Below are 115,671 nucleotides of genomic sequence, written 5' to 3' on the forward strand. Positions count from 1 at the left end.
GGAGGGGGAGCAGTTGTCCTCGTCACAGCTGGTGGTCAGGCGACAAGGGACAGAGTTCAGGGGTACACCGATGGGGGGGGACTAAGAGTGAAGGGTCATTGTGTGACGGCTGCATTCTATGAATGGTGCACTGGTCCCACACACCTCCTCGTCTGGGTCCTTTTTCTTGGTGGGAGAAACATTTTCATATCAAAAAATCTTTTGAGATAAGTTAAACCACAGAGGAGCTTTTAACATGCAGATCCCACAGCTGTCAGACCACTGGTGAGGGTCTTTCTCACTGCATCTAACCGCAGGAGAGTCACAGTCAGAAGATCATTCTGCATAAGGACTGATCGGAAATATTAAGCATACATGAACGTACAGATTCTAAAACTGTTGGCCCAGGAAAACATCGATGAGACATTTACAAATCAGATTTCCGAGCTATATTTATATTGTCAACCATCTGTCAGTGATAATCCAAACAATATCGTAGCTCAAGTTCCCACTCCACCACCGAGACCAGAAAACAAAGGAGCTATCATCATGAGGAATGACCCTTTACCGAAGCTCAAGGTCGGGCAAGAGACCCTGCAATACGAACAACTGATCAATACACAGTATGGATTGGTCTGATGAATGAGCCTATGAGGTGTTGGATGGCTCAGATCTCAGCTGTTGGAGAGACAGTTGATCAGTTGAAAGGGTGGACAGCAACCCTAGCCCTTATGTTGACTTGATTGGTTGTTTGCCTCTGTTGCCCTGGCGACATGCTAGAGCTTAGAGATATTCAGGGGAGAAGCTTTTTCGCTATTATACTTCCTCATTGAGCTCTAATTGGTGCTTGGCATTCAGTAAGGCTTCAGTTGGTTAAATTGCCACACTTAAGCCTAAATGACAAAATATTCCAATCTTTACCATGCTATGCCCTTTGTAACAGTATCCTCATTCATTTTATTAATATTAATGGGATCATAGTCTAACAATCAATGCTGATATGGTTATGTTAGACTCTTTGGAGAAATTGGAGCACTATGCTTCACAACTCTATAACATGAAACGTAGGTAGACAATTACAGCTATTTCTGTTTTGGATAGTTTATCCAGGTTTATCCAGATTGAATCCAGTATCGCTGGTGCAAGCTTCTGTACTGTACATCACAGTGTGGTGTACTGTGTGAACTGTTCCCTGGCTCAAGTGAGAGGACACCAAATGCAGTCTAGGAGTGTCCACTGTGGCTTCCCTAACTAGAGTTGTGATGGAGAGAGGAAGAACTTAGGGACCTTGTCCTTCCAGATAGGGCTTCTCCTCAATAACTCACTCACAGAATACTTGATCAGGATCAGAAATGGGGTGCAAAGAACACCAAAAGAGGGCCTGTTTAAAGTCCCCTTCTCCCTCCTCCCAACTTGTTTAAATGTAGTTGTAGTCCAACTGAGTTTAGGACAGAGAAGGACCCACACACACTCCAGACTATATGTGAAGTTCTACCCCCCTCACTTTACCCCCCTTCTGTCCAACTAAAGGTCTAATTCGTTCTCCACCAGACCCCCCACATAAAGAATATCACCTTGTACTTGAACCAGACGACACATTTTATTCACTCAAAACAAATATTTTGTCTCTGAGGTACTGAGATTATTATCACAACTAAACTCAGCAACAACTACCTGAACATTTTTCTTTTAGTAAATAAACCATGCTGTACCTTTGAAAGTAATATTAACCATTTCTAAAATCAACCTCCCATTTGTCTTCAACAAAGACAAAAAGACATATATGGACACCATTTTTTATCCAAGCTTTTATAGATCTGAGAAATCTATATTTGTGTGTGTCTAGCTTAAATAAATTGCTAGCCCATCACTGGGAAAGCAGTTTGGGGAATACAAAAATCCATCCCTCCATTGATTAATATCCCTCTATTGAAATGGGTGTCCCTCTGACCCTTGACCCCACACACACCCGGCAGATCCCCCCTACCTCACTCACACACTCTCCCATGGAACCCCTTTTCTCTATTCCCATACACAATGTAATTGGATAGGCCAAGGTCTGGGGGGGGGGGGGTTAGTGTGGGTGTTTGTGTGTTTGTATCAATAGGTCAATGAGATGCTTTGTGGGGGAGACCAGGGCCAGGACTGGATGAAGGGTTTTGCCTATACCCCGACACATACATATATATATCTATATGCATGTCCATTGTTGGAACTATTGAGCTGGATGTCAGGCAGATCTGTGAACCCTTCATCTGTCCCGGGGTAGTGGGGCATAAGAGGAGAGGGGGGCAGGAGGGGGCAGGGGACGGGTGAATCGGGGTGAAAGAACTGATGGTCGAAGGGTTGGATAGGCTGCACATAGCAGAGGGCTTCTCTATATTGAGTTAATTCACAAGGGGAGAGAGGGTGGTCATTTCATTTCTTACTATGTGTAAAGCATATTTGGAAGTGGAAGGCGCTATATACATTTAAGTTATTGTTGTTCTTATTGGGATTCTTTTTAATTAAGGTCTTATTTATTCTCTTGACTTTTTCCTTGCTCGTTCTATACACCTTTTCTTCAAGGCTGCTTACAATGTCGTTGTGTCTGGATCCTCTGTTCTTCATCAATGTTTTTTTTTATCTTACTATCATTTGCTTATCTATTCTCTTCCCTGTTTCTTCAAACCTCCTCCAGCTCCCCCAGAGTTCCTGCAGTGGCCGCAGTCTGTCTCTAAACCAGCAGGGGGCAGTGCTGTGTTTACCTGTGTGGCCCAGGGGGTGCCTGAACCTCACTTAATCTGGCTGAAGAATGGCAAGATTCTAATGCCTGGAGACAACGTCAAGCTCACCAACAATAACAGGTACCACCATGCTCGCTTTCAGGGTGTTCTGCAGTGGACTGGGTGATCGTTCCTAGAAAGATCGCCCAGCTATATTACATTTACATTTAGTCATTTAGCAGATGCTCTTATCCAGAGCGACTTACAGTACATACAGGGACATTCTCCCCTGAGGCAAGTAGGGTGAAGTGCCTTGCCAAGGACACAACGTCATTTGGCACGGCCGGGAATCAAACTGGCAACCTTCAGATTGCTAGCCCGCTTCGCTCAGCCACCTGACTCCCTATATTGTTGACCAGCAGTCATTCTGTTTGACCACAGGGTGGCAGTATGATGTTTTCCTTTTTCTTTGTTTAAAAGGCCGACAATGATTTCCATACAGGTTCTTCAATTTCTTTAAGTTAGATGTTTATTAGCATTGGTCAGTGTTATGCTTCTGATGACATGTAATTACACCCCCCCAAAAAAGTAAAGCCTTATCCAAACTGTAAAATCCAAGCATGTTCAGAAGTACAAGTGGATACAATGTCACTGCAACGACTAGGTGTCCGTCTAAATCGTATTCCGAACGCCCTCCCTAGCACCCTCGCTGTAACCCGCATCACCTCAGAAGATGAAGCCATCTACCAGTGCATCGCTGAGAACAGCGCCGGTACCAACCAAGCCAGTGCCCGCTTGGCCATGTCACTGGCTAAAGACCTGCCGGACTCGCCTCAGGGCCTGACCGCCACCGCCCTCTCCAACACTGCCCTGCAGCTTGCCTGGACCCAACCCCCCATAGAGGTCACCGATGGCATCATCGGCTATGTGCTCCACATCCGCAAAATTGGCGGTGAGAGCCTTAACGTGATTTGTTCGCACTAAATGGAGAAATGTTTTCTTTTGAGACACAGTCTGCTTGTGATACTGGCTAAACTCTCCGATAATTCCTCAACTTGATGATAATGACAGTTTTTCTCCTCCCTCAGAGCCAGACAGCAGAGAGCTGCAGGAAGCCGTCAGTAAAACCACCTTCCAACACGACTTCACCACCCTAGATCCGGGCACCACTTATTCTGTCTACCTCAAGGCCTATTCTCCACTCGGCGCCAGCAAGCAATCCAGCACTGTTGTTGCCACAACACTAGGGGGCGGTAAGTTACCACAAATGTCATTCTGGTCACATAGTGTTACCAAGAAAGCTTCTTCGTGATGGAACATGTGAGGGATGTTTATGGTCACTGTAAAATACATTTTTATTGTGCTATAGCCCGGACTTTGAGGATATTTATTCTAGTTTCTGGTCATGATGGCCTTTTTCATCATTTCATTTTCATCATCTCTCCGTCCTTCTCTGTTTTCTTGTATTGGTTCTATTTATTTGGTCATTTAACACATACAGCCTCACCTGTACTTTTGTCACAATCACCCAGTCTTAACCAGCTGTCCGTTGAGTTTTATCATCAGTCCATCCCATCCCTCTTTCTCATTTTCCTTTACCACCGTTTATCATTTTGTCTGATCAACCGTTTAGTACTCATCTCAACACTATCCCACCCCCCTCCTCAACTCCCACTCTCTATCTCTCTCCATTGGATGTTCTAATCTCTCTTTATTTGCATTTCCCACAGTGCCCACTCCCCCTACCTTCTTCACCAAGGTGATGAACTCCACTTCAGTGCAAGTGCTGTGGGAGCTTCCCAGTAAGGCTGGCAGGGCAGAGGGCTTCAGGCTGTCTTACCGCAGGGTTCCCCACGCTGACTTTCAGGGACCAATTCAATTGCCTTGCCACGTTAATGCCCACACCATCTCCCACCTTGGTGAGTGTGTGTGTCTGTGTGTATGTGTTCTGTAGGTAATGTGCGCAATGTGTGTCGACAGTCGTATTTGTGCATTGTGTGTGTGTGCGCATGCGTTTGTGTTGGTGTGCATGTGTACTTCAGTGTATTTGCTTTACCTTTAAGGGTAAAGTTGATCAAAGGGGTTGTTGTATTCATCTGAAAATACCAGGAGAAATGTCTGTACACATCTCATTCTTGATCTTACCAAAGCTTTGTTCAAAATGTGTGCGTACACCCCCACTGCTTATCCACCTCTATGCCTTGTGACTGACTAATAGTCTATACACAAAACCACCTGTTATCCCTGGAAGTGTGTCTGTCATACAGTTCAGTGGTTCTGGGTTCTGTCAAAGAAGTCTGAATGGATAACCTCAAAAAATAATAACTTTTATAATTGTAGCCTGTGGCCTCAGATGGGTTTAAAGGTTGTGCTGGTGCACTGAATGACAATTACCCCATCATTTTCCGATTGGATGGCATTAGATATAATGACAAACTCACATGGCTGGTCATGGATTTATTTCCCTGAAGCACACGTATGTGAAAAAGAGAGCCTTTAATATTTGATTAGAGTTTTTCATGTTATCAGCAGATTTGACAACATCATGGGGTGTCTGTGAAATGCACTAATGGACTAAATCCTCCAAAGGGAAAACGATTGGTTTCCAAGCATCCAGCAGTTTATTGAACTCACAGTTTGAGGTGCAGCCTGGTCATCCATATATCTAATAGATAAATGAGCTGTGGGACATAAAGAGAAACATAAATGCCAGAGAAAGATAGATCAATTGGTTGAAAAGATGGAAAGCTGTGAGTTGATGTATGGGGGAGTGAAGACCAGGGGAGAAGAATGAAAAATGACATGCTAGGAACCTGAATCTTTTTCAGAACACCAGGTCGATAACTTTGCTTCTTTACCACGAGCCAACATAATTGACCCAACGTTACACACCACACAGGCCCAAACTGCTCGAAGGGAATTTCCATCATCTCAAAGGTTACTGAATGACAATGTGTCCCTGCTCTTACAGATGCTGGTGCCGTGTATGAAGTCAAACTGGTGGCTTACAATGGAAATGGCGAGAGTGACTGCTCCAAGAGACTGGTGTCACTGGGAGGAGACGGCACCAGCGCCAAAAACAGTGGTGAGTTCACTCTCCCACTACACCTGTCCATCCACTGTAAGGCTAGCAACCCTAAAGACAATAAACCTCGACAACACATGCCAAATGGGGGTGTTTTCCCTTCCCCCCCCCCCCCCATTCTGCGCATCTCTTTGGTATCTGGATATATGTCCGGAGACTGTGTCCTCCTTGTGTGTGCCTTCGTGTGTGAGGGGTGTATGGCCTGAGAGTGCGCCGAGGGCCTCACCCTTCATGCTCCGTCCAGCAGGTGGCGAGTCGCCCTGTAACTGCAGGGACGGCGACGGCTCCCTGGGGAGCATCGTGATCGGCGTCCACATCGGCATGGCCTGCATCATCTTCTGCGTCCTCTTCCTCATGTTCGGATACCGTCGCAGGTAAACGCCCGTTCCGTCGCATCGCTTCCTCATTGGACTTTACCCCCCGTCCGTGTCTTCGCGCTCGGACCAAGGGGGTAATCCTTGAATAACCGTCGAGTTCAGAAAATACACAGGGTACGTCGTGACATCTTAGACTTTGTGTTGACATGTTGACATTTTTTGGAACCTCTCTTTAGCCTGTTCTGCAGTAAAGGGACTCAGGACAGCTGGTCTGTGCCCAGGGCGGATGACAGGGGACATGTGGGCCACAACGGTGTTCCCAAGGAGGGCATCACTCGCCCCAGGGAAGACATTGAATTAGTGCCTCCGGTAAGAATGGGTCAACTCTGTTAGCTTCCTACTATGCAAAACATCAATAAGCAGTTTCAATTGATTGATCAATCCTTCCACCACTCCTGTGTATCCAATGTAAATACATGATTCACTTATTCAATATGAGGTGGACCATCTGATAGGTGACACTGACAGATTAACCTTAAAAGTCCCTCAGGGTGGTATTTGATCAAAACCCGTCTAAAGGGATTTTTGGATTGCTAAAGCTCTTTCTTTTGAAGACACTTCTTTTGAAGACACATTTGTGTTCTTAACAAAAACACAGACACACTTAGCAGTAAGAAACCAAAGTAAAACCTAAATGAATGTCACCAGCATGATCTGCTGGTGAAGAAAAATATGAACCGATGAATGTTATTTCCTGTCTCCCACAGAGTCGTGACGCAACCTCACCAGCCTGTCCGGCCCAGTGCCAGGTTCTCATTGAGCAGACCTCTTCAGGTCTGCCTGGCACAGGCACGGGCTAATATTGGCCAATAAACCCTCTCACCCCCCCACCCCCCTCCCACCTAATGGTTTGTCCCTCACTGGTTCCTCCACTTCACCTGCCCAAACAAAGCCCCCACCCCACCCCTCCTCTCTTCCCTTCCTGAAATACCAAGAGTCAGACACAACCTCCCTCAACCCCCCCCCCCCCTCCCCCCACCACCCCTGAAGAACCCTGCTACTAACCAACAGAGTATGCATCATAGCCTTGTTCAAACCATTCAGCATTTATTATGAATGTCCATTGAGCGTGACCCCTAAGACCTAGAGACCCAATGCCCCCGTGCTCATCATTCAAACCCTTCCCCTCCGGTCCTTCTCTTTGCCTTCTAAAAACCAAAGCTCAAACACCTTTATGTTCTGTGCACAAGCGTGTGTGAATGCAGAATGTTAGCCTTGAGAAACGATGAAGATCCCTTCGGGTTCTGTTTGAAATGTAAAAACCATTCAAAAAGACAGCAGCAGTGGATCACTGGGGGAGTTCCTTCTAGAACCAAAATGTTGTCCTCCACCGCCTCCCCCGGAGGACAGCCCAGACGCTGCACTGAGCCTGCAAGGCCCCAGTTGATGCCAAAAACAGTCAACTAATCGGGCCTTTCAGGTTCTCTACATTTAGTATAGATAGAATCTATTGCACTAAGGGGACTAAAATATTCCTCTGAGAAACCCCAAATCCTACCCTAGGAAATCGGTTTCTTTGTGTTTGCCTATGATCATCCTTAGACCTGCAGTACAAACAGAATGAATGAAACCAAGCCTTTGCTAATAGCCTTATGGAGCTGCGAGTCGATTGAATTGATTGTTCTTATCACCGTATTAGCCTGGAGACAGGAGGAGCTGGAGGAACCGTGAGGACAGCCGTCCCCTTCATCCCTCACCCCTCACCCCCCCCCCCCCCCCCCACCGCCGCCTCCCCATACTCACCCAAAGCACTCCAACCAAAAGTCCTATACCTCCAAAGACAGCTACCTCATGAAGTGCCATGAATGTCCAGAGCCATAGATGAGGCCGGTTAGCCTGCAGATGCTGCTCACATAAGCCTACCTCAACCAAAAAAAGAGACCTATATACCATTGATTCCCTTCTACATCTCCCCAGCCCCCAACCCAACCCCACCTATCACTCTATGTGCCAATGCCAGTGTCCTGTGCCGGTCGTCACCACCGCCAGCGCTCAGGGTGCCCACCTGGACGACTGCCATGGAGAGTGTAACCATGGCAGTGCCTGAACGTCACTAAACCTCACCCCGTCCTGCCCACACTTGCCTTAGCTCAACGTGGCCCCCATGCTTCTGTCCCAAGCACAAGGCCGGTCCTTCTCGGAGCCTGTCTACACCTGAGGCAGACCCTGCAGCGAAGACTGAGAGTCCAGATGATTCGAAGGCTTTTCCAGTCACGCCCTTCAACGATCCTCTCCATTTTGGCTGCAGGGATTTTCCTCCCTCTTCTGATGCACGACAAAGCTAGGATTTGTCACGTGTGTGTGTATGTGTCCTGGAAAGAGGAAGATGTTTTGAGTACGGCCATGTCTTAAGTCTGTTAATTGATGTTTGACCTGACCGACATACCTGCTCCACAACGACACTCGCCTGACTTTTCTATCCAGAGCCAGGTGTGAAGAAGGGGGTACATCCAAAATAGGTCCATCTCCAAAGAAGTATTTGTGTGTTGGAAGGCACTAAACGGAAAAACACGGACCTTAAAGAATGCACGTCTGATACCTGGTCCCGTTCGCTGGGTGAAGACCTGTGTTCTGGAGTTTTCTGTCGAGTCCTTCCAGGAAAACAAGAAGTTGTTGTCCACGTGAGATTACAGTTGGATGCTTGTTTTGTCTGCGCAAAGTCGACGGCATTCAAACCATTCCATCCCAAGCCAAATAGGTGACTGTTCTAGGCCATGCTCATTGGTCCACTCTCCAGATGCCAAATCGGTTGCCATGGGAACTTGCAGGTGTTGTGAGCTGACGGCTGACATTGCACTGGTTTTCCACTGTAGAACACCTCATCAGCCTATCCAAAAACGTTTTTGTATAAAACCAAGCTGAATTATATCCAAAGATGTAAACATTTTAATGGTATTCTTTGTTTAACTTCATAACATTCTTTTAAGAGATAAACTACGCCATTGTTTAAGTTGAAGTTGTTCCTGTTTTAAGGGGTTGCCAGTATAAAAGTGCTTTAACTGACACTAAGCCAAAAACCTTTTGTTTTAATTACCAATGTATAAATGATATAGAGCATGTCCTTTTCTTGGGAACTTGTTCTAGGTCTGCCCCTTTAAACATGGAACTGTCACATTTTGTTGAATAACCTTTTACTTTTAAAGAGTAACCAAATGAAAATGGGATATATTTTCATGGAGATTTTCTATGTCGGTACAATAAGGTACAATAGCTTTCTCTTTTTATTAGCAGAATTGAAATAGTTAAATGACTAGCTATTGTGTGATGAATGATGAATGATTATGTGACCAAATAACGCTTTAATATTTTAACATTCATAGTCTTTACCTTTTATAATACTTTCTCATGACTAAAGCACAGTAGCATGCAGGTGTATGTACATATGTATGTTCTCTGTGATTAGTTGACAGTTTGTGAACCTTGAAGGCAATAGCTGCTAATAGAAACCAATTCAAATAACTTACAAGATAACACACAATAGTTTTATGATATACTGTAGATCTGACCAAAGAAAGCGGATATGTGTTTGTGGCACAAACTTTTGTTACGCTTTTTTGACCTTTTGTTTGCTACATACTGTGACTACATCACTACTGAAGTCTTTACCAGGATGTTGAACTTGGTCCCAAAGAAGTAGTGTTAATTGATTCACAGTATCTCTAACTTTATCGAGAAAAATAACCAAAATGTAAGTTTTCTTGTAAGCACTACTTGTCTTCAAGGTCGACCATGAACCCTTAATGAGTGTCAAAGGTCTCCTCAAAACAGAGCAGTATAAAAGTCTGAGTGACTGTTTCTCCCATCCCTTTTTCTTACAGTATGTTGTAAGTGAGAGATGTAACGCAAATATGATGCCAAAAAGTGATGGGATATGGGATCTTTCTTTTTACATTTTCGATTTAGAGTTGCATAGTGCTAAATACAAACTTGTGTTGGTTCTTTTTGTAGAACTGAAATTTTCTTTCTCCTTTTTCTACTCAACATTTGTTCATCCTGCTATGTACAGGAAATGTTGCCCAAACCAAGACGTTATGTTTTTGAAGACTATTATTGATATTATTATTGCTGTTTATCCACAACCCCATTTGCTTTGTAGAAGTTTAAGGATGATGTGAAAATGTTTGTTAGATAAACAAAGGCATGGTGGTCTTGGGCACACAAGGTGGAGTTATGGTTTAAAAAATAGTTTGATGTTAAGATATTCAAAGTTACGTTGTACAGCATAAAACCTTTTAAAGGCCCTAACTCAACCCTGAGCCCAAGAAGTCCACCAAATAGAAAAATAATTAAAAGATTTTTAGTGTGCTAGAATCTGATTGCTATGACCAATGAGATAAAACAATGCTTTAATATGTGATTTCTGTCTTTACATAACCGATTCACTGTTGTACGTATCATATGAAACTGAAAATCTAAAGCTTTAGCCAGTTAAGAAACCAGGATTTATTGTTGTCTTGGCCCTCCCAAAAATGAGACAGAGAGTAAGATTAACATAAGTCATCTGCAGTCAGAGACCAAGCTGTTTTATTCGAACTGTAAGTGTTCATGACTTGATTGGGTAGATTCTCTTAAATCCTCAATGTAATTTTTCAGTCAATTTTTTTCAGGCATTTTAGACTCAAATTGGAATTTTAATTTAGGAAATCAGTGAGTTTTGCCACTCGACATGGATCTATTTATTTATTTATTCGACACAAAGTTCCACAAATGAATGGAAGAATGCATTCACTGTATTTGATTTGAAGAACAGTTGAGGCTGTTCTTGGAATTGGGAGTGCAACTCTGATTCTAACCCAACCCACAGACCAAATACATCTCGACGTCTGTACTGTCACATCGATATTGGACTATAAAGTGTGTCTATCCTTTTCTTTCTTGTCGCTGGTTGTCAGATCATACAGGTTTGCCTATCATTCCACATATCCATTCGATTGAGACTTCTGCCAATGTTTGACTGAATTGCTCAAACATTATTTTTTAACTTTCAGTTGGATGAAAAACAATTCTTGGTCTATTAATTGTGATTGCATTCAGTATTTTTTTCAAGACTGTTTTTAATATGACTCTCTTATCTTTCTACTCTTTTCTACATGCTCATACTCCAATGCGCCTAAACCAAATAAAACAAAGACATTTTACTTGAACCATTTGTATTGTTTGTCATTTCCATCAAAATTGCTAATGCAGCCAGGTTAAATTTGGCCTACCTTATCTTAGCAGTCTGATCATATAGCACAGACAGATTTGTCTTTTTATTTTACTTTTTCACAAATTAAACTTTACTCTGAACATTTCTAAAAGACTTGCAGACTGGCCATACGCTGTACCAATGGTTAAGCTTATTGGGCAATATGATATTTTTTTATACAAGCGAAGCTGGTTCATGCAGGGGGACGCGAGACCTAGCGTGTCACTAGCAATCGTTATCACCCGTCAAGGCACACCTTCCTAATAGGGCGGGGTATATAGCAGGGACCCCGGCACTTGCATTGCTAGTGCGACACAGACGCTCTTGCTCTCCTGTGGCCTCCCCGGCCTCCCCGGCCTCCGCCCTTTGTCTCGTCTTCTTTTCTTCTTTCTCAGGGGAATGTGTTCGCTGCTCTCTGCCCGGCAGTGGCGGATCTAAGGGGTGGCAAGGGGTGGCAGCTGCCACCCCAATAAAAAATACTGCCACCCCAATCTTTTTTTTTTTTTTTTTTAATGCATTTAGCAGACGCTTTTATCCAAAGCGACTTCCAAGAGAGAGCTTTACAAAAGTGCATAGGTCACTGATTATAACAACGAGATAGCCCCAAACATTGCGGGTAGCCATTGTAGTGAAACAAGTTACAATTAAACAACATGAACCTCAATCTTCCCATGGAAAATATTATTTGTACATTACAGAACATTTCAATAAATAATATTAATGTTACTGTTTAATTTACACTACAATGTTATAGCCTAATCATTTACCATAGGGAGTACTGTACCCCCCTACTTTGGATTTTGATTCGCCTCCAGGAGGCCACCCAACAACTTCCTTCTGCCACCCCATTGCCACCCCGAATGAAAATCTCTAGATTCGCCCCTGCTGCCCGGATGTCGAGACGGTGTCTCAGGAGACGGTGTCTCCGTTGGGTGCGGCAGGGAGCCGCTGCGAGCACAACCATATGCCAAATCAAATATTACAATAATGTATTGTATCGTGTGGAATAAAGTATCAGTTAACAACACTACTGAGTCCTCCTGCCTGAACCAAATATCACCTTCATCTATGCGGGGGTTTACAGACTGTGAAAACATCAAAGTGCAATTAGTTCATCCAGCTAGAGTAATCAAAGAAAAGTGACTTACACCTCCCTTAGAACACCCACATCCCGTTAGCCAAACTTTGTCACACATATTTAACTCAAATGTAACCTTTCCATTCTCAAGAAATATTTTTTATGGCTACTGTGTAGCCTATGTATCATTATAAATTAAAACGTAACATTTTGTACTTCCATTTAGGCCACTCAGGGGTGACAAACTGTTGAAATTGTTCCAATCAGTGCAGGACACCAGGCACAATGCCAAGTGAAGCGGGATCACGGCGAGTGCTACATCAGCCTGGTGGAGAGCCGACGACTCATCAATAACCGTAGCAACACAACTGCCGAGTCAGCAGGAGTGAGCGCACGGTGGAGGTGAACTCAAGGCAGGAGCTGTTACTCTATTTATATCTTAAAGGAATCAATCAAAAAGGAATGTTAAAGTTAAGGCATCATCAATATCATGCTGCACTACGGTGACAATTAACATTTTGAACTTTTGATTTAATATTGGGAGTTTTGGGAAAAACCTTGTCACATTTTTACATGCTTTCAGATTAGCTTCCTGACTTCATGATTAATTGTCTCCAAGGACGAGAATTGCAATGGTCATACATTAGTCAAATATATATTTACTAACACAACCTTTATTGTAAATCTTTTAAGGGATATAATGTAGTATTAAGGCAATTGAACAAGGGTGAATGATTATAGGTGGCTGTATCACAACGGTACATCCGATGGATAGATGTTGCAGTTTTAGTGTTGTAATTGGGACACCAGTCACGTTAACTTCATTTCCATAAACTCTTTCCTCTAAGTGCATACACAATCATTTAAATTTAGATGTCTGTGGTCATTGATTAGATTAGATGGAGCAGATTAACAGCCTGGCTGTAGTCAACAACTTTTTTTCTAATTTGTGTATTACACTAGTACACTAGTTACCATGGATATCTTGGCCTCCTGCCAACTTGGCATCTCCTGCCAATGACTCGTCACCAACTCAGACAAAACCAAACTAAAACTGACCTAAACAACATAACCAAGCAGACCAATCACCTCCAAAAACTAGCAGTCAACACAGGGGACGTTGATCTCCTGTGTATTCAATGTTGTTTTCCATCCTCTACTAATCAAAGATGATCTCTGCCACTTGTTGACAAAGCTACTTTCCTCTTGCTCACTCAATTCATTCCCAAAGTGTAATTCGGGCCCATAGGAACAGTCATGTCATCCCTGAGAGACGGAGAGAAGAAGGATGGAGGGTGAGAGGTGGAGGGTGAGAGGTGGAGGGTGAGAGGTGGAGGGTGAGAGGTGGAGGGTGAGAGGTGGAGGGTGAGAGGTGGAGGGTGAGAGGTGGAGGGTGAGAGGTCTTTGTGAGGGAATCCAAAAATACCTTCCCTCTAACTTGACAGATGTGGATCTTCCCTTTCAGCCTTGCCTCTGGCAGTCAGCTCTTTTTCTTTCTTCTTAGACCTACTGTTGTCCTTCCTCCTTAAGGATAGTCAGCTCCTACAGGAAGATTTTCTTCGTGGGCCCCTTTCCCAGATTATATCTGGACAATGATGTCCTCGTAATAATGCTGTTTGACTTGGTCCTCAGTGGCAATAGCTTTACATGGCTGTTAGTGGCTATGGAAATGTTAAGTCCAGGACAGGTGAAAACATAGTTGGAGTGACAGTAATGGGTGAGAAGAACAAGTCACTCAGGAAAACTCCCTGGAAGGCTCCTTTAAAGACCTACAAATCTAGACATGAAGCAATTGTAAAAGGATGTTTGCATACATCACTTAACTGAATGCGCCATACATATTCATGAAGTAATTTAAGAAAACAGTTCTGAGAATCACATTATTCTTAATGTCCAGGGAGGACATCATTCCCTTTAAAATGAATCACATAAATGATCTACGCTAAGCAAACATAAACAGTAATTACATTGTTATCACGGTTGCCCTGAGCTACTAATATGAGTTACTTACAGAGGACTAACTGGTTATTCATGTAGGGACAAGAAGCAGGGAATGGTAAACACCACTGTTGTGTCGTGCAAGGCTAACAACACTGTTTAAAAAACAATTCGCTGTCAGCACTCCATAACACAACGAGGTTTCTCATGCATTGTTGAACAGAGGGCTCCTGGGGATGCGTCTCTCTCTCCCATCCCCAGCCTCTCATTGCACACGCAGAACACACACAGACAGGGTGTTGTTGCTCTGCTGTCAGTCAAACAGTGTCTTTGTGACAGTCATAGTCTCCTTCCTCCCTCGGCCTTCACACGCCATCCCACAGAAGGATGCTGTTTGCTTTTTATTGAAGTATGATACAGTCATGCTGGGCATACTAAAGCATGCTACTACTTAAGAGCAGTGCAGTATGTACTACATAGGAGTACATACATAAGAAGATTCACCCATACAACATATGAATAAACAATACATATTTTTGACTGTGAGTGTTGCCATCAAAAAAATCGAATCAATTTTTTTTTGTATAGCCCTTTTTACAAGCAATGTCACAGAGGGCTTCACATACACCCATAGAACTGCCCCTCAACCAACCTAAACCCTCACGGAAAAACTACCAGAAAAACTCACTAGAGGAGGAAAAAATGGAAGAAACCTTGGGAGGAGCAATTCAGTGAGGGTTCCCCTCCTCCAGAGAGGGTTAGTGAAAGAGAGGTTCAGAACACAGGCTTAACATAATCATACAGCTGGGAAGTGTCAATGGTTGTTGAAACACCAACATCCAGTGTTCAACTTGGAAATCCAGTGTTGCCATAGAAACAGGCGGCATACAGGTGTGGCAAAGATTTAATTATCACCATTTGTGAAGTGTGCCAACTGCCTAGATTTGTGGAAACAACAAGTAGTATACTGGGAATTATGGGAAAAAAACCTTGAAGTTCAAATACTGTATATGAAAAGGCAAGAGCCTAACGCCATTTTCTCTCTCTCTCTCTCTCTCTCTCTCTCTCTCTCTCTCTCTCTCTCTCTCTCTCTCTCTCTCTCTCTCTCTCTCTCTCTCTCTCTCTCTCTCTCTCTCTCTGTCTCTGTCTCTGTCTCTGTCTCTCTCTCTCTCTCTTTTGCTCTCTCTCAGCTGTCATAAGACAAACAAAAAGCTGCAGTCCATTGATTCCACAACCCTTCAAACAGCTCAATCTTCCTTTGCCAACCGGCAACAAAGTTCTGTCGTTAGTGAGATTGGAAGAGCCCTGTGCATTCCATCATTGGATTTAACCTGGTCTTGTGAACCCCCCACACACCCCCACTCTCAATTACCCATCCATCCTCTTCAGCAGACTAAGATGTGGCATCCATCCTCTCTAAGCAACGGACAGTGGAGGGAAGGAGGGAGAGAGCGGGCTCAGGAGCTGCCGCAGTGCAGCAGTCTGGAGTGAACACGGCCGTGCCTCAGCTGCAGGTGTGAGGACCAGCTGTGACCACGTGTTTGTCTCCCTTCCCTCGTCTCACCTTGGTCCTGACAGTGCTGGTCGTAGTCTCTCTCTCTCTCTTTGGCGAGCCACAGTGGACCGAGGCTTCTCTCCGCTTACCGTCCTGTGAAGTCAAGCTGTCGGCCCGCCTCTTTTCTTTCGGTAATGTTAAATTGTGAGGAAATAACTGTCTCCAATTAGAACAATTCTGCCCTCAAGAAATTAATTAAAAGAGGTCAGAGACTTTGTAACGTCCGCCTGGGTCATGACCAAACTTTTAAGAAACAATTACATTGATTACTTTCCTGAAATGGTGTCCTTTTAGGCAAATGGGATGGCAGGATGTAATTAGATTGCAGTTTAATCGGCAGTGGTGTTGACTGAGATTATAAGCAGGAGCAAGAATACCTTGATGGGGGCAAACAGACAGCTTTAGTCTCCCTCTGTTTCCTCACTCATACCTGGTATGTAGTGTGATGTTTATGCTGATCATTTTTGAACAATATTGGGTAGCATTGTAAGTGTTGCTATGTAGTTATGTTGTAGTTAATGTAATCTTCATGTAAAGCGTTTGACATCCACTCAATGCATTCTTACCATGTGAAGTTTGTTAGAAGATAAGTACCATTTTACCTGAAATGAATGTTCCTCAGGCCTGAGCAGCATTTGATGAGTTTACGTAAGAGAGCGGTTCGAGAATTCAAAGAATACATACTTCAATTCATACAGAATCCGTATACTAAATTGAGCACGAATAAATGGAAGTCACGCACCATGTGCAATGAGTTTTGAGCCATGCCTTCCCATCTTCCCTTTCACCTTTGCATTTCTGAAGCAGGTTCTCCAATGAGGCCCCTATACTGAAATGTTTACATGGGAATTTATTGACACAGCTCTGAAAAACAGACTCCAGACGTCTTAGACGCTACTGGAGATTTTCCACACAGCCTACTATCTACCCAAACGTATTACAGCTGCCTTTACTTTCTTTCTTAATCAAAATGTGTAAAATATTTTATTTACAAATGGGTTGTTTCATGGCCAGTTTGAGACATTCAACAGACATTACGTATTTAAACTCAAGTCTAATCAGGATATAATATAGTCTAGTGGTCATGCTTGAATTACACCTTTACTCCAAGGGGGAGGGTATCACCATGGTAATAGCAAGGGGCAGGTAGACAGGTTAGCTCTAATTGACTGGCTTAAATTCCAGGCATAGCTCTGGCCGTTTCTGAGCCAACGCAGTGCCACACGGTCGGACATCCGCTCACTACAGAGATAACAAGTTTGAGTTAGGTTACTGAGGATTCCCACCTCGATGTGGAATCATGTGTGAGAAGCCCCGACCATAACCATAACAGGTTCAGAGAATGGGAGGTCCGAGGCAAGTAAGAAAGTATTTAAAAAGAGATTAGGGCTAGACACTCGACAGCACGGCAGAATGACACCAAACAAACAATAACAATATTTATATGTGAAATGGGAGAGCTGAAAATCATGTGTGTTTGATTTAGTAGTTTCGCTGTTTTCAAGAGACAGATTACATTTTATGCTAAAAACAACAGACCTGTTCCATAATGTAGAAAATCAATCAAATGTATGGTTTACCCTTTTGGTTTGCATGAAATGAATTCCCTAAGCCATCTCTTTGTCTCAATTTTCTCGCTCACTTTGTTGGAGATATGGTTTCCTAGGGTACACGCACACACGTGGGAGAGACAAGCGGACACACCTGTGAGAGACAAGCGGACACACCTGGGAGAGACAAGCACACACGTGGGAGAGACAAGCACACACACCTGGGAGAGACAAGCACACACGTGGGAGAGACAAGCGGACACATCTGGGAGAGACAAGCGGACACACGTGGGAGAGACAAGCGGAAACACACAAAACAGAGAACACAGGAAACAAGCAATTACTAGGCTCAAATGACAGGACTTAATAGATGGTCGTGATCTGAGAGCTGCTCGAAAAGACATGACGAATTCTTGAAGTTGGCAGCCCTGTAATGCAGGGTATTGATTTACCTCAGCACCGTATTGGCCATGAAGTAAGTTATTAAAAGACAAGAACAGTGAAGGTTTGAGTATCATTAGAAACCATGGAGACAGGTCCGATCAGGCCAAACGAGTTTAAAGAGATACATTCTCAAAGCAGGCATACAGTGTGCAACACCACACTCAGCAGTAAGAAAGATATACTGAAAAATGATAATTCACAGAGGTCAGTAATGATAATCTCACACAGGGCAAGTTCAGTCTAGACAATCACGTATTAGATTTGAGCATTTATTGTTACATGACATGGACATGTAGATTAACTTTGGCGGAGTGGATGATCTAAGGGAAGCACTCCCTGCCTCCTCGATGCAACACATCCATATGATGGATAGAACATACAGACAGCATGGGGGAGAAGGGGACGGTGGAGGGCGGCAGCAGCACTGATCATACAACAAATGGGCTGAGTGTGTGCGTGTGTGCGTATCCGCGCGTCTTTTAAAGACGACTTATCGGACGTGGCCCAATGGATATGCGCTGCTAACATGGGTGTGGTAGTGGGCGGAGGAAAGGAAGGTGGAGTAAATGGATGACGCGCGCTGCCCTATTGCCCTGCCTGAACTAGCTGCGCTTATGTTATCCACCAGTTTAAAAAAACACACTAGATCCCATTCTGTATCCGAACCACACTAGATTACCCCACCCCATAAGAATACTTGGTCTCTTATCATATACACAACTTTTATTCTCTGTTACTATCAGCCAAGTCCCAGAATTATTGCAGGATTCATCTGAAATAAACAATTTTGAAACCTGACTTGGTCTGAACTCCACCAGGGAGATTTACCATCAAGAATTGCATCTTGTCTACATGTCAGGGCTGAGAATACAATAAATAATAGGAATAACAAAAAATAAATAAATATACGTATATATATATATTCTGACTGCAATAGCAGAACATTCACATCGATCTTCCGTTGCCAGTCCCTATACTCAAAGTGACTGTACAATTTCAAAGAAGTGAAAACCTGCCCGCTCTGGTCTGCAACAGAACAAGTCTTAGCTAAGAACACTAAATACACTGGTGTATTTATGTACACACAACACTAAACTAGACACAGGTGCTGACAATGAATGTAATACTCCAGAGAGGTGGAGAGCGAGCAGCTCTCTCTCAGAGAACCTTGGCATGACGCGTATGCAGAGGGAGGTTGATGATAAGACTACAGCTTAGTCATTACTGACAAGACACAGGTGTATAAGAAGCTAGGAGCTAGAGGAGCGAGGGAGAGAGACAAAACGCACCACAGACACACAGCATGACAAGGAAACACCAGGGAACAGAACTGTTGGGCGGCACATCACATTATCAACTGATGTCAGACTCATGCAATCGACCAAAGGTGAGGCCTTCCCCTTTAGGACAATAGGGTATTACTAAGTACGTACATGCATTATGTATGCATTCACAGACACACCCTGCGGCCTCAAATGGCATACTTTTTCATTTGACTTGTGTTGACAGGGTGGGACAACGCCGACAAACGCTGATTGAAACAGAGTTTTTTTGCTGCTTCTGTGTTTTGAAAATGGCTGTGCATTGTTCTGCGAGTGTGGGCATTTCTTTATGACTGTGGAGACTCTTAGATGATGAGCAGCCTCCTGCCATGCCAGGTTTATTAAGCTAAGTAGCAACAATGAGCTCTGTTTGACGTGTCAATGTGGGATACTAACCATTGTGTCGCATGAATCATTCGACGAAACCACCTTCTCCAGGGTGACAACCGTCATAAACATGCAAACTCAGTCTATTCTCGGATCCAATTATTTGATTGTGATGTATTTCCTAACCTAAGGGAAAGGATGTAGGCCTGCATCACCCCTAGTGAGTGAGGGGTAAACTGCTGTTACAACTGCCTCGGCTGTAGGTCCTTCCACACAATTCAATTCACATATGCAGAAACACCCACAGCCATACAAGGAAAATCTAGTGGTCTCTGCACATTTACAGTAAAAGGGCCTCCTGTGATATAAAAACAAAAAAGGTCTGCATCCTCGGTGCCTCCCAACAAATAAAGTAATATATTCAGGATCTCTCTAATTATAATAGAGTATCTGGTGTTTTTCCTTTTGATTTCAACACTGATGGTTCAAGTGAGGACAAAACACAAAATTCAACATAGTAGCTCATGGGATTGATTCCTTTAATTCTGAGTACAGTTCATTGTCCTTTAAGCATATAAAACTGTGTCAGGTACACACCAACATACATTTACAGGACATTTAGATATTTGCACCACAAAATCACCACTAGCCATCAACCACTAACGTTATCGTACAATATAGACATTAAATGGCTGTCACATGTTAGAGGGATGGTAATACCTGCTGGCTGGCAGAATCAAGCATTACTATGAACACCATATAAGTGAAGAACCATTGTACAATGTTCTTGCTGAACATTGAAAATAACATTGTGCATAGCATAATTATAATGAGCTATATGTTTCAGATAAATAAACACAGACAGGCAAAGGTTAAATGAGATCACTGCATCCTTTGTCGCACATACACTGCACAGGTTATCACTGAAAGTCAAAAGAAAATGAAAGAAAGGCTTGGACTGAGTGGTCTGTTTAGGACACACTCATTGCAACTATCTCTCTCTACCAGGATTCTGTCTGGGCACATTCATGCTTGTTGACAAATGTACCAAATGGGTAATGACTGCCTGCCTGTCGTTATTTTTTAGCTTGTTGCTCGCTAAATACTCAAGGACAGTTCCCATTCCAGTCCTTCCAAAAAGTCCTAAAGTGTTTCTTTGTTGGTACACATTAAGAAGTTAAGTGGGTTAAAATACCTCAACAACCTGACAACTTCTGTCTGATGTTTCTATCTGCTAGACTAACTGGAAAACTCCAATATTCCTAATATATATACTAATACTACTAATATATAAAAGATTCCCTAATCGCTGTGTTTTTATACAATGTTATCTTCCATCCATCTTATTCATAGAGGGTTTTTTCTGCCATGCATACAGTACTAATTGGAATTTAGAGATAAAGTATTTCAATCAGAATTGTAATCTTCATTACAGGACATTTTAGTTATGAATATTCAAACAACTAGGAACAGGGTGAAATCCAAAGCTCAACACAGTACTAGAGGCTGCACTGAAAAATCTTGCGGATTATCAAAGGTCTACAAAACTCTAAGGCAATGTGACATTCACAGTAGGGTAGTTTGGTGAGTTTCATAGTCTATAATCCGTATCTGGTAGTATTTACCCTAGGTTCCCACTTGGATGGTCACCACTGGGGTTGTCAGACGATTCTGCTTCCGCACTGGGCCTGCCCCTCCTACCCGAGAGATGATCCATGGACCTTGGCGAGGCGTTGTCATGTTGGCGGCCGTAGCAACACGCAACCACATCAGCCAGATCCGCCCGGAAGGAAGGCGTGTAGAAGCCGTAGATGACCGGGTCGCAGCACGTGTTGAGGTTGCCGAAGACAAAGAGAATGTGGTGGACGTACTCCGGCATGTTCCGGAGAATGCGTGGTTGGAACCAATACCAAATCCCCAAGAGATAGTAGGGTGTCCAGCACACCACGAAGGAGGCGACAATCACTATTGTCATCTTCAGGGTCTTCATACGAGCCTTGGGGATCATGTCTGTACCGCTTCGTCTCAGGCATGATTCACCACCTGGAGAGACACAAGAGTAGGTAGATGGTGATGTACAGTGTCTTCGAAAGAGTTTTTGCAAATGGCCATTGTACAATTATAGTTTCAGTAATGCCAACGTGGTATTTGTTTGGTTTCTATTTGTTTTATATATTTTTATCAGGAATAAACTTGTGGTTTGGCCACATTGAGAATTTTTGTAGCCCAGAATTAAGGTATTTGTGAATGTTAAGTTGTGAATGTGTCAAGGGTAAAAGTGTGTAAGACGGCACACACCTTTGCTCTTAAGCATCTGCCGATTGATCTCGATGAGGATGTGGGTGTAGCAGAAACTCATGACAAGCAGCGGGAAAACGTATAGTGTCACGAAATGGAACATGTTGTAGGCTGTCTCCTGCCAGCGGTGCTGGAAGCTTCCATGCGTCACACACTGAGTGAAGTCTACTCCCTCAGCTTTGATAGCCCTGAAGATGAACAGCTTGACATGGAGAAGAAAGAAGGGACAGGATCACTCCGGTGTTAGAAAGCCACTTTTTTCACAGAGAAACACACAGACAATACACCCTCTTTGAATCAGAAATCTGTAGCAACATTTGATTGTCTCACAAATAGTATGCATTATGTACTGTACAAGAAACATGCATTTCCTCCACCACAATGTTGATCCAAGTCATGTTGTGACATGTTGTGGCCTGATAGTTTGTTCTGCTACCCACGAGGGACATTGTAGGAAGAAAGATGGCGGTGAGGACTTCAGACGTATCGATCCCCACAATTCACCTCCTACTTCTATTTTCTGTCTGGCATCTCCCATCCCTTTTCCCCTCATACGATTTAGTAGTCCGCCTCGTGTCCTTCTCTGTCTTCCCACCCACGGCCCAAGTGGCCATGCATTTCTCTCCTTGTTTAGAAAATATACTTTAAAGTGGCCCCTCTGGAAGCCAGCCATGTTGTATCTCCCTGTACATTAGGGGGATTGGATCTGAGATCAAATGCTTCTCTCTTTAGCTCTCTAACCTTTTGGGATGCAATACTTATGCAGTCAGCCATGAAGAGACTGAAAGGTATTTCCTGTTAGTGTGGTTCAAAGGCCCCGTGACCTTGAACTAGAATCATCAGTGTATACTTTCAACAATAAATGTACCTACAAGAGTGATAGGATGGAAATTCTGGAGAAGGCAGGCCAGAAGGAGTCACGACAAAGGAAAGGAGTGACTTTTGTTTATTAGTCGAGCGGCCCGGATCAAACAATCAGTTCAAGACAAACTGATGGCATGAGTGAAAACTCTGTCTCAGCCGTGCTTAAATACATGAGTTGGACAGTACAGATATAGAATGCACAGAATTGCTTCCTTAACGCGTCTTCAGTGGTCAGAGCACTGATACTCTAGAACGTTCAGCAGGTGAAGTGGTCGTTAATCACATAAGCCCTATTTGTACATGATTTTCCTTACTGTCTCCCCACTGTCTGGACTGCGTGCTATATTCTGCTCAGAGAGGGCCTCGCTGCATGACCTGCTCAGAGGGGGCCTCGCTGCATGACCTGCTCAGAGGGGGCCTCGCTGCATGACCTCTTGACCTTACAGAGGCTCAAGCTGTACATGTACCCAGAAAATCTGCCTTACAAAGAGCATCAAATCTTTTCCTGTTTGATTTCTCCTCTGTCTGATTCTTCCTGTACAGTCTTCTGACATAAACCCTTTCCCCCTCTTTTCTTTCTTTCTTTCTTTCTTTCTTTCTCCCTCTCCTTTTTTGTGGCATTTTCTTTTCCCCTCCACTCTTTGCTGAAGTGTACCTCTCAGCATCAGATTGAGTGGATCTGTCAAACTAGCCTGACTAAATCTGAGATGTCATCCAAGTCAAGTGATAGAACTGAGGAATTAAAAACTGTTTGAATTAAAAAGCTTGTCTTTTCTCTAAATGCAGTGGGCAGTTCGACAGTATTTTCCTATCAGCCTCTTTCACCTGCATGTATGACATTGATTAGATGATCACTGTTTGTATAACCTCATGGTTAAGTACAGTAATTCAGTGACATTCCTCACATTTAAGGCAGAGTGGGCTCAAGCAGTCATGTGGCATGCGAAGAAGATCTGTGATAATCTGTGATTACTGAAATACTTGGTCCTATGAAGAGGACAGGATCCCTTTCAAGACTACAGTAGCTGCTACGGCATGATAACGCAAACCCACCTGTGGTGAGGCTAGGAGTAAGCTGAGGACCCACGCCACCAGCAGCATCCTCTTGTTCCTGCGCCCAGAGTCGAGCGCATCCAGCGGGTGCAGGATGGCGTGATGGCGGTCCAGACTGACCACCACCAGTATGAACGTAGCAGAGTGCATGGCAAAGAGCTTGAGGAAACACATGAGCTTGCACATGACATCCCCGGCGTACCACTGCACGGTGATGTTCCAGATGGCGTCCAGGGGCATCACCACAAAGGTCATCACCAGGTCGGCCGAGGCCAGGCTGCCAATCAGCGGCCGAAGGTGGGCCGCGAGACGGCGCCCTCTCCCGCAGGTGACGCTGATGAGCACGGAGAGGTTGCTGATGGCAGCGAAGACAAACAGCACCAGGGTGGCCGCGACCCGGAACTGGGCCGCGACCGTGAAGGTGGGGGCCTCCCAGTCCAGAGGAGGTGGGATGGAGGAGGAGTTACTAAAGGACCCCAGGAAGGTGTTGTTTTCTGGTGGGGATGTGGGGTTCGCCCACATAATAGACACATTTCCCTCCATCCTGTGGAACAAAAAGTGTGGCAGTGACAACAGAAATCACAACACTAATCAGTGATGGAGAGCACTAATAGCAGGTTTAGGGTGATTTATGAGAGCTTGCAGGCAGGCATGCTGCGAAGTGGTTGGAAAACTTGCACTGTGGAATGCAATATGTGGTCCATGATCGGCAGGTTCTTCCAGGTCATTGGGAAAAGATCCACTTTAGCATCTCACCTCTAACTACAAGAGTCTCACAGGGATCTGTGCTGCGACCAAATCCCTTCTTTTTTTATATTGGTTTGTTAGTCGGACATCTCTTCTTGAACGTCCTACTACAACTTAAAACAGACTCCAGACCGGACGGAGCTGCTCTTCATCCCTGTTTGATCCTAACCAGTACTAGAGCTCTCCATCACTTTTGACGGCAACACGGTGCCAGCCTTTCATCTGCAATAAACCTAGATGACATCCGAGATGACAATCTGGGTTTCCAGAGGCACATTGCTGCCCGCGTATCTCGGTCCTTGTCAGTATATCCGACGCAACATCAGGAGGATCTGTCTGTTTCTGTCTGAGGACGACACTCTGCAGCGGGTCCAGGCCACAGCACTCTGTCATCTCCTCTGATGTAAATCCCTTCTCACAGTCCTATAAGCCTGTGCCATTCGTTGGTATAGAACACTATTCTGAGTGCTGAGATCAGAATTGACACACAGTCGGTAGGGCAAACACGTGAGTTGTTCACATGTGCGAGACCCAGGAAACCTACGATGTGTCATCCATTCTGTCACTTTTAATATGAGACTGTTCACTCAGACTTAGTAGAGAACAGCAAGGGTATGAGCTAGTGGGAATATTGGTTACATTGTTGTATTCCAGTGATGCCTGCATGGTTCATATATTTTTTTACTGTTACTGCAACAACAAAATTGCATAAAGATATCCTGCATCATTGTTTTTGGAGACCATGTGAACAAATGGATTTCATTTGCACAGTAAAAAACATTAACGGTAATATACCAAGCTTTAGTATTCCTGAAAGATAATGCATTTACCTGACATACATACATCTTTCTCAAAAACAGAGCTGGGTCCCTATGCAATTTGTAGTATGACTGTGCAGTACATGGAAGCTGCATACAGCCTCAGTAGACATGTGAATGCACTATAAATGTTCAGTACCAAGGCATTTCAATGTGTAAATCAAAGCCGTTATTGGAACACAATTCATACCCAGCAACAGTGTGTCAAGTATTGATATATATACAGTATATATACTGTATGTAAGCAGATGGTCATAGCTCCATGTCATATGTTCATTTGGCTACATGACACCACATGGTTACCGTGGTTTCTGTTGGCTTAGAGACAATGCAATCAATTCATGAGAGTTCACCGGAGAAGGATGTCATCCCACTCACGTATCAACGACCATAGAGATTAATCTTGAAGTGAGTTGAACCTGTACTGTAAGGACTGACTGAAGACATTTGGTTGAAGCAAAGCTAAATTGCCTTCATACAAATCACAAGAAGCAGAAAATGAATAGGAGTCTTGTGAAACAGTGCTGAAATACTGAAAATATTTATTTGATACTGAGTATGACATCAATCAGCTTGTGATAAGAAGATCCCTAAACTTTATATCCAAATGCAAAGTGCACATTTTTACTGTTATTTGGCTGTCTATTGGACATTTTGGAAACATTTGGATATTCTATGATTTTATTATAAAATACCCTGTGGGTTTTCTGCCACTAAAACAAGATTAACATATCCTTGAGAGTACTTTGAGCCAAATTAACCCATTTTCACCCATTGCCCATTTTATGAATGGACAGCAGGGCTGCATTAGCTACCCCCTCCATATTTCTTCTCTGCGCAGAACAGAAATGTTTACATGTAGTTTACATGACAGGTGTCATGCTGACCTCCCTAATGTCTGGGTCTGTCAGATCCCGTCTTTCAGACATGTTGGTTAAAAGAAAAGGACAGATTTTCCAAACTGCTACCATTCCACGTGTATGTACTTCTAAGACTTTCACTGCAGGTAGACTGACTCAATAGAGTGAAGGAGCTGTTCAGAATAATGAGCTTCTCAGCCACCTGCATGATTTTGCATCTGTCTGCCCTTGATCGACAGTTGCTGTGCAGCAATGAGGAATGTTCCAGAATGACCCAGAACATATCTCTGACAGTCGCGCTGTGTCTGTGTCACTTCACCCCCATGTCTTGTTTCTTGTTTCCTGCACCTAAGCCTCAGAGCTGAAGCACATCTGCAATCAGCTGCTGCCCTCCACCCTCTGAGATCTCTCATTCAGCGCCTGCATGATGAAAAGAGCTCAGGGGATATATATTTTCTGTCCAATCTCCAGCACAAATAACAAAAATAGTTTGGAAGGAATATATAGTAGACAAGATGCATTGTTCATTGTACATGACCTGTTATGGGACGATAAAATGTCTTGTTTTTTATTACTTTGGTGGACAGTAAATGTCTGACTTCAATTTCACTGAATCCAAATTTTAGTCTACAGAAATATCACCTAACTGTGTTTTTAATGTGTCAATATCCTGGTAAAAACACACAGTACATGTGTCATTTCTGTGATTGGTGCTGTTCATTTGTAAGCTACTTGACTACTATGTGCAGATATGAATCATCCATTGGACTTGCTCCTCCTCCATTCAAGCAACTATTGCTATAATTAAGCCCTGATTCACTTTGAAATCGCTCTATATTGCTTCAAATATCACACCTGTTTCAGTCAAATCCATGGTTTTGAAACAATACATTTGATGTTTGTTTTTTACAATTTGTCATTTAGTTGCACTCTGTATAGCATAACTGAGGGAGATGTTTAGGCTCAGATACACTGTTTGTATTTCACTGTATTTTACTGCTCAATCAAACAGCACTTCGGTCAATAGCTGCAAATCAAATAGGTAAACATGTGGGATAGGATTCAGTAGAGGATTTTTGTCTCCTCTTTCTGATTTTCATAATCATATGATGTATCCTTCCGGAACACCAGCTCTGGTCCTCGAAGAAAACCTTTTCCATGTATGGAAAGTTAATGTTACTATTATATTCAAGATCATGTTGTCTCAAACAGAATCAACTTAAAGTTATCACCCTTCTTCATCCGTTTTAGTGTTTGGAATATAAAATTACAAGTAGAGTAGAAGATTAACCCTTTCTTTTATACAGGTTCTAAGTATACAGGTATTTAGGGTAAGAAGTTCATAGATTACCATAGAAAAACATTGGTTGATCAACATCATTCAGTTTTTTGTAAGTGTCCACCATACCAACAAATCATCTCCTTCATACTTAGAAGTGTAATTATCAGATCAGTATTGGTGCAGTGGTTTCCTACCTGGTTGAGGCTTTTGTTTCTGTAGAAATGGGATCCAAATCCCCAAATGTGTGAAGGAATAAAATCCAAAAAATGCTTTTTTTTGTCCCTGCTGTTCGCACCCTTTAGAAACAGATTCGGTGAGGTTTGAAGTTTTATTGGTTATTATTCTTGGTTGTAACACTCAACAACGCAGGGTAGCCGAGTCAAATCCTTGCGTTCATCGCATCCATAAGAAGAAGCGCAGGTAGTTAAATAGTTCCAATCATTCCATCACTGCATGAGAGAACCTTTATGCAAAATATTCTTCAGAGAATGATCAGTTTACAAAATCGATTAAAGGTTGCGGGCACCGTGTGTAACACCGACTTGAAGAAGCAAAAACCTACCTGCCGGCAGGAACGGGGAGCTGTCCGAACAACACTTGGTGCTGACCGGTCACTTTCTGTCTTCCATAATCATAACTCCGACCCCGACTTGGGTGTTTTTTATGAAACATGAGGTTGCTAATCACTTCATATTACAAATGAGATCCGAGACAAAGTGTAATATAGATTTATATCATTATTAACATTTATGATATATCATATAGCATATGGCTATCTGCTGATTTTCTTCTGAAATAGGCTATTTGATATGTATTCCGTCTTGTTCAGTGGCCTATTCTTTCAACGGTTGCCCACATCGCTTACCTTTTGGTCACATTTAACAATTTTGTATCACAAAAATTATTGGAGCACAAATTTGCATTGTGTGTCATACAGCTTTGGTGTGCTATACAAAGAATGTTTGCTTAATCATGTTACACATCACACATTGATTGCTTTTGTACATGTTTATAGTAAAGAATGAAAGACTAAATTATATTCCAGATTCAGTCTTATTTATTAAAGTTTCTGCATATGAGAAAATTGATGACCAATGACATGCTGGGGCTGAGCTGCACATGAATTACATGCATTGTCTACATTTATACGTGCTGGGTGCAACATTTAATATTGTGTGTGATTGAAATTCATGTAGACTATGGCTACATTGCAAAAGTGTCAGAACTGAGAGCGTGTGATCTCTCCATCTCTGGATAAACCACTATATGCACTCGAGATCCGTTGTCCTGCGACCAAAGAGCGACTTAGCCGCAACTTAACCCATGGTACCAAAATTAATGTATCCAGCCGACCAAGGTACAACGTCACGGCAACGTTGTCCACGGGACCAAAAAATAACGTAACCAGCCGACCAAGGTACGACGTCGCGGCAACGTTGTCCACGGGTCTAAAAATAAGGTAATTAGCCGACCAATGTACAACGTCGCGGCAACGTTGTCCATGGGACCAAAAAATAACGTAACCAGCCGACCATGGTACAACGTCGCGGCAACGTTGCCCAGGGGTCTAAAAATAACGTAACCAGCCGACCAAGGTACAACGTCGCGGCAACGTTGCCCACGGGTCTAAAAATAACGTAACCAGCCGACCAAGGTACAACGTCGCGGCAACGTTGTCCAGGGGACCAAAAAATAACGAAACCAGCCGACCAAGGTACGACGTCGCGGCAACGTTGTCCACGGGTCTAAAAATAACGTAACCAGCCGACCAAGTTACGACGTCGTGGCAACGTTGTCCATGGGACCAACTGGCAACATTCCCTTTATAACGTTGCTACGACGTTGCCACGACGTTGCCAGAAGGTAACGTCGCGGGTTACCAACTGAGCACTTACTGGCAACGTTGCCGCAACGTCTGGGATTTCTGTTCCCAAGTCCGCACTGTCAGCGTCATACACCAATGACACTTCTGCATACGTGTGTGTATATGTGTGTGCGTGTGTGTGTGTGTGTGTGTGTGTTCCCAGTGTCGCCGTTTCCTGCACGCGTGCGTGTGTCACTACTACTGTGTTTCTTAAGAAATGTTTCTTTTTGACATCTCAGAATTTTTTTCACGGAAATGTCATGCATGAAAAACAATTTCTTAATCCCTTAATAATGCCCTGCATGACTGTATTAAGAAACTGTATGTGAAGGAAGACATTCCAAATTGAGAACCTTGAGAGTATTTTACTGTTCGGCCGCCAAAAAAAGAGCACTCAATTATATTCATTTGAAGGCATTTGTGCCACTATATTACATTTAGTCATTTAGCAGACGCTCTTATCCAGAGCGACTTACAGTAAGTATATTACTAAAAAATGTATATGTTCATGAAGTTGTTGTTACCTAAAAAAAAATTGAGAGAGAGAGAAAGAGAGAAACAGGGATGAGAAGAAATAAATATTCTAGTCTAGTCTCATTTGAATTACACTGATTTCTTTCATGTCTTGTCTGCCCCTTTGTAGGTCAGAAATGTTCTGAGGTGGAGTGATCATGAAACGTGACCCGCGCAAGCTTACTACTCACACTGATTGGTGAACTAGGGTGTGGCTTGAACACAAAGGTTGATTACTGGTGAGAAATTAGGTCCACAGTACCCTAGGATGAAGGGTTGTCCCTGAAAATCTATAGTAAAGTGCATGGAATCAAAGCGTCTGTTATTTGTCAATTTAGACGATGACATACAAAATACAAAAACAGAACTAGTTAGCAGTTTAGCCAACAACAAGACCATTAAATAATTCTCTGTGCTGGCCTACCAAAAAGTATCTTGTATTTTTCTAAATGTAGTTTAATGATGTTTGTATGTGCTAATTTAATCTAATTGATAACACGGATCCTTGTTTAAAATGTATGTGAGTCCTTCATGTCTGCTCCCATGCCTAAATATACAATGTGGATGAAGTAGGAGAACATCAAATGACAATGCTGCCCCCTTCTGTGAATACTGCTTAAGTGCAACAATAATGGTATGTGTAACCTTGCTTGCATTGCTTGCATTTTAGTAAACTTCATGGAGTCAAATCGTTTTCCTCGGCTGTGTAATTACTGTGACACTATTATAGTTAAAGTGTGGTAACAATGTTAGATACTGTGATTGAAACAACAACACCAATAATCTGATATCCATACATTCTACCTTCCATTTAGTTTACGTGTACACTCACACATACAGCACACTGTGTATGAACAATGTTTCACCTTCTGCCCATCAACACATTTCTTGAGTTTTTATGTCCAGGATAGGTCTGTGTTAAATTCCCTAAAGACTGGTTACGTAACAATCATAAACCCATAATGTGTGCGTACACTTTCTTGTTTACTGAACTTCAGATTTGTGTGTTAGACTACATGTAGATCCATGCTGTGGTTCCCTGTCCTACAATGATAGAGTTTAATCCCAGATTTCAGGCTCGAAGACATGTTCAAACATTTGCATCTGAATGCAAAGCAACAACATCAATGGACATTTCCTTTTCAGATCAAGGAACCAATTGAGGATGTTAAAATGACAAAACAAATCTTAAACCAATGAACATATTCAGCCTTAACATTTTAGAGGGTAAGATGTGTGACAGATTGCTCAACTAGAGTGCTTACCTGACAGAGAGGGTTTCAATCTTGCTAAAAATCATAATTTACAAAGCAAACTCTGCTTGTGAGACATAAACTCTTGTTGTTGTGTTCCACATCTTGACATATCAAGATGGAGGGCACTGCAACTGATACTACTGAATACAGATGAAATAATCTCAATGAAAACATCAGCAATAACCACAGGGAATTTATGTAGAGTGATGCAGTGTTGAAACATTGCCAACAGAGGGAGGTCTGTCTCCTACAGCCTCATGTTTTAGAGTACCAGAATACTTCATGTCTCAGAGCACCAGAACCTGTAGTGCAAAATAAGCAGCAAGGTTAGACAATATGTGGCAAAGCATTTAGCACACAGTATATTGTACCAAGACTTTTACTGCAAATGAATGCTGTAGGGACACAGAGTTTTAGGGGCTTTCAAGTCAGGACAATTAACTCCAGTTATGATGCAAACTTTGTCAAATGTGGATACAAATCTTGCTGAAAGTAAACAGTTCTGGAGTCTGTATGTTTTTCACATACTCTTAGTGTGTGTCTATCGATTTGTCTGTCTGGGACACCACTAGATTCCTTTTTTTTTTTTTTTTTTACATCTGACAGTCTTAGCAAAGTGAATACTTTATCCTTATTTTCTAGTCTGGGTTTTTAATCAGGCGTTAAACCACATAATCTACTTAGAGTCAGTATTTAATGTGGCCCCATGTTGACACACCCATGGTAAGGGGGCAGGATTAACTATCACATTTAGGCAACAGTAATGAAGTGTTTTTGGCAAAGACTGGACCAAGGCCAGCTGACACCAACATCCAACCTCACATAAATCTCTTTTCTTTCTACCGTACTGTAGGTCAATAAGAGGCTAATGTTGGATTAGGGCAAACATCACATCCAATTGTGGTTTAAAAACATATCTCGTGATAGTAAGATTAAGCAGTATCATTTGTATAGTGAGCATTTCGGTTACAGCTCCTTCAAATCCATTCTCTTAAAGCTTTGATTAGGTGAAAAGTGATTCAACGTTAAAAAACACTTTTCTGTAAAGTGATAGATGATCTGACAGAGGGACAATGTGACTGTCTGATATGATGTGAGGTCAGTCTTTGCAAGACACACAGTGTTTATAATTAGAATTTTGAGATGTGACAGACCTGGAGTATAAAGAGCTTCAAAGAAAGGTTATGCTATGCAAATTATATTCAAAAGTCCCTGGAGGGTCAATAAGACTTTCTGTGATACACATTGTTTTGCTAATTAATTCAAAGGAATATAATTTGTGTTGCTTAACAAACTATAATACAATACATCAGGTTGAGAATCACAGTATGTTGCTTGGATACACTCCATTAGCAGATCTGTGTCCAGTTGAGGAGTTCAAGTACCCCTTTTTCAAAACCTATAATCCCCAACGTCATGTGACTGAGAGCTTTGGCTGCAACAGATGACATTTCCTTTGATATTGGGTCAGAGGGTCAAATAGATGCCCTGTGTAAATCTGGTGTAACTTTCCACCCTAACTGGAAACGTTAATATGACATGAATGAACTGGTGAACAGCTGAGTGGAGAAATACCTTGTGGTTTTCTCAAACCTGCTTCTATGCTACACACCAAAATGGCCAACCATTTGAGAAAATGTAGGATTAGCGTGGACATTGCATGTGAAACGGAACTCTAATCTATCTAATACATAAATCCTGTCAGCATTCCACACAGCAGAAAATCCTTGGTCACAGTACAGTACAGTAAGTCTCACAGCAGCTTCAAGGTAGAGGAAGAGAAGAGTTTGTTTTGATGTAGGACATTTGTAACCTTTTTCTAAAGGTGCTGAATTTCTGAGATATTCACAAGGCATGTGTACCTCTTTAGAATTGTTATTTAAGAATTAAATTCAAACATACAGAAAGAGGCAGAGATAGATGGAGAAAACGAGACAGAAAAAGAAAGGATATCTAAATGACACCACTGGCTCAAGCAGGGTGCATTACTGAGGCTCGGAGATTAAATAATAAATGAGAGCATACATTATAGTGCAATATGTTCCCTCTACATGATGAACTGACATGATGTGGTGTGTGTTATTAAACCTTGATGCCATGGTTATTAAGATGTTACCACGTGGTTTCGTGTTTTTCTGTGCTCCCTTATGCAGCTGATGTATCACTGCAGTACTGCACAATGCTGCGCCCATCCAGATACCTTCACTGTTTGGTGTTGATCCCATGCTCAGTGCCCATCTCCAGATGAATGATTTAGGTCCGATGCCCTCAAAGGAACCCTCCTATTCTCACGCTTTGTGCTTGCAACAAGAGAGTTCCTCTTCCTCATCACAAAATACAGACAAAATCAATGTCTGCTTGTTGTTGTGTGTCTCTTAGCATAGTTCTGTGTATATCTGAATGTGTGTGTGTGTGTTTGTGTGCGTGTGAAGATGAGTGGAATTAAAGGGTGAGGTATGGTGAGAAACCACCACTCAAGGGAGTATATTTTCTGCCTAGTAGTGGGAAGTAGTAGTTGTGACCTCCTGTCTTTGTGGGTTATTTTTGGACAGTGGAAGGAACAATTTAAACGCCTCTGATTATGTTTTTTGTCTTCAGTCTTTGAAATTAGGATACAAAACATTTTCAATATTTCTTCTATTGAAACTATTACGTATATATATATAGAATATAGTAGTATTTGGGGATGGTGATATTGTGGTTCTTTTCACAGACGTAACAGTAATCTTTGTGAAACGAAATAATCTATATTTACTTAAGTGTATGTAGAGCCACCATATCTAAAACCGGAAAGTTCAAATTGCATCTACTGAGTGCAGCTATTCTTACTTAATGCGAGTAAGCAAGGCACACTATGTCAGACCAGAAAATGAAAATATTTTTTAATTTTCATTCGTTTTTTTTTAAATTGCATTGTCATTGCCACGTACTTAAAATGCTGTGCAATACAAAGATAAAAATGTCTGTTCTTTCTTTCCACCCGCTAGGGGGCTCCGTTTCCTCTGTGGGCAAACATTATAATGGTTATTTAACAATGAATTTTGACAAAATTATTATCATACAATTCAGATCTCTTAGCACTTGTGCGTAAATACTTTTTACAAAATGGGTAAGGATGAGTAAATAAAAAACTCCATCATTACTTGCCCCCAGGTCACCGCAGCTGTTCATTGACATGAGACGTTAACGAATAGAGTTCATTACCAAGAACGGTAGGCTATTTGACTGCAGATTATCCTACAGACAACACAATAGCACACTAGAATAAACTTGATGCACTTCACGTGCAATCACGAGGACGTGGAATGAGTTATTGGATCATAGGCTAAGGCTATTGAGAATACAGCCCAGTCACACATTCTCTCTGACCACAATAAGTTTAATTACAATAATGTAAGCTACTATAACGTTAATTATTCATAGCATTTAGCCAGGCTTGTAACATAATTGGGATAATTCGTGTCATGAGTTCTAAAATCCTGCTATTTACTCAATTTAGTGTTAAAATTGAGATGCAAAAACAAACAATGGTCTAAGTGGGTCATCGAAACAAAAGACAATCTTATTGTTTGAGAATGCAGACATTATTGATCACGTATCGTTCAATCATTCATGACCATACTTAACCTAAATTGCTGTCTTAACAATTGTATCCTATACTAATATGATGTATAATCAAATGCCTAAGACTGTTAAGCAAAATTGCTTCTTGGTCTAAAGGCTATACCGTAAAAATTATATACCGTAAGTCAAAACATGACAATTTGAGTGCTGCTATTTAATTATTGCATTATTTACGCATTTCTTAACATCCTTCTTTACGCATGGCTTTTACGCATAAGATTTATTGTCTCGTATCAAACGGTTGAATCGACAAATATTCTTTTTTTCCAGGTTATAGCCGAACCTAAACCAGAAGAAACTACTAAAGGTGATCAAAATCGAAATATGTGAGAATGTAAGATCATATTAATTTCGAAATCAGCCGTGGGAAAGGCATTGTTCCTCTGCTGTGGCTGACCATCGCCAAAAGGAGTTAATATGGCTGTCCACTATTTATCTGTCAATGTAGCTTACTTGCCTTGTGCTGTCGACACGGCGCGCATAACAACCCATTTAGTTCCCATCATTTTAGAGCTTCTTGTCCCCTCCCCTCCAGACACAGACAACAACACACACCTTAATAGGGGCGCGTCTCCGACACAGCCGCCGACCAATAACCCGCCTGTCTGGGCTGAGACCAAGGGGATGAGCGCTTGTCGAGGCCCAATCAACGCTTTTGTGTTGCCTGCCGGTGCCGGGACTGGTCGTGAGGAGCTACTGCAGCGCTTTAGGATCGTAAAGTGAACCCGGGAGCTCGAGGAACCTGAAGGGGTAGAGGCGAGTCAGGTGAGTCCGAGGATATGGATGAGGCCTATTAAAAAATCGGTAGTAATTTTGAAATTACAGCGGCGGGATTTAGATTCAATGGGATGGCGGACAGAACCCTCAGAGTTGTTCAGTTAAATCAGTCCAAGGTTATCAGGGTGGCAGGATAAATAGTTTTAAGTAAGACAATGGCAAAGCTATGATGTATATATTGATGCAAACTGATTTGCTAGCGATCAAGAGCTATGGGTTCAAAGTGGTTAATCAAATTTGAAAGGTCTGGAATCCTTGTGGATCACTTGTGGATACAATATAGCATATCCTGCTGTGCGTTACTGATAACATGTTGTTAACATGAAAGTTAAGGAAATATGAATAACGCGCTGTAGTGTTAAGGTTGTATCTAATATCTGAAATCCGGTTCATTGTTTCATCTCGAGTCTCTAGGGGTTAACTCAGATTGGCGGAGAAAGCCCTGCGTGAGCTTGTATATGTGCGAGCTGGCTACAGTAACGGTGCTTGGGCACACGAGCGAATCTGCTCAAATGTATCCAATTGTCTACCCTTTTAAAAACCCTTTGTAAAAAGTACAAGCATGTTTATGACAAAAATGTTGTAGTATTTGTGGCTGTACGAGTGAAAGTCGTGGCTTCTCTTGAACCATTTGGAGGACACGGAGAGTCGGCTAGTGTGCACTGTAGCTGATGGCTGTACAATTAGAAAAAAGAAAAAAAATCAGAAAATGCATCAGCCATTTACGTAAGAGAGGACGTTCTCTCAACTAGTTCCATATGCACGCAAATGGCTGCCTGACGCCTGACATTCGAGGACCATAATTAATTCTAATGTGGGTAGCCTGCATTGATTGTAAGCGTCCATGGTGGTTCTAGTGATAGTAGATTTGCAGAGACGGATCAATAGTTAATATGGGCCGACTGTTATTCTCGGTATGGCAGACACCTCAGTAGACAGTGCCTGATAGCCTTTATAAGATTGGAAGTTTTTGATTCTTTCATACTTGTTTGATCACCCCTTAGTTGGTGATTCTATCTGTATCTTGAATTAGCCTTTTTTTCAATAAATGTTGGTATTGGGTTCCATGCCTGTCAAAATTACCTGACTTGCTGATATATTGTCATTGAATGATATTTGATAGTGATCTTCTCTGTTAATCAATCTCCCCTAAAATAAACAACCCACCTACAAAGTATCTGGTGTGAAGTAGTTCTACACAGTTTACACCATCAGCGGGAGGTACAGTTTCAGGTTCAAAGTAGAGGCTATAGTTACAGTTCTTAAAAAGTTCCAACTGTTGGTCCAGCGCTTCTATTTTAAGGTTTCATTGCCAAAAAACACTCATGGTGTTGGAACATGAGCTTAAAAAAGGCAATATCTGCCTAGATTAATCAACTTTCTCCTCCAGACCTCACAGATTCAGACAGTACTAGACCAACCCCCCCAAAACACTGTAAAAATGTGTCTAACTCTATGAATGACTGTCTGCAGTGACTATGAATGGGGGTCCCTGGTGTTGGAACTGTGTGAATGAACTGCATTGCCCTTTCAGTGATGGATAGAAGGAAAGCCTTGGTCATATCTCCCACTTTCAGCAGGCTTCCCCACCAAGTACACAACTTTATGGGCAAACCACTCTGCTGGCTACCGAGCAAATAACTCCCCCAATTCCTCAAAATACTTTGTCTTTTGGTCTACATAACAATATGATTGACAGCATGGACTCATATTATTATAAGTCAATCTTGTTCTTGAGGGCTCCATATTTGTCATTAATTGATCCTTTCCCCCCTCTTAAACACAATCGATGAGCTTCAGCACACCGGCATTGCCTGGGAAGGGATTTCACAGTGGATTTCACAGTGGACGCACACTTTAATTCCCATGGTGCTGTGCCACCGTATCGCCAGTGGCTGCATGGAGTGGCAAAACCCACAAGACCCCTGTCACTCATCGTCCTGTGTGTCTGAGAAAACCTTGTGCCAGGATGCAACCTCAATAAACCTCCCAATCCATTTTGATGATGTATGAGATTTGTTCCACAAAGGCAGGTCCCACCGTGGACATGATTGTCTTGGTCAATGTGTGGATGATGGGTTTGGTTTCTGTGCTGTAGGTGCAGCATTTTGGTGCAGGTTTTGTCAGTGGTGGTCCTGGGTTATGGGGCACTGATGTAGATGCATCTAGAAGGACCCTTTGGGTCTGTGTACTGATCTTAGGTTAAGCCTCCTTGCCTTGTGGTACTGTAACCACATTTCCAAATTGGTTCTATACAAAGGCTATATAGTGCACCCAGCATTTTACTCCCAACATACTAACTGGTCGGGGTTCCAGGTAGAGACCTGAGCCATTATTCATGATCATTTTGTTATATTGATGTCAGAAGATGTGATGTGTAGGATGCTGTTTGCAGAGTTCCCTGCCAAGTGCAATCACATGTATTCCCCATTTCTTCCCATCATCAGTTTCCTATAAAAATGTACACTCACTTACTGGTCTATACCTACTTGAAATGAAGACATAAACTAATTCTGTGTGAGGACAGATAAATCAGTATAATTAGCTCTTAATCAGGAAAATGAAGTTTGTTTAAGAATCCGCCCAAGTGAATACCCTTTGAGTGGGAGTCTTGTCTGCAACTCACGTGGTGCTAATTGATATGTGTGATGTTAATGAATGCGTGTGAAGTGTAGCGATAAACAAGGGATTCATCTCGAATAGTAATGTGTCTAAGAGGAAACAAGAGTGGGTAAAATGCATCCCCGCGTCTCCAATTATTCTCAGACATATCTGTTCTAGAATATGTTACCAGCAGTACCTCTGTAGACCCATACTCCGGTTGTGCGCATTACGGCCAACTAGACCGGAGTTAATTGCAGAATGTAAGGTTTTAGGTTTACGTTCCCACTAAAGTACAGCATATGAAAGGTCAGTGCAGCCGGGTTGTGTTCCACATCAGGAACACAACTAACCTGAAGGTAACTTGCCTCACTGACGTTCACTATTTGCACAAAAAGCTTGTGTCATGGATTAACCTTTTATCTTAAACTGGGCCGTCAGATGTGTCGTCAGAAGCTAATATTGGCTCAAAAGGAGAGTCCCAAGGATGGCAAAACATGGCAGTTTTTTTTTTGTGCTATATTTCATTCATTTCTTCATACACTTTTACTTTATTAATTCAGTGGGTGAAGTTCAATATAAAATTGTAATTGTGATACCTGAGTAACGTGATAGATGATAGAATATATATATATATATATTTCAGCCTGTATTTGATATAAGAAGGAAACTCTCTAATAGTCCCTCATGTTACTAGACACGTTACTCAGGTATCACAATCATCCTAAAGGTTCAAATTTATTGAGGACGGAATGTTTACAGATCACCTGATTGCCCCTGGAATCTTTTTTTTTTTTTCTCACTGCCTACAGACATGGAGAGTATTAATTGAATTAATTAGCAGCCGAAGATTTAATTGGTTCATAAATGGATAAAGTGAACCTGGCTGGTGTGTATTTGGTGTTGCGGCCTTGTTAACACCTGAATGGGGAGGCTGTGTTCTGTGGGCTTCACGCAAGGCTTATTAAACCCCACGCAGATGAATGGCATCAGCCCAGATGAATGGCTTCCTGTGAAGTTTAATTAGAGGGCCTCCCCAATGTTTCAGCTCGATAAGCCACAGCGGGAAATGCCACAGAGCACAGCCCAAGACGACAACAGCAGCATCTGAGGACGACGCACGCTTGCGGAACTGTAGGATTGGATAGACACAGCACATGGCCGCCGAGCATCGACAGTTTCCTGGCTGACATATTGCTCCCGTCACACAAAGAGAGGCCCTATTAAATGTGGCGGTTCTTCTAGGCGCCTGGTGTACAACCCCCTGGGTCTGAATGCCACTACATTCTCCTGAGGTTAACCTCACGTTGTTGTGTGAGGGACCGTGAAGGTTAAAGGCATCGAGCACCTTGGTTGCTTAATTGGCACTTTTGATTTGGAAGAGTAACTTTGCATCCCAGTCAGCGGCCCCCAGGTGCCCATTTCTTTGTCTTCCTCTGTTGCTTTCTCAACATCCTGTCAGTTCTATGTGAACTGACAAAGAAAGGAAAGAATGTCCTGCAAGAATCAGGACACGACTTTCGATTAAAAGGAATGAAAAGGGATTGTTGAGGAAGTGAAATAGAAAAGAAAAGTTTGTATACATTGAGGCTTAACCGGAAGGTAGAGAATCCAAATGGACCTCTGCATTGGTCAATCCTCTATGGACTAGGTCCACAGGTTGTCATAGAGATGCCCTACAAAAAGTATATTTCTTAACGAGTCGTGACTCATGTTCAGCCACAATCTGCCATCTATCATTGGACACCACCCCCCGGATCACCTTAAACCTTTTAATAGAGAGTGCATCCTGGCAGGGCTTTGGTCTGCTCACCTCTCATGACCTCTTTTGTCCTATCTTGAACCCAGCTTCAGTGTATCCCCTGATCCGTTTCAAACCACCTGGGTTTTGTGTTCCCAAGGGAGAATGTCCTGTCATCTGTGGATGTGTGTCACCCAAACAGTGTCCCTGCACACCAAACCACGTTTGAGCCTGCTGCTGTTGGAAACCATAGAGACTGAACTCCCAGCATGGTCACTTAGAAAACCTAGAAAAACAAAAGCAAAGCAATCGAAACGTACATTGCGCTGTAACCGGTCTTATTTGGGTTGGGTTTACGAGGTGTAAGGTTTTTTGTTTTTCGAAAACGCGAAGATCCCATTTGGACGGTTATTCAACTGTCGCATGAGTCATCAGATGTATCATTTTTTAATTGGGACTCACACACCCTCTGCGTAAGGAGAATGCCATCTAAGACCAGGGGTAAAGACGCTCCTTTGTAGTTTTGCAGGAGAACTGCTCCCTTCACCTGGGCTCCTGCTCCTGTGGTTCCCCCCCCCCCCCCCGCTCCAGCGTGTGAGCATGTGTATGCACTGGAACAGATTGCTGTTCGGTCCCTTGAGATCGTTCCTCATCCGTGTCCTTAAAGGCAAGAGTCTCCCGTTCGTCATGAAAGAAACCACGGCTGCCTGCTCCAATAGGAAGCCTTTGTGTCCGGAGGTCTCTGTGTTCGTTGGTGCAGTAGTGTTGTCAGCCCAGAGGGCCACAGCCCATGATGAGCTAGATGGATTCAGGTTCTTTTATGTTCTTCCCTTTATTTTATTTTTTTGCCTTTTTTGCCCTTCTTCTGATGTGACTTCACCTGCATTATTATTTTTGAAATGTCTTCATTTGTGTGTGTGTGTGCGTTTGCGGTGTATGTGTGCAGGCTACATGGTCATTACTCTAAGGTGGAGATGGGTGTCTTTACTGATGTTATCTACACTTGATAAAGCATCCTATCTCTTAACAGGACTAGTCGTGCAATTCAGGGGTTTGTACCCATGGGGATTAGTATGGGTAACATCTGTCAGATTGTGTTTGTCCGAAAATGCATGTATGTGTGTCCCTTGTTGTGTGTGTTTGCAGTAGCTGTGTTAGACATCATTACTCCATTCCCCTGTTTTCTGTTCTCTCATTTTGTGCAGGACATTGATACCCTCGCTGCCCTATTCCACCCCATTTTAAAATCTCCTTGCTACCTCAGTCTCTCCAGATGGCTCAAGTTCCAGAGTTTTCTTTTCCTTTTTTTTTTTTTTGTTTAAACAACGTATGCCCCACCCTGTGGTCTGAAGTTCTGCAATGAGCCTTTTTGTCAAGGTGCCAGGTTTTAGAATCAGCGTCTCACAAGAAGTAGATTTTCCTCTTTTCTGCCCCGAAAGCACAGGGGCTTCTTGCCCCTCCCCCACCCTCTCCCTTTCTCACCCTCTCTCCTCTCGCTCTCTCCCTCCCAGTGTTTGTGTGACGTCCTGACCACTAACGGCTACATATTAAGAGATAATTCCATACCCTGAGGTTACAAACCGGCTTAGACTGGCTTTCTTGCATTTTGACTGAGCCGGGTACCCTTGTTAAAAAAGAGAAAGACAGAGAGAGAACACAATTGTGACTGCTTTTTTTTAAAGGGCTAGGAGAGTCATTTCCATCCGACTGACGTGAAGTCATGGTACTCTCTGTCCTCCTCTGATAAGTGAACATGTATACCGACAAATGTCAATTCAGAGTGTAATCGTAAATGGATTCATCTGAATTAATCATTCACAATGATTCATTAAGGAAAGGTCACGGGGTGTGTGTGTGTGGGGGGGGGGGGGGGCGTAATTAGTAATGAATTAGTAACTTCCCTTTTCATGCATATGCTTGCAGAGAAACATTTGCACCTGTAATTGACAGGACGTTTGGTCGACTTTACTCTTTACCCTGTCCAAAGGTATCAGTGACGAGGTGTCTTTCAAAGCTTGAATACAGGAACATGGCTTGAAAGGAACCAGCATCAATGTTTTTCTTAAGAAAGAGAAAAACACTGGATACCGTCTCTGCTGACCATGGGGCTGTATTTTGGTGTGGATTTTATTCACTGTCTCTCAGCTCTGAACCTCAGTCGAACTTCAATCATCTCCTACACCACACACATTGACAAGAGTAGTAAGTGAGAAATGGGAATGTGTCCTGGGATATGATGCGGCTTTGGCGCCCAATGGCAGCAGTGGTGAGTGCAGACAGCGTAAGAAGCGTCCTCCTCCCCCCGCCGCTCGCTCCGCCCCAGTCCCTCAAGGCCACTGTCCAAGTCTACCATGTCAGTCAGCTCCTCGGGGTTTGCATTTTCGCTCCACTCTTTGTCTTCAACTTCACACGCTCCCACCCCTTCGACACACACACGCACACACATGCACACACACACACACACACACTTCCTCCCCTTTGCCCCCCTACCAATGCCCACCTCCCTCCCCCTATCTCCCCTGCCTCCTCCCCAACCACCCCTCCCTCGGGCGACAGCAGAACAGGAATTGATTAGTGGCACAGCTTAAAAATAGACGGGTCGGTTGTCATGGCAACGACCACAATGAGCTGTTGTCTTGTTTAATGAAGACCAGGGGTTTGAACGTGTTGTGGCTGTGCAGCAGGATACAGTGCTCGTGTTAAGGTGTCTTACGGATGTGTGGGTGTGTTCGCTTCAAAGCACGTGTGTGTGTGTGTGTGTGTGTGTGGTTGTGTACTGAGATGCTTGCTTGTTGTTGCTTTGGAGACGGACTTGCTGTGTTGCAGTCCAGCTCTTGATAGGCTTACCCAACCTGAGGGTCGACACAAACTGAAAACAAAAATCTGAAGTGGGATGATGCTATGCGTCCATCCCCATATCCCGGCAGCAAGACTCACTATTGGCTCAGAACTTACCATCCTGTTACCCATAATTCCTGAGCAGTTCAAGCCAACCAATTACAACTCTGTTGCCATGGGCGCCATCCGCCTAATTGGCCTCATTAGTGTCAGAAACTAGCCGTATGCAAATTCTGGTCATATTCCCAGCAGCTCCTCCATCTGAGTAATATACAGCAGGTCTGCCAGTGTGTGGGTTGATCAGGATGTAGGTCCAATTAGTAAATTAACCAATGAGCTTAGCTGTTGCCCTTGTGCCCAGACCTCCCATTTGCATTCTCAAATTGCTGCGCAATGTTTTTGTGTTCCCAGACATCTTCAGCTGTATTTAAACCACAGTAATGGGAATGACCTCACATTACCTTTCTATCAACTGGAAATGTAGAAAGTCTATTGTGTCACGTCAATCTGTAATTATTAGGAATAGATACCTCATTTTAAATGATGCTTCCTTCGCTGCTGAGGAGTATGACAGTGATTTTCCTCTTTCTCAGATATAAAGACCACCTCTGCAGTCAAAGCTTTCGAAATCTGGTTACGGAATTTAGCCCCATGCCGTTTCATGTTGGCTGTTTTAAAAGTAGTTGTGTGGTGTTTTGACTTCTCGCTCGAAACGTATTCTTCATGATAACAGTTGATGTTGGCAAAGAACGGAACACATGTTTGGTGTTTTAAATCAAATTGGTCCAGCTCAACTCTTTTGATATTATCACTTTGACAAATAATGGCCTCCTCTAGCCATAAGCTATATACGTTACTTTCTCGTATGATGGATGCATCATCTGCAAATTCGATTAAAATAAAGAGATTTTATCGTGCGCAGAGAACAGAAGTGGGATCCTTGCGTCCCCAGTGGCTGTGCATCCTCTTTAGTTTGGTCACCTGCTACACATCTCATACAGCATTCTACATACACACGCGGCATGAGATCATGAAACCAGTGTCTGTTGGAGGAACGTCCATGTGCTTTCAGGGATGTGACATTCTTACTGGTGCGTCGCCGCCAGTGAAAGCCAGCTCACATCTTCAGCCCCGCAGGACGGCTCGACTTATATCCTCGGGTTGGTGTTGTTGTGGTGACCTTCATCTCCCAGCGGGGTTTCGAAACTCTCAGAAATCTGGACTTTGTCCCCTTCGTGCGGAGAGTTGGTCCTGATGGGAGAGAACTCAGAAGCCCTGGAATTGAAACAAAGTTTGGCGATTGTCAAGGTCATGAATGACCTGTGGAAGTCAAAGGTTTCTGATAGCCAAGGTCAAGGACTTCATTCTGCCACAAACCAATTAACCCTTGTGTTATCTTCGCGTCATTTTGACCCACCGTCGTATTGCGACAACTTTACCGCATATAAAAACAAAGTGAAGCATTTTCTTTTAACCGTTGGGCTGTCTCAGACCCCCCACATTGCAAAGGTTAAAAGATAATTATTTGTATTTGTTTTTGTATTGGGTACAATTGGGTAAACACAACGATGGTTCGTTATGAACCTTTGTGTCATGTGACCCGAAGGCAGCACAAGGGTTAAACATAATTTGACAAAAATGTAAATCTTGCGTTTCAATGAGGAGCATAAGTCATCACACTATTCATACATTTGTCTTTGGCACAACCGTATCAGTGTCTACTGTCACCTTATCCTCCTCTGAAACTTGAGATTGGGCGCCCATTTATGGCCAAGCTAACTCACTGTAAGTCCCTCACACTTTTGTCTGAGAGATCATACATTTGAAACCTTCCATGGTTTTTCGAAGCACACATAGCGTGTAGTGTTCTGTAGAAAGAGGGTCAATTTCTCGAGCAAGTCTCTGATCCTACATTTGAAGACTTGCATTGCCTCCTGTGGACATACTACATATAATGGCTGTGTACATCGAATCAATCACTTTAGTGAGCAAACGGAGGACGGTAAAATGGAAGCCCTAACATTTGTAGCCCACCCAAAGCACAGACAAGGCCAGTGGGAGAGTGGAATCATATGTTCCAGAACTATTCTGAACCCAGCAGACGCTTTGTATCCCCAGACGTCATCAATGCTCACCCCGTCTGAACCCTTGACCAGCCTTGGCTGTAGGAAGTCCAATCTGGGTCACTGCCTGAAAGCTCAATAATGCCAACCAAAAAAAACATTCTTGACCTGTATGGCGGGAATGATAATAACCAATGATATTTGCGGGGTGAAAGAGGGGAATTGATTAAATTGATCACGTAGTCGCACCACAAGGGTGAGCGTTCACCAAGGTTATGAAAAGGCGGCCATTTTGTGGCCGCAACAATGGTTTGACACCAGCTGCAGTGAGGAGGAAAAGGATTAATTGAGCCAATAGAGCTGGTGGGTCATGAGAGGAGCTGGGTGAGTAGACACAGAGATTTGGGAGTTTGGCTAGGATGGCGGGATGGAGACGAAGGGGATGGCTCATGGGGCATCCCCTGCTCCGTTGCGATAAGCCGGACACCACCAGACATCTCGAATCGTAAAGAAAAACGAAAAACATTTTTAATTGGAAACGTTAGTTTCATGTGAAGTCGAGTCAAGGAGCAGACTCTTATTTTGTCAACGTCTTGTGGTGCTGTTGAGGTCCAGGTCTCCAGTCCTCTGGTAAAAGCATGCGGTCGGTGGCTCCATTGTAAGGCCGGGAGGTGCAGAGTGGTGAGTTGCATCAGCCAAATGAATTGTCATGACGCAGATCATGCGTGAAATGAGCTGCGGATTCCAGCGTGTGGTTGCCAATGGTCTTATTACTATTCCCCCCCCCCGACCCCTCCACTCATATCTTCTGGCATTTGTCCTGTGTGGTAAACTATCTCAAACAGTTTCGTCCGGATCAAAGGGAGGGCTTTGATGGTCTGTATGCATGTACATGAAGGCATCTGTGGTAGGCGATTTTTCTGTTTATGGTTTTGGGGAGGGTTAGGGGGTGCAAAGGAAGAGGAGGACATTTTTGCGTGTGCTCTGATGTGATCGACAGGCAGCCGTGGCGTGTGCATAAAGAAAATGGTGTGTGTGGGTGGGGGGATGGGCAGAGGGGGAATTAAGGGTTGGCATTATGACAGGGTAGCGTGTCAGGAGAGGGCTGTCGTCCTTTTCCTGCTCTCTCAATCTCTCTCCCCCCCCCCCCTTCCTTCCTCACCCTCACGCCACACACAGCCACAAGCACACACGATGGCGCATAGTCGTACGCACGCATATAGACGTTACTGTTACTCTCACAAACGCACTTTTTACGCAAAACCGGATCCATATAAATGCATCAATGGAAGAAAAAAAATACAAAATGAAGCCGTCAGCTGTCAGTACCTTAAAGGGGCCCCAGAAAAGCGTGTGTTTATTTTTACATCGAGGGAGGGGAAAAAAAGAGGCATACTTTTTTTGGGTATGGGGGGAGGGGTACAGGAGGAGGGAGGGGTCGTTTATGCACTTCTTTGTGGTGTGGCACAGCTGTAGTAGAATGCCGGAGGAGGGGTGGGGGAGCGACGGGGCGGGGGGGGGGGGGGCTTACAAAAGACCGTCTTATGCTGGCATGGCCTCTTAAATCTCAGTGGTGTTTTTTGGGGGGGTGGGGGAGGGGTGGGGTGGGGGGTTAGAGGCCCCCCTTTTCTTGCCCCTTCGTTCCTTACTGTCCCTTGGATCCCAACGCTACTTGTAACAATTTACAATCCAAGTGTGTCTGGGTGTAGGGCAGCATTGCTGTGGAATCCCTGAGTATTAACGGTGGCATGATGTTCGGAACTCTGCCCAGGGTGGGTGAGGAGGAGGGGGGGGCGGGGTGGGGGCGGGGTCTAGTTGAGGAAAATAGTGATTTAAGTTTAAGTAGGATATGGCAGTATTCCCCCCCCCCCTTCCCTACACCTTTATTTCTCTATCTCTGGCTTTTTCTGTCTTCCCCCACTCTCAACATCCCTCTCTGTCTTCATGTCCCTGAGCTGCTGCTGTGGTGGCTGGCACAGTGCCCAAAGCCGTGAGTCTGTCATGGAGTGTGCGTGTGCAGATTTCTGTGAAAGGAGGGTTGTGGGTGGGTGGGAGGGAGGGATGAGGGTGGAGGTAGGAGGGAGTGGGGGGTTTAGAGAGGAGAGGGGTTGAAGAGAAAGAGTCTGGCTTGTGTAGCAGCTGACTGAAACAGTCTTTATATTATGTAAAGGCGGACGGGGTAGCAGTGGGGGGTGGGGTGGGTGTCAGAGGGGTGGAGGAGGGAGGGTGGGGGGGTACAGTGACTGACGCGCACCACAGCGCCAGCTCTGATTGGCCGGCCACGGCCATTGTTGGCTGTGCGCGTGCTCGTGCTCCCCTTTCTCTCTGGCTCTCATTAGAGGTGGGACGCTTGCCTTGAAGGTTGCAGGGGTGTCTTTCTTTTCACGGAACGGAGAGCGTGCGCTCGCTGCAGTCATCCCGACGAGGCGCAGCAATGTTTAGAGGCGTGCTTATCTGCAGGGCCGTGGAAGGTTCTCTCATTGAGGGGTGTTATGTTATCATGGAGATTCTTCAATGTTAACGAGACTGCTCGAGATATCGAGACGATAATATTGAGATGTAGCAAAATGACGGTCTGGAAATAGATTAAAATGTGCCAGCAAGAGTTAGATAATACGAGAGATGAGGGGAAATGATAGAACGACACCACTAGGAATAATCCGTTAATAGGAAAGTGATTAAGCGATAAAGGGGCCAATTAAATCTCTTAGAATTCCAGTAGCGCATGCTGATGCTGCTACATGACATTTATGCCGAGTTAGAAGCGAGTCCTACGGGCTTCATTAATTGTCGTTCGGTCACCACACGTGGTTCAGGTGAGCTGTTTTTTGATGGCTCAGCTTTTCCTAAAGTGTGCCGGAAGTGGAGAAAATAACTACAACACCGCAAAATGACCTATCAAATGTTGCTGTTTTGACAGTGTGGTCAAACTAGAACCATGACATTTGAATTGTCGAAAGGATGTTGCTTATTCCCAGCTTGATCAAATCGACTGGAGAAACGGAATAGGGGTCCCACTGTACAATAAGTAGACTAAACTCCACATACTTTAACCAAACCAGCCAATGTCAACAACACTAGCACCCAATCATATCCTGGGCATGACCAGCTATGTTACTAGATAATGTACCAAGGACCGTCTGATGATCTGAATCGGTTAATGTTCCTTGTCTTCATAGACCTGTGAAGGTGCTTAAACAGTGTGAAATAGAATTCTGGTGCAAGGAAATGAGATCACGGGTATGTGCGGGCGGCGAGGCCCAGACCCACGCTGTGTAACAGCCTGTTCTGTAGGGTGGCTCTGCGGTGACGTGCGGTCAGAGGTCCTCCTCCAGAAGACTGTCAGGAGGCGGGGGTTCCTACCCCTTTCATCCCATCAGGAGCATAGACACCATCTTTGTGCAGTCAGGTACGCAACAGACTCCATCGCTCAAACTGACAGAAGACAGCGTTTACAGTCTAGCGCCTGCTAGCCTTTCTCCACTTCCAGATGAACCGGGTCAAGAATATCAGGTGGGATACAGAACGTTGTTCAACCACAAACAGCATCAGAAAACGGAGCTTAAAAAGATTCTATTCCGTACCGGCATATTAACCCCTACGGCCTGGCACAACACGGTCTACAACATTCGCGAACAGACGAGTAACTCAAGACTGACTGGCTAACGCTGGAACAAGGCGTCAGCATCCGCCAACTTGAAGAGAACGTCAACATTTAACGGTAGATATACCGGCGATGTGCCTTTTGCGTGTGTTTGAAGTGAGGCCGTGGGCATCCTCTGCTGGTCTCAGCCTCGTCGGACTGTTGGTGCAGTGTGCTCGCACGCGCATCACCCAGACGCTCCTCTGTCATCTGCTAAGTGAGAACGAGATTGGCTGGTGGTGCACATTGTCTGAACATGGAGAGAGAGATCGTCTTGGGAAGGCTGTTCCTCTGACCACTGCCTTATCGACGCTTTAAGATCTGCTCTGATGCACTGCATGGGGAAACACGTCTTCGTAAAATGGGTCTCGAACCAAAGGTTTATTACAGATTTTTGACACTGCAATACGTCCAAAGGGGAGAACACAGTCAGCATATTAACAGCAATGACCTGGTCCTACAATAAAATGAAAAAAACATTATAAAGGTATGCGCTGTAAAGATAGGCGCCGGTATTTACATGAACATTTGACACATTTCATCTGTTCCTATGTATTTGGATCCCTGCTGAGTTAGCGTGTCAAGTAGGGATGTTGTGGCTGTTGTTCAGTTCATGTCTTTGTCATGTCCTGTTTTGACCATGATATGTTGTGATACGTTTGTCAAGCAGTCTGTGGTGACCTTTTTTTTTTGTTAACCACACTGCATGGCACCTTTTTGTTTTTACCTGAGAGGAAAAAGGCTCTGTCTGCAGTGAGACACGATCTCCAGTGGGCTAACCGATGCAGACGTTTGAGCACAGCCCCACCTGATAGTAATGCACTTAATCTGAAGCTGGCCATTCGCTCTGACTGGAATACAAATGGATCCAGTTGACGAGCAGTTGCCACAGCAGACAAAAGCCAGGGCTGTCTTTCTGGTCTATGTGTGTGTGTGTGTGTAGCCAATACCCCCACACCTCGCCCCGGGCCGTGTAACTACACATCCAAGCGTACGTAACCTAAAGCGACTAGCACAAACACACACACACACGGACGACCGTTTAGATGCCTGTACGTGGCACATGGTCAAACCCAAGCTGACACTCGTGTGCAAACAATTGAACTGGGGAGGTCATGTGACCTCAGTCATATGTTCCCCACAAACCCAAACATACATCCGGTTGTAGGATCCCAAATCCCGGTCACGGAGGACTTGGTGAAGGGTCCACAGCAACCTGCTTTAGAAGCCACTAACTCGGCCAGCATTGTGCAGATGGAGAAGCTGCTCTTGCATGAATAGAGAGCCTCATGCATAATCCTGCCGTACTCAAGTGTTCGACCTATTACTGTGCTGTTATGAGGGCCTTTTTTGCTTCGTCATTTCCCCATCGAGCTGGCATTTCTGCCAACGGCATCTGATTGGTCCGTCGCTCGGTCGTCCTACCGACTCCAACCAGTCACATGACGGGAGCTGATGTGTTTGGGGTAAGAGTTCCCTGGTTGCCATCCAACCCAAGTCTTCCTCGTGGGTACTAATAGTTGCTATGCACGCACAGTGGAAGCAGGCAGGAATGCTTTTCCCCAATTAGGTATCAGTAGGATTACTGCTTTGTGTGCTATAGCTGACTCAGTGTTTAACCCACTTTCTCTCAAATGTAGCCTACTTACCCGCCACCGATGCTATTTAGTCATCTTTGTTACAGTTTCTCGGGTCAGTGCTCAGTGACTGTCATCTGATTCAAAGTGACGTCGGCTAATAGGCATGCGCCATTTCACTCAAATGGGGGCAGGGGTGTCTGGCAGGAGAATCCGGTTATCGCAGACCCTGGGCTCTCCTGTGTTTGGCGTCCCAAGCCGTGTGTCGCTCAAGGAGGGAATGTGGACCGCTATCAAGCGGGGGAATGTGAGCGTTATCAAGACAGAATGGTTCTGTAGTTAATCATCTGGTGGACCTCTGACAGGCTGGGTTGCTTATCCAAGGCAGTAGATGGTGAGGATGTGGTGGCGAATGATACTGTTGCTCTCCTCCCGCTTCCACACACACACACACACGCATGTGTTCACACAGTCCCTCGGACACATCAGAAGAAACACAAGGTGTACACGTGAACTCCTAAAGTAGCAGGACGTTTTGAGTTATTCGATGTCTACGCGTGGTAATGCGTACCATGCTTAAGCCATGGAACCTTACCAGGCCCTTTCTTCCCTCCCTCCCCTTTCTCCTCCCCCCTCCTCCCCCTCTCCTCCAGGATGGAGAGGATGTCTGAGGAGGCTCTGAGGCTCAACCTGCTGAAGCGGGGCCTGGAGGCGTCCGACGAGCGCGAGGAGGCCCTCGCCAAGCGCCTCAAGATGGAGGGCCACGAGGCCATGGAGCGCCTCAAGATGCTGGCGCTGCTCAAGCGCAAGGACCTGGCCGCTCTGGAGGGGGCGGCCGCCGCCGCCGTGGCAGCGGCCGGGGCCCTGGGGGAGGGGAAGGGCCCCGGGGTGAGCCACGGGGGCCTGGCGATGGGGCCCGCGTCGGCCTACGAGGAGAAGGTGAACGGGAGCCTGAGGCAAGGGGGCCACGGCGGACCCAGCAAGAACGGGAAGGAGAACATGCTGGATGAGCCTGTGGACATGACCTCCAGGAGATGGTGAGAAGGGGGAGCGCGTCGTCGTCTATCGTCCCCATCGCCATTAGCTGTCCTCTCTGTGAGGGGTCATGGAGGGTTCACCATGACACTGAGACGAGCCTGCTTTCGAAGGCAGACCAGCGGTTTAGAAGTCTGTGTGCGTGCGTGCAGTGATTTTGTAAGGCTTGCTTGATGTTCGTTTAGGGGCTGTGTAAACTTTCAGTCCTGCTTGGCACAGTTACACCAAACATAAAGCTGAACAGAAAAGGGAACTAGAGTGTAAACAAATGACCTCACAGTGACCCATCATTAAAACAGAAAGTTCCTCATTGACTAACTCCCCCACCCCCTCCCTAAATATAGCTTCCCACCTTTTGGCTGTGCTGTATCACTAACCACTGATTCCGCCCGATGCTTCAGTGATATGGACCGCGAGCGACGCACGCCGTCCCCAGACTGCATCATCCTATCGGACAACGAGGCCTCCAGTCCGCGGGGCACGCCTCGCCCCGAGGAGAGGCTCCATCAAGCCAACCTGGAGATGTTCAAGGTGCGACCCGCTCTCCTATGCCACCAGCCTGCCAACACAAGGATCTGCTTTGGGGCAACAGAAGTCTTAACTTAGGGGCCACAATCCTGATAAGACCATGAACAATGCGGAAGTATTTGTGGGTTGATGTGAGGCTTTAATGGATGAGTTGTGTCGGGAGGGACTTGAATATGCAGGATGTTATGACGACGCGTTGTGTCGCGCGCGTCACCTTCCACGTACGGGAAGCCGAACATTTGTCCGTTTCTGTCAAATGTGTGAGTCTCGTTCACATCAGGAGCCGTTTAAGGATTTGCCTCGTATTTCTCCGTGTGCCCGAATGCGTGCGTGCGCTGTGTGCGTGTGTGTGTGTGTGTGTGTGGGGGGGCGTTCTTTCCCAGGGGAAGACTGGCGAGGAGCGTCAGCAGATGATCAAGGCGCTGCGGGAGGAGCTGCGCCTTGAGGAGGCCCGTCTGGTGCTGCTGAAGAAGCTCCGGCAGAGCCAGATCCAGAAGGAGAACGTCGTCCAGAAGGTGAGCTTAGCGCCCGCCCGCCCCCGCGCTATCGCTGCTATAACAACCGCCGCGGCGGTTTCCAAGCGTCGGCTGTTTGTTACGTTTTCGAGAAGGGATGTTACAGCCGCACAGGTTTCGGCGCTGAGGTCATTACTGTAGTTAACAAGGCCGTGCCAATGCAGGAGCTGTAATGGAACGTGTATCATTAGTATACAATGACAGCGATATTGATCAGGACATTGAGCTGTACCTTTTTAGGTTCAACTTCATACAAATGAAAGGCGGCGCGTGTGTTTGACACAGCTCGCCATCAGGGTCATAGCTCCCCACACCCACAGCTCCCGGGTCTGTTCCTGTGATAACAGCGAGATTTAGGCAGACGAAACATCTCAATGTTGCCGAGCAAAAGTAAACACAGAGCAGATACCATATCAGTTACCGTCACGCGTGTGACCTTCAAGCCACGTTTGCCGGCTCAGCAATTAGAACGCGACGTCTGCACCGCTATCGTCGTCGTCGCACGTACCCCGGTGGAACTTCAAGGGGGCCATGTCAGCGGCGACTGCTGTTTTGTTATTGGCGGGAGGTTTCTTTTTGTGTTCATGCCTTGTGTTCCAGCCCTGACACGTCTTGCTGTTCCTTCTTGTCCAGGTGCCGGTGGTCCAGAATACCCCCTCGTCCGTGCAGCCGTCCCCCATCCACAGCTCTCAGGGGATGGGCAAGCTCCCTGTACGCCCTGGCCTACACACCCCCGAGCCCCAGAACCTGCGTACCGCACAGGTGTGTGTGTGTGTGTGGTGTGTGTACGTCCAGCAGTGTGTGTGTGTGTGTGTGGGGGGGGGGGGGTTGGTTATTGGAAACCACATGGCTCTGGATAAGATGAGGCCGTGGCTGACACGGCACATGGCTGACATTACACGGCAACATCAGCTGGGCAGATCTTCTTGTTTTGTGAGCTGGATGCATTCTTTGTCTCAAATAAGGTTGAAACTGGCAGTTCTCCGTAGACTCAAAAGTATATGCTGCCATCTAGCGTTCACACATGGTACTCGCTTGGCCCATTCATAAAGACAGTATTACGTGGCTGACTGGTTCTCTTGATTTGTGTTCCTGCATCTCTACTGCCTTGTACATTCCTATGCAAATGTCGTTTTTCTCCCTGCGTGCAACTTAACCATGTCTCGCTCTTTTTGGCCGTCTCTCCTCCACAGGGTCACACAGTCATCAGGTCAGGGGCAAACGCCTCCCTGCCTCCGATGATGATGTCGCAGAGAGTCATTGCCCCCAACCCGTCCCAGCTGCAGGGCCAGAGGCTGCCCTCCAAGCCTGGCATGGGCCGCAGCATCTCTGGCAGCATGGGCAACACTGTCAGCTACCAACAGGTACAGAGCCCCAATCCTGCGTTCTTGCTTCCAATTTCAATGCTCTAGTCCCATTCCCGTAACCTGACTCGCCAGATGGTTTGTTACACATGACCATCTGGGAAGTCATCTTTGGAAACTGCTTGGAAAAGGGCAGGCGTAAAATATGTGTTGGCAGGTGATTGGGTTGAACCATCTGTCTTTCACTATCTATTATGGGAGGCCAACCACGCCCGTAGTAAATCTGCCAGTAGAACCTCATAGGATGCTGATTGGTACGAACCACTATGGTTCGGTCACAAACAAATAACTTGGGAGTACGATGGATGCTCCGAGCGGTCGTGATCTCGCGGATCCAGCTGTCTCGCAACGGTTCCCATCCCCCACCCGTGATGTTTGTGACTCGCGTTTACCGCTCCACCTCCACCTACCTCTTGTCCTCATTCCCCCCCCCTTTGCTGAACCCCCACAGGCCGCTAGCCAGCAGATGGCAGCCTCCCAGCGCTCAGGCTCCTCCGCCATCTACATGAACCTCGCCCACATGCAGGCGGCGGCGGCTGCCGGCGGCGTGGCGGGCGGCGTGGGCCTGGGGGCCAGCGGGGGCGTGGGGGCTGTCAGCCCCTCCACCATGTCCGGCACCGGCGGAGGCAGCTCCATGGCCGACCAGGCCAGCAGCCAGGCGGCCGCCAAGCTGGCGTTGCGTAAGCAGCTGGAGAAGACGCTGCTGGAGATCCCGCCTCCCAAGCCTCCGGCGCCGCTGCTTCACTTCCTGCCCTCCGCGGCCAACAGCGAGTTCATCTACATGGTGGGCCTGGAGGAAGTAGTCCAGAGTGTGATTGACAGCCAAGGTGAGGTGGCCGGGGGGGGGGGGGTGAACATTTATAAAATAATAAAAATGCTCCAAACACTTGTATCATATGTGAATACAGCTCAAGCATTAACTTGGCCTTCTTTCTTGCCTTAGGTAAACTGCGGGGGGCGCTCTCACGCATGGAACCATTCTTCTGTTCCCAGTGCAGGACTGACTTTACCCCCCACTGGAAGCAAGAGAAGGGCGGGCGCATCCTGTGTGAACAGTGCATGACGTCCAATCAGAAGAAGGCTCTGAAGGCCGAACACACCAATAGGCTGAAGAATGCATTTGTCAAAGCCCTGCAGCAGGAACAGGTTAGCAATCTCCCTTTTTGTATACTAGACACACAAACTACGCATCTTAGATTCATTTCTTTTTTTCAAACATGTTATTTATGATTATGGCACTAATATACCTTATTATTTTTACATAATAAAATACTAGGTATAATAGTATTCAATCTGGTACGTACCATCGACATGCATTTGAATCTATGCATTTGCTGGTGACCTCTTTTGACAGCTGCTGTAGGCCATGCCCTCATTCTTGCTCTAATTCCCAGAGCTGTCCTATAGAAGTTCCTCATCACTGCCGCACAGCTCATCTATTAGACTTTTGTTTCTCTGCATTTTTTTTTGTTTGTGGTTGATTGTGTGTGGAAGTGCTGGTGGGTTTGTTGTTTTGTCTTCTGACCGTCCACTTGTCCCTGTAATCGTGTTCACCCACCTTTTACATGGCACTTGGATTGAATTACAAGGTCTATGACAATGTGCATAGACAAGTATTATTTGACAGGATCTTGTAGTAGATGTCTGCAAACCATTTGGACTGATGGTTACAATATTGAGCACCACTGTAGACATTGGTAGTTGTCGGTGATTTTGGACCGGAATGTTCTCGTCTGTGTTTTCAGTATCTTCGGTCCCTTAACCCTCCCGTTCTCCCTCCTCCCCTCGCAGGAGATCGAGCAGAGGCTGCAGCAGCAGGCTGCCTTGTCCCCCAGCACGGCCCACACGGTCCCCAACGTCAGCAAGGCCGAGACCATGATCCGTCACCACGCCCTGCGTCAGGTACCAAGCAGCCGCGCTGCAGCCGTGTGGCTATGGATGGCACAGTTCAAATATCTCATACTCAGGCTATATATGTATTTATTTATTACAGTACATAAACTGTATAAGAGATATAAACAGTAACATATCCTGTAAACATACATAGGCCTATCGGATGTAGATTTATACCGCAAAGACATGGATACCTGGTTATATCAGCGGTGTCCCTCTCGTCACGCAGGCTCCCCAGCCGCAGGCCTCGCTTCAGCGGGGGCTCTCCAGCTCTGCGCGGGGCGTCCTCTCCAACTTCGCCCAGGCCTCCCAGCTCTCGGTCGCTAGCGGCCTGCTGGGTATGGCGGGGAAGCGCTGTGGCAGCGGAGGAGGCGGGGGCAGCAGTAGCAGCAGCAGAGCCCAGCATGATGGCCGGCGCCAGATCTACAACATCCCCGGTGAGTCGAGAGTGTAAACTGTGGAGGGGTACCCTGGTGGTGTTTGTTTGTGAGGTACAGTTAGGTCCATAAATATTTGGACATTGACACAATTTTCATCATTTTGGCTCTGTATACCACCACAATGGATTTGAAATGAAACAATCAAGATGTGCTTTAAGTGCAGACTTTCAGCTTTAATTTCAGGGTATTTACATCCAAATCAGGTGAACGGTGTAGGAATTACAATACATTTTATATGTGGCCCCCCCCTTTTTAAGGGACCAAAAGTAATTGGACAATTGGCTGCTCAGCTGTTCCATGGCTAGGTGTATGTTATTCCCTCATGGGAGTTCGTTATTTCATTGACAAGGAGCAGATAAAAGGTCTAGAGTTCATTTCAAGTATGGTATTTGTGTTTGGAATCTGTTGCTGTCAACTCTCAATATGAAGTCCAAAGAGCTGTCACCATCAGTGAAGCAAGCCATCGTTAGGCTGAAAAATCAAAACAAACCTATCAGAGAGATAGCAAAAACATTAGGTGTGGCTCAATCAACTGTTTGGTACATTCTTAAAAAGAAAGAACGCACTGGTGAGCTCAGCAACATCAAAAGACCCGGAAGACCACGGAAAACAACTGTGGTGGATGACAGAAGAATTCTTTCCCTGGTGAAGAAAAACCCCTTCACAACAGTTGGCCAGATCAAGAACACTCTCCAGGAGGTAGGCGTATCTGTGTCAAAGTCAACAATTAAGAGAAGACTTCACCAGAGTAAATACAGAGGGTTCACCACAAGATGTAAACCATTGGTGAGTCTCAAAAACAGGAAGACCAGATTAGAGTTTGCCAAAAAACATCTAAAAGAGCCTGTACAGTTCTGGAACAACATCCTATGGACAGATGAGACCAAGATCAACTTGTACCAGAATGATGGGAAGAGAAGAGTATGGAGAAGGGAAGGAACTGCTCATGATCCAAAGCATACCACCTCATCAGTGAAGCATGGTGGAGGTAGTGTTATGGCGTGGGCATGTATGGCTGCCAATGGAACTGGTTCCCTTGTATTTATCGATGATGTGACTGCTGACAAAAGCAGTAGGATGAATTCTGAAGTGTTTCTGGCAATATTATCTGCTCAGATTCAGCCAAATGCTTCAGAACTCATAGGACGGCGCTTCACAGTGCAGATGGACAATGACCCGAAGCATACTGCGAAAGCAACCAAAGAGTTTTTTAAGGCAAAGAAGTGGAATGTTCTGCAATGGCCAAGTCAATCACCTGACCTAAATCCAATTGAGCATGCATTTCACTTGCTAAAGACAAAACTGAAGGGAAAATGCCCCAAGAACAAGCAGGAACTGAAGACAGTTGCAGTAGAGGCCTGGCAGAGCATCACCAGGGACGAAACCCAGCGTCTGGTGATGTCTATGGGTTCCAGACTTCAGGCTGTCATTGACTGCAAAGGATTTGCAACCAAGTATTAAAAGTGACAATTAGATTTATGATTATGTTAGTTTGTCCAATTATTTTTGGTCCCTTAAAAAGGGGGGGGGGGCACATATAAAATGTGTTGTAATTCCTACACCGTTCACCTGATTTGGATGTAAATACCCTGAAATTAAAGCTGAAAGTCTGCACTTAAAGCACATCTTGATTGTTTCATTTCAAATCCATTGTGGTGGTATACAGAGCCAAAATGATGAAAATTGTGTCAATGTCCAAATATTTATGGACCTAACTGTATGTTCAATACGTGGGTTTTAATATCGTTGCGGTTTCTCTCTTTCTCTTTGCCAATCCCACTTTCTCTGTCTTTCTCTCTCTGTCTTACTTAATCTCTTGCTCTCAGGGTTGAATATTGCCTACCTGAACCCAGGAGCGGTTGGGGCCCACAAGGGCTCCAGCTTAGCGGACCGGCAGCGGGAGTACCTTCTAGACATGATCCCTCCACGCTCCATATCACAGTCCATCTCTGGACAGAAATGAGCCCCCGCCACAATGCCCTTACTCCCCCAAATCCCCGCCCTACAAGGACACCCCTCACCTGCCCTCACAAGAAAACACCCCTGACACACCCTCCCCCATCGCATGCAGTGCCTGTCCGTGTGCCTACCTAACTGACCCGTGAGAACCACACAATCAGCCAGACAAAAGACACCGCGCTGTCAGTGCATCTAAAACTTTCTATAGCAAATTTCTCTTCTCGCAGCAATCGTATTGATTAGTGCTACTATTGTTGAAGTTGTTAGTGCTCATTCTTATTATTATAACTACCATTATTGATTCAGTTACTCTTACTATTATGCTTATTGTAATGCTTAGTAGTGTTTCTTTTTCTTTTTTAAAGGAGGGGTTACAAAATTGCAGGATTGCTTTAGGTTTGGTTTTATTTTATTTTAGGGTCTCAACCCTTAATACTCTCCATAAGGGTTCTTTATTGTCAGGGTTTTTAAAGTCATCAACTCCTGTAATGGACTGGTTTCTAATGACATTTTTACACAGGAAAGAGACAAACACACTTCTATTACAGAAACATCCAAAAGAACCGGATTGAACTGGTCTAAAACATTTTAGTGGACCAACCACCAGGATGGATCCTAGCTAGATAGTCTAACTTAGTTTGACAGTGTTAATTGAATTTCAACTTGAAGACAGAATTGACACCTGAGTGGATAAGTGGGCACTAAGGAGCAGTTAGAAAAGGAAAAAAAATATTCAATGAACTAAGCCCAGGAAAGTCTCCTGTTCTACACAGTGGGACCTGCTGAGGCGGAGGGGCCATGGCCTTGGCTTGCAGAGATGAGCGAGGAGATTTTTGCCCCTATTGTCCCATCTCGCTACTCAGCACTGACTGCATAATGGGGCCACGAAAGCTGTCCCCAATATCCCTTGTTGCCCCCTCAATGCCTTCGCTTTCAGAGTATGCAGAGACTTGAACCCTTTCTACTCAACTGTTCCTTGTGGTACCATGTATTTTTAAGAGGGCATGTGAAACTGCCCCTGACCACAGACTGGGTAACATTTTTTTGTTTTCATTTCTTTGTTTTAGGGCTTTCCTAAATGACGTTTTATTTTTGCGGCGTCTCTTGTTGAATCGGTGGCATATCTGAGAGGTACTTGCCCCTGGAGACGATAATGATGAAAATTGCAAAAACAGATGAAAACTATTCAAATATCTATATGGATAATATATAGATGCCTAGCTTGAGAAGAAATTAGATGGACATGGATAATATCTATAATGGGAGAGACATGGATCAATCACCGTGTATAGGCAATGAGTTGCCTCATTCTCGAGGAGCACTTTTTAGTATCAATTAAAAACGGTTGTTCAAGAGAGAGTTGGGAGAGATATCGATATAAGATTTTTAAATGTACAAGAAAACATTTCCTATGACAGTAACTGCTTCATGCTTTCAGAAGTATCTGTTTTTATGTTTTATTTTTTTACCCCCATTCACTTTTTTGACATTTGACAAAAGCATGATTTAATAACCTTGTCAATGTTAACACATCCCTGCTACTTAAAAGCAATGAATGTTCATTTCTTTCTTTTTGGAAGTCTCTTATGGAGTCTCTTGGATCTACAGGTTATGTTTAAGCAGTGTTCAGTCAATGTGCAGTATTACATCGAGAGACATACCAGAGGAAGTTAGAAGGATATGGTTTAAGGCTAGACAAGGCTATTAGTTTGTTCTAAATTTAGCATTGTAGATTTAGTTGTTCATTCAGTTGTTTTCAGCGGTTGTATTGGCTCTAAACACTTCATCTTTTTGTTATGGAATCAATGAAACCTTTTTGGGCTCAAAAATGTTTTTGGTACTTACGATTGTTGAATCTGGAACACAACTTCTGATGATCACTTAGGCGCAGATGTAAAACCAAAGGACTATGGAAAGGTTCATGGAAACTGCAATAATATTGGCACTTAATGTCTACTCACTCACATACTGTACCTTTTGAAGACCCCCAGTCAAATGAACTAGTCTGCTGGTGTGCTAATAGTGTTTTGTCATTGTTTTGCAACCAGAAAAAACAACTAAAAAACAATGTTATAGGACAATGTTGCAGGTAATACAGGTTAAATACTGTAGAATACAGGAAAATAAATTACGATACTACCTTGGATTGTATTTGCAGGTGCAAATGTGTAATTGATGTAACGTATGTCACCTTATCCACATATATGATTTGATTATTTGCTTCAAAACTGGAATTGTATATCAAAATAATTTCTCTCTCTTACTCTCTCTTGCAGACTGAGATGCATATTTGTAACTTCAATTTGTTTAGTTTTTCAAATGTCAACTCTTAGAATTTTCAAATGTCATTTTTTTCTGATGTCAATATTAAGTTAATCTTAAAAGTTATTTTGTTTTTTATGAAGAAAAAAAAAATTCAAACATATTCAAACAAAATTGTATCGACTAAAAGAAAAATGACACTATTTGCTATGTCAAAAGTAATAATGACTTGTACATAAGCTTTTTTCCTCCCTTGGATTGAAAAAAAAGACATTTAAATGGTTGTATATTGTGTAGAAAAGCAAACAAAAAGCCATGAATATTGTGAAGCTTGTCATTTCGTTTTGTGATCACTGTGTATTATTGTGTAACAAATGTGCAAAATGTATGGGATTATTGTTCTTTACTTTCTTTAGATGCATTTTTTTTTAATACACATTTTCTTTCCTTTTTTTTCTTTGTAATTTTTTTGTGATTAGTGTCTGCAGAAAAAGTGATCTTTGTTCCGGTGAAAAGTTTGATCTATTCCACAGGTTTACTTTGGTGTTTTTTGTGAACAGAGGTTTTTTTTCTGTCTTTTCTTTTTGTTTTGTTACACAAGCCCACCCCCACTTTCCAAAATGGATGTGGCATGGATCAAACTACTGTCAGTATTATCCGCATCTCATTGTGAGAGAATTCACTTTTGTATACAAACGGTGAATGCTTTTTCAGCTATAAATTGGGCTGCAGTGCAACCTGCACGAATGTCCCATTGTATTACATTTTCTTGCACCAGTTGTCAACATGAAAATGGATGGTAAATGTTTATGAAAAGTTCTGCCACCATAAATATTTTGATCTTGAAGCAGATGGATCTAAATTAATTATTGCTTGCTGCCTGCTTCAATGAGATTTTAATAATTTGACAATACTGACACTGTCAAAGTTGTTAACCTGCGTGGGGTATCAAACATGACCTGGGGGACTGATCACATTTCCTGGCTATACAAATGTATTACGTTGTATTAGTGATATAATTTCCTAATGACATATTAGCTATTGTTGCAAATACAGGGAACGTTTTTGAAGGGGTGGGTGGGTAATATAATCGCAATTCATTTTCTAAATTTCAAATTGACATGTTGAATTGACATCCTCAGTTTAAACATTTGCATAATGTCGATATTGTACATTGAGTTTGTGGAAAAAATTACTCAGTCTTTAAACTGTATCAATTGAATGAGATATGGGGTAGGAATGGAAAATATTAAAATTAATATGATAAGAGATTAAATTAAGTTTTTGTTTTGTTTTGATTTAGTCAATCCTGACCTTTTGCACATGTTCCTTGGTATTTAACTGTCTTAAAAAAAAAAAAAAAAAAGGATAAGAAAAAAATACTAAATGCTGTTTGAATACTGCCAATTGATTAATAACAATTATGCATTGACTGAAAAAATAAGCTAATTTTTGAGGAAATAACTTTGTAATATTTATCTCTTGCAAGCTATGTTTAATAAAGGATGGAACAGTTTATTTCTGGAGTGTGTGACCTTTTTGGCTGTAAACAAATTTTGCCATGCCTATTTAGTGACCCAAGGAGTATTTTCTTACAGGTGCAATAGGTGTTTTTTTCACATTGAAATAAAATGTACACCATTAACCATTAACATAACTAGACAGCTGGATTTGCAAGATTACGGACACGTGAAAATCTACTTTTTTTTTTTTTTGCTACACAAACTAGTTAAAGAACAGACAGGAATACGCTTATGTTTTATTTATTTGGATGTATTTATATTATTTATATAGAAATCTATACTGCAATGATCTTACAGAGAAAAGCAGGGTGCAGAACCACAGGGCAGCAATGTAACGCACACATGGACAGAAGCTCTCAATAACTTAAGATAGGCATAAAAGCTGGAGGAGAGAAACTGACTGAAGTCATCCCCTGACATGACACTAAACACATGGCATGGTGATGTCCTTCACATGCAAATCCACCTACAGCATTGGTAGCATCAGTAATTCATCAAATTACAATCACATACTTGCAATATTACAATCATACTGAATGTCAATACAATCTAGCTATTTAAGAAGTCATCTACAGAACATAGATACTGGTAAATCAAGGACATTTGGACAGTTATAGTTAACTTTCCTTATAGTAGGGGATCACATTCTGGAGAACAACTGCTGAACAGTTGTCCTGCAATGTTTCCCTTCCCCATCCCTGCTCTTCACAGCAATATGATGTGTACAACAATTACATGTGATTGAAATCCGCATCTGACATAGCGGTGATAAACATGAATAAGTCGTCCACACTCCGGTCTTGAGATTCGATATCGATCCCTTGGACCTGATTAAGTCCAGGTATACTGTCCCATGTCATGTTGTGTAATGACCATGAGTATCAACATTAACGTCTTGTAATGGATCAGTGCCCATGGACTTCAGTTTGTTGAAAATCTTGAGGGGGAAACAAAACCCTACAGACATTTACTAAATCAGTCCCCACTCTCCCAAAGACAACTTATAGTATAGCACTAAGTACACAGCATGAGCTAAATAACTGAAATAAAAGATTGCCTCTGATTGGAATCCATTCTGGTTTGTTTTGAACAAGCATTCTCAAAAGGACATTCGTATGTCTTTCCCACTTTACAGACTCCGCAGGCCATCATTTTGAAGCTTCTAACATTCTACTAATTGTTTTCAGCTTTTCATTTTTGAGAGGTGCTATGCACTTCCAATGTGGTCATGCATTGTCAGTTTAAGCCTAGAGCTTAGATTTAAGACCAACTCCCTAAGAATAATACAGCAACTGTGATCTCATCCTATACTGGCATGTTCCCAAATGGTTAACATACACTTCAGGTAAAGAAATTGTAGAACCTCTGCTATGAGCAGTCACATATTGCACTAACAAGTGTAAAAAGTCTACACTATAAAATAAAATAAGGTGCCTCGTTGAGAGAACATTGTCTAAAGACCCAAACACAAATAAACATAAACATCCTTTCTGTTTCTGTAAATGTGTGCATTACCACATAAGAGGCCTTCCGGCCCTACAGTACGATAACTTTGAAGCCCCTCCCCCATTCTACCATGACACGTTTGCCCATTAGTTTGTTTGGGGAAAAAATGTCACATGAAGTGAGGGTCTGGAATGAGAGTTTTCTTGAGCCCTGGATGGGGGGGGGGGGGGGGGGGGGTTAGAGACCCCCTGGGGGGTCTCTGGCAAATGCCCAGGCCCTTGGGGGGGGAGGGTCCAGGCTCAGGGGTGGACCTTGAAAGCCAGCAGCTGCTCGGAGTGCATATTGTTGAGGGAGCGCAGGTCGGGCAACTTGAGCAGCAGCTTGGTAAAGATGGCGGACTCGTTGGGGTGGTTCTTGGTGATGAGGCTCCGTAGTGCTCGGATCAGTGTCTCCTGGAGAGCCTCCACCGAGTTGGCGTTCTCGATCCCTGAGCGGTCTGGAGGAGGAAACACAAGGCACCAGGATCAGGCTCGGTCTCAGAGTCTCACCATTCACTGTCTGCCAACTTCTGTAGCTCTAGTGAGATGGGTCTAAAGAGTTAGCACAGACAGGAGAAAGGACAGGAAAATGGTGCTACAATGCTTCTGTACAGCTGACACTACACTGAGCAAAACCAAAACAGTACAATTACAAGGCCTAGCTTGTGCACAGCGAGTGTTTCGACCAAAAAATAAAGAAAAAAAACTGAACAAAAAAAAATAACTAAGAGAGCAGGTGATGGAGCAGGACGCACCGGCGGAGACCAGAACCACGGCAGTGAACAGGCTCATCTCCTCCTCGTTGAGCCCCAGGCCTGTGAGCTTCTCACTGAAGTCAAACATGGAGTTCTGCAGGTCTCCGGCTCCCATAACCCTCAGTGCCTCCACGCTGTACTTCTTACCACCCAGGAAGGTCACTGTGCGGTCCTTGACTTCAAACAGCGAGGCAAAGCGCACAACTAACACCTGCCAAAGTCAACGCAGCACACCGTAAGTCTGGAGGAAACTTTGCCTTGACCAATAATCATTACTTCAAAGAAGAATGCAGCCATTGGATGTCCAGGTACTTAAAGCCAGTCATTTATACGGCTTCCACACTGAGTCGATAAAAAGACTAAAACCAAGGCGGTTGGTAAGAGGAGAAGGAAGAGAAGGGGGTGGGGAGGGGAGGGGTATGTTAATAAAATACTAGTGTACCTCAAAGGTGCCAGCCTTCAGCAGGCTGACCTGGTCATGCTGAGAGAGCTCCCTGAAGCCAGGGATGCGCTTGGCAAACTCCACCACCTCCCTGACGGCCGGGGTGAAGCTGTGGGAGAACTCCTCCCAGATGCCGTGGCCTGACTTGTGAGGATCCACATGAGGGGACATGTTCATAGGACACACCTGAGGGTGGAGACGCATAAAGACCTTGGTTACCATGATGCTCACACTCACGTACATAGATTTAGTCATTTATTCATCTATATATATTTTTTTTTTATTGTTCACCAGATGCATTCTGTGGCCCCCGCTCCACAGCGGCCCGGTGAAGCCCCCGGGGAAGTCTGCTTCCCCTGCGTTGTGGCCTCTTGGACAGCCAAATGCACGGGCAGGATGCTGGCCACTGGTGCTGTTGTTGTTGTTGGGTGGCCTGTAGGGGCACTGGCTGGGGGCGCGGTCCTGTCGATGGGTCTCAGGATGTTGTGGTCCAGTGTTGGTCGGTCTCTCCGGCACTTCCATCGAGCACATGTCGTTCTGGTAGTTCCAGGCTTCCTTCTCCTCCATCCACATGCTGCTTCGTCCAATCACATGCTCTTCTGCCACTGGGGAGGGCGGGGCCTCGGCAGGGGGGCTGGCCTGTTCCTGGTTGTACATGAAGGTCTCCTGGTGAGCCCTGGTCACCTTGCCGATGACCTCCTCCTCCCCGCTGTCGGACGCGCTGGACGATGCCAAGCTTGGACGGGTATCCACGGCAACTGGAGGCTTGGGATCAGAGCCGGTCCCTGATTTGTTGGACTGGGGAGGGGAGGCCAGAGAGCAGGAGCTTGAGGGGGGACCTGTGTTTTCTGGGGTGGACTCCACTGGGAAGGCCAGGGCCTGGCTGACCAGGGGGAGGGACTGGTTGTCATGGAGCTGGCTGTTGAGTTGACTGTTGTTCATCATGTTGTTCATGGCACTCTGCATCTCCAGCAGCATGCGCTGCTTCTCTCGCTTGGGGATGCGGCCGAAACGCACAGCTGAGGAAAGAAAATATATTTATTTATTTTTTTGTCAAAACAGGCGTGCTTTAACACTATATGGTCACGCTACTACAAAACACTATTGTTTTTGTGCCAATGAAGGAGGTGTTAAACGGGCCACTCACAGTCTCTGGACATCCCCACAATGAGACATTTCTTGAAGCGGCACTGCTGGCAACGGTTCCTGTTGATCCTCATGATGGGGCAGCTCTCGTTCTTAAGGCATTTCTTATACTGGATGTTCTGCTGGATACTCCTTCTGAAGAAGCCCTGGAGGTTGACACACAAACATCCCAGAGTTTAGGAGTCAATGGTCACTGACACACTTGAGGGGTCGAACATAAAGGGGCTGAATGTCTTCTGAGGGGGCGGGGGGTGACTGCGCATTGTTTTCACCAAGAATCTCTCGAACATTCAAGTAGGCCATGAGACTGCGGCGCCGGGTGATATAAATACATCCAGCTGAACCATTTTAAACAGTGTGGATATCATGCAGGTGACCCAGATCAAGTGCAAGTCCATGCCCTCCAACAGTATCTCTCTAACACACGCACATAAATCACCCTCACCTTGCAGCCCTCGCAGGCATGGACCCCATAGTGGAAGCCCGAGGCCACGTCCCCACAGACCTTACACAACAACACCAGGCCGTTGATCTCTGCAAGGAACAGAAACCATAGGCAACATGACACACCTGCAGTCACCAAGCACTAATTCACGGAAGTTCACAAAAGGTAGGTAAACCACTCACTCGCAATGCCACATTTGACAGTGGAGGACGAGCGTCCTGCCTTCTGAGAAGGAGCGCAGGGTTGGCCTGCTGTCGTTAGGAGCGTGTTTGCCGGTTGGCCCTGGCGACAGCTCGGGGAGGAGGTACGAGGCGGAGAGGAGGACTGGTAGCTGCCATTGGAGCTGTCGCTGTGACAAGACTCTGGGCTTGAAGAAGAGCTTGTAGAGCTGATGTAGGCTATAACGCCACCTGGTGGATAGCAAGAAGAAATACACAGGTGACTGGGTGATCGAAACGATACATTCTGTTATGCATTTTCGACAGCAACAGTAATTACACTTTTGAAAAGGGAAGCTCATAGTATCTTAGTCTATTCAGCTCTGAGTTTCCTGAGCCAGTGAAAATAAAACCATTCAGCCCTATTTTTTAACACAGGCTGACCTGATTTCTCCCTCTCCATTCTCAATGCTTAGATAACACCTATTACATAACATCGGTTTCAGAAGGGTGTGTTGTCTATTCTGTTACACAATAAAACTATTAAATATTCAAGAAACTACATTAACTTATTCAATAGTTAATGGAAGTAGCTCCAGTTGTATGGGGGAGCAGAACCCAAAATAAATTATACAAAAATAAATAGATTGAAGCAATTTAGGCTATTATTTTCTCATTGAGGTTTTAAATAGTCACCTTATTTTGAAAAAAAACATGGAATAAGATTTTAGATTTAAGAAAACAATATGGTGGCGTGCAATACATAAAGAAATGTAGCCAACTAAATCAGTTATGTGACCAAATTGAGAAACCGGCAAGATAACTGGTGCTGAAATGAAAAATATTGGGATACATTTGTAAATTCAAAATCACTGGATCTTAAAATCATACCAAATATTATATAGCTAAACTGAAAATAAATGATCTGGGAATGACGGCATCGTGTCTAAGCAACAAGTCAGAGAATTATTATATTCTCGTTTCAAAGATAGTTATGCAATTCAAATTACATAAGCCTTCAAGTGAAAACTACGCTTATGTTTTTGCAGGTGAAATGCCAAAATGTAGGCCTTAATTTTTTAGAACACGCCTCCACGTGGACCAGGCATGTTTCCTACAGTAACCGAGAGGAGAAAGTGGGTCAGCAGTCTTTGCTGCAAGAGCCTCACGTGTATGTGCAGCTGGTCAACACAGCAGCTAGCAGAGAAAGATTATGCAATACCAACGTCACATCGTTTCTCGTCCAATCAGAAAAGACGCACATGGAACGTAAACACAGGTGCACATGGTTAGGCTACCCGGTCCATGTGAGAAGGACGCTGCAGTGCCGCTTGAGCCAAATAGTTCTACAATATCAACATCCCCTATGGCACTTGTAACCCAGTTTTAATTACATGTTACTAAAATTCCATAAACATTGGTTATACGATACACTAAATTTTACTTGAATTGCCATCAGCAAATAAGACCGTTAGACTGGTAGCCTAACCACACATGTAAAACTAAGCTGAGGGATAAAGACCTTACCAGCTTTTGTCGATTCCATGTCCTCTTGACAGAGACCCTCCGTTGCTACCTGAATTTGGATGCCGTTTTTATTATTATTTCAGCAACTTGAGAAGTCGCTGGTTGGTTTTAGATTAGTAGGCTAGCTAGCTGTCAAAACTGCCGTGTTTTCCTTTAAGTCGCGTACAGTAAGCTACAGTAACATCAAAGGCAATATCGAATCGATAAGTAGGCTATTGTACTATTCTATTATGAAACTTTCAAGCAGTTACTCAGTAACCTAAGATAAGATGTTTATATCCAACCACAGAATGAATCTAATTTCGTCGAAAGAATCGAACCTGGCCCATTCCGTATTGGATGTTTACCATTCCAAAAACACAGTCTTAAATACTCGCTTGTACTACAACCGACTAGAGGCGCACTCGGCAACCATGTGACCCATTTCAGTGACTCCTCCTTCATACAGCCTACCACTAGTGTCACTGACACACTTTTACAATTTAAAGTTAATGAAGTTTTTTATATAAAAAAATAAAATTAAAAAAAACAAACGGCCATTTATCAATAGTTAATGATAGCACTTTTTTTGGGGGGGGAGGGTTTAACGGTGATAATCACAAATCCAAAGCAAATTATAGGCAGACATCTTTTTTTACAGATTCCAACGTCTTTTAGACAGTAAGAATGTCATCCTAAATTATTCTGAACAAAATTTGTCAACAAATAATCCATGTAAAAACCACAGAATAAGAAATGAACACAATCTGAAGCCATTTAAGAATTAAGGACAGTTCCAAATGTACTTATTATAGTTACAGAAACAGCACAGTGCACTGGCTTCACTGTAGGATAGGCCAGGTAGGCCTATCCTAGTTTCCCATCATAATAGATGTCATCAAGGGCAACATTAATGGAAACATGATCTAGGAGCATTTTGGCTATTTCAATCCAGGCAGTTTTTTTACTATTTCTTTGACCACAGCACTAAGCTTTTACAAGGCAAAAATAGCTCCAATTGGTTACTTTATCCATTTACATGTTTTTCTTTGTGGAAACTGATATCCACCAGCTATAGCCAATTGTGTACTTTGACCATCTAGATTATTTTATTTGGAGGGTCATGGCCACCAGGGTTATGGTGACATATTGGTGAATGGGGATGAAATGTGAGGAAAACCTACTACATTCATGACTATCACATTTTCACTGCTCCAACATGACCTTTCCTTTCAAACTAAGCCTTTTTAATGGAAAAAAAAACCTTGTGCATGGGGAAATGTTTGGTTGAGTTTGTGGTTGATAGTGGGAACCAACTCTTAATTAAATGCCCAGGATTTTCAAGGGGGTCAGTCTGTATACATTTTCACAATACAGTAAACAGAGATATGATTATCAAGCTTGTTACATACTGTTACACCAGAAAATTCTTAAATACTTTAAGTTCAGGTGTACTTTGTGATATTATCTTAGAACGTCCTTTTAGATTCATCATAACAGTGCAAACTAGGTGGTGTGGCATTTAACATTGAAATCAAACACTTTTTAAATGACCTCTCAAAGTAAACTGATCACGCAACACAAGCAGCACCATAAAAAGGTTGTTTATTCTTTTGAATGTACAGACATTTAGAACGCTCCCTAGCGGTAACGGTGCAGCTGCAGAGTGTTGCGTCTCCTCCAGGCTGCACGGCGGGAGCCACCGATGGTCAGGTGGAACTTGTGGCCCTTGCCCAAGCCTCTGCTCTTCTTGCCTGCAGATGTCAGGCCACGCATCTCCCTGTGCTTGTGCACTGGTTTGGTGACCCATTGGGTTTCAGGGTTGCGCCTGATGGCCTTGTGGAAGATGTCCACCAGGATCACCTCAAAGAACTTGTAGGTCGAGTCTTCACCCACCCAGTATGAGGCAAGGACCCTCAGGCCTCCGCAGTGACGGCCAGCACGCTCCTACAAAGTAAAGAGGGTCAGCACTGGAAGTCAACATGGGAACGTATCACAATACTTTGCGACACAGATTTAACTATTGTAGGAAGATCAGCTGGAAGCTAAAGGAGTTAGGGGATTATTCAAAGGTTACTTTGATATACTACCAACACTCCTCCTTCAGTCTTGGACAAAGACAATTGCATTTAGTCAAATGTAATATTTTTTTATAAAAAAGGTAAATTCAAATTAAATAGGTTACCAAACTGCAACATTGGACTCCAATCAATATACATAACTGCACACAGCCTGGAGTCTATGCAAAGGTTTGCGGCAATTATACACCCAAGCTACTTTTCCCCAGGCACATGGGTCCATTCAAAAGGACATGGTGCAGGTGGTACACAAACTGGGAGGGTGCAACTGTGGATGTCTTACCTCAGCAGTGGACTGCAGACTGCGTGCAAACTTGATCTGGTTGACACCATGATGCACTGGCTTGCCATAGGTAGCACCCTTTGGCACGGGGCGTTTACGACCTCCACGGCGCACACGGACACGGTAAATGACGTAGCCTGGCATAAAAGAGGAAAAGGGACTTGGAACTAAGAAACTTCATAGCTTGCAGCAACAGGAGACTTACACACAGAAGAAAGTTAACAGGTGTTGAGATGAGCATCTTGAATTTAAGCCATTATTGTATCCATACACACTCACCTATGCTTAAAGCATTGGGATAAGATTGCACTTGTCATAACGTGCTGCTAGCCATGACTAACAATCCAGAACCCACCTTGTTTTGCCTTGTATCCCAGCCTGCGGGCCTTATCGGGTCTGGTTGGTCTGGGCGCACGGTGGAGACCGGAAAGCTGACGGTACTGCCAGCAACGGACGCGGAGAAGGAAGCGCATCACATCGGACTGCTTCTTGCGCCATAACTCCTGCATATACTTGTACGCTCCCATGTTGGATTATCTGAAATACAATTTGACATGAAGCATGCTACAAATGTGATCCACTATCACAACAAGAACCTGGTTAGCTAGTTATCTTCCGTGGAGATGGCTGTGTGTTTACAACATGGCTACCCTGTTAGCCTGTCACTTTTTAGTGTACATATGCTTTGCAAACCAGCTACATCTGCATGACTGATGACTTATCTCCAGAACACAAAGTTGTATAAGAACTAGGCTACAAACTACAGCAACAGTTCCGAGTGAAACAATCGTAAGGGCCATGATGCATGCACAGGCACTATGTACATGGGTCAACTGACGCTAGCTCATACAGCAGGTTTATGGTAAGAACAAAAAAGGATAACAATTACACCAATATATTTCCGATTTCAGGTTTTATAATACAAGTACTGGTCACATCACAAAAGAAGACGTGCCCGTCTAGGCCACGGCAATAGCCAGGGAGCCGATACCACCTCAGCGCCTTTGAATGTTAAGACTATACATCACATATCCAAATATAAAAATTCAAAAATGAGTTATGGCACACCCTTATATGAACAACCGATACACTACAAATACAGTCAATCAGTTAGATGATTCAATCCATCGTTGATTTTAGTTGGATTGTACACAGTGAATCGCATGAAAATGTTCGCTTACATGATGGCGTACCAGCCGGAAAGGAAGAGAAAATGTTCCCAGCATGCTTTATGAAAATGTTGGTGACGATTTTCCTGTTCACGGAGTTTGCATTCGGGAAATGTAGTTCAGGTAAATATTCTGCTGCCCAAAATGTTGGAATTCAAAATCATTGATCATTACGTTCCACATTGGTAGAGGATAATAAAGAATCAAAATAAAGTTGAAACAGATATAATTTTAAAAGCCCAAAAATATACAAAACAAAATGTAGTACATATTGTTCTTAGTTTGCCAGCCATATCTGAATCCAAAACCAATATCACATTGTAGCACATATTTATGTGAAAATAAAATCCCTTTTTAATACAATGTTATGGGCTTTGGTTATGGTGCATATAGTTGTTACAGAGTAAATAATTACAGAGTAAATAATTATCATTGGCTACAGCATGTTTGATAATCAAACATAAAGAGTTCAAATTGGATCCACATGACATGGGAGAGACTGTGAAATACAGTCAAAGTAAACAGTTACTTGCAGGAAACCCAACTTCCTCTTTATGCTTGCATTAGTGCTCTGACAGTAATGTTAAAGCTGAGAACTTAATTCTCTTTTTCGGAACAAGGGACACTTGGTCTCTGAACATACACACATGCAGCTAAGGTAAGGCAAAACTTTCTCCTGCTTTGATTTCTAAGGTGAAGGAAGTAAATGGAAACAGAGGAAACAGAGGAAGATGATGTCGTACGTCACTATAGATAACAAATAACTGAAAACCCAGACGGAAGATAGTCAAATTTAATGCATTCTGTTCATCCTATCAAAATAATATTTCAGTACTGAAAACATTACTGCCGAATAATTTAGATTTTTGGTATACTAAAGAAGTAGTATTATTGATCTTGAGTTCTGCTTCAGTTTGTAGTTTAGCAGGCTTCATCAAATGACTATTTGTAGATTTGCATGGAATAAAACATTTGAATTTTGTACTGTTCAAGTAAACAACTGTATTGAAATATTTAATTCGTATATAATAAATATTAGTACAAACAACAGTTTGTAGAACTGATGAGGTAGGCCTATTTGACAAGGCACAGTCAAGGGAACTTGCATTTTCTGCTGACGGTGAAACAGGCTGTGGTTTGTGTGTTTGGTTTTTTTCACTACAGTAAACAGAAATGTCTTGGCATTATTAATAATATTCTAATAACCTCTTTTTGGTTGACCAGGGTGTTGTGTCTGTTTGCGTGGCATCTTTTGATCTTTGTGGTTGCTGGGCATTACATCTCTGACCTCAATGAGCAATGGGAAAAATGGAAAGACAAGTATCAGAAGTCTTATGGCAATAAGGTGCAGTAGGATTACCACATTGATGTTCCTGACCGTGCATAATGGAGGGGAAGCAATGTGTTTGTGTAGTGTTGATGCGTTTGTGACTGTATGTTTCAGGTAGAGGATTTACACCGGAGAATAGTGTGGGAAAAAAATTTGAGACTGGTGCATAAACATAATGAAGAAACCTCCACTGGACAACACTCCTTCACCATGGGAGTAAACCATTTGACTGATATGGTACTTAACTCTAAACATGTTCACTCTGTGGCCAAACATGTAACTGTTTAGCGCTGAACGCTCTGATGAACGTGGAAACCTACCACCTGCTAACTAAAAAGAGGATTCAACCCCTCAACCACATGTTTAAAAGTCTGTTCTTTATACCATCAGCCTTATACTATAACATGTATGGAAGGCTACCTGAATTAGACCTGTGGACTGCAATCTAATGTTTTAACACTCTCATGTTTTTTTTGTACATTCAGACAGCTGAGGAAGTTAACATTTTGTTGAATGGCCTGAAGCAAGAGGACCTGAACCATGACAACTGGATATCAAACCCTTTGATGGACATACCACTGCCAATGAGTGTGGACTGGAGGGAGAGAGGCATGGTCAGTCCGGTCCAAAATCAGGTACAGTACATATGCTGCTGGGATCAAAAGGGGTCACCATTATCCACAGAATACCACACATTCACTACAAACAGAGATCAAATGAAAATAACATACTGTAATTTCAATTATTTCAATGTTACCGTTTTGTGTGATTCTCTACGGTTACAATAATGTGAGTCCTAAATCAGAGTCCTGTCCAGTGTTTACTGTCTCCCTCAATTTCGCTCTATTCATCTTTCTCTCTCCCTCTTTCTCTTTTCATCTATCTTTCTCTTTCACACACACCCACACACACCAAGGGAATGTGTGGATCCTGCTGGGCATTCAGTTCCATAGGTGCACTTGAAGGACAGATGAAGAGAAGAAATGGAAGCCTAGTTCCTCTCAGCCCCCAGAACCTGGTGGACTGTAGCACCAGGTTTGGCAACCATGGCTGCAAGGGGGGCTACCTCTCCAAGTCCTACTTATATGTCATCAGCAACAGAGGCATTGATTCTGAAAGCTTTTATCCTTATGAGCACAAGGTTTGTGCACACCGTTTAAGGGTCATCGTGGTGCCTATAATTGTAAAAGAGAATTTCAAACTCTTTAAAACAATGACATGGAGGATGTGTCAATTTTTTCTCCCTCTTAAAAGGATGGACAATGCCGCTACTCCACACAGGGAAAAGCTGGAGTCTGCTTTGGCTTTCACATCCTGCCTCAGGGCATGGAGGGAGCCCTGCAGGTGGCTGTAGCCACTGTGGGACCTGTGGCCGTGGGCATCAATGCCATGCTACCGTCTTTCCACCATTATAGAGGAGGTAGTCATGGTGACAGTCCAGTACAGACTGACACCTGAATGATGACATTCACTAGTTAGGACACATATGTACACATATTTTGATCAGTTTGTGAATTCTGCTCTTATTTCTATGCAGGTTTATATAATGATCCAGCGTGTAGTCCCAAAATAACCAATCATGCGGTGTTAGTGGTGGGCTATGGCAGCGACAAGGGGCAAGACTTCTGGCTTGTGAAGAACAGGTAATGCTAAAAAATGCTGACAAAAATATTTTGGAACTTAGCTTGATAATGGAAGTAAGAAAATAAATATGTATGATCCGCAAACATTCATCCATATCAATAGTTCATAATCAATTGATTTGGTTACTGAATTGTAATAAATCATGTTTAACTTTGAGTGTTTGATGCTTACAGCTGGGGAACTGGATGGGGAGAAAAGGGGTTTATCCGAATTGGCAGAAACCAGGGGAACCTTTGTGGCATCAGCAACTTTGCTATTTACCCTACTATGTAAGGACAGACCAGCTCTCCTTGCCTGTCATTGTGTCATCTTTGTGAAAGGTATTCTATGTTAATTAATCTCAATCATGCTTTTATTTTCCTAATTTGTATTCTTTGTAAATTGTGTACAATAATAACTAAACCATAATAATTCAATGTGTTTTAAGTAGCAAAAATGTATGTTGTTGTAAAGATTCTTATAACCTTAAATAAAAAGTACATTTGCAAAAAAGTTTTGTTACTTTGATTATCGTTTACATTTTCACAAGACGTTTAGAGACAAATCAGAGAGCATTCAAATAAATCATTTTGCAATTATAAAAATGTTGCTGGCCAAATAGTATTGTGTACACTCGTTCCTGAGTGCACCTAATAAAATGTGTTAATAGCGAAAGGGGTTTACGTTAATATTAATATAAGACGGTTGTACAAATAAAATGTATCACTAGATAGCACCAGAGAATGTCTAATATCCTTAAACAGGCTCTGATAGCACGGAGGTCGTGACGCAGTTAGTAAGGGTCGGTCCCATGTTAATGACGTACTACTTAATAAAACAGCCTAAAGAGTGAAGAACGTTTCTCAACGTTTATCCTCATCGCATTCTGAATATACATCATTTTGTTTGATTAAATATTCCATCAAGGGATAAGCACATTCTCTCACGGTAAGAATAGTTAAAAATGCAATATAACTATTGATAACGTTCCTCTTGTGATAAGTCAACGTAAAACATTAGCATGCTAGCTTGTTATCGTTTATATAGCCACACATGTAGCTAGTCTAGCCACTAGAACTAGTAGGCTACTGTAGGCATGCGCTGGGTTGATCTGTCTAGGCAGCTAGCAACTAAGATAACTAGTTAACTATGGTTTCAAATTATCCAGTGTTTTAATCATGTTTCCTTTTAACCAGGGTGAGGTTTGACAGTACGAGATCAAAATGTCGTACATGCTACCCCATCTTCACAACGGCTGGCAGGTTGACCAAGCTATACTATCCGAGGAAGACCGAGTTCTTGTTATTCGATTTGGACATGATTGGGACCCAACCTGTATGAAAATGGACGAAGTTCTATACAGCATTGCAGAAAAGGTAGCTAGATAGCTTATTTTACCAAATGTGTTTGTGTGCGTGTGTTCATTTAGGATGCCCTTTACAACATATTCACTTCTGTCAGAATCGAAACGCTATCCCAGGGGAAAATGTAAACTTAAACATTTTGCACATCTACCAATAACCCACTGCCTGCACCCAGATCAAGTTATTGGCAAGACATCCGTTGAGCCATTGTGGCATTGGATGGCCAATGCATTTATTGTCTATGAAATTGTCTGTACTAGATATCTTACGGCTGTCCCTGATTATTGAAATACTCTATTTTTTAGGTGAAGAACTTTGCAGTAATTTATCTGGTGGACATTACCGAGGTTCCAGACTTCAACAAGATGTACGAGTTATATGATCCCTGCACAGTCATGTTCTTCTTCAGGTCAGTGCTGGCCCACTTTTTCTGCTTCTGTTACAGTCATGACTCTAAATGGTTATATCATTGTATGGTACTTGCTACCCTGTGATTAAGCAAGCAAAAAATCATCATTGTATTTATAATTAATCATGACTGAGGATTTACTCAAGGTATGGTGGACTTAAATGCCCTAATGTGTCATGTAGGATCTCCATTGCCCTCTAGACAATCCCCTGAACTGAGTGCTCCTCCGTTCAAACTCCTGGAATCAGCATAAAATCTCAGCACTGATTAGTGACTGACATACCATTTTTTTCCCTCAGGAACAAACACATAATGATTGATCTGGGAACGGGTAACAATAATAAGATCAACTGGACCATGGAGGACAAGCAGGAGATGATAGACATAGTTGAAACTGTGTATCGAGGTGCACGAAAAGGAAGAGGTCTGGTTGTATCACCAAAGGACTACTCTACAAAATACAGATACTGATACAATTTTTGCAGCAGGCCCATGTGTGGTGGCTGTCCTTTGAGACATTTGACAAATGGACAAAGAGCTTGGAAGGTGTTTTTTGTTTTTTATCTACGTGATCCAAGTTATGTTTTACTCAGTCTAAAGTTACCCCAGGCAGAAGCAAAACACATCTTTGATTCAATACATGTATTGCAACCATGTTTGCCTAGTAATAATTGTTTTTATCAAATGTTTTCTACTTGTATTCAGCAATTGATGAGTTTGACAATTTACATTCTCAGGATGAATAAATCGCATTAATAAAGATGTTGTAAAGCTGATTTGTGTTCATTTGATAGTTGTTTGTAGGTCATATTGTGGAATTCTTGAGATATGCAGGCATGAATGTCTAAACAGTTATCAATACTTTATAGACTGGGACAGGACAGGTCTTGACACACATTTTGTTAATTAAACAAGCATATAGTAGTCGGATATGCTTCAATAAACACGTTTGTAATACCCATTGTAAAAGTTAGATATAAATAAACGGATGTTATAGTTACAAAGTCCATCCATTTAATTTTCCTTCAGATTTAGAGTTGACAGCATCTCCGATACAATGTTCACATCATCGCCCCCGTCTGGTTACTGAACTTTGGATGTATTACTGTGGTTGTTTCATTTAGGACTTTGATGCTCCCCCATACCTGCTTGTGCCATCAGATCTGCAACATTTTGTCCAAGGTCTTCTATACGTGTTCCCATCTCGTCTGGTAAGCGTGTTAAGGCAGATAAACTGTCTAATGGTCGACTGGATTGTGTGAGACTTCACAGGTGTTGTAATTAAATGAACATGATTAGTGAACTGTCAACATTCCATCAGGTGCCAGCCCCAAGAATTGTTAGAGAATTGTTAGAGATAGCGGAGTAGTATAATTCGGCCTTTAACCCTTGTGTTATCTTCGGGTCATTCTGACCCATCAGTCATTGTGACCCACCGTCGTATTGCGACAAATTTACCGCATACAAAGACAAAGTGAAGCATTTTCTTTTAACAGCTAGGCTGTCTCAGACTCCCCACATTGCAAAGGTTAAAAGAAAATTATTTTAATTTGTTTTTGTATTGGGTAAAATTGGGTAAACACAACGATGGTTCGTTATGAACCTTTGGGTCATGTGACCCGAAGGCAGCACGAGGGTTAAGGTTTAAAGGATATTTTTAGAGACGAGCTGGTCAGACAGGTCTTGAAATTTACTATGGAGATTCTGCATTGTTGCTTCCATCTGCAAAAATATGTAACAGAAAAACCTGTTTACTGTATTGTGTTGAATTGCTATAACAAACTTCTTACACAACTTACTTTTTCCGTCAATTCTCTTTTCGCCTTCGAGTCTGTTTCTGTCATGGTTGTCTGCCTTGTTTCTAGCTTTTTTGGCAAAAGTGTTTCAACTGAAATCAGGGACAGTCGCTGACGTTACAACAGTCCCATTTTTTTGCCATGCCACGCAGAATTCTACTTTATCTTGACTTTTCAGAAAAGTCAAGCCAACTGGTTTTATAATATCCGTTAACCCTTTAACACACAGTTGTGTAATGCTCTATGCTTCTGTGAAGTGAGGGGAGTAATGTGTAGGCATATCCATTTGGGTTTGACTGAATCACACATTGGCGAAAAACCCAGTCTTACGTAAGAGATAATGCCCGAGGTTTAGAGTGACAGATGACAGTCTCCATCAGAAAAGGTTATATAACCCTTTTCCAATGTTATTTCACTCAAATATAGACAAGTCATTATGAGAAAATGTGGATTTAGGCTTCACAAGAAGGCGTACTTTTAGGCCTTTTCAATTTCGCACTCCAACCGGATTGCTTTAGGACCCTGCAGCCTGCTTTATGTTGACACGAGGACGTAGGATGAACGTATGAGGAAGTGCAATGTCTTATTTGTTTTGAGGCGAGAGAGATGACAACCAGGGGATCTGGATCTCCTGGATTTTGTGTTTAATACTTTGAATACTCTAACGTTTTCGTCATACAAGAGCTCAAGTGTTTCATCTTTTTTTTATTCCTCTGTGCTTTTGCTTCAAGTCACCGGCTGCAGATTAAGTAGAGAAAGTTGCTTGGAATTGGTAAAACTGGACAGCATGTTTGGGTTGTCCGTCTTTATCAGTTTAATGACTGAGTCAGTCTACGTAAATGATCGATACACCCTCATTTGCAGATGTCCGATCAGGAGTCTAGAACATTAGATTATTGAATGTTTAAGTGTCTGTTGATTTACATTTTAAATGTGTTGCTACATTCAACTTGTTACACTGTAACTTCCACTGTTCTTCCCCAAGAACAGTATCGCGTGATAGCTTGGGGCTTTACAACTCGGCATTTCCGATAGCAACGTTCTCAATCGGGGCTGGGATGTGTATTGTGGTCGTGGAAAAAAACGAAACACCACATTGTAGCTAACAATTCTTAGGGGACAGACAACCTCGTCCCAAACTGTCAAGATATTCAAGGTGTCAGTAGAGGCAGTGGCACACGACTTGGGAGCTATTCATGTTCTGTCGTCAACTGTAGCTTTGTCGAGCACTTAAAAGATGGAAGATGAAGTCACGGACCAGATCATGTATGTTCTCAATCAACTGGTGTTGTGGGTCGCCGCCGGTGCAATGGTGTTCGGTGGAGTCGTCCCATACATCCCACAATATAGAGATATACGAAGGACACAGAATGCTGAAGGATTCTCTACCTATGTATGCTTGGTCTTGCTTGTTGCCAATATTTTGCGCATACTCTTTAGGTAAGCATGGCAATGTCAAATGCCTGTGGGCCTACTGTACATTGTGTTAGAGAGATTAACCAGTTATTTGAGGCCAGAGATCAGAAGTTAGAGTTAGGTTCCCAGATAAAACATTTGACTGTGAAATAAATAGTTGTTTTTTCCACTATCCCAGCCCAACCACACACATTAAAACCAGCAGGCCTACTACAACTGCACTGAAAAAAATGCACTGATCTGGCATGTTGTTCTGTCGCTCAGGTTTGGACGGTACTTTGAAACACCGCTCCTGTGGCAGAGTATCATCATGATCGCGACCATGCTGATCATGCTCAACCTGTGCACCAACGTCCGCATGGCCACTGAACTCAACACCAAGAGGCGCTCCTTTACAGGTTCGTAGACTCCTTCTCAAATGGCCTTTTTTATGGCTTCACCGCACAGACCATGGCTGTGTAAACCACACGTGAGGTCTGTTGTTTGACTGTTGTATTTGAGTTTCACGGTCAGTTGTTCTGTTTGCCTTATTTGTTCTCTTTCTTTGCACACTCTCTTTCCTTCTCACTATGCAGTTCATTGGGTGTAATTTTTAAAGTTGGGGTTGAATAGCCGGTTTTTCGAGTTAGATTGAGGCTTTTTTCCCACAGAGGTTGTACAAGGCCATTTAGTTTCAAAGGCTCTCTTTTATACAATTTGATATGAGTGTAGTTAGTTCACAGCTGCCTATCAACCGTTCTGATAGAATAGCTTTTGTTTGTGACAACAGGGTGTTGCTTTTCTGGGTCACCACCCTCATTATCAGTATGACTGAAAGTCCAAGTGCTCCACACATATGTAGCATTGTTTTTGTTTTTTTGTGTTCACAATGGACCTATGTGTTTGTGAAGACCTGTACCTGGTGGTCTTCAGTTAGCAGGTTTGGCGAGGCTCACAGAGGATTTGCTCTGCAGTAATCATGACTTTGCAGTAACAAAGGCTCAACTCCTCCTTCTCCTGGAGCCAGTTTGAGGAATCTGTCCTGTGCGTGTGACGTGTGCTAGTCATCGCTTGCTCTCCTATACTCGTCTGCGATTGTACGCCCCGATTTGTAGCCCTCAAACGGTTACCAGCCTTCCTCCTGTCTCATCTCCAGTGTCTAGGTTTGTCTGCATGCCCGTAAATTGGTGTGGCCACGTGTTCAGGATATCCTTGCAGGTTATTTTAGATACTGTTCGGCAGCCGACTGCTTCTTCCCTTTGGCCTCACTTTGATGTCTGGGATCCAATAAAGAGTGAAGCGGTTACCTTGTGGGTAACTTTCTCCACCGTTTTTTACATGTGCTTGAGTTTGTACCAAGCCAGGTAAACAGGGAGTCCACCAAATTGTGGTTTAAAACAAGAGAAACCACCTTCTGTTTTCTTCTCCTTTTCTCTTTTTTACTTTGTTTTGTTATCTGTAGCAACTGATATTAAGGAAGAGGAGATCAAAGTTCCCAAGAAGCTCTTTCTGGGTATGTACAGTACTTGCTCTGTCTGCCACAAAGCATCAGTTGTAGCTCATCTGCCTTCCTCCCTCTCACCTCCCTCTCTCTCTCTCCCTCTAACCGCATGGCATGACACTCCCTCCCCTCATTGATGACTAACTGGCCGATAAACGTGCCAATATCCTGCACTTACCGGACATGTTGCCATCTCCTTCGCATGTCACTGATTGTGTATCCATTTGTGATTCATGAATGCCCCCACATTAAGACAAATTATGTACTAGAGTCTTTAGTTTACTTTGCATGTCAGGTGTTTTGAAGTAGTATGCTTAAAAAAAAATCTTAATCCAACTATTATAAGTGTATGGCATGTCTGTTGCAGTGATTTTGCATGTATTTAGTGTGAGGGTAGTTTGTTTTGGTAACTTACTAATGGTAATTCTACTTTGCAATGTGGATGGAAAAGTAATGACATGGTTTGAATCAACTTATTGCTCTATGTTATGCCAATGAATGTTCAGGTTCAATTTGCTTGCTCAATTTGCTTGCTTGCACTCTAAAGATGTGCTGCCAAGGTAAAATAGTGACATTACTTAAGTTAAACCAGCATGCTGAATTTACTGATAAATATTTTTTTTAAATATCTGGGAATGTGAATGATAATGGTGCCTACAAGGTGCTTTCTAACAGATTAACATTTCTGCAATCTCTGGTCCCCTTTGCCTTAACATGTTCCTCACTGTGAGAAGGGTTAAAGGTTTAACTTAAGGGTTATAATACCATCCATTGTAAGAATGGGAACCAATCCCATCCACGTGTAACCATGGAGTTAGTGTGAATCTCAAGTATAACCTTTTGTTCAGATTAGGTTCAGATTTCCCTTGGCTATCATGGACATAGATATGTAAATGGATACTAGTCTTTTTAACATGTCAGAAAATCGTTGTAATCCTCTTTGTGAACAATAGATGGCACTGAGAAACTATTTTTGGTATGAAATACACGGTAGTAAACACTGGCCACACATTTAACATGCACTGACGTTGTCAGCCTTTATATGAATATGATGGCATTGTACATCTATAATGTAATGCAGTTTAGTTACGCAAAAACTGCAAGGATTTTGATGAATCAAGGGGATATGGAATTGGTCCTGTCATCGAGATTGCATTTGAAAAGTTTGGTTCCCCCACAGTTTCAGCAAAAATGATCAATGCCAGCAGACATATGGTCCTAGAAGGAGGTAACAGCAGTGATGCTGATCAGTAGCTGTAAGAAATGAAAGGGTGCTGCCTGTAATGGAGGTCCCATAGTGCAGGCTTTGGCTGGCAAGGGCTCTGGCTGGATCCTGGCCTTGTTTCTCTCTGGGTCTCTGGTCATCGATCAGAGAGCTCGACCAAGCCTCATTAGAATTGACAGCACACCGTGTTCCTTAATTGCAGCTTTGGGAGTCTGTGCATGCCATTGATTTGCAAGAGGAAAATATGAGGGCACGTCAGAAAGGGCATGTAGTAATCCGCTCTCAATGGAGAGAGTAAAGGAAGGAGGGATGAAAGGAGGGAGTGAGAGGAAGGATATATCCAGGTGGTAGAGAAGAAGTAGATTCGATGTTTCAAAAGGCGCACATTCTCACTGTCCATGACCATGGTTCCGGTGCAGGTTCAGTACCAGAATAGAATTCCAAATACTTCGATCTGTATTCAGCCTGTCGGTTCCTTTCCTCGTTGAGTGTTCTAGGCTTTTTCTGTGACGCACAGAAACTGCTGTTATCCTCTCCATGACACCAACTCTCAGTGCCATTATCACGGCAGGCTCTTGCATCCAACTCAATTACAGCTACCGTAATTGTTCCAGAAAAATAACTCAAATGCACAGGTGCATTCAAAAGCACAAACAAATAAGACAGTATTTTTCTGCCATCAGACTGGTGCTTTTGACCCGAGGTTCGATATACTGTGAACCCTGTTTAGACTTCAGAACGCAATTATGCCTCCATTCCCTGTCATTTTGCCCTCTGTGTTGGAAAGTAGTCTTACACGGTGGCGGTTTTAATGGCTGGCGCTAAGAGCATCGTAATCGGGTGTATAAGGGAGTTTAAAGGCTGAAGTGGATGTCTCAAAAGGGATTAGACAGATTTAAAGATCAGACCGTTAAAGTGAGAAATTCATCCGATTATTCAGGTGTAAGTAACGGTGTTAGAAGGGTGGCCCAGCTTGCTGAAATGGCCGATGTCCTGTCATAATCCCTGTGTGTGAGGTTGTACCGTTGTGTTGTTCCAATAGTCATTTGTACTGTGTGTGTTTTCTGACAGGTTACACTGACGCATATCTTCATCCTCAGTTGGAAGTTCTCTTAAGTCCCATTGTTTGGCTAGTAGAGAGACAGGGAGAGGATTAGCTACCCATCACTGTCCTCTATTGTCCATAAAGTCGATTTTATTGGTAGAATTCTGTCATATATGCATACAAAGAGGCATGCAGTTTCATGCAGTAACATCTTAATATACATTGTACAGATGGGAAAGTGTTGCCACTATTCCTTCCGAAGTAGAAGGAATTATTTCATCCAGGCATCTTCTAGCCAAAGCCCTCGTTTCTCCTGCCATGCATATGGACTGTGAATTGACAGCTAGCAATTACACCCCAGTTTTGACGGACAGCCCTGCAACAGGCCGTTTGGCTGAGAACGGCAAAGCCACAGGAAGCTGCTCGTGGCTCCTCCTGCCCACACGTGTGTCGCCGCTCAGCGTGGCCGCGGAGCGCGAGCACAGAGCACAGGGCACCGCTGAGCACCGCAGGGAGTCTGTTGGCAGCGGTGCCAGCTCGCTCCCACACACTGGCCCTGTGGCTGCAACAGAAGCGGGGGTAGAGGAGGACGAGAGCCCCCCCCCCCCCCCCCGGAGTAACTGAGTGGCAGGGAGTTGGACGGGCACGGTGGGGTATAGCACGAAGGTACGACAATAAACACCTCGTGGCAGACCCCGTTCAGAGCCACCGTCAGGCACTGTTTACCTCAGGTCTGTTCACTACTGTCGTCTTTTTAAGAAACTGTATTCGAGCAGGACTAAAATACTTTTTCCCCTTTGCGCTTACTTGGATGCAGATCATTATTTGAGAACAAAACCGAGTAGCCGGATAAAGGGTTTCCCTCCAGCCAGGAAACCTGGAAAGGTCAGCATGGTGCCAGCCACGAAGCTGTGACATGTAGCCTAGCGGTCACTGTTGACTGAAAGCTAAGCTGGGTGTTCCAGATGGGTTTGCTGTGACCTTAACCCTCGCATCCCCTCAGGGTCTGGCTGTTATCAGTGAGGACCAGGTGGACAGCCCACCACCACCAAACCCACCCTACCTCCATCCTGCTGTGAGCGTGGAGGGGTGGGGGTGGATGCACCGGAGGAGCCACAGGCTATGGAGGCAGTGTTTTCTGCGGGTGGATGCTCTGCTTGTAGGTGACACGCATCAATGAGGATAGGCTGTGTTAAAAAAAAGGATAGGATAGGCTGTGTTAGACTTCCATTGTCGGTCACAAGGCAGTTTTTTATGATCATAGATACGACTCCGAGGCAGGACTTACGCCTGTCTGTGTGTGCACGCTCGTCAGAAATGTCATGCAAATGTCAAATCCATTGTCCATCAATATTTCGAATGAATTACGTTAAAAATCCAAATGTCATACGTGTTAACGTTGTTTTGGGTCCCGTGTGCGGTGTCGTGCGTAGCGAGACCGTGTGAGGAGCAACGTGGGCGTCTCCATCGTTTACAAAGTTGACCATGACTCCAACGATAAACTGGAAGAGTTTTTGCAGACTGCTCCCTGTCATCACTATAAATATGAATTGTCATGAGGGAAAGTTAGTCTGCTAACTAAGTGGTGGTTCTGTCCTCGGAAAACCCTTCATGCAGTGTTATCACATCATAAGTAATGCAGTGGCCTCCTTAGAGAGCTGTGTTTTCGGCCCTCCAGATATGCAGGAACTTATTTCAACAAGAGGAAATGTAGTGTGTCTTCTTGGATCAGCTCAATGCAGCACTGTGTTGTAGCATCTCCTCATCTCAACAGGGGTTCCTTTTACTTGGTTGATTGTTGTCAAAGAGATAACAAAATGGGACTCATTTTCTCTCTCCTCTCAATGATATATTCAACCTTTGTGCAGTGGGGCTGACACTAATGTGGCAGTGAGGGCAAAACAATTTGACTGTGTGATGCCATTAGCTTTACAATATCCCTGATGCTCTCACAATGGCTGCACTCCCATTAAACGATTAACTTCTAACCTAAAAGAATATTCTAGTGTGCATCTCACTTGCGTGGTGAGTCAGTTTAGCTATACATTTTTTTAAAGTGCCCATTTGAAGGGCTTACTGCAAAACATACCAGACAAGGAGTAAACATTTGGGTTCTCAGTGAGACAGTTGAAATCATTCATCGTGTTTCCAGTGAGCCCTGTGCTAGTGTTAACATCCCAAAAACTGTCAACAGGAAGGACGTTTCAGCCAACTACCTCTCAAAAGATTTTGGGATATGTCCTGAGTTAACATTATGCCGTTGCCGAGCACTAGACTGCTGAATTGGTCTGTGAACCACCTCAGGCAGCTCAACTACTATTGGCACCCGCTGCTATGGTGCGCTGTCTCACAAAAGTTCAGCGGTGACTCTTCAAATCCACGCAACACGGCGATGGAACAAAAACAGAAAGGTAACCCTCAACTTGAGCAGTTTCAATTTATATTTGGCTGTGTGTGTGTGTGTGTACCAGACTTTGACTGGAGTCACTTTTGGTCGTGGAGCCGGTTCGTGGACTACCTGCAGTGCGTGCTGGCCTTCACCCTGCTGGCGGCCTACATCACCTACCTCCTCCTGGACTCCTCGGTGTTTGTGGAGACGCTGGGCTTCCTGGCCGTGTTCACGGAGGCCATGCTGGGCACGCCGCAGCTCTACTGCAACTACCAGAACAAGTCTACCCAGGGGATGAGGTACTGGAGCCACACACACACTCATGTAGTACACCCATACATACTGACCCACACAGCCACGGAAGCGACACGAGGCGTGCGTTCACCCAGCCAAGAGGCAGCCGCTTTTGGCGTAGAGCAGCCCCAGATGAAGAGCCCAACATCTGTGCCAGCTCCGTTCCCCACTTCCCGTCATGCGGTGACCCAACAGCACCCTCTCCGTGTCTGCGAGCTTCCCTTCTCCCTCTCTCGCGTCGAGCGTGCTAGCGTCCGCGTCGGCGTTCCCAGCTAGCGGCCAGGCGTGTCGAGGTCCGCGGTCCCCGCTCTCTTCATGCCGACCCCCGGAGGAGTAATGGCCAGGGGCTGTCAGAGCCCCGTCTGCAGGAGAGGGGGCCGGCAACCCGCCTCTGACAGCTTGTTAAAGCTGGAAGTGATGAGAAGCAGCCCGCCATATCATTAACGTTGACACGTGCTTATTAACCGTTTCTGGGTTTGTCTTGCACGCAGGTGCTTTTGATCCCCGGGGCTTTCAGAAGCAATTTTTTATGCTAACGTCTGACACATAACGACATGTCGTAGCAAGTTTCTTTGACGATCGATATGGTAATGAGGGCGATATGTCTTTACATTTTGGGTCCTTTATCATTTTGCCCATACTAGTGATGTGTTGTGACAATTCAAAGACCGTTATAATGAGTTCAAATGGATTATTAATGAGCAAAGGGTGTAATGGCCTTCAATGCTACCTTTCATGGCCCCAGAGCACTTTAGCTCTGCAGTAGCCTGATCACTAGCTGTTCTCCTGCTGTGGTGCGTTGGTGTGGGTGCATTTTCACAAGAACAAACAGAACAGAGGTTGTCTACGTTTGTCCACCTCCCACCAGTGTGTCGAGGTGCGCCTGTGGTTGTCTTATTTGCTGCACTTTGTTGAGGCTCTGTCACGATAGCCCTGTAACAGGGCTTCCTGTCCTGCAAAGACATCCAGGCAGGAGAGGGTCCATGCTGGGCGTGTCTCTACTCATCACTGGCCAGACCAGCACCTCTCCGTGCATGCCATCGGCATGTCTTCCTGTCTGTTCCTCCTCCCTTCTTGTCTGTTCCTCCTCACTTTCTGTCTGTAGCACCTCCCATCCTGTCTGTAACACCTCCCTTCCTGTCTGTTCCTCCTCCCTTCCTGTCTGTTCCTCCTCCCTTCCTGTCTGTTTCTCCTCCCTTCCTGTGTTCCTCCTCCCTTCCTGTCTGTTCCTCCTCACTTCCTGTCTGTAACACCTCTCTTCCTGTCTGTAACACCTCCCTTCCTGTCTGTTCCTCTATCCTTGACTCCTTGCATGTCTCCTTCCCTATCTCCCTGTGAGCCGTTTTGCTCTGCAGGAAATCTATTTTATTCCCGTCCTTGACGATAATGTTTTGTGTGACCAGTGGGTTTTTAAGAGGGGTCGTTAGTCATGGTGACAGTGGGCGCTCCTCTCCTTTCTCTGCCTGTGTGTGTGTGTGTGTGTGTGGGGCCCACCCTGCTCTCTGCCTACCTGCTGGCACAGTGGATGGCACAGCAGTTCAGGAAGCATAAGCATAGAACGCCTATAAACTCTAAAGCTTGCTGCCTGAAACGATGTGTGTGTGTGTGTGTGTGTGTGTGCGCGGGTGTGTAGCAGGGTGGCATGAAGCTAAACTGACAGGACCAGCAGAGCATAGTGCCTTTTGGTGTTCCTTTCGAACAAGGGACCAATCCCAGCCCGCCCTTGTTGTTTCATAACTAGCGCCGCTACCGGGGGGGGAAAAGTTTTAGGATCCGAGCTCTTCCAATTATGCCTGCTCCCCCCCCCCCTCCTCCACCCCTCTCCCCTGCTTTGACTTGGATAACAGTTTAAGCGTGTGCGTGTGTCTCTTGGAGCGTGGTGTGCTTGCATATTCAGGCACGCAAACAGCCATCTATCTCTTCCCCTGGCTCTGTCTGTCGGGTCTGCTGCGTGTTTTTCAAATCCTTCTGCATGGCTCCTGTTTGCACCTAAAGCAACCATTGTGTTGTGACAGCAAAGCACTCCAGACCCTTCATGGTGATATTTTCCCTGTCAATGCATGCATGTGTGTGTGTGTGTGTGTGCAGCATTGAGGATGATTGTTTTGGTTGTATGAGCGTGCCTACCCAGCTGTTGGGTTAGATCAGTGGTGGTGGGAGCCTGAGGTGCTGGCTACCTGCCCCCGCAGTACAGCTAACGGAACACTCTCTGAGAGATGAACCACGCAGACCTCCGATGGTGCCTTTCATAAGGCTCCTGCCTCCCTACAGACCTGACAACACTGCCAGGTCTCTCCTACACACACACGCCGGGAGATATGCCCAGCGTGAAGGGCCATATCTACAGCTGACTATGATAGAGGCTGTCCACCCTGCGGTCTCTCTCCCACTGAGCTTTTAAAGCTTTGATTACCTGGCCAACCCCTCAAGCTTTACCCTGACCAGCCGGACTGGAGACCAGCCGGACTGGAGACCAGCCGGACTGGAGACCAGCCGGACTGGAGACCAGCCGGACTGGAGACCACACCACCCTGACCAATGTTCTTCTCACCTGGGGGGTGGAATGCGTGGTGTTCTGTCCCGAGTGGTGTCCCCAGGTGGCCTCTGCACCAAGCGGTGGTTGGCCCACATCTTTACCTCGCTAAATAGAAGTACGAGCAATACGCCTGCATTGGAAGCCAGGTCACGGCTTGTGTAGCGTAGAACACGCACCGCTCCGGTACGGTACTGTAGACGCTGTACGGTGACTGTCCAGCTTCCTAGAGGGGTTCTGGGGGAACTTGTGGAAGACGTCCGTGGTGCGTCCAACCGGCCCCTGAGCTGGCTGTGTTCTCTCTAACATGGACCTCCTTTCTGCTCTGTCGCTACCTCCCTGTCATGACTCAGACAAGGCCCAGCCAGGGAGACTTAACAAGCTCTCCACTCAGAACTCATGAAAAGGACATGTGAGGGAGGGAGAAAAGGAGTGAGGAGGAATGACGATGGGGGGGGGGGGGGGGGGTCATAGGTGTGGAGAAGGCAGGTAGGGGGGGGAGAAGATTGTGTGGGAGAGAAAGGAAAGGGTATGAGGATGGGTAAAAAAGAGAGAGATGTTAAGTGAGAAATGGAAAAGGAGAAAAGCAGGGAGTGTGAGAAGATACCTTAAGGGGTTCCATAAGAACGGCTCTTCCTAACGAAAGGTCTGAGGTGACGGTGGGGTCGTGAAATAATAATGCACCCCACCACGCCTCTAACAGGCGCTGAGCTAGCAGTCAGGCGATAACAGGCTTTGCCTTGGCTCAGAGGCCAGACCTTACCCAGCAATCAGCAAGGTTGCCTGGGAGAAGGAAGCTCCTTAATGCCTTTCAAAACCTCCTTTAAACCAGCCTCTAAGTGGCTTTCTGGAAATGGACTCTGCTCACTTCCAGGCTTTCTGCGTGTCCTTGTACACCGGGCAGACGTGTGTCTGCGTAATTTCAAAGGCAGAAGAATGGGAACCCAGTGGTCAATCCACATCCCGGCCCAATAGAATATTCATTGACTGTTTATTGGATTTTTCAGTAGCATGATGAATATGGCTTTGGGAGATTTGCTTAGAGCACAAAGCACTTAATCCACCGCATTCACACACACACACACACCCATACACACACACAAACACTAAGGTATGTCAAGAGAAAAATGCCATGTTTGAATAATTCATTTATCATTCTGAACAAACAAACACAAAGGGACAACCATTTTACCCAAGCTGTGTCTGGCAACTGATTAGATTGGCCCTCGTCTCACTCGCCCTCACTCTTTTGCTTATACCCTCTAAATTTGTGCATTTAAATTCAGATTAGCGCTTCGCCTGAAAGGTAATGAAAGCCCCTGTGTCGTTTCTGCTGACGCACCACAGGACAGCACTCTGGGCCATGACCACACAGGGAAACTGGATTGAGAACACCACATTTTGTAGGGAAATGGCTCAGCTCTCAGAGTGCTTTAGTGTTACAGTAGGCGCTTGTAAATTGATGGCTGTGTGTACATCCATGTGAGTTCGGTTTGTTAGTCCCTCGGTTTTGTCAACATAAAACCTGTGGAGGAAAACCACGACCCGTATATCCCAGCTGACCTTCCTACAGCCGTGCTTTAAATCAAATATCATGTGATTTGTTTAGCCCTTTTTACAAGCAATGTCACAGATGGCTCATAGACCAGCATCTTAACCCACCTCCAAGGCCCACGTCTTTAGAGCCGAGCAGACAGCTGTGTCTGACGAGGCTCTCTGCCTGCTGTGCCTACACTACCCATAATCACCTCTCTGCCTCCTGTGCCGACACTACCCATAATCGCCTCTGAGAGCGCCACTCTCAGAAACCCTGTGAAGGTGATGGCAGCTTTTTGAATGCACCCAGGGAGGAGACAGACTAACCCTGGTGAATGGGACTTCACACGCTCCCAAGGAGGGTTGACAGCGACTCATTAGTTTGATTTCAAACGGTTCTTCTATTGTATTATTTCTGCGTCGACTTGCGTGCCTCTGTGACAGTTTCCTTGCCAGGACTGATGTTGGTGTTCTCTCTCTGACATAACCATAACCAGTGTTCTCACTGTCCATTTCCTTACCCTTCATTCTTCTCTTCAATTCTTTTCCTTCTCCCCCCTCCTCTCTCCTCTCCCCCCTCCAGTATTAAGATGGTGCTGATGTGGACCAGCGGAGACACCTTTAAGACGGTCTACTTCCTGCTTACCCAGGCTCCTGTGCAGTTCTGGACCTGTGGCCTGCTGCAGGTGGCCGTGGACATAGCCATCCTGTTCCAGGTCTACTACTACAGCCGCTACCCCCAGAAACCTGCCTCCCACACTGTGTCACACACCACCAGCGCCAAGGCTCTCTGAGGAGATTGTACACACAACCATCACTCACACACACACAGTCAACATCATCTATGCCAAGGTTGTCCACACACATTCTCAATCTGAACATAATTCATCTGGCATGAGTACACACAGGTGTTTGTGTTCGATTGCCTAAAGAAACAATTACTTGTTACATGTTATTTCAAATGGGACTTTGGGGTGTTATTTATTAGTCTGTATACCGTATGCTTGTGTATTCTAGTCTCCCGATTTGATATATAAATATATATCCATGTACCTGTGCATGTACACAAACGTATGCACATGTATGCTAAATGCAGAGCCATCAAATGTGTAGGAAACACATTCCAGGAAATGTGCAACGATTGTTGCATGACAAACCTATGCCTTAAAAGACATTCAAAATGAGTTGGTCATCTCGCCAGTGATAAACATTTATGAAAGTCTCAAAGCAACCAAACACTGAATGTACAAAATGACAATGTTATTTTTGCATTTAGATCAGCGTTTTATTTTAATTGTATTTAAGAGACACTGGTTGTCCACTGGTCTGGCAGACTGCTGCACACTGCTGGGGCTCCTCCTGAGGCTGTCTGTCTGGACCCAAAACCTCCAGTTTTAGAAATCTGATACTGGCTGCCAGAGGACATGACTTCTGGGTGCTCTGCCAGAGGACCCGTCAGCAGGGGGTGGGAGGGAACAGTAGAGACTGGCTTGGGGATGTCAGTCTCTGAGCAAAGGATCAATGGCCTTAACTCAGAGAGGAAAAGTGCCATTGTCTGGGCCAGTGTGCTGGGAAATGACCAAGCGACTCTCATGACTGGGGGGACAGGTTTATGACTGGATGCAGTAGATCTCTTTTAAGGTGCTCTTAGGGAAGGGGAAGACCTACGTTACTGTTCAGGGGGGTTGGCAGACATGTTCTCCAACCATTTTTCTTTTGGTTCTTCATTTTTCTTTCTTTTTTTGTCTGTATTTCATAATGTGTAAGGGCCACAGTAACCCTTCAGGAGTGTGCGTTATCTGTGGCAATCACTAGTCAGATGTTCCCTCTTGCCAGTTGTAAACAATCTCTCTTTTGAATTTTATACAAATATTTATTCCTCAGCTGTAGAATGTTGTAGATGTCTGCTGTTGGTTACTAAGGAAGATTACCGAGTGATGAGTCCCTATTCAATTACATGACGAACAGTCATGTCTAGACTCTACCTCGAGTTATCAGGAACATGCGACCATGTGAGTAGGTTCTGGTTGGTCACTGTTGAAGCCTACCAAGATTACACCAGCTAGTGCTGTTATCAGCTGCTGTGGTTGCTCTTGTGGTAATGTTATAAATCTGGATGGAGCAATTCTATCAAGTTTTATTTTTATAATCTTGAAAAAGCCTGTATAATAACATTTTACACATCTGCTACTGTATATATCAGACCATTTGTATCATTATAATGATGGTGAGGATAAAGATGAGGCATGTTGTCAAATGAAGACTGAGGTTTTAACAGTATGAAGGTGCAGAATGTCCCTAGTGTTAATCAGGGCCAGAATGATGACAGCTCCCTCACAATTAACCATTCCATTTCAGATTTCTGATGTATTCCTTTTTATTTTGTTATATTTAAAGTTAAATCAGCCAAATTATTTCAATGTTCTGTAAACCTTGGTGAAAAGCCAATTTCCTTTCTTATCCCAATGTATATGACACACTGTGACACGTCTTTCTAATTAATGCACCAAAATGATTCCTTTCAACGTTATCACAAAAAAAAAACATTTTATGTTCGACTTGATATATATTTTTCTCATTTGTATTGTTTTTCACGTATAAATCTTTTCTAGGATGATGCCAGTTTAGTTTTTAGATGTCATAAACATTATTTTGTCTTTTCCTTTTTTACCACAAGGTGTCAAACTGAACAGGTTAGAATCAGTACAAGCCAATGAGAGCTTTTGTGGCATTGTCTCAATAAAGATGAACAAGCTATTGTCCCATCAGTGTCGTATGGTGATGTTTGTGTGAGCGATGGGTTCAACAGCACAGGAGCGACCAGCCTGGAATTGTTCCTGCTGAGCCACCACTGTCAAGGGGGCTCTGTTCAAGGCTCCTTGTTAGGGCATTGTGCCACTCAGAGAAATCAACACCACATAAATGGTAATGCACTGTGCTTTCACAATAACCAGTGTGTTGGCACCGACTGACTGCATTATTCAAATGGTTTGAGGGAAGATGTTCCACAACAAACAGCAGCAGCGGCCCTGAAAGGAAATGGGTCAAACATAACCCACGAAGGGAACCATGACTGGTGAGATAGATGATCATTGAATATTGGCGGAATGGTTTCAAGTAGGGTTTCCCAAATGCATGACATAATACCGTATGGCTGTTGTGCTCCTAGAGAACATGATTGGGATGCTCTCTGGTCTTTTAGGAGCGTGTCTTCCTCTGCCTGTAGCGTCCAGAAACAGCTGGAAGGTGGTTTGGCCCCCAGGAGGTCCCTTTAACCCTTGTGTTATATTCGGGTCATTCTGACCCATCAGTCGTTGTGACCCACCGTCGTATTGCGACAACTTTACCGCATACAAAAACAAAGTGAAGCATTTTCTTTTAACCGTTGGGCTGTCTCAGACCCCCCACATTGCGAGAGTTAAAAGAAAATTATTTTTATTTCTTTATGAATTGGGTAAAATTAGGTAAACACAACGATGGTTCGTTATGAACCTTTGGGTCATGTGACCCGAAGGCAGCACAAGGGTTAAAAGGGTCCTCCCCTGATATCTGCTCTACAATTCATATGGGTTCACTCAGCCTTTATCGGATTACATCTCGTCTTGGTCCAGGACCATTCCTGAAAACAGATGCCATCTCATTATCATCATAACAGATGTGTAGCTCGAGAGACCCTGGACAGATTTGCAGAGAGAAACAATTTGGTTATGTTGTGGAAGCTTTCAGTTCCCTGAAACTTGCATCTTTGGATGTAACAAAGTGTAGATTGGATCACCCTGGGGCCCTGACAAGCAGGTTTTAATGCCATTTATTAAAAGATGCTAAACCTGAGTCTAAAAGCAAAGAATACTAAAAATGTCAAATACTAATACAGCCAAATAACCTGTCCCAGAGTTACCCCCCCCCCCCCCCCTCAACCTAAATGAGCACATACTAGTAATATATATTTTCATTCTCTCTGCTTGGTCCCCATGCTTTGTGGAGGGCTTCAGTCACCGTCTGTATCCTGTGTGGATAATCCTTCATTGTCAGGCTATTGTCATTGGTCAAATACTGTGTTGTCCTCTGACAGTCTTGTCATCCGGTCAACTTTGTACCACAGACGTCTTTAAAAAGACGCTAGCGGCTTTCTTATAAAATCTTAAAAACCTCTCATTTTATGAACCCTCATGCACGGAGATTACAAATATTAAAGGGAGTGGCCACCTGTGAAGATAACTCCATACCAAGTCTTACAAACATTCGTCCAGCCAAGCACGACGGACTCGAGACACAGACTTCAACTCGAAGTTTGAACGGACTTTCCGATCTCGGAGGCCCTCTGAGACGCGAGGGCCATCGACTTCCTGCGCTGCGCGGCGGATATGGCGACAGCCTCCGTGATGCCGTGGAAGCTGTCCGTGTCCTGGGAGTCCTCGCTGTTCTGGGACTTGGTGCTGTCCTGCGAGTCGGGCTTCTGCCTCAGCGAGCGCATCTGCTCCTCCTTCAGCTCCAGGTAGGAGCGGGAGAAGGTGTGGAAGATGGAGGTGACGGGGAACGCCATGAGCAGGATGCCGCTCAGGATGCTGGACAGCGCCACCACCTGGCCGGGGATGCTGCGCGGCACCATGTCCCCGTAGCCCACCGTCGTCATGGAGATGACGGCCCACCAGTAGCTTCCCGGGATGCTGGTGAACTCCTGCTTGGCCCCCAGCTCGCTCTCGGCCAGGAACACCAGCGGCGAGAACAGCGCCATGGCGACACACAGGAAGAGGAGGAGCAGGCCGAACTCGCGCGTGCATCTCCTGACGGTCAGGCCCAGCGTCTGCAGGCCCAGGGAGTGTCTGGCCAGGCGCATGACATAGAAGATCCTCAAGGCTCGCAGCACCCTCAGCACCAAGCCCACCTTCTCCAGGTAGTTGTTCCCGGAGCCGCTGGGCTTCTCTCCCACGGACAGAGAGTCCACGATGAGGGTGACGTAGTAGGGCAGGATGGCCATGACGTCGATGATGTTGAGGGGCGTTCGCAGGAACACGCACTTGCTCGGCGTCTGGATGAAGCGGAGCAGGAACTCCAGGGAGAACCAGGCCACGCACACCGTCTCCAGGACGAAGATGTTGCGACATCTCTGAGAGCACTCGCCCTGGGAGGGACGACACACAAACAACAGACAGCGCTGAGTTAGGCGATGACGAGTCAACTTTAACGGGCCCACGTTGCAACACTGTACATGTCTGTTATTCTATATGGTGGTAGTCTTGCTGAAAGTGAATGTGAGCGTTGTTGAAGGAAATGGGGTTTAAAATGGGACAATGCATTAAGAACAATTTTGGGGAGAGCCCTCATTTCATGCCTTGTCTGAGTGACTGGTATTCACAGCTCATTAAGAGATTTTGGGGATAAGCAAACTATTGCCATATGATCAAATCTTTCATTTACTTCGGACGCACTGAATCAGCACCAATCCCTTTAATGTAAGCAATTTTCCAGCCTGTGTGAAACGAGCATCATCAATTTTTGAAAGTCTAATTACATGTGATTAATGGGTTATGATTTGAACAGTCCCAGAAGATTAAGAGTGTTGTGTGAGCAGGCATGCGTGTGTGTGCGTGTGTGTGTGTCCATAGAGGTTCAGATATCAGTGTTTTACATCCATTTGTCCCCAGTCCTCTGTAACAACTTATTGTTAACTTATTGTCTACAGTCTTTGTTATTAGTTTTTTAGAGAACATTTCTTTTTCAATCTGTTCTCTGCATGGTAAGCATATGTTGCTCTGCTAAAGAACAAAGAAAAAACTGATGAATATTAATACAAAATTACTACCAGTAAAAGATGCTAAACAGAAAGCCCACACAATCTCATACACTATATTGCATATGTACTGTAGGCTACTGTATACACTGCATACATACCCAGAGAAATTAAGTAGGCTGCATCTGCATTCTAAGACAGAAGAAAGGAAAACAGAGCTTGGGGACTGTTTTTATTTCACTAAATGTGATTTAGGCAGCGCTGTATGAGCGAAGGTGTGTTGGCAGAAGACATCAGCGAAATGATAATTCACAAAAGAGCCAAGGAGTTGTATCCCGACTCACAACACAAGCCTTCCACGTCTGTTCATCTCCAACAGACTGCCCTTGCTTTATAGGTACAAAGTATGTCACCAAATAGAATGTGTGGGCTACGTGTTTGTGTATTAATGTGTGTACAATATGTGTGTATGTGTGTAAATGAAGCAGTATGGCTAAGTCAAATTTGGTCAGAACATGGAACATTTAGTTTAGTGGTTCACTACTGCCGTCCTTTGATAGGAGAGCTTTCTAGCCGAGTATTGTTTGTATGCTAGGTTCCATAATAAATGCTCTGCTGTACACTGAGCTCTTGTAAATCAAATTAAAAACACACAATTATCCATTCCGGCGAGAACAGGACTCTGACCCCCACTGCTCTGTAGACAAGCACACCCAAACAGCCGGAAGGATACCAGCAACCTCTGATCTTCAAGATGTTTGTGAGTGGGCATGATTTACAAACAGGCTTTGTGCTTAGTGCAGGCTCTTTCCATGGAACAGAGAAGCTTTTAATGGATTTACCCTATTTACCACTCCCATTTTATTCACCTCACTGGCCTTTACTGGGAGATGGCCGAGTGTGAGTGATAATATTACTCTGGCAGCCATATTGGATTTCATGGCTTTTCTCTCTTTTCATCATTTATCGTCTCATCAACCAGGAAGAGTTCAGAGCTAACAGCTTTTCAGCACTGCTGTAAATATTTCTACCACCAGTACTTCAGTGTTAATCAATGAAGCCTGAAATAAATCCAATCCTCATCATTCAGAGCCTCGCATAGATGATTCATTTTCAGCAGACAGCTACATCCATATAACAGCATGTTGGTAAACAGTGTTCATACAGTTCTGTACAACCAGCCCAGCTGCAAGTGTGAGTGTAGAAGCAACCTGAGCTGTGTCAGACAGAGTTGACACTGGTGAAGTGGTTAAAATATTCTAGGTTTTTTACCAATTTCTCAAAGTTTGAAACAGCACTGAAACTCAGCAAAGTTTGAAGCAAAGTGTTTGTGAGAATTCAGAATGACGGAGACTCCGACAAACATGAGCAAGATCCCGGGATCACGCTGGAATGTTTCTCCGGACATTCGTCTCATCTATTTTCCCAATTATTTGATGAGGTTCTGCCATTGGTACAATACTTGTTGGTCACAGAATACATTATGATTGTAGGTGCCTTTTTACATAGAAAACTCTCCCACTTTTTTAGGCCTGCTCTTGCCTTGAAGACCAGCTGCTAGGTTCTGGGCATGGGGCCATAACTATGCCTGCTGATAGCTGGACCTTGTAGTTTTCTATGAAAGAAGCATATATACTTCTCTCGCACTCAGACCCCAATTATCCAGATTTTCACATTTTGGGCCTAATATCTTCTACATTTTTGTGGTAATACTCATCAGTCAACAGCTTTGCATCTGGTTTTCAGTAATATAGCATATACAAGTAAAAAATGTGATTAAGAGGTTCATTTTCAATCATATAACTCCATAATCATTACCCATCTTCATAATTACAACAGTGTGATGTTTTTTCCACAACACTGGAGGTTCAGCACACCACTGCGTACGAACGCCTCATTTCACTGTCTTGTGTGTGAGTGGGTATGCGCGTGCGTGTGGTTTCCTGTGTTTAAAATGACCCTGCCAGAGAAGTCTAATCTGTCTTAGAAATTCTCATGAGAATCAGTTTCTATCATTCTCTAAATCATGGATATTTTCTTTGGAAGAGGCTTAATATGCAACCACAAGGGATAAATGAATTTAGGAGCATCTCTTCAAATCCATTCCAATATGCATTCTGTTTGTCCTCATTTATTCGTTTCTCAATACACTGAAATAACTTATATAACTCATACTAAATTCCATTATTCAGGACATTGGCTCTGGTCCAAGCAGTCTTTCTGCCTGTCAACTTTTATTTACAAGGGTTGGATTTTGGCCCGGGGGGTGGGGGGCTGGAGGAAGGCCTGGACTCGCTTGTAGAACAGCCAGCCTGCCTGCCTGCCTGCCTGCCTGCCTGCCAGCCAGCCAAGCTTACAGTCAAGTCAAACTGGCTGCTGCCCTCTGAGGTTCTATTCAGACAGAAGTATTCTGGCTGTGGTCAGCTGCTTGGGCATCCCAGGCCTATCTCAGCTCCCCGAGCTGTGCTCCTGCACCATGACGGACAGACAACACTGCTGCTCGCTGACACTGGGTGTTTGTGTGTGTTCATAGAAAGAAAGAGAGGGAGGTAGAGAGCAATATACAGTTAGGTCCATAAATATTTGGACATTGACACAATTTTCATCATTTTGGCTCTGTATACCACCACAATGGATTTGAAATGAAACAATCAAGATGTGCTTTAAGTGCAGACTTTCAGCTTTAATTTCAGGGTATTTACATCCAAATCAGGTGAACGGTGTAGGAATTACAATACATTTTATATGTGGCCCCCCCCTTTTTAAGGGACCAAAAGACAATTGGCTGTCCAGCTGTTCCATGGCCAGGTGTATGTTATTCCCTCATGGGAGTTCGTTATTTCATTGACAAGGAGCAGATAAAAGGTCTAGAGTTAATTTCAAGTATGGTATTTGTGTTTTGAATCTGTTGCTGTCAACTCTCAATATGAAGTCCAAAGAGCTGTCACCATCAGTGAAGCAAGCCATCGTTAGGCTGAAAAATCAAAACAAACCTATCAGAGAGATAGCAAAAACATTAGGTGTGGCTCAATCAACTGTTTGGTACATTCTTAAAAAGAAAGAACGCACTGGTGAGCTCAGCAACACCAAAAGACCCGGAAGACCACGGAAAACAACTGTGGTGGATGACAGAAGAATTCTTTCCCTGGTGAAGAAAAACCCCTTCACAACAGTTGGCCAGATCAAGAACACTCTCCAGGAGGTAGGCGTATCTGTGTCAAAGTCAAAAATTAAGAGAAGACTTCACCAGAGTAAATACAGAGGGTTCACCACAAGATGTAAACCATTGGTGAGTCTCAAAAACAGGAAGACCAGATTAGAGTTTGCCAAAAAACATCTAAAAGACCCTGTACAGTTCTGGAACAACATCCTATGGACAGATGAGACCGAGATCAACTTGTACCAGAATGATGGGAAGAGAAGAGTATGGAGAAGGGAAGGAACTGCTCATGATCCAAAGCATACCACCTCATCAGTGAAGCATGGTGGAGGTAGTGTTATGGCGTGGGCGTGTATGGCTGCCAATGGAACTGGTTCCCTTGTATTTATCGATGATGTGACTGCTGACAAAAGCAGTAGGATGAATTCTGAAGTGTTTCTGGCAATATTATCTGCTCAGATTCAGCCAAATGCTTCAGAACTCATAGGACGGCGCTTCACAATGCAGATGGACAATGACCCGAAGCATACTGCGAAAGCAACCAAAGAGTTTTTTAAGGCAAAGAAGTGGAATGTTCTGCAATGGCCAAGTCAATCACCTGACCTAAATCCAATTGAGCATGCATTTCACTTGCTAAAGACAAAACTGAAGGGAAAATGCCCCAAGAACAAGCAGGAACTGAAGACAGTTGCAGTAGAGGCCTGGCAGAGCATCACCAGGGACGAAACCCAGCGTCTGGTGATGTCTATGGGTTCTAGACTTCAGGCTGTCATTGACTGCAAAGGATTTGCAACCAAGTATTAAAAGTGACAATTAGATTTATGATTATGTTAGTTTGTCCAATTATTTTTGGTCCCTTAAAAAGGGGGGGGGGCACATATAAAATGTGTTGTAATTCCTACACCGTTCACCTGATTTGGATGTAAATACCCTGAAATTAAAGCTGAAAGTCTGCACTTAAAGCACATCTTGATTGTTTCATTTCAAATCCATTGTGGTGGTATACAGAGCCAAAATGATGAAAATTGTGTCAATGTCCAAATATTTATGGACCTAACTGTATATGACTGAATGATGGCACTACAGTAGCGCTTACATCAAATCCGGCAAGAAAGAGGCAGAATTACGGTTGCTCTTTACAAGAATGTGCAGTTCCACTCATTTTAGCACCTGGGAACGGTTGAAGCCATGTGTTACTATAAATGAGCTATTCACTTACACCCCAAATCTCTCACACTGTGTGAAGCTTTGGATATACACTGGACCTAGAGCTGATTGAGCAGGATTGTCATCGCCACAACAGTATACCACACAGTTTACAACAGTCAAACACGGGATTCTAAAACCTGATCACAAATGATGATCAGATCCCTGCACTTTAGTAATACCACTGCAAATAGCACAGACCCTCTCTCCTCTTCAGTTGACCCTATTGACGGTACCTCAGATCCAGAACCCCCCATTAATCAAGGGAGACCTATATTTATGGCTCCATCTTCATTCGGAGTGCCAGGATTTATGGCCCTGGCCGGGCAGGAACCCTGGGCAAGAAAGTACAGAAGGGTACACAGGAGCAGAGAGCTCAGACCCCGAACCTTTCTGAGACACGGACACTGTCTCACAGCAGACCCGTCCAAACTAGCCCTGTTTATATCGAGGTGTGAAAGTACACCACAGAGACTCAGTGCTGTCGGATTTGTCCTATTTCTCCACAGTGAGCCAGGATGCTGGTACATAAACTCACGAGGTAGAAGGTAGAGATATTTTGTGTATGGGGGCCTGTGAAAGTGTAGCTTCTTAATACCTCACCAAGAGTGTGGACAAAGTAGACAAGCTAAGTGCTCATATGACAGCTCATACCTCTGTAGCCTCTGCAGATTTGGGAAAACCATTAGTTTCTTGTTTCAATCGATCCCTTTGAAGTGGAACGATTACTTTATGAACTCGAGCTCTTCGTGCGTGTGAGATCAATGGTTATTTGGGTGTGATTCTGATATGGCGTGGAAACAAGGATTGTTCCCAGTTCTCTGAAGATGTGAGGTGTTCTAACAGGAGATGAGCCAGTTGCGTCCATGAGAGTGTCTGGCTTTGGGCTTCACCCCCCAGCGCTCTGTGACGGATTTGTCTTTGAAGACGGTGCACTTCCTCACTCTTTCTCCCCGAGCCTCTCTGATTTGGATGTGTTCCTTTGATAGTGGGAGCAGCCACGGGTCTTACTTTAATCATCCTAAGCTTTATTGATGTCATTCAGGAGGTGAATCGACCCCGCACAAAGACACTAGTGAGCTACAACTCAGAGGTTGCTCTCGGTCTCAGTCTCTCTCTCTCTCTAGATGTCTCTCTCTTTTACTCTCTCTCTTTCCGATCTCCAACCATATTTATTCTAAACATAAAGAGGCTTAGAAGAAGATATCTTTCAGTTTAATTTGGTAAACTACAGTTGTTAGATCAATAGCACTAGGTAGCAAGGTTCAGTTCCTCTGAGACAGACTCTCAAGAGGAAGTCTTCTCTCTAATCATTAATACAGGACCAGGAACCACAGGATGCACTGCTGTTAGCCAGATTAGTGTTATAATCATAAGTAGCTAGGAGGAGGTGTAAATTGGAAAACTTTCTAATCACAAGAAGTAAACGGTTTTGAAGATATATTTAGATACAATTAATATTTTGCCCTCTTACTGTATCTATAATATCTTGAACCCATTTGAGCGCTTAGGTGGCTGATACAAAGGAAGGACCTCGGCCCTAATTTATAAACCTTGCGTAGCCATGTACAAAACGTTTTAGTACTATAAAGACAACACTCAAGTTTGCATTCCTAAGACTGGAACTTGAGACTGCGCCGTGTGCCATTGCTGCTCTCTCAGTCACTTTAATGTAGAATATTGAAAATATCGCAAATGTAGACTGGCAGGATGGGGAGTTCCATTGTCACTAACAAACTACTACAGTACTGAAGAAAAAGACAAAAGGACAGAACACCTATTGATGGTTTTGTTCAATGTAATCACAGTTTGTAATGACCCTTAAGTGAATATGGCTGCTCTGTGCACCAGACTCAGGCTTCCCCCATAGATCATGAAAGAGAAGGGGAGGTTGTTAGTGGTAACTCACCCTCTCCTCCTCCTCCCTCAGGTCGGGCATGGTGCTGACGCAAAGCGTCACGGCCGTGATGGCCACAAACACCACCGACAGACAGGCGAAGATCTTCCCCGGGAGCCCCGACTGAGGGTTCTCCACCATGTCCCTCAGCCTGCGCATGCAGCCCGCCTTACGGCTCTCCTCCGGGCCCCCGACCCCGGGCGGCTGCTGGGACTCCTCGCAGGACTGCGGCGAGGTCAGCTCCGCCTCCTCGTCCTCCAGCCTCTGCTGCGCGCGCTGCTCCTCCTGCCTCAGCTTCCTGAGGCAGCACCACTCCAGGCTGGCCTCCTCCACGCCCCAGTACGCCAGCTCCTCCTGGAAGGACAGGGCGCACATCTCCCGCAGCAGACGCAGCTTCCCCGCCGCCAGGAAGGTCACGATGGTGCGGAAGGCGGACGGGCTGCGGTCGAAGAAGTACTCGTTGCGGGCGCCGTCGTAGTCGTCGCACACGTCCATGATCTCCTCCAGGTTGCTGCAGCCGCGCAGCTTGCCCAGGCGGGTCAGGGGGAACTCCTCCAGCGTGGACCAGGGGATGCGGTACTTGATTCCTCCCACGTTGACGATGGCGGCGCTGTCGGCATGATCCAGATCCTGGTCCTCCTGCTTGAGTTGGGGCTGGGGCTGAGGCTGGGGCTGAGGCTGGGGCTGGGGCCGTGGCCAGGGCTGGGGCAGCAACTGGACTCGCTTGTAGAACAGGCCCTTGGCAGAGGAGACCTCCTGGGTGCTCTCCAGGGGGTTGAAATGGTAGGTGGTGAACTGGTGCTCTGTGCTGCCAGCCAGAAAGGCCACCTCCTGGTACATGTCTGCAGCTCAGCTGGGGGACCCTGCCTGGGCACACTGCGAGATGGGAAGGAGGGCTTCACTGGCCAAGGGGGTTGGAGTACAGGTCACCCATCCAGGATTATAGCTTGTCTCTGTGGAAGAATAAGACAGCTGTGTGATTCTAAATGAATTCCCGTCTACTAGGCAATGAATTTTTTTTTCAAAATCCAGATCCTACTTCGCACAAGATGACCCACAAACATATTTGCTATACGAAGACCTCTGTGTCTGACCCCGTGTGAAAGTGGTTTCGTTCACCGCGCGTGGGGTTCTCATTGGCCTGGGTTTTCATTATTCTTAATTGCTGTGTTTTCATTTGTAGAGACAGCAGTCAACTTAATTCCTCTAAAGGCTTGTTTGGGTCTAAATGCTGCAGAATCTCAGGGAGAAGCAAATTAGTGTCAGCCTGAACCTTAAATGCTGAGGAATCAATTATGTTGCTTTTCTATTTAATGCATCAGCGGGGCCCTAAATAAGAAGCTTCTCTTGAAAGCATTCTTTCGCAAGGTTCACTAATTTGAAACAAATTCTGAGTAATTAACTAGTGAATGTAGACAATGCACACTGAGTAAACATTAAAATAGAAGACTTGCAGATTGCTGGTATGCATAGAAACATCCTCGAATTCATCTGGAGAGGACGACTGCAAAGATGGCACCTAATACAACAGCTGCACTGTAATGACCAATATGAATCATATCCTGTTTTCTACATTCTACTTCAAAATCATTCATTATTCAAATGTGGAAACAGTCACTGTCTAACAGTGACACAATGTGGCAATGCGAGTCTTAAAAGATTCATATGAAGCACTCACAGATCACATGAAATCATGGTGAACTGCTGTCACCCTATATTGTCTCCTCAACAATGCACATATGCCCTGAACATATGAACAGTTCAATCCAAGGAAGAGAGGTGACTGTGATGGAATAAAACCTAAAAGATCGGTGCAGAACAGACACACAAGAGCTTTTATCTACATCTCTTCCAGAGTAAACCAAGAAATGGATCACTTATCACTGTGTTTGTGCTCCTATTGATCCCAGTCTGCCCCCAATGCCCCGGGTCCACTGCAGACATACTCTCACTATTTACATTCACATTTACATTTAGTCATAGCGACTTATAGTAAGTACAGGGACATTCTCCCCGAGGCAAGTAGGGTGAAGTGCCTTGCCCAAGGACACAACGACACAACGTCATTTGGCACAGCTGGGAATCGAACTGGCAACCTTCAGATTACTAGCCCGCTTCCCTAACCGCTCAGCCACCTGACTCCCTCATTATTACTCACTATTGATTCACCAGGATTTGTTTTCCATTATGCGAAACACCACTGGCCCATTCAAAGCCACTTCAGTAGACAGCAGGATCTAATGGGGCAGAATAGGGTAGGATGACAGGCAAAGAGGAGGCAGGGACCAAACGTCAAAGACAGGGGAATGGCTTTACCTTGTATGCAATTTACTAGTGATGGGGCAACGGGAGCTAGAAAGTATTTCATGGTGTGTGTGTGTGTGTGTGTGTGGGGGGGGGGACTGTCTGAGAAAAATACTCTGAAATAGAGAAGTAAAGAGACATGAGAGACGGATAACAGAATTAAAGTGTACACCTTATTTGTACTTCATGCAGGAAAGATAAATGTTAATTTGGTACCAACCACCACCACCCACTGCTAACCTTGCAAGATAGCTGGATTAGCAAGACCATGACCAAGCGAGACTTCATCTTTCCAAGCATCAAGTTATCCATTTCCTTATGAGGAACTACTGATAGATGTTGACAGACATCCAATAGCGTTGATTCATCCAATAACCTGCCAATAATCTTTTATTGGCAGGTGCCGGCACTTTTACAAACATATTCCAAGAATGACTTCCCAGATGGTTATGGGAAACATACCATCTGGCAAATCAAGTTATCACCCCCCCCCCCCCCCCCAACCCCCAAAAAAGGACACAAATACAGATTCTAACAGGGTTACTTGCAGGTTGAACACAGTGGAAAATGTAATTTCACTCCAGTGCCTTTGTGGACTGGCTTAGCAGAGATCCACTCACAGTTCCAGGTTTTACCAGGTGGAAAACAAGCTACGGATAGAGTAGTAATTATTATGGTGCCATGTTCTGTGTTTTTACCAGCTAGGACTCTACTCTGTGAATCTAAGAATGGGAGTCTGTGAATGCAAACAACACATAAACACAATGTTTTAGCAAATTTATTTTCTGGTGCAGTGACCTCTTTCAGCATGATGACAAAGCCTGGCTGTAGTTTTTATATCCATGGCAAGCTTTTAACCCTCGTGCTGCCTTCGGGTCACATGACCCAAAGGTTCATAACGAACCATCGTTGTGTTTACCCAATTTTACCCAATACAAAAACAAATATATATTTTTTTCTTTTAACCTTCGCAATGTGGGGGGTCTGAGACAGCCTAACTCAGTCCTCAAAAACATGGGAACTAAGTCCATGCTTGACAAACTTCTAAAGGTCTCACATGGCCATAACGGTTTCGACAAGTCTAAGATGGGGTATACAAATGAGGACAGGTTACTGAAGTTCCAAAATCTAATTATCTTCCTGAAAGAAAATCGTCTATAAGTTAAAAAGAAATCCATGACTGCCTGGAGGGTCCTATAAATGAGTTTGCGTGTCACTCGCTCACTACACTGCTCCATAGCTGTGACCTATTTGGGGACTGTTTCATTTAAGGAAAGTAATTACAAAACACATTTGGGGGACAATTAATTAAAAAGCTTGTGGAATTAACTCTAAATGTTCACTGAAATAGATAAATATACTCAAAGCTAGTTAATTGCTTTAAGATTATCGAAAAGTAAAAAAAAAAAAAAAAAAAGAGAAAACATTCAACCAACAGGATTCCTTCTAGTCACAGCACTTTTCTCCAGAAGATCTTGCTGGGTGTTACATTACCACAGTCAGGGAACATTCCTGTTTCAAACACTAATGCATTGAATAAGATAAATCAACCTAGAAGCAAGCATTTCCAAAAGGAGCCAGGCGGTCTGCATTCACATAGTTAGAGGTTGGGGATCACTACACATTTAGGCTTTGCATTTGTTCATTTGCAAGAATTCCGAGGAATTGCAAGACACTGTAACAGATAAATAGCCTTCAGGTACAGCATGTTTGAGTCGGCACTTCACAAAGACCAATATAAAGAAGGAGCAATTGGCCACAACACAAGCAGAATTTCAGGTACAGACCCTGTACCTTTAGACACACACAAACACCAGCATCTATTCTGAATCTTCTATACTTCCCACACAGCACACCCCAGAATTATCTTGTGTGCAACGTTCAAAATTGGGTTGGACATCACACGCATCTGTGTGTGGTTGCAGGGCACCTGCGCTCTGATTGAGGATGTCTAATAGGACATGCAGACACACCTGCAGCAACTCAGTGATCCAAATTAAGGATTACATATTGTAGAGAAGCAATGCATACAGTAAAATATACATGCATCTGAAAAGATGTGCAACTCTTAATCTGGGTGGTTCATCTGGAAGATGAAACGACCCATGTGGTACCATCAAGTGGAATGTGCTGATAAGAAATCGTAATTTATGTAGATAAAGAAAATACTTTGTGCGGTGATTGTCTGGGACATATGCCACAGGAATAATGTACCCATCTGTAGGCAACTGTATTTCAGATTTCATTTTGGCAAGCTTGCAAAAATCAAATAGCTGCTAGTTACCGTTTACACTGTAGATAGTATTGAGTGAAAACTATTGAAGGGTGATGTAAACACTTTATCTGAACAGTTTTAAATTGCAATATATGACACCACCTATAACGTTATTTTCAGTCTAATATTCGCAAACAGTTTTTGCTCATACGTAGGAACAGCCCGTCAGTTGTGTGCAAGTCACATCATAAACTCTAGCCTAAATACGTGGCAAAGAATACATATTTACAAACAGTTCGCTAAAATTGTTAATGATCAAGAAAATACAAATGATATTCACCTTTAGAAAAACTACCGTCTGTACGCTTGTGTCCATCCGTCTTCTCTCTACGCTTCAATATTGTTCAAAATATAAGGCTATTATAATCAACAAATAACACACACCTCAGCCGATCCAATCTTCTGCAGCGTGCAATTGTCCACAACATTGTCACAAACTCAGTTTTAATCAGTTCAGCCGGATTCCAGGTAACGTCACCTGCCACTTCCAACCTCATACAACAAGGCAAGTTTTAGGGCTTGGTAAAGTTACTGCTCTCCACAGCAGGAACGGTGTGAAGCAATAGATAAAATATCTGTAAGCTAAACATTGAGAAACTTAGTCCCGAAACGAAACCCTTTGTGTATAGGTAACGAATCCGTCAAAATCCGTGTCTCCATCTACACATCATCGTAAGGGCAACCGCGGTGAACAACGAAGGTTTGTGAAGATGACTCGGTAAGTGAAAGGGTGTTGCCGTCCTGTATTTCAGTTTGAGGGACCAGACTGCTCACGCGCGTGTTCGTGCGGCTCTTCAGTTTCACCATAGACATAATATACACGGACGCTTACTGTTTCCAGTGAATACTTTATATATTAATAACATCACACTCAGTCTTAGGAAACGGGCGTAAAAGTTGTGACGTGGCTCTTGGATGGTTGAAAATGTAGCCTGTGTTTAGTAGCCCCCGTAGGTGTAGCATACTTTTTTCAATTAATTGGCTGTTTCTGGTTGGCAGCACAAGGGTTAAAAAAGTGTAGGCCAGGTGGTTTATAGAAACAATGACGTTTAACCCTCGTGCTGCCTTCGGGTCACATGACCCAAAGGTTCATAACGAACCATCGTTGTGTTTACCCAATTTTACCCAATACAAAAACAAATTAAAATAATTTTCTTTTAACCTTTGCAATGTGGGGGGTCTGAGACAGCCTAGCTGTTAAAAGAAAATGCTTCACTTTGTCTTTGTATGCGGTAAATTTGTCGCAATACGACGGTGGGTCACAATGACTGATGGGTCAGAATGACCCGAAGATAACACAAGGGTTAAGGAGAAGTGAAGGAAACCCCGCATGCACATGGCCTTGACGTGTGAACCCAGCAAGACCTCAGTTATAAGCTGTGGCACATCACAACATTATTTAGGCTACATGGTTATTTCGGTGCAAGCGCTTGTCAGCGTCTATATAAATTCCGAACTCAGGGCTACATTTTCAAATGAGGCAGCAGACAGCAGAGCCGGTAATTGCATTTGTTAGAATGGTGAAGAAGTAAACACTGCTAATGAAAGTGGACTGAGGGCCATTTGATGGATGTATAGCTCTGTAATTTCCTGTTAACAGTTCAGGGTTAACCCAGGGTGTGAAACAACTGATTTACTACCGCACTGGACAAGTCCATTTATGTTTCAGCAAAGGGACTGATAGCTACTGCCTACACAACGTATTTGACCTCAGCAGGGTGAGTTTAGTGTGACATTGAATGAACGTTCCGATCTTTAACCCTAGAGGGCGACAGAGAAGACTGTACTTTACGCCGAAACACATGATCGATATCATCCCATCCCATTTCTGCGTTAATTGGATATGCCAATGAATTCTTACGTTAGGAGTAGGCTATACTTTGTTCTGAGTCACCCCAACTGTGTTAATATAGGGTGCATAAGCATCTACTGAAGAGATAAAACCCACGTGGGATAATGTGTGAATTAAAAGGCAACGACTTGATTAAAAGAGAACTTTTGAAAAAGAAAAAGTTAATTGGATTTTTTCTTGCCAGAAAGCCTGCTAAAATCGCCTTCAAACGTTACTAAGTGATTTAGTCTCGGGGAAAAGGCCAGCCCCAACCGATCCCCCTCAAAACGATTCAAGTATCGTAGATGAAGTGACTATATTTCCAGCCCTTATTGTCCCGTGTCTGAGTTATTCTCTTTCTCACTCCTCTTTATTCAGACGTCCCTCAGACTAAACCGTTCTTCATTTCAACTACAACAGCATCATCAGCATCCTGTTCAGGAGTTTCTCTGTTCCCCTTTCAGGACCACATCCTGTACAGTAGTATTGCTGTACTCAGTACCACCTTTTGTGTGCATTACAGGTTTTAATTAAGGCGTAGGCTATCATATGCCGAACATCAGTAAAATTGCATAACAGTCTCTGAGGTCAGTAAATATGGATTGGAGGATTGGAGTGATATTGCTATTAACCGCTCTTCAGTTTTGTGACAGTGATGAATTACACATCACAGAATATGCCGCATCAGCCTCCGAGGTACATTACAGACTCGGATTTTGCCGTCATCTCTCCTGTGCAGCCCCTCTGTGAGCACGTCAACGGCCTCTCTACTGTGAGTAATGAGATTTTAAACCGCCTTGCTCATGTCGACTCTTTGTCTCATTGTTGGGTCTCACAGCCGATGCTCAGGAGAGATGAAGATGCTCAGAAGGTCGGAGGTAATGAAGCCACTGTGATCTGACAGGACCAGAGCCTGTAAACCCATTCATGTTTGCACAACGCTAATGATGCGGACGCTCGGATTGATCCACTGGGTCGGTTCTTGGCCTTAAGGGATCAATAATTCGCCTCAGGGGAGCAGTTTAAACCTGTAGAGAACTATCAACAGTCTGTTCTTCAGAGGCTTGGTGGTGAGGATTTAGAAAACTCATGGAATGCTGGGCTCCTTTCATTATTTAACACCATTTAAATAATTTAAATCCAAGCGGAAACAACCAGTGTTAGTGGTTCCTATTTTTCTGTAGGTGTTGTGGAAGTGCTAGATACAAACAAATGTCCAAATTACCATGGTAATAACAGGGCACTTGACCTGCCCTATATAGTCACAAAACAGAATTAGCACCAAAGCACTACTCACATTGTGCGGCTCTGCTCTTGAAATGCCTGGGGGAATGTTTATGTTCTATCTAGGATGGCATGATGACAGGCATTGGGTAGAACATCAAAGTGAATCAAGAGTAAAATCTTTGTTTCCTCTCCACGTTTCCCATTTACTTTGCACAGTCACACTCACTGTTGCTTCTTAACACACACACACAGACAGAGAGAGACACACACAAACACCTAGTCAGACATAAAGAAGTTCTTCAGATAAATAGACACGACACATACAGAAAAGAGAACGAATGAATGGCTTTAATTCTCACATCAGCTTTTGTATCCTTGCTAAACTCACTCCTTAACATTTCTTGAAGGGAAAATGAATTTTCTTTCTCATAGAGGAAAATATAGATCCAAAGCTCTCCCTTAAATGCTGTATTCAAAATCACTCAGTTTTAATAAGCCATAATCCTGTGGTCACATCTATTTGAATAGTGCCCATTTGGAATTTCAGACTTCAGCCTTCCGGCTGAAGTCTGAATCATGCATTTTTGCCTTTCATCTGCGCTGCTTTGAAATGTCACAGGTACAATGACTTGGAGGTGCATTCATAAGGTATCCATCAAGGCCAGACTTTGTGGAGAAGCAACTGAAGAGAGAAATGTGGATTTCTGCCCTTTGCCCATAGCTTCCCTGAGTGACAAATGAAGGGGTACTGAAAAGAACAGGTGAAGACAATGTGATAGACATGCACTTAACCCTTGTGTTATCTTCGGGTCATTCTGACCCATCAGTCATTGTGACCCACCGTCGTATTGCGACAAATTTACCTCATACAAAAACAAAGTGAAGCATTTTCTTTTAACTGTCGGGCTGTCTCAGACCCCCCACATTGGAATGGTTAAAAGAAAATGATTTGTATTTGTTTTTGTATTGGGTAAAATTGGGTAAACACAACGATGGTTCGTTATGAACCTTTGGGTCATGTGACCCGAAGGCAGCACGAGGGTTAAAGTAGTCATCCATGATCTTCATTTTAACCCATCCCTCACCATAGCAGAGAGATTTAGTGGCGTTGGGATAGAATGAAATGAGTTATTTCTTAACCCTGGAAACCCGCTGTGAAGTTCTAACGCAATTAAGATTGCATCCGCAGACACACTGATACACAGCAAAAGGGATTAGTGAAGATAATCCACTGCCAGCTTCCACAAATGTTCAATACATTAACACTCAAACTGGAATGTACCCGAAAAGAAATGACTTGCACATTCAGAGTAATGTTTCTGTACAGTAATATTGCACATATACCCTTTATACGTAGTATTGAGTTGGATGGACATAAACACCACAAGAGTTTAGCTGCTCATAAACAAATCTGACCACGGGAGCAACAGCTAAAGGATAGGGAGGACAGAGACGCTGTTTGTTTGTTTTCTTAAGATTGTGAGCCTGTGTAACGTAGGGGTCCGGAAAGCAAGAGTGAGGGCAGAGCGAGAAAGAAAGAGAGGGAGCGAGAGAAAGATGAAAAGTGAGAGACGAGATAGACCGAGACAGAGAGGGGGTGTTGGATCAGACAGGCTGAGGAGCGGTGTACACATGAAGGTGCAGGAGAGAGTAAATAACGGATAGTTTGTCTCGCTGCAAACCCAAGCGCAGCACCACATCCCATCTACCATTGAGACGTGTCTCTCTTTTAACAGGTCCTCCAGGTTTGACAGGAACTCTGGAGTTCAGGCAAGATAAAGCTGTTAATTAGTAGTACAGTGGCAGCTGGCATTGGAAGCATACACAACCCAAGTCATATAGCACAGAGTGTACACAGGGCCATTTCTGGACTATATTACGTGTGTATGATTATTCTACCAAAAAATACTGTTCCTTTGGCGACAATTATTTACAATAAGTCCTTTCTCGGTTGAAGGACAAACTACAGGCAGAAACCTTTATGTGTGAGATGCAAATGATGCTTCTCCAGGCTGCCTGGTTGAGAAGAAATGATGCAGTGCACTCATCACTCTTACTTATGATGAAATACATAATCCACTGCATTTGCAAAGCATATCACTGCAGTACCACACAAGCAATGAGACATAGTCATGGTGAGGGAGGGCTTGTGGGCTCTGGCTTAGGAAGAGCTGCGGTGTCCTTCCTCTCTGGGATTCATCATCAGGGGAGTTTAACGTGTCACTTTCTGCAATCAACCAATCACCGTGAGTCAATGGAGGAGTCGAGGAAGTGCATGTGCTTGACACATCTATCCGTCTATCTTTTTAAGTTTCGTGACATGTTTTATAAATGGGGCAGAAGGCATGTGTCAGACTAGACGGCGCCTGGCTTCTCTCTCTCTTTCTCTCCCTCATTCTCTATCTCACTTTCCCTATCCTCTTTCTCCATGTCTTTCTTCATCTTCATACGGTGCCAGAACATCAGTTTTCAACTGCTGTGAGACATTGTCAAAAAGGATTTGGAGTGCAGGCTTCCTATGTATGTTTTCACCCACCAACCATGGTGGGGCTCTCTAAGAAGAACCCATTGTGACTTAATTTCTTATTCTCAAACTTCTAACATACCCGGCGCCTCACTGGGCAGAGTGTGTACCACACTGACTAAAGTCTGACTGCAGTGAACCGTTCAATTCCATCTCAGGCCACTTATTTCATGTCCACCCCTTTCCTTCTCCCTGCCTTTCCTGTCACTGTCACTATCAAAAAAATGAAAGGAGAAGATGCCTCAAATATATATATAAAAAAGCGCTGTTCTATTATACAAACCAATGCTTAGATAAATATTTTATCTGAACATTTACTATACTTTTAAGAAAAAATTTCTACGGAACACTTGTGCTCTTGCATAATAAATACTTATATACAGTTGGGCACTCAGGTAGTTGCTGACATAATATAATGTCATCCTTACACAAGGCAAACTAACTTTAGAATTAAAAACGACCAACAACACAACCCTCTAAAATTCTGTCTACAGCATATGCTTGGAAGTAATGTGATGTTACGACACTTGAATAAAGGGGGTTCATTTCAAACATCAGGAACTCTCACAAACAAACAGTAAAGCCTCCTCGGTTCACAAAACTGTGCAGGCGTCGCCTCATGAGCTTCTGCTAGAATAATAAAGCAGTGGTTCTTAGACAAATGGAAATGGCCCCAGTGAAGCCTGTTATGTCTCTTCAGGGTAATTGAGAGAGAAACATGCAGCGGAACTTCAAGCCATCAAACAGTGTCAGTCATTGCCCAGCTGGGTCCTGTATGTCCCTTTATTTACAGTCAATAACTAAGGCCCTTGACAAACCAACCAGAATAAGCCATTGAAACAATCAAGATTAAGCACTGAAAATAATTATACCATGGCTGCAGGGCAAGTGAACTAAACAGTATCTTCCCCACTGAAACTGCGACAGTCCGGTTTGTGCAGGGTTGAGCACTGTAAACCTTATCATTTCTTCTCATCGCTGCAAACAAGAGGAGAAGGGAAATGGATCACCCTGAGGCGCAGGGCCCATAGCCTTATGAGTGTTATAAATCAAACAGCCAGAGATGTGTGATCTTCTGTAACTTTGCAGAATACTTTCATGAAATTTACATAGGTTTTGTCATCTCTAGGACAAGGCTCCAGATACTGTAGAAGACTGACTGTGATGGATGGATGGAAGATGTAATTCACAAGGTTGAGGGGGAAAGGGTGTTTCTATTGTGTGGCAAAATGAATCGTAATTAAAATAGACCAAATAGCATACGGTTCTTACATTCAGTGATACATTAGACTCCTTATTGATTCCCCCTTCAATCAAGTTATAAAGATTGATAAAATATGCAAGAGATGTGCTGTCAACAGCCTGATGGCCCCAGCCTTCATATCCTCTGTTTGAACAGCTGATGTGTTGAGTTGCAGGTCATACGAGTTTATTTGCAACATCCGTATCACTGATCACTAAAGGCAGGTTGTAGTAGAGGATTGTGTGAAGAGGCGACAAATGTAGTCTTTCTGAAGTCTGTTTCGTCTTGCTTTTGACATCTTTTTTTGTGTTTTCTAAAAGGTCAATTCCAAAAGGGTCATGAAAGAAAAGGTCCCTTCAGAGTCTTAAAGAAGTAATCCTTAACATCAAAGGGCAATGACTGTTCACTCTAGGGACCAAATCAATCCTTAACTGCACCGACAGTGAGGGAGAAATATGACGCTCACATGATGAAAAAGTCAAGCTACCTCATCAAAGTCCATTTTTGTTTTGTCAGATGTGTCTGAAACCAAATCTTCATTTAGCAGCTAATACTGAAGCTGGGGCTCTTGGATGTCTGTCCCACTGTTAGGAAGACTATGGGGACAGGACATCTTCATGCACCGTCACACCATACATCTTCCACTCACATTCCCATTCATACAGTCTGGGAGGAAAAATACTTGGCAGTAAGAAATATATAACTGTATCCCATAGCCAACTATGACACTGTCTGTCTGTATGAGAGACACTCCCCAGAAAGCTGACTGGTATAATTGGATTCTAGTGTTATTTCCAGTCTTATCTGATGCTGTCAGTCGGGTTATGCTTCCTGCTGTTCAGACAGCTTCGAGGGTGCTCTTTTATGAAAGCCACCATTACAATGGAACATTCACACATAGGTACAGCTGTCATGATGCTCTCTCAGCAAAAAATAATACTAATTCACTGAGCAGCTCTACTTACATTTTTTTAATATGCAGCCACAAAATTAAACACGGTGTAGGACTAAAATATCCCAGGCATTAGCGAGCACCATATTTCTGGAGTTGGAAGGGAAATTGGCAGAGCTCTGTTATTTTGATTAATATACCCAGCTTTGGAAGCAAATCAGTGACATAATGTTTTGAATTTTAAAAGGCATTGAATACTTAATACAAAATAAAAATAAATTGATCTTAAAAAATTTGAGCTTAAAAAATTCGAGCCAAACAAATTCGAGCCCCAAAAAATCGAGCCAAAAAATTGGATAGGCTCGAATTTTTGGGGCTCGAATTTTTTTGGCTCGAATTTGATAGGCTCGAGCGACCTGAATTTTATTTTACATTGAAATATATTCAGATGAGAATTCGGTCTTGTTTAAATTTCAATATTAAGTATTCAATGCCTTTTAAAATTCAAAACATTATGTTACTGATTTGCTCCCATACCCAGCCACAAAAGCTGACACAAGCTCTTGGCTATATGGACGATCCTCGACCATGAAATAAGCCTATGGGCCTGTTATGGTGCCTGTGACAAAAGGAAATAAACAGTGAAACAGTTATGTGCTTCAAATCAGAAAGCTAACAAATCAATACAGTGCCCATAGTTTCATCAGACACACAACAGAAGCAGTGAGTCTTTTCAGACTGACCCAGATATCACCAGCTCGAAATACATTAGAGGACTTACACAGCAGCTATAGAAAAAGGAGCCCATTTATTTTTGGAACCTTGAGACTTGAAAGCTCTCAAGACCCTGTTTTAAAAAGCTCTAATGCATCTCCCCCTAGGGCATAGACTCTGAAGCTCCAGGAAAAACTCCTAAGAAGATCCTAAATCCTAAAGTACACTTCAGACAAACACCGCATCAGAACTTGCAGTAAGCATGCAGAATGTTCAACTTTCGATGAGGCCGCACAGGCCCCCTCCTCGTCTGAGGCGTGATGTGTCTCTGAAGTTTCACACCATCCATCTGGTACTCTCCTGATGAGACTCACACACGGTAGCATTCCCTACTCCACCCAGTCAACCACGAGAGAGGACAAATGGATCCCAAGGTTCGAGGACGATGCATCAGATGTGTGGCAGCGATGGTGCCTTCTGCTCGGCTGCGCACAAAGAGCTTCCGGTAATGTATTCAAGCTGTCGTCTTCGGGAAGAACTCAGTACGTGAGAATCACAAGTCGTATCTGATTTGCACTGAGTAAAGGACAGTGCGGGGTCTTGACTTAAGGACAGACGCAGAAATCGTTCAGTGAATTGACTACGCTTTCAAAAACGTATAATGAACATTTAATCATTAAATGATTACTTTTAAATACTCTCATGATGAACCACAAGATAAAAAAGGAAACACATTGACATCATTTGGTAGTTTGATCTCATCAAGCTTACATTTAACTTCCCTTTACGCCTATATAGTTACAGTTAACCTGAGTGGACCTCTCCATTTCTCACATTCTTCTATAGGAGGAAGGATTTGAAACCTCTTTTTATTTCCCATCATATACTGCAATGATTTGCCGCTCTTGGTGATGCCCTTAAAAGGTTTTGAGGACAAGACTACATAGGTACAGAACGTGCTACCACTTTACCTTCCCCTCTAATTAATGTCACAGGCTCAGAGGTTAGTCTTAATACCAGGGTTTCCATATTCTACCTGACAACATAGCTTCACCCCTACCTCCACTCCATTCTAAAATGACAGTTTCCGAGTGCATAAGTCAGGGTAAGATACACGGTGCTATAGGTCAGACAAAACCAAGTATTGACATCAGGAAAGTGTCTCCCACTGAGGTTCTTATATTACACATTGTATGTGGTCTGGTGTTCCTTCCTTAAACGGCAATGTATCTTGCTTGATCTCCTTGCTCACTTCCACCTGGACTGGTAGACCTC

At 44.0% G+C, this 115,671-nt stretch overlaps 9 protein-coding genes across 11 annotated transcripts in view; 5 read left to right on the forward strand and 4 right to left on the reverse strand.

Moving 5' to 3' along the window:
* Positions 1-8,193, forward strand: part of si:ch211-57n23.4 (immunoglobulin superfamily DCC subclass member 3) — a gene marked incomplete at its 5' end in the record, with an annotated part of 13,514 nt that extends 5,321 nt beyond the window's left edge. The window contains 8 exons of the mRNA XM_062446056.1: positions 2,660-2,825; positions 3,386-3,636; positions 3,773-3,937; positions 4,415-4,603; positions 5,656-5,769; positions 6,014-6,143; positions 6,323-6,455; positions 8,107-8,193. Of these exons, the coding sequence (XP_062302040.1) occupies positions 2,660-2,825; positions 3,386-3,636; positions 3,773-3,937; positions 4,415-4,603; positions 5,656-5,769; positions 6,014-6,143; positions 6,323-6,455; positions 8,107-8,193 (1,235 nt within the window). The remainder of the gene's footprint in view (positions 1-2,659; positions 2,826-3,385; positions 3,637-3,772; positions 3,938-4,414; positions 4,604-5,655; positions 5,770-6,013; positions 6,144-6,322; positions 6,456-8,106) is intronic.
* Positions 8,194-21,169: 12,976 nt separating this feature from the next.
* On the reverse strand, positions 21,170-24,306 carry LOC134040839 (gonadotropin-releasing hormone II receptor-like). The gene is made up of 3 exons (XM_062486971.1): positions 23,764-24,306; positions 21,847-22,048; positions 21,170-21,591 (listed from the first exon to the last, which is right to left on the reverse strand). Exons 1-3 carry the CDS (start codon positions 24,304-24,306, stop codon positions 21,170-21,172), a joined length of 1,167 nt encoding a protein of 388 aa, XP_062342955.1.
* Positions 24,307-35,335: 11,029 nt separating this feature from the next.
* Positions 35,336-60,294, forward strand: gatad2b (GATA zinc finger domain containing 2B). Its single transcript, XM_062487033.1, has 11 exons — positions 35,336-35,492; positions 50,621-51,004; positions 51,404-51,533; positions 51,914-52,045; positions 52,679-52,807; positions 53,239-53,409; positions 53,861-54,236; positions 54,353-54,555; positions 55,201-55,311; positions 55,532-55,739; positions 57,569-60,294. The coding sequence occupies exons 2-11, from the start codon at positions 50,622-50,624 to the stop codon at positions 57,703-57,705; spliced, it is 1,980 nt and encodes a 659-aa protein (XP_062343017.1). The 5' UTR covers positions 35,336-35,492; position 50,621; the 3' UTR covers positions 57,706-60,294.
* Positions 60,295-61,710: 1,416 nt separating this feature from the next.
* nr1d2b (nuclear receptor subfamily 1, group D, member 2b) lies at positions 61,711-67,835 on the reverse strand. 2 transcript variants are annotated; one of them, XM_062486915.1, is made up of 8 exons: positions 67,444-67,835; positions 65,941-66,168; positions 65,759-65,847; positions 65,315-65,459; positions 64,459-65,186; positions 64,168-64,353; positions 63,726-63,936; positions 61,711-63,428 (listed from the first exon to the last, which is right to left on the reverse strand). In XM_062486915.1, exons 1-8 carry the CDS (start codon positions 67,460-67,462, stop codon positions 63,232-63,234), a joined length of 1,803 nt encoding a protein of 600 aa, XP_062342899.1. In that variant the 5' UTR covers positions 67,463-67,835; the 3' UTR covers positions 61,711-63,231. The 2 variants fall into 2 exon arrangements, with proteins under 2 accessions (XP_062342899.1, XP_062342900.1); XM_062486916.1 differs by lacking the exon at positions 63,726-63,936 and having other exon boundaries at positions 63,230-63,428.
* Positions 67,836-69,010: 1,175 nt separating this feature from the next.
* rpl15 (ribosomal protein L15) lies at positions 69,011-71,066 on the reverse strand. Its single transcript, XM_062445737.1, has 4 exons — positions 70,965-71,066; positions 70,139-70,320; positions 69,784-69,920; positions 69,011-69,369 (listed from the first exon to the last, which is right to left on the reverse strand). The coding sequence occupies exons 2-4, from the start codon at positions 70,308-70,310 to the stop codon at positions 69,064-69,066; spliced, it is 615 nt and encodes a 204-aa protein (XP_062301721.1). The 5' UTR covers positions 70,311-70,320; positions 70,965-71,066; the 3' UTR covers positions 69,011-69,063.
* A 400-nt stretch (positions 71,067-71,466) lies between these two features.
* Positions 71,467-74,421, forward strand: LOC134006738 (procathepsin L-like). Its single transcript, XM_062445733.1, has 8 exons — positions 71,467-71,610; positions 72,177-72,297; positions 72,397-72,519; positions 72,768-72,917; positions 73,199-73,423; positions 73,537-73,702; positions 73,820-73,925; positions 74,100-74,421. The coding sequence occupies exons 1-8, from the start codon at positions 71,600-71,602 to the stop codon at positions 74,197-74,199; spliced, it is 1,002 nt and encodes a 333-aa protein (XP_062301717.1). The 5' UTR covers positions 71,467-71,599; the 3' UTR covers positions 74,200-74,421.
* A 272-nt stretch (positions 74,422-74,693) lies between these two features.
* Positions 74,694-76,454, forward strand: txnl4a (thioredoxin-like 4A). The gene is made up of 4 exons (XM_062445738.1): positions 74,694-74,853; positions 75,102-75,281; positions 75,575-75,678; positions 75,978-76,454. The coding sequence occupies exons 2-4, from the start codon at positions 75,129-75,131 to the stop codon at positions 76,147-76,149; spliced, it is 429 nt and encodes a 142-aa protein (XP_062301722.1). The 5' UTR covers positions 74,694-74,853; positions 75,102-75,128; the 3' UTR covers positions 76,150-76,454.
* A 1,576-nt stretch (positions 76,455-78,030) lies between these two features.
* Positions 78,031-91,938, forward strand: LOC134006739 (solute carrier family 66 member 2). 2 transcript variants are annotated; one of them, XM_062445735.1, is made up of 5 exons: positions 78,031-78,914; positions 79,155-79,288; positions 80,332-80,382; positions 85,112-85,328; positions 89,976-91,938. In XM_062445735.1, the coding sequence occupies exons 1-5, from the start codon at positions 78,712-78,714 to the stop codon at positions 90,184-90,186; spliced, it is 816 nt and encodes a 271-aa protein (XP_062301719.1). In that variant the 5' UTR covers positions 78,031-78,711; the 3' UTR covers positions 90,187-91,938. The 2 variants fall into 2 exon arrangements, with proteins under 2 accessions (XP_062301719.1, XP_062301720.1); XM_062445736.1 differs by lacking the exon at positions 80,332-80,382 and having other exon boundaries at positions 78,038-78,914.
* A 962-nt stretch (positions 91,939-92,900) lies between these two features.
* Positions 92,901-106,813, reverse strand: kcng2 (potassium voltage-gated channel, subfamily G, member 2). The gene is made up of 3 exons (XM_062445732.1): positions 106,246-106,813; positions 101,399-102,339; positions 92,901-94,514 (listed from the first exon to the last, which is right to left on the reverse strand). The coding sequence occupies exons 2-3, from the start codon at positions 102,224-102,226 to the stop codon at positions 93,672-93,674; spliced, it is 1,671 nt and encodes a 556-aa protein (XP_062301716.1). The 5' UTR covers positions 102,227-102,339; positions 106,246-106,813; the 3' UTR covers positions 92,901-93,671.
* Between the last annotated feature and the right edge of the window lie 8,858 nt (positions 106,814-115,671).

The sequence above is a fragment of the Osmerus eperlanus genome, chromosome 20 (assembly GCF_963692335.1).
Source record: "Osmerus eperlanus chromosome 20, fOsmEpe2.1, whole genome shotgun sequence".
Lineage (NCBI taxonomy): Eukaryota > Metazoa > Chordata > Actinopteri > Osmeriformes > Osmeridae > Osmerus > Osmerus eperlanus.

Bases quoted from the DNA above. Each gene is read 5' to 3' on its own strand.
- LOC134040839 (XM_062486971.1), bottom strand. From the start codon at position 24,306: ATGGAGGGAAATGTGTCTATTATGTGGGCGAACCCCACATCCCCACCA. The intron at 22,049-23,763 runs GTGGGTTTGCGT...CTCCATGTCAAG, and splicing joins TACTCCTAGCCTCACCACAG to CTGTTCATCTTCAGGGCTAT. The intron at 21,592-21,846 runs GTGTGTGCCGTC...GTGTCTCTCCAG, and splicing joins GCAGATGCTTAAGAGCAAAG to GTGGTGAATCATGCCTGAGA.
- gatad2b (XM_062487033.1), top strand. From the start codon at position 50,622: ATGGAGAGGATGTCTGAGGAGGCTCTGAGGCTCAACCTGCTGAAGCGG. The intron at 51,005-51,403 runs GTGAGAAGGGGG...CCGATGCTTCAG, and splicing joins GACATGACCTCCAGGAGATG to TGATATGGACCGCGAGCGAC. The intron at 52,808-53,238 runs GTGTGTGTGTGT...TCTCCTCCACAG, and splicing joins AGAACCTGCGTACCGCACAG to GGTCACACAGTCATCAGGTC.
- nr1d2b (XM_062486915.1), bottom strand. The intron at 65,460-65,758 runs GTGAGGGTGATT...GTCAACCTCCAG, and splicing joins ATGCCTGCGAGGGCTGCAAG to GGCTTCTTCAGAAGGAGTAT. The intron at 64,354-64,458 runs GTGAACAATAAA...CTCCACCCTCAG, and splicing joins GGGGCCACAGAATGCATCTG to GTGTGTCCTATGAACATGTC.
- rpl15 (XM_062445737.1), bottom strand. From the start codon at position 70,310: ATGGGAGCGTACAAGTATATGCAGGAGTTATGGCGCAAGAAGCAGTCC. The intron at 69,921-70,138 runs GTGGGTTCTGGA...CTTTTATGCCAG, and splicing joins GGGATACAAGGCAAAACAAG to GCTACGTCATTTACCGTGTC. The intron at 69,370-69,783 runs GTAAGACATCCA...TTTACTTTGTAG, and splicing joins GTCTGCAGTCCACTGCTGAG to GAGCGTGCTGGCCGTCACTG.
- LOC134006738 (XM_062445733.1), top strand. The intron at 72,298-72,396 runs GTGCAGTAGGAT...TGTATGTTTCAG, and splicing joins AGAAGTCTTATGGCAATAAG to GTAGAGGATTTACACCGGAG. The intron at 72,918-73,198 runs GTACAGTACATA...ACACACACCAAG, and splicing joins TCAGTCCGGTCCAAAATCAG to GGAATGTGTGGATCCTGCTG.
- txnl4a (XM_062445738.1), top strand. From the start codon at position 75,129: ATGTCGTACATGCTACCCCATCTTCACAACGGCTGGCAGGTTGACCAA. The intron at 75,282-75,574 runs GTAGCTAGATAG...TCTATTTTTTAG, and splicing joins TATACAGCATTGCAGAAAAG to GTGAAGAACTTTGCAGTAAT. The intron at 75,679-75,977 runs GTCAGTGCTGGC...TTTTTCCCTCAG, and splicing joins ACAGTCATGTTCTTCTTCAG to GAACAAACACATAATGATTG.
- LOC134006739 (XM_062445735.1), top strand. From the start codon at position 78,712: ATGGAAGATGAAGTCACGGACCAGATCATGTATGTTCTCAATCAACTG. The intron at 78,915-79,154 runs GTAAGCATGGCA...TCTGTCGCTCAG, and splicing joins ATTTTGCGCATACTCTTTAG to GTTTGGACGGTACTTTGAAA. The intron at 85,329-89,975 runs GTACTGGAGCCA...TCCCCCCTCCAG, and splicing joins AAGTCTACCCAGGGGATGAG to TATTAAGATGGTGCTGATGT.
- kcng2 (XM_062445732.1), bottom strand. From the start codon at position 102,226: ATGTACCAGGAGGTGGCCTTTCTGGCTGGCAGCACAGAGCACCAGTTC. The intron at 94,515-101,398 runs GTGAGTTACCAC...CGTCCCTCCCAG, and splicing joins TGAGGGAGGAGGAGGAGAGG to GGCGAGTGCTCTCAGAGATG.